The sequence below is a fragment of the Cygnus atratus genome, chromosome 4, assembly GCF_013377495.2.
Source record: "Cygnus atratus isolate AKBS03 ecotype Queensland, Australia chromosome 4, CAtr_DNAZoo_HiC_assembly, whole genome shotgun sequence".
NCBI lineage: Eukaryota > Metazoa > Chordata > Aves > Anseriformes > Anatidae > Cygnus > Cygnus atratus.
In genome coordinates, this window is record NC_066365.1 from 71,962,596 (window position 1) to 72,105,143 (window position 142,548).

Here is a 142,548-nt window from a genome sequence, read left to right on the forward strand (position 1 = left end):
GCCACCCAGCCCTCACCTCCTGCTCCTCAGACACTTTCCCAGGTAGTTTAGCTCCTGTTAGCTGCTGATCTCAAAAAGATATTTAGCAGAACATCTAGAAAAATACACTCCTACTCTGGATGAACTCTCATCTTGCTGCTGACAGAGATACTACAGATCTCTGATCTGAATCTGTATCTCTGCATTAGCACGTGTCCCTGCCTGTGTGCACAGATGTCCCTGCTGAGCAGACCATGCAGAAGGAAATCTGAGAAGAGCACGCATTTCTGTTTTTGTCTAGCTTCTATTTCTCCACAAAAAGATTGTTTTTCTATTGATTTGGAGAGAGGACCAAGTAGGAGACCAAAACCCCATCAGGACAGCTGGCTGCATGCTCTCCATTTAGATAGGTTCTTGGTGTGAGGTGGTAATAAGTGAAAAGTAAATCAGGCCTGTTGTGAAGATACAGGTAAGAAAAGTCATGTTTAACTCCTCAAATACAAAGAAAGTCTTCCCCGAATTGCCTAATGCTGGGCTGCATCCTGCCCATGGGTTTGCTGTGGCAAGGGCAGAGGTGCCCACCTGGTCCCCTGCAAGAGGATGCAGATGTACGACGCAAATGTACAATAACAAAAAGTTGTATTGTGCAAGTACAAAATGTGCAAAGTACAAAATCAGCCCAGCTTGGCTTGTCTTTAAGAAGGAATACTGCCCCTGTCTTGCACTGCCCAACTGGATAAAAGGCCTTGAGGGTGTAGAGAGACATGAACTCTGCACCCACCTTTGTAAACAGAAGAGGGCTATTACTTTCGGGTAATAATCTAATGTAAAAGATGTTTACAAGGAGAAGTGGGTTTGTGGTGGAAATAATACCTCTCTCAGCCCCAGGAAGGTGCCCCTCTTCACTCGCCAGACTCATGGGACTCCTTGGGCTCCTCTTGACCAGGACTGTGCGGCAGCCAAAAAGGCAAATTTCACAGGCCTAGAAAGAAACGAAGCAAGCAGCTTTGTAGCTAGGAAGCTAGGTGCCTAGGGAACTCAGTTATTAAATGGGGAAAGCCTTAGAGACTGGTATTTTAGTACTGGTGAATTTTCCAATAGATAATCACTGAATAAAACCCAGAAAGACTGCAAAAGTCTTGGAGCTGGACTCTCCTTCCTTCCAGAAGCTGCTCTGGTCACTACAGAGAAGTCTTTCCAAAGGTGCTGCACTGTGAGAACTGCTCCTGGAGCTGGGTGCCTTCTTTTTCAGTACTGAGAATTAGGCGTTTATGAGAATTTCAGCCCTTTCCCCCTGTGTTTGTAGCTGGTGGGAAGCTTACTGTTGAGTGCAGACAACGGGAGTTGAGTGCAGTGCAACCATAGACCCAACACAGACTCTAAATCATACAGGTTTTTACTCCAGACCTGTTCTCCCAAGGATGGGAGTAAAATTCATGGAAGAAAGCAGAGGAGGAAGAATATTGCTCCATTTATCATAGAAACTGTAGCTTTGGCTCTGTTATGGTGAAGCCTGATTTCCCCTGAAAGCAGTCTTTTGACTGAAAAATATAAGGTAGCCACCCTACTGTTATTAAATACGTGTGATTTTTTGGCACATACATAAATATATATTTATAAGTATATATATATCATATCTCAGTATACTCCTTCTCTGATATGTCTGTGATAGAAGCTCAAACACCAAAAGCATGTAAAATGGAAGAAAAATGTGTATTCTCTCATTGAGATGACCAAGGCGTTCAGCAGAATTAAAGGTTTCCAAACTCCATTAAGATCAGATTGCTGGAGCCAGGGCCAGCCATGAAAACAGAATAACTAAAAAGAAGGTAAGTTTATGTTTTAATATTCCAGATCAGGCAGTGGAAAGCAGGGAGACGGTGTGAAAGGAGGTCTTTTGGGATACTTTGGGCACAGCCTGACACAGAAGTCCACAGCAAATCATTTCTGGTCTTTGTTCATAAGTTATGAGAAAGTAATAGAGAAAGAAATTCAGGCTATGGTTTTTCATTCCCTTCCCCACTTGCTTTGCATTTGCTTCTGGAAAGGATGAGGTTTTGACAAGATGGATTTTTGTTCTGTTCCTAGAAAGCCATGAATTCCTGCTCATGGTAGTTCATCTCTGTGGATGAGATGCCTTGTCCTCCATTCAGCCTCTTCCAAGGAACAACCTACAAACCCAGGCTTTCCTCCCTCCTGCTCCTTCTGAGGCCCAGCAGCCATGACAATCTCTTCATCTCTTACCGTCCTTCACTGACTTCGCATTTATATGCCATCCCTTCTCTCACCACCCAGGTTTTATGACCTAGTAAGATTCACACATGGAACAATAAAAAAAAAAAAAAGTCCTTGGAGTATAACATCTAATTTCCAACACATGCTCCTTCCATCTCCCCAAGGCTTGCCTGCCTCTGGAGCAACATACCACGGCCAGAGTTTGATTTCCCATCAAAGTGAAGCAGCATGTTTCTCATTCTGCTAGTTTAAACACATCCCCGTTTCGACAAACGCTTTCATAGATATTCAGATCAGGTGTGTATTCTCAGCACAACGCTGGGCAATTATCCCACACTTTCCGGTGAAACAGCAATGCTGGGTCTGCTCTGCTCAGCCTTCCACCCATGGAGCTGCGAGGCGTGGTGTGGCATTAGTTAAGCTTAAGACAAGTGATGTTGGTTTTTGTATGTGAATACTCTACGGATTTAGCATCACAAAGTTACCAAAGTTAGTAATTTTTTTTTCCTATGTTGGCAAGGGAATTAAGTTATAAAGCTCTAAAATATTTTGTAACTGTGCTTGTGATTTTATGGAGAGGTACTGGGGAAAAAAAAATCATGTTCTTAATAAAATAAGGTTATTTGCTTCAAAGGAAGTGTGTGTAGATCAGGCTTTATGATTTGTAAATATTTTGAGATCCTCAGGTGAAAATACATATTCAGATGTGAAATATCAGCCTTGCCAGACAACTTTTTATTCTTCAGCTATGAATCACATCAGTAAACAAGTCCCTGGTCTCTCCCGGATTTGGGATGAAATGCCTTGGAAAAAAGAAATATCGATTTGCTGTTGCTGTGTTCTTCAGCATGATGTAGCCCGCTACGCTTGTATTTATGTCTAATTCGCTTGATCTGGGTGGGCAGTGATAAGATTTGAAGGGAGATATTCGATTAAAGCTAAAAATAAACCACATTTATATTTGCTGAATGACAAAAACGTAGTGCAGTTGTTTGCAGAGAAAAGCGTGATATATCAACGTAGCACAGGCAGCTCTGAGATTTTGTGGTCTAATGCCACAAAAGCCTACATCTTTTACCTCCCCCAATTTCCCTGTCCACCCGAGTACCTTTTCTTGATCAGTAATTTTCTACCGTGAGTCCTTACTGAAGATCAGGCACTACCGTCCTGACGTCACCAAGAGATAAAACCCTTGCTCCAGGCACATCGGAAGGAGCTGGCAGAGTGAAAAAGCACATTTCACAGCTCAGCAGCCAGTCTTGGCTCGAGCTGCACTGGAAATGCTGTGCATGTGAATGAGGCTGGGCTCCGCCGATGGGAAATTACACAGCAAGAGGGTGCATTGGCAAATAGGACTGTAAAATAGAAGTGGTGATGGTTATTCTTGGAGCAGACGGGTCCTGGCCCCAGAGTTGTCAGGAAATGTGTGCCATGTCGGTTTAGGAAAAGCATTTAGGAAAAATTGTGTTTCAGAAATACTCTGCCCACCCCACCCCACTCTGGAGACACTTCAAAGTCTTCCAGGTTTTCAGAGGTACCTTTGATTTTTTGGGGGTGAAGCTTGTCTGTAGGAAATTCATAGAATGATAGCATCATTCAGGTTGGAAAAGACCTCTACAATCATCTAGTCCAGCCTTTAACCTAGTACTGAAGTCCACCACTAAACCATGCTACTAAATTCTACATCTACCCATTTCTTGAAGACCTCCAGGGATGGAGACTCAACCACTTCCCTGGGCAGCCTATTTCAATGCCTCACAACCTCTTCAGTAAAGAAATTTCTCCTAATATCCAATTTATTGGATATTATATATTCATATTCGTTGGATCTGAGAATCTTTTGGCTCCATCTTCTGCTCAGCCCAATGTGCTTTGCTTTGGCACTGGGCTGCCCTGACATGTGTGGTCCCAGGACAGAGAAGAAGCTGTGCTGTGCTTCTTGCAAGACGCTGCTCTTACAGTGGGGGCTGTGAGGACTTAAAATTTGCCTTTGCTGCACCATCTGCAGCTGTGTGAGAAGCTGAGGCCTGGTGAGGACATCGGGGTCTTGCTCTAAGCACACTTGAAGCCCTCCTCCCCACCACTTGGTCCAGAGCAGGGCTTCCAGGCATCAGCCTCACTCCTGCACAGGAGGTGCCTGTGAAGATATAATCCAGAGACGGCTCCACTTTTTATTTGAAAGCAGGAGACCTAACGTATGGTTTCACTGTCCTTTATTTTGGCTGCAAAGGCAGGCGGCCAGAGGTATGGTTTGACCATCCTTTATTTTGGATGCAAAGCTAAATTTGACATCCTGTGTTAGAACTGCACAGCCTGGTTAAGGCAGGGCAGCCCCAGAGGAGTGCTCAGCTTGTATTTGTGATACAAATGGAGCTTGTGGTCCCATTCAACTTGCTTCCTGAGGTCCATCCAGGGCAAGAAGTTCAAATTATGATAGCAGAGGCTTGGCAGGAGCAGGCCTGGGGTTTGGTCTCGGCGGCTGCTGCAGCTATAGGATGTGCAATGGTATAGGAGAAGAAAACCATGCCCATGGAATAGTTGTGTTCAAGACATTGTTGTTCTTAGCTGTTGCCAATGTGGGCGTCTCCTCTTCCACTTGGACAATGCTTTGTTTCCTCATGTCTTCTGGGTTGCAGAAACCATAACACCCTGCTATGGGTGTTGCCATTGAATGCATTGGCCCGTCTTTTAGTGGCTTCTCTTCTGCAATGTTTATAGCACACAACAATCCCCGATGTCCAATGAAATCTTCCTCCCATCTCCTCTCAATTACTCAGCCTAATCCTTGTCAGCCTGTAATCAAGCCAAGCAGCCTTGTGAGACGCTAATGTGTTTCGTGGTTGTAGTTTGCTTGCCAGCACTGATGACATTTGGAAAGACAGTGGTGAGTCATCCGAGACAAATGGTTAGTGCCTTCTATTTTTTTATGTATGTATATAATTAGATTTTTCAGCACAAGAGAAAACAGCCCTTGTCCAGCTTGTCAGAAAAATAACAAAAACGGAAAAGAAAATCTTCTTTGGCAACTTATTTCAGCCCAAGAAGTGGTTTTCTTGATAAGTGTCTTTAGATGACTTTTTTCCCAAAGATTTATAAAATAATTTCACTGTTGTTGCTAGAAATGAATAATAGAGCCATGAAACAGAATTGTTGGAAGCAGGTAAACATCCTGCAGCTATTTAAATAGGTACTGCACGGGTCTAAGTTACACAGCTCTGCTGCAAACCCAGCCTAGGTATCCCAGTCCGGGTGCTTAGGATCAGAGGGCACTTTGGGGAACGTCGGTCTTACTCACTGGGTCCTGGTTTATTGCTCATTAATGTATGGGTAAAAACACCAAGCCTCCTTCTTGACAATGGGCTTTTGTTTCCAAAACATGGTGACCCGCAGGTGAAAGCGCAGTGGTGTAACCAAGGGAAAGGAGTGTGCCCACGTTGAAAAGCTGACCATCTGATAACTAGGACGTGCCCTTTTACAGGCAGAAACGTTTTGCTCAGAAGTACCATCAAATTTCTGGAGAAGTCTCCCGCATGAATACAAGGCAGCAGCTACACAGAGATAAACAAGCCACTTCAGAGATGTGAGTGAACAGTTTTGTGAGAGTACACGGCAGATGCACGCACGCTTCATTGCAGGCTAACCAAAGTTCCCGGAAAGCCTCCTGATAGGTAACAGCTGGTCCTACTGTACAAATCGCGATTGCTTTCATGTAAAATCAGGGATATTTTCCTACCAGCCTTAAATACCTCTACTTGAATCACAGGATATCTCAGGAATAACTATGTGCAAGGACAGTCAATGTGCAAGGACCATAATCTGACAGCATTAGATCTTTACAGGAAATTATTAGATCTCTACAGGATACAACATCCAGGGTTGCCTCAAGGTGTCAGAAGAAGACTCAGCTGGTGCTGCTCACTTCCATGCAGAGTGATGTGTGTGGCTGAGCTGAAATGAAGCTACAACAAACAACTCAAACACTAATAGAAGAGAGTTCAGGAACCGTCACTGTTACAAGTCACAGGCAGTGCTATGCCTTTTCTGTTTCCAAATAAGCTTCTGCAGCTTACAAGCTTCATAATCTTCCGTAGCTCAAGGGAGAATCCATAATAGAGCAGGATTTGGATATATAGCCCCATATATTAATTAATTTATACCTACAGCCCTGCAGTTGAGAGGTTGTGAGCAGAGGTGTGGGGAGAACAAGTACAGGTCCACCTGGAAAACACACTTTGCTTGTTCGTACCAATGAGAAACCCACAGGTAGAATACCAGAATAAGGATATTAAAACTCATTTTCATGAACAACAAGCTACCAAGGATATCCTGTCCTTTGAACATGAGTCATACAGACTGTACTTCAGGAGTTCCCCCACCAAATCACCCTCATCTTTGCAGCTGTCCACTCCTGCTCTTTGTCAAAGAGTAGTTTGCATCCCCAACACCACCAAAGACTGGGGTGGAACAGCACTTGGATGGGAGACACCTACTATATTTTCAAATTTGGGTTTGGATGTTTTGAAATGAAAAGTGGCCTTTCTCCTCTCCAAGTGGGGTTCACCCAATGACCCAAAATTGCCCTATAGGTGGAAAAATGTTGGGCACTTCCATAAAAATATCCTGATGCTTATAAACGCTTGCTGTTATTATTTTTTTTCTGTCTATAATTCCTTAACTATATTTTCTTCTTCCTGACTTGAAATAATGGGTGCTGAGATAATAAATGTAATTTGTCCTAGGTTCCAGTAATTCCCATGGATTTCACTGGGAATGTTTAGGGAATTTCCAATTTCCTCGAAAACCAGGAGGATCTTGATTTTTCAGTAGAACCACATGGGCTACATGCCATTCCACACTATTTACTTCAAGAATATAAATTAGATACAACTGAGACTGCAAAAATTAGGAGTGTGTATCCCCTACACAGCCTTTGGAGAAGAGTGGGTCGACTTCTGGGAGCAGAGAAGCAGAACAGAGCAGCTGAGCTGAACGCCTGCAGCGTGGATGAATGGCAACAGGAGTCGTCCTTCGGTGTCAGAGAGAATTCTTCGAGAGCAAGAAATGTCTCAGCCACAACAACACATAAGATCTTAAAAAGCACAGCCAGGGAGCACAGCAGGCATCGTGCGCCAAAGGAACTCGTGCTGGAGCCGATGGGTAGCACCACTTCCACAGAAATCAAGCCCAGCACACCAATGCGAGCTGACAGAGAGCACACCCCAGAGGCAGCTGCCTCTGGCCTGGAGCACTGGTAGGAAAACAGTGCTTAGCAAGAGTCTTCGGTGGCTTCTGCTCAGAAGCGCTGTCAATCAGCCAAGTTATTAAAGAGTTAGTCTGTAATGGAGATGACTGTTTGCACAGCTTCACACCTGGCTATATCGAGATAGACAGGAAAGCAAATGCTCATTTCTTCCTTCTGTAGCTGCCCCAAGAACGATGCTGATCAAGGGGCTGCACCATCATGCCAGGCTCGCCCTAAAAAGACAAAGGAAGAGAAAACACAAAAAAAATCTGACATTCCTCCGGGCCTATTTATCTAGTCTGATGTGATTTAGCTTTTTTTTTTTTAATATTATTATTTGTTACTTTCTATACTTTTGGCAGATCTCCTTGTGTGATAGGCTTATCATATGCCATAGCAATATCCTCACCACCAAAACCTTGATGTCTAAAACCCACCCAGGAAAGCATTTCCTTGCATCCCGCTGCTTGGCAACTTAACATATTCATCAGAGATCCTTCTTCAGAACAGCTTGCATTTTGCAGGGACTCCACTTTCCAGGTTGGTATTAAGGGCAAATAAAGCCTCAAATTATTCCTGTGTCTTCCACACCCTGTACCTCTTATTCGGCAATTTAAGGAGATTTGTTGCGTTCTACCTTTAGCTGTACCTTGGTGTCTGTATGAACACAGCTCTACCACTGTTAAGATTTTCTGAGGTCAGGCTGCTTTTGATATGCAAAAGACTGTGGGGTGTACGCTTCCTATTTCTCTTCTTGTTGCCAAGATGAGAAAGTCAATTAAATTCTATTTTTCCTGACTCCTCCCTTTCCAGATAGCTTGGCATATAAAGTAAAAACAAAACCCCAACAACCCGTATGAGCATTTTCCTGCTTTACAATATTCTAGAAATTACAATACATGCTAAATTGTGCCGTGTTTTTTGATGGCTTGTGACATGCCAGCAGGTGGTATCGATCACAAATGACATTACTCCAAGTTGTTGACACAGTATCTGCAGCACGTTGTCCAAACCGCTTTCTTCACCTTCTCACCGTTATCTATCTTTTTTGTCAGTTTTTGGGATCAGTGCTATTATGCTTGAAGAACTGCAAGCCTTTATTACTACTCTCTACTCCTTCAAAACTCTATTATTCGAGTCTGACAGTCTTCCTAGATTACACGAAGATAAAGCCACTGTGAGAGGAAAATGATGATAGTTGGCTGAAGTGAGCCAGAACCCAGATGGGTTGCAGACCTCTGGGTACCGCAGACAGTAACAGGAGCTGCTGTGAGCCCAAGTCACAGGCATTTACTGCTCCCATCCAACCAAGTACACTTAAATATAACCCATGATAATGATCAATAAACTGTAATTTATTGACAGAGGCAGGTTCTTTCAGGTTTTTGGAACTGCTTTCGCACTATAAATTCAAGTGACATTGAGAAGAAGAAAAAGCATGCTTTAGGAAGAGGCTGTCAAAAAGATAAAGTAGCTGTTACTTTTAAAAACCAATTTTTTTCTTATTTATTTATTACATATACCCATGGCAGGAGGGTGGGAATTAGATGATCCTTAAGGTCCCTTCCAACCCAAACTATTCTATGATGTTATGATACATATAATATCATTCTATGTGTTGATGTTTGGTTGTCAGCACCAGCTAAATAACAGAGTTTGGTATATGCTTTTTTAAATAAAACCCTCAATCCTTAAATTATTTTTATTACAACTCCTTCCCCTTTGCCTGTCTTCCCCAGCTTGGCTCAGTGGCACTGATGGCAGGAGGCAGGAAGACAGAATGTAGCTTCAAAAGCTTGCTGGCAAACCGTACCCTACAACTTTCCTCCAGGTTTGAAAATTGTTATATTGACCTGAAACAAAATATTTTGCTTGGATTTCAAGCTTTCTAAAAGCCATTTTTAAACAAAAGGAAAATTGATGGATAACTTTAAACACAATGGTATTATTTTCCATAGATGTCAAAACAGATTCATTTTTTAGAAATTCACATAAATTTTTGTTGATTAAAGCAATGAAATTAATCCAGAAATCAATCATGAAATATTCTGATCCATGTATGTCTTATTTCCCCACTTTTATACAAAGTATTTTGTCCAATCTTATTACAGGAAAATACAGAGATTAGATGGGTTTTGGGTGTGATACAATTTGTTTTGCATTTCTTTCTTTTCCTGTTTTATTTCATTGCTGCACTGGAAAAGCATCATTTAAAGTAGACTTTATTACTTTTAAAGGGTAATCGCCTATTTCTGAAGGAATAAATACGATGGAAAATGTTCCAAACTTGCTCATCCATCCCAGTTTGATTACTAACGTCAAGCACAAGCTTGAAACGTGAAAGGTCAGTGTCCAGCCCAAGAGCTGAGCTATGCTAGGGAGAGGACAGTGCATCTGGGTTTCTTCAGTTTTCACCAACCCTGCTCAAGACGTTTCCTCTCTGGACTCTTTGAGAAAATTCTCCAAGGATGTTCTCTGTGATAGGTGAAGCCATGGTCTTAATAATTAAATTGGTGGGAGAGGTGAGTCAGCTTTTGGTGATGGTCAACAAGTGTGAAGGTGAGCTGGTCACCTGGCTGTGAGACTTGGGGCTTGGCTCAGGACAGGAGCCATGGATGAGGCGCACACACACCAGCCTTGTGTTCCTGACACCCAGGCTCTCCAAGAACCTCATTTTTTAACCTTTCCTTGCCAAGTTCGTTTTCTACCGGAGCATGGAGCTGAAATTGGGAACTGAGAGGTGCCAGCCACTGCTCCATGCCCAGACCTGAGCTGGGAGGAGGAGACCAGCCTGCAGAGGAGCACATTGAGGAGCATCTCACCCCAGGACATGGCACCTCCACAGGCTGCTGTCAGCTTCCAGGCACCTCACGTGAGGTGAGGGAAGCGAGTGGGCTCACCTCACAACACTCCCAATTCTCCCCCTAAAACCTGTTATTTTTACACAACGGTGACAAAAAAAAGACTCTACAGCACGGGGAAAACCCTACTATTTTTACATATAAGGGGCCCAAACCCACTTTTTTACACAGTAGGATGCAAAAAAAGACAAACCAACCAACCAACCAACCAAAAAACCAACCCAAAACCCTGCTGTTTTTCCAAAACAGGGGCCAAACCTGCTGTTTTATCACAGCTAGGGTCAAAACCCCCTCTTCTTTTTTACACAACAGGGGCCAAAACCCCGCTCTTTCCACGCAGCGCAGGCAAAAACCCGCTATTTTTACCCAATGCGGCCCCACAAAATACACTTTTTTTACACATCGAAAGCAAAAAAAAAAAAAAAACCCCAAACCCGCAGGATTTTCACACAGCAGGTGCCACAGCGAGGCGGTGCGGCCCTGCAGGCCGCGGGGCCCGGAGGGGGAGCCCCGGCCCCTGAGCCCGGCCCGCGGGGCGGCGGCTGAGGGAGGCGGGGAGAGGCGGGGCGGCTGCCCCGGCCCCGGGCTCCGGAGCCGGGCTGAGGCTCCAGCTGCTGCCGGTAAGAGCCGCCGACGGTCCCCCGGGCTGGGGCATGGGGATTTGACCACCCCTGGCACCGTCCATGGAGGGCTGGCCGTGCCCCGGGGCGCCGCCCGGAGCGCTCGGTGCTGGGGGCTTTTCATGGGGGTTGGGGTTTTGCACCTCGGGGGTTGGGGTTTTGCATCCCGGGGTTGGGGTTTTGCACCCCAGGGTTGGGGTTTTGCATCCCGGAATTGGGGTTTTGCATCCTGAGGGTTGGGGATTTGCACCCCAGGGGCTGGCGGTTTGCCCCCATGGCACGGGTTCGCACCCCAGGGCTTGGGGATTCACCCCCTGTTGCATGGGATTCGCAACAAGGGGGCTTGGGGTTTTACATCCCAGGGACTGGGGATTTGCATCCTGGGGCTTGGAGGTTTGCAGCCCCCCGGGTTGGGGTTTTGCACCCCCACGGGTTGTGGATTTGCATCCCCGGAGGCTGCTGCTTGCACCCCAGGGTTTGGGGTTTTGCACCCCGGCTCATCAGCTCCCTGCGTTCGCATCATGGGTTTAACTTTGCCTTGAGTTGTAGTGTACGATCGTGCTCCTGCCTGTGCCTGCTCCTCGGAGAAGTGCTACAGACTCGCTTTTACTGCAGAAAAAGTGCATGCTGCTTCTGTAGGGGAGACGTCGAATGGGAAAGGGCTGTGCTATTTAATGATGCAGGTTCGACGCGCGGCCGTGGAGCGGGGACGATGCTCGCACGCAGCCTGGCTGGGAGCGCCTGGTGGGAAGGGACCGGGGCATCCTGAAAGCTGCACCCTGCTGCTGCTCCGAGATGCTGCTGGGATGCTTCGAGCCAGCCGGCTGCCCGTAATGGCCAGGTTTGAAGGTAAGGATCACGCTTGCTTCTGGTGGGCTTCCAGGCGCAGGTCTGGTTAGGTGTTGCAGAGGTAGTTGGCGTTCCCCTGTGCTGATTTGGGGATGGAAATAAACCGTCTGTGCCTGAGAAATGCTGTTCTTCAGATGGAACAGGGAGAGAGAGAAGGAAAGTCAAGGCAGAGGCACATTTGCATGGCCTCTTCGAATGCATGTTTTACAGGTGGGAGCACCCACAGGGACTTTCCTCCTCCTTTATCGCCAGCCTTGCACAGTAACTTGCTGTTCAACACACTGCTGTCCTGCTGTGGTCTCAGCTCCCACAGAGGTCCTGGGGCAACTGCGTGTTGCCCTATGCTGACTCTTACTCAGTTTAGCAGAGGTGCAGAGTGGCAGCAAATGTATTTCCAGTTTTCACAATTCCTGTAAGATTTTGGAGTGCAGTCAGCTTTGAGATTGCAGGGTGTTTTTCCTCCCTTTCCATCAAAATATACATGTTAGTGATGAAATTAACCTTTTACCTGGGATTTGTTTGATGAATAAATGAGGTCAGACTTTCTGTATATTCAAGGAAAGCTGCTGAAATGATGGAGTTGCTTCTAGACTTCTCTCGGGCGGACTGAGAACAGAATCCATCCAATGAATTTTTGAAGGGAAGCATAACTGTTACATCCAAATAGGAGCAACACAAACCCCGAGGAACCTGAGGTCCCCATTCTGCCTGGGCTGATCTCATAGCATTGTGTGATGGGACATTTATCCCGCTGATTTCAGGGGGCTCCTTCCAGGAAAGCTTGAAAGAGCGATGTTAAAGACACTGTGCTAAGTCAGCAGCATAGCCACATGAGCTGCTGCAGCTCATACAAGAATTTAAGTACCTATTATTCCAATACTTACTTTGTGAAAGTACATCCCTTGGGAGGATGGCACATCCTGTTTTGTCCCAAAGATTTCCATAGAGGTTTTAAGATTGTATCATCCCCTGCTTTCCTGTATTAACAAGGCTCCTGATGGTTCAGGAGTAAGTAGCACTTCTTAGTAAGATAGAAATAAGTTGCTGGCTGCCCAGCCAGAGGCAAATCAAAAAACAAACAAACAAACAAATAAACAAAAGGATGCTTGGCTGTAACATAAAGAGCAGATGCGCTGTAGATGCACTTCCAGGAGCTTTATATGGGGATGCTTGAAATGGAGCCCTCAGCAGCAGGACCCTGTTGTCTGCACCTTGAATCCAAACCTGAAGTTTCAAGCATCCATCATCCCTTCTTTTTTTTTGCTGAATATTTGTTGTTGGAGAAGTGGCGTAGGTGGTCAAATAAGTGTGATTTCCAGCTGCTCGGTCTGTCCTTGCGTCACGACCGAAAATAATATGAGAGTGTTTCTTTGATGTTTTGTGAGCGTGGACACGTTTGTCACTTGTGAGCATCGTGTTGTGCTCCTAGATATATCCTGCATTAAGCAGCTCGCTGTTGGTTTCCCACTTGGAAAGACCTAACCTGGGCTATATTGATGGCCAAGGTGGTACTCGGGTATCACAGAGAGCTTGCAAAAATGAACTCTAAGAGCTGTGTTCCTCTTCTGCTTGAAGATTGAGAGCAGCGTGTGCTCGCAGATCAGTACCAGAGCAGCTGTGTGTAGGTGACGATCTGCTTTAATTGTTCGTAGGAACACTTGCACGTCCTGAACCATGAGCACAGCCCGCAGGAGAAGGAAGATGTAACTTCTAAGCTCTTTTGTTTCAGCGTTACATCTGAAAACCTCAGACAACAAACCCAGCATTCTCATCAAGAGTTATTCAAAGCCAGAGGAAAAAAAGGAGAACGTTCTGAAATGAAGTAAAGCTGATTTGTCCTCTTAATGTCTTAAGAGCCCATCTTAACGCTGCTTGCTCTGCTAGGAGAATGTAGGGCTGGCTATGGGGTGGCTGTGTGCTTAATCTGGTTAGGAACCAACTTCAGGTGGACGCCAGAGGACTGCTTCCAGACCCCCGGCATCCCTGGAGGTGTGGGGACACCAGCACCTCCCAGGAGGTGTGGGAGATGGTGGCAGCTGGAGGGCAGATGGTGACCCTGTAATGGACTTTGAGGCAGCAGGTTCCATAACCTGGCTGGCTGGGTGGCCGTGCCTCGTCACCAGGCTGCGGCTGGCCCTGTGGATTTGTCAGCCAGCCGTCACCGTGCTGGCTGCGTGGAGGTGTCAGGAGGAGAGCAGGCTGAACAGTTTTTCTGCCAAAAAATGGGGCTGCATCGAAATCAAACTGTTCTCAGCAGCCCATCCATTTGGATGACCTCCTCAAAGGGACTGTCAGGGTGAATGTCCTAGGCTCTGCTCTCCTGTTAATAATGGGAGAGCTGGAGGTAGGATTTTGTATTTTTTATTTGTATGTGATGCTATCAGGATGTGAAATGTTGCCCAAGGCGCATTTTCCTTGTGACTGCTTTACTTAAGACACCCTGCAGCCTTTTAGCAGCACCTGCCTGGGGCTCGATGCCCAGCAAAGCTGCTTGTTCTCAGCGCTGGTGGGGCAGGAGAGCTTCAGGTCCCGGGCAGTAAGTCCCAGCTCGGGAGAGTGGGAGCTTTCCTTCCCTTATGTGTGGCAGACAGATCAGCAATGCTCTTGACAAGGATGTGGAGTACAGTAAATCCCTAACAAACTGGATAAATTGCTGACTAGTGATGTGGTGATACTCGCAGGTGAAACCAAGTTTAATCAGGGTATGGAGGACAGGGCCTGACCTAAAGACCTGCAGAAAAGCTTTTATGAGGCTCAGTGACTGAGTGTTAAAATGGAAGAAGAAATTCAGCTGTGAAGTGACGGACTTCGAGGATGATGAAAAGGGGGGGAACCTAATTTCCTGATTTCATCCTACCTTTGTATCCGCAGCAGTGGGCTCTGAGCTGACCATTACCATTCAGGAAGGAGATCTTTGGATCGTGGAAAGGTCAGCTCGGTGCTAAGTGCCAATCAAAAGCAGCAAACAACATTAGGAATTGCAGTGAAAAGGAGTCAGGGACAAAACAGAGAACATCGTTACACCGTTACATAAATCCACGGAGCTTTTACTTCTTGGAAATTGTTTGCAGTTTAGGTCCCTCACAGACTTAGAAGAGCTGCAGAGGTGTCCAGGAGCCTCGAATTGCTTCCGTGTGAGCAAGTTGTTGAAGGCTCTTCATCCTGACTGAGAGATGACGAGGGTGCTGGGGAATGTGACAGACATTAAAGAGCCCATCAGAGGCACGCTGAACTCTGTGGACATTTGTCCTGACCCACGGAAGAGCGGGGAGCATCCTCTCCCACCGAGACCTGCTGTGGCCAGGCCGCTGAACTGTGGGTTATGACAGCAACCAGGCTGGGCAAGCAGTCTCACCTGGTCCGTGAACAGCAAAGATGTTAATGAGAATATATTTTGGGGGGATGGCATGCTGCTAAGCGGGATTTAGCAGTGCTGCTTTCAGTTTGGATTTCAATTCCTTGCTTGTCTTCTCTCCGCTCTCTGAGCTTTTCTTTGATTCTTTTCCCCTTGTATCTGCTTCCCCTGATAACACACTTGTCATCCACAGGGGAGCTTTTAGGTGCCGTGAAGAACTTCAGCCAGCGCCGCACGTTTATCCTGCCACGTATCAGACACTTCTGGACTGATAACCACGATGGCCTGATAACCACGGGGCAGTGATGGCACAGACGCAGCAGGGTGTGTGGAGTTTTCAACGGAGCATAAGTATGCTTTCTGTACTCCCTTTCATCGCGTGTTGAAGTTTTAATTTTTCCCTTTCTCTGTCATCCAGATTTTAACAGTGGGAGGATGCTGATGGACAAAAACGAGTCCTGGCTCTCTAATTTCTCCTCTGCTGCATCATCCCTTGTGAAAGGAGGTGGCAACCGGGTGGGGGTCGGCCTCCAGGAGGTGGTCATCGGGTTAATACTCACCCTCATCGACTTGGTCACGCTCCTGGGAAATACAGTAGTCTTTATCTGCCCGGTGGTGGAAAAGAGGCTGCGGACCGTCACCTACATGTTCATCATGTCCTTGGCCATGGCAGACTTCCTCGTAGCGTGCCTGGTCATGCCGTTCAGGTAAGAAGTGCTCCCCTGAGCTTTGAACTTGGGGTCAGTGATGACACAGGCTTTTGTGCCTCAGTTTCCCAACAGAAACCTGTTGGCGAGGTTCCCTTTGTAACAGGCTGCCGGCTTTCCAGATGGCTCCAGGACGACGGAGCTTGTCTTCGTCCAGCACATGCAAAGATGTTATTCTTCGTACACGTGGCGAAACACAGGATTGTGATTGTTCCTTCTGGCTCAGAAGGCGACACACCAGTGGAATTTGTGGGGAAGGCTGGCAGCCTCGCAAAATAAATCATTTGCCTGCATGAACAGAAACATTGCAGCCTGCAGTAGGGTATCAACGTGATTCACCGCATGTGGGGGAATTGTTTTGCCCCTATGACCATTGCAGGTTAGTTAGTGTCATGTTGGCATGGGGACGAAGGCCATCTCCCCTCTCCCTGCATAAAAGTAAGGATTTTAATTATATATTATTTTTATTTTAGGATTTTATTTCTAGGGTAGTTTACGTTCTCTCTGTATTTAAGTGCCTCTTCAGGCACTCAGAGGATGATTCTCCCTGCACGAGGTGTATATTATCAGGACCTTCACCACCTGGCTACAACTGTGGTCTAGATGATTCTATGGAAACAAATCCCCAGACGTGCTGGGTCTGTCTGTCTTGTGCTGCAAAGCGGCTGTAAGTTTGTGTAAGGTGGGTGGCTGAGCTGCGTTTAGTGCTCTTGGAGCACCACAAAGGAGCTGAAGGCTATTTTCCCATTTCGAGCCGTAGCTCTCATGGGGCTGCCTACGCTTTCGAGTTTGGCACTGAAAGGTATTTTCCCAAAACAAAATTACAAACTGAGTTAGTGGTTTCTACTGTCAGGTGGGAATAAAGCACTTAACGGTGCCCTGTAAACAGTACTACTGCCAGCTTCAATTCTGAACTGAGTAAATTTTAAAATTCCGTTTCCCGAGTCATCCATCTGTGCTCACCTGTCCTCCCCACTGCAAGTATCTGTGCCGGGGGCTTTTAGTGCAGCTTGGTTGGAACCTGCTCCTGCCCTAGAGAAGTCGGTGGGAATTAGGGTCTTCACGGGGAGGTTTGTACTGCTGGTGGTGGGGTTTCTCCTTGGGGTCAGAGGAAGCTGGGGCGGTGGAAGTGCCGCAAGAGGATGGTGGAGGAACGCGACTGCTGCTGGAGCAGGACAGCCAGCAGCTCTGCTTCTGGTCTGCGCCCCTCAAATGTTGCAGGTTTCCTGATGGAAGGTCTGGAAGGCTCTCAGGCAGGGCTGGTGGGTCACATCTTACCCAGCTTCTCAGCTTCGTGCCTGTGCTGCTCTTCTGAAGCACAGTTTGCTCCTCGGTGTGCGTGGTGGGTAGCACATGGCAAAGAGGAGGAAAAGAAATGACCCTAGGAGGCAGTTTGGCTCAGCAAAAAGAGGTTTTGTGATAGAAAGAAAGGAAAAATGTGGTTGCCATCTGATGCATTAACGTCGTAGGAGCAAGACTTCTGCTTTGTTCGTGGTTTGGCTCGCTGGAAGGAGCAGCTCAGCTGTGCTCAGCTCGTTGTCTGGATCCTCCAACCAGCCCATCTGTTTCCAGGCTGAGTGTTTCGAGCTTTACAAGCAAAAATGAAACACCGAGGTGACTTCATTTCTGCTCGTGGGGTGCGTTTCTTTGGGCTTTTATCAGTCCTTTCTAACCTGCTGCATTCCTGGGCCTTCAGAGGGAATGCACCAGAGAAAGTGGAGTGGGTGTCCCCTGCCTTGTGCTCCGAGAACATTGCTAGGTCAGGGGGGTCCCAGGAGAAGCGTGGTGGTGGCCGTTAGGTACGGGGTCTGTGTGCAGGGACGTTCATGACAGCAATGCATGGTCAGCCTCGGGACGGCCAAGGTGCTCACACCCCAGGCTTCGCTGCATCTCTGGGGGTAAGGAGGACTTCCGAGGAATGCCACCAAGCCACCCGAGACCTGTAGTTTGCTTCTGTCTTCTCATTTCTCCATCTAGAAAAGAGCCACAAAACCTTTCCATGCTGTACAATGGGACCCTCCACTCCGCCCAAGCGGAGGCCACCGGGTCGTAGGGACAGATTCTGCAGGGGACTTTCGAGCAGCAGCCCACATCAAATGCTGCCCGCAGCTGAAGCCCTTCAACGACACTTCCAGCAATGCACTTACCCTGCTCGTTGTACTCTAAAACAACCTTTACAAGTGGTTTTAATGAATGGTTGCTAATTAAATGCAGAGCAGGTGTTGGCTTCTAGCTCCTGAGAGCAAGTTGGCTCTTTCTGCCCCTGCCAGACAGCCGAGCCCACCTAAGGGCCCCGCAGCAGCTCTGCTTTCCCCGTGCTCGGCCATAAAGCTGTGAAGCTACAGGATAATTAAAGCTTTGCAGCATTAGGTGGGTACTCAAGCCTTCCACACCAAATTCACACACAATGGCTGTTTCAGCAGCACCCCAGGAGTTACAGAAAGCTGGTAAAAGAAAGGGGAAGCAAATTGCAGCTGATGGAGTGCTGTAGGAACATGCATCAGCCTTCCTACAGCTGCCATATGTTCCTTCCTTCGCTGCTCACTTCTTACAGCCCCCCCAGACTTTGTTGGGAATAATTTTGACATAACGTCTGCTTTTTGCTGTTGTGCCTCCCTCGCTGAGGCATTTGTGAGCTATGTACAAGCTACTCAGGCTTCCTCCGAAAAAAAAAATATATATATATATATATATTTTTTTTTTTCCTTTTTTTTAACCAAAGAGTTGAAATCCTTCAGCTTTGAAGCATGAGACCAGATGAAAAGTGAGCTTCTTGGCAGAGGCAGCATCTTCCACACCTTACAAACTGGGGAGGATTCATAAAACATTGTGCTTCATATGGCATGGGAAAAAGCTGGGATAAACAAGGCTGCACAGATGTGTATTTTGGGAGCTTTTGGAGCAAAGCACCTCGATCAAGGCACCTGCAGGCAAGAAGCTTGGGTTTGGTCTTCTTCAGCCATGCCCCACCTGTGGGTTAATGCCTTGGATTGCACGTTGAGGGTGAATCTCTGGTGTCCAAGCTTCATTATGCTGCATGCTCATCTCCATGTTAAAATACGATGTTTCTTCAGTGGAATCTTGAAATACATTAAAATCAGCCTCTGTAGCTTTGGTCTCTACCCGTTTTCTCTCACAGCATCATTTACGAGGTGACGGGGATGTGGTTGTTCGGGAAACTGTTCTGCAAAGTCTGGATCTCCTTCGACGTCATGTTCTGCACCGCGTCCATCGTCACTCTGTGCTTTATCAGCCTGGACAGATACTGCTCCGTGGTGACCCCCTACCACTACTCAAGAAGGATGTCCCGTGGCAGGTGAGTGTAGCTGCTTCTCATTCCGGGTCCCTCCAAATTTTCACTTGGCCGTGGCCTATAATGAAAAGGGACCAAAGGAGCCATTGGCTTTTTCTGCCCCAAATCAGAACAGAAGGAACTTTGCTCCTGCCAAGGCTTCATGTGAAACATTGAAATGAGGACTGCAGGGTGCGGAAGGTTGTCTGAGGGTGGGCAGAGAGGACGCTGCAGGCAGGATCCTCGGCAGGTAAAAAAAAAAATGTTTGGATATTAACGCTGAAACCATTTGGAAAAATCTACCTGCTGTTGTTTTAAATATTAACAAAAATCCTCTATAAAACCTTTCTTCCTGTGTTTTTTTTTTTTTTTCTTTTTTCTGCCAGCTCTGAGCATCCCTCATGCCGACCCCAACTCTGTAAGCCACGGATCCAAGCACCCTGTCATTAGAGTTGTTGATGTATGGACGTGTTGTACCCCAGTTTTTTCCCAGCTCAGCGCCTTCTCAAAGCCCTTTGGGAATACCGAGCGGTGATATCCCACACGGGTTACCATGGGGATTGGGTTGTACTGGATGTTCTCAACTCAAAATAACTCAGACCCTCTCTCCCCTCCCCATCTCTCTCCTTCGGCAGATGCATTGTGATGACCTGCGCGGTCTGGGTGTACTCCTCCCTCATCTCCTTCCTTCCTGTCATGCAAGGCTGGAACGAGATCCCCGGGGTGGATTTTGATGCAGGCACAGAGTGCATCTTCGTCACCAACTGGATTTTCGCCATTGTGGCTTCCGCTCTTGCGTTTTTCGTCCCCTTCATGGTCATGTGCAGCATGTACTTCTTCATCTACCGCGCGTCACGGCTCAAGGCCACCCGTATCATGTCTCAGACCCTGGAGCTCCACTACCACCCCAACAGCAAGCGGCAGAACCACCTGCAGCTGGAGAACAAGGCCACGCGGACCATTAGCATCATCATTTCTGTCTTCGTGCTCTGCTGGCTGCCGTACTTTGTCCTGAACGTCTGGCTGGCTGCCCGGGGCACCCACTCCGCTAGCACTGTCCTGGTGGACACCTTCAAGGTCATCACTTGGTTAGGGTACTGCAACTCCACCATCAACCCGATGCTCTACGCCTTCCTCAACAGGGACTTCCAGCGGGCCCTGAAGAAGCTGCTCATTTGCAGGCCCAGGTCTCAGGTGGACATTGGGGAGGACATGGTTTCCATAGCCACCTTTTCCAGGACTGCTCCCGACCTGGAATATAGCATCACCGTGCCGGTGCCCAATGGGGTCCTGAAGGGCAAGCCCAAGCAGTAGGGGCTCAGAGTTGGTTGCTAAAGGTGGTGGTGTAGAAAGTGCAAGAGCACGTCCTCGTGGAAAAGTGCATGGCTGGAAAATGGGGGATGGAGGGGCTGAAATATTACAGCTGGGGGCATATGACAACGATGCATTTCTTTCTTTTCCACCGTTTTATGAACAAAGAGGAATTTGTTATAGCTAACAGAGCTCATTCTTTCCTGGGTAATTATTTTTTTAATGAGTATTTCCTAATACGAATCCAATCGTCATGCTGGGGAAAAGAAATCAGTAGAATAATGTGACTTTGTCTTACTGTATGCACATCCTGGTGATCTACAGCTCAAGTTGTGACGGTATTTCTTCCTGATCGAGCCCCTGTAGCTCTCATCTTGCAGTTTACCTTATAAACGTGACCAGGTGTACTAAGTACACTGTTGTTCTGTGAACGGGAGGTGGCAGGAAGGATCTGGTCAAGCTGCTCACTCTCCGCAGCCAGGGCTGTCTGCACAGGTTTCAGCTTGTTCACTCACTTCTGAAATACAGGTTTAGGGCTTTCCCATTTTGGCCTTGGTGATCGACAGGCTGGGATTGGTTCAGCAGCAGGCAGAAAGAAATACTCGCTGTGCATCGCCTCTGTGACTACTGTTTGTAAGATCTGAGACCAGTGCTTCAGGGGCTTTACTGTGAATTAGCTGCAAGTCTCCTTATTAATTCTGGAAGGGAACATCCCTCGTGTCAGATGCCAGGAGGTGAGCGAGGAGACTTGCTGAAACATTTCTCTGTGACAGCTAGAGCACCCAATGGCCCCGGAGCTCAGTGGCAGTTACAGGTGACCGACACAAGGCGCGCAGCAGAGGACTTGTTACTCGCCTGTGTGCTTTGTGCAGCGATGCCAGGAGGGGAGCTGTACGGTATTGCTGCACCAAACACCCATAAAAATGATGATAAACAGCCTTTACCACCAAAATTCAACCCACTCTGTATGGACTTTGAGCAGAGGGTATAGAACAGCGGGGTGCAAATCTTGGTCGAGCCTGTTCCAAACTTATACAGGGCATGATGAGAGTGGGGGATGAGAAGCTCGATGTGAGCTGGCAATGGGCACTTGCAGCTGAGAAAGCCAACCGTGTCCTGGGTGCACCAAAAGCAGCGTGGCAGCAGGGTGAGAGAGGGGATTGTCCCCCTCTGCTCTGATCTCATGAGACCTCACCTGGAGCCTGCGTTCAGCTCTGGGGGCCCAGCACAAGAAGAATATGGATCTAGAACAAGTCCAGCGAAGGCCAAGAAGATGATCAGCGGGCTGGAGCACCTCTCCTATGGAGCCAGGCTGGGGGAGGTGGGGTTGTTCAGCCTGGAGAAGAGAAGGCCCCAGGGAGACCTCACAGCGGCCTTCCAGGACCTAAAGGGGGCTGCAGGAAAGCTGGGGAGGGACTCTTTGTCAGGGGTGTGGTGATAGGACAAGGGGGAATGGCTTTCAACTGAAAGAGGGGAGATGTAGGTTAGATATAAGGAAGAAATTCTTTACCATGAGGGTGGTGGGGCACTGAACAGGCTACCCCGAGGAGCTATGGATAATACCCCATCCCTTGAGGTGCTCAAGGCCAGGCTGGATGGGGCTCTGGGGAACCTGGGCTGCTGGGAGGTGTCCCTGCCCATGGCAGGGGGGCTGGAATTAGATTATCTTTAAGGTCCCTTCCAACCCAAACCATTCTGTGATTCTACAGCTGTTCTTACTGCTCTGAGTGCTTATCTGGCCTTCAGACAACACTGGCTCCCTGCAGAAGGGCCACAGAGAACCTCATTGAAGGAGGACCCTGGAAAGGCAGACCTGCACCTGAGTGTCACTGTAGGATCATAAATAACATTGGGTAAAATAGGCGCCAACCCTCCCACGAACAGAGATACAGTGAAGTCCCGAGCACTAGTGACTGCTCAGATAACAGCCATTTCTCTCCCCACCCTGTTTCTGGTGTGGTCTTACACTGGTTTATGTGAGAGTCACTGCACTGCAAGCCTGCTCTTGGACCCCTCTCTTCTGTGGGCATGAAACTCTGCAGGGATGGTTTCCAAAAAGTTTTCAAAAAGGCTTTTTCTGAGCACTGGTACAGGTGAGGCTTCTGCATCTTGGGAAGCTGTGCACACAGCAGAGAGACACAGGCTGGTACAAGGCCTGCCACCAGGACTGCAGCTTGACCAGTGCAGCCTGGGATCTCAGGAAGGGTTGGTAAGCTGCTGCTATTGTCTGTAGGTAGCTGAGAAGAAGCCTGCCTTCACTGCTTTCCGTTCCCTTTCCGTTCCAGTACGCAAGCACACAGGGATACGCACATTAGACCCCAGGCCTTTGTTCTTTCAGTCACTGCTGACCCTTTGGTCTGAAGAAGAGCATCCTGCAGGACAGGGAAGGAACAGAGAAGCACAGCATAGTTAGAGGTCTGACAAAGATAGAAAACAGCACTGGAAGTTGGAACAGCATTGGAAGTCTGCGTAGCCTGGTTCTGAAGAGCTGGTGAAATAGTCCCAGTGCTTATGGGAGTTCTGCAGCCCAGGTAGGCATTGTATAGCACAGGTATAAAGGTGTCCTTTTACCCCACACTGGTGGGGCTCAGCAAGCAGAGCTGCCAGAGGCAGGGGAACGAGGGCTCGCTTCAATACCCAAGTTCTGAAACACTTTGGTCACGGAAAAGATTTTTTTGGTCAAAGCATTGAGGGACCCTGGAACAAGCAACTACTTAAATCCAGCAGAGGTACACCAAGTAAGAAGATAGCTCATTCCTTACCTTCTGCTCCCCATTGGTATTCACTGACCTGGTGGAGAAAAGGTACAGAAGCACCCAGAGCTTCACCCAGTTAAATGTGGACACTTAACTGTGCATCTATAACTGACATTAAAAACTTGGAAATACAAGGGAAGATGACAGTTTTCTGTTTTGAAGCAGCTAAACTTGATAAAATCCTAGTTTTGACCAAATATTCACTACAGCATTCTGGCTTCAGCTGGACAAGCCAGCATCCAGGACAGAGGCATCAGAGAGCACAGTGGAGAAAATCTTTGCAAGCCACTCTTGGCTTACTCCAAGTGTCATCTGGCTTAATTCTAGTCGCAGTATCATACCACAGTACAGTGATCCCCAGAAGGAGCTGAAGTAGCTGAAGTCAAATTTAAGAAACTGATTTCAAGAACTACAACTTCAAAACTAAACCTGAAAACTACTGTAGAACCAGAAAAATGCATTTAGGCAAAAATCGTTCTAATAGCATAAGAGTTATCCCACTGTTAACACTTGAGAGATTACCTCCAGGACTCCATAATCCACACATCTCCGTTTAGGACAACTCCGTTCCCTTCTCCAGCCAGCATCTCACTTCCAAGCACCATATACATCTTTATACATCATCACATGCACTGTGGCAAGTACAGGACTGGAGAGCAAAGCCAGTTACAGAAACCAACAGCCTGTCCCTGTTCCAACTGCACGAGGCTGCCACCTGCAGCAGGCACAATGCAGGTTTTCAACAGAAGCAACTACTGTTTTTTTTTTTAAATAAAAAGTTTATTAAATCATTTAGACTTGAAAGAAGTCACAATAATTAATGCACTCAACAATTATAGCAAGTGCATTCTGTACACCACCAACCCAAATGGATTGATTCTGTATTTTATAAATAAAATTTAACATATTTACAATGAAAAATAAAAGCATGGCATTAGGCAGTTAAATTAGCAGATTACACAAATGCCTACCAGTTGATTTTTTTAAAAAGTACAAATCTACAAGATTACATACGACACGTATGACTTCATTAGGTTTAAATTGTCAGAATCACAACATTTTCGTACATAATTTTCACTATGGCTCTTCCAACCATTGCCTATGAGCCCTCTTTTAATGGCTAAAAGCTCCTTTTCCTTCCCTACGGTTTTATCTGTATAAAATGCATTCCCTAAGACCTACTATAGTGCAGAAACATGAGAAAAGTTTCCTCTAATGACTGGCTATGGAAAGTGACAGTATGTACAGCTGTGGTCATTTTTTTTTTGCTTTAAAAATAGTGCAGATTCCTAGTTTACCCACCAGGGACAAAAATGGAGTCATTTTTTTCCTCCAAAATCATCTTCATTTCACTGAAGAGCAAGTGATTCGGATATACACTCACTAGGCTTAGAGACTGTAATTTGCTATATAAAAATACAGTATTTTAATTCTATTTACATGTTACAGATCTCTCACTTACCCAGCAAGCTGACATTTACAAGCTTCAAAAAAACAAAATACACGAAAACCCCCAAAAAACCCAACAACCCCCCAAAAAAGATAATGGAGTACAACATTGGTAAGCGCAGTAGCTGGACCCATCCACCTAGGAGAGTTAAGGTAAGAAAAATGGAATGTGAGAAGTGTGGTTACTGGCTTTTGTTGGCTGTCAAAGTAAACAAAAAATCTGTCCAACATGTCTTGAACATTAATCATGGCAAAAAAAGTTAAGTAAACGTTTCCAAGATAGACATTCTGCATCATAGGATCCTTTTGCTGAACAATCCCTTTAAAACCTGCTGAGTGGAAGAAGTGATCCTGAGGATAATTATTTGCTTGGTTGTCTTGAGTGCTTATTTCCTGATAAACTCATTGTCCGTGACCTCTGCCTAAGCACTGGTTTTGCTGGGAGTTCCAAGTCTTCAAATACAGGATTCTCTATGATTGCTGCAGCCTCTGGTCTTTCAGTGGGACTTGGAGAGAGCATGTCCTTCACCATGGTGTACTGAAAGAAAACATGAGATGTGTGTGTTTCAATTCATAAATTCACCCTTAATGTTCTGACTTCAGCTGTCTGTATGAACAACTAGAAAGTGTTCCCAGTTGCTTTCTTAGTAATTTGGGTATTAGTATCTTGGCACAGTAATCAGAAACACTTTAGATGTTTGAAAACGTATCACTGTGCATTCCTTGAATTGCCTTCACTATCAACGACTACAATCTATTTGTCAAATCAAATCTGACCCAAGATTCGATAGTTATAAAGCCTTTACATTATTTGGAATCATAAGGATTTTAAAACAAATGAAATGTAATTCATGAGTAGTTTTCAGCTTCATGCTTAAGCCTGTCGTGATTAAAGCCACGCAAGTAATTTTTCATGATGAGTTAGAAGTTTTCCTTTAAATATACAGGTAGTTTGAAAATCTGTCTTTAAGTCAGAATTACTTAACAAAGCATCTTTCAGAGTAGAAAACAAAAATGTCCTGTTCCAGCTGAGCACAGCAGCTTGAATTCCTCCAGACAGCCTGCAGCTGTAAAGCAAAAAAGGCTCGTCTCATTTAGCTAGTGGTGTGAAGCTACCGAGAAAACCCCAAACCACTTCAGCTTTCTACTGGGGAGGTTTTGTACATCACCTCCTCTTTTTATCTGAAACCGTATCGTTTCAAGGATTTGACTGATTTGGTTTCCTACTCGAGGATCCAGTTCCTGGAGCTAAATCCCATACAGCCATGATACAACTGTGATATCTCCACTTTCCGTCTAGAACTCTGCACCTTCTCTTTGTGAATATGGATTTGTTGCAAGAACTCGCAGCAAGATGTATGCAACACCAGTAACATCAAGCAACAAGAGAAAACAAGTGATATTGTATATTACTGGAGATAAACTTTGTGACAGAAGCATCAGCATCCACACTACTATAATGTTCTGTAATGTTAGAATTTTGGAAGACAGTAAAGTTCACAGGCAGAGAAATGTGTCTTAAACAAAAGCTGGTGTTTTGGGTGTTTTTTCCCTTCTATTTTTACTTGCAAAACAGTTGGAAAGCAAAGAAAAAAGCTACGATTACCAGCATGAGACGTACTTACTTCTTGTGCATATTTCTGAGTGAACAGTGGTGGAAAGTTCAAGTTTCTAACATCACTCAGGGTCTGCAAAAATGGTAAGAAAAACATGTTAATTTTCCAAAATATCATTCTTCAACATAGTTATTATTTTTGAAAAATATGCCACTTCTGCAAACAAATCAGCCTGATGGAGAAAAACTTTGTTTACGGGTCTCGCTTTAGTGGTTAAAATCACAACACGCTTAACCAGGAAGTTGCTGCTTCCCCAGGCATACAGCCTGAACCCAAAATCACGTTACAAGAACTGTGATCTCTGCAGCTTTAAATCATCCAAGCACATACATTTGTACTTTCTGTTCTTGCTCAATAAAGTACTCTGCAGCATCTGTAACCCCAAGGATCACCTACACCAGTATTTCACCTACACCAGTATTAAGACACGAAATGACTGGTTCTGTCTTAATAACGTAAGCACAGTCTTTGCTTAATGTTTACAGACTGACAGATTTATCAGCAATTTTGAAAGAAGTTGCATATTAATGTGTCCTTGCAACGCAGCTATCCCCACCGTTCAGTCTTTCTTGCATAGGCAGCACGTTGGCTCCATCTAGTGACAGGATTTTTCCCACATTCAGCCAAAGTTACTTGCAGCTGGCTGTCTCATGAGTTGAAATTGTGATTTCCAGAAACCCACGACCTACTTTAGCATCTTGTCAGTGCAGAAGGGCAGCATTTAGCACTTATTTTAATGAAGATTTGCACAATTTCAAGCACTTATTTTAATGAAGATCTCCTTTTGCACAATTTTGAGCACAAAATATGTGAACTCTGAAGTTAAATTAAATCCACTATTACTCACTTAAAGTACAAACTGATCAGTTAGTAGTGATGGGCAACAGTCAATCTCCTGTTCAAGTGAACTGAGTTTTATGACAAACTATTTCAAAACACTTCTTTCCTTTACCAAGTCACTCTGCATTTAGCGATCTGTTCTCAACATCGGATCTGGAAATAAACTGCACTGCCAGAGACTTAACTGCTGACAGTCTGCGACAGAGGCAGGTCTCACATTCCTCCTCTGAGGGTTTTTCAGCTCTTTATCCCAGACTGCTAGGATTTGCCGGGCTCCCTGGGCAGGCAGAGCATTCTTCGCTTCAGCTAACAGTGGTAAAACTTGGCTGATGTCAAGGAAAACTTCAGTGTAACAACTTGGAAGCAACTATTAAAGAAGCTAATCTCCAGGACTATAGTCTCCAGGACTGACAAGAAACGTCTGGAGGTTCTTTTTTTTAATCAAAAAGTGAAAACCTAGGCAACTTAGGGCAATCTTCTTACTCTGTTAAGAAGCAAAACTCATGGGGTCTTGCATACAATTTAGAAATCATTCTGATTACTTGCTTTGCTTCTGTAGTCAGGACATAAACTGAAAGGGCAAAGCTTGTAGTCATTCCTGCAGGACATCTTAAGAATCCAGGATAGCTCCTTATTGGGCATTTGTCTCAGGAAAATTGATTTAGGGAAACTGAAATTGGTTTTAGCACAAGGGGTTCAAGTTAAGTGCTGTCATTCCTTCTCTAGACTTTGCTCCTCTGTATCAAAAAGCCAGAAAATTAAGGAAGAGAAAGCAACACCAGCATAGGTGAAGCATTTGGTCAGGCTGCATTCACAGTGTGCTTCTCAGATCTCTGCTAAAACCAGTCCATCTTCACATAAGTATTTAAAAACCAAACGCATTAACAATGAATACAAATTATAACGATTCCTTCTTTCCTGCAGAGGTCATTGGTCACCACGTACAAGAGGAAAAACCTTTCTGGCTGTAGCTTTCTTCTCTATGAAGTTGTTCCTCTGAAAGATTGATCTCACATGCATCTTAGCAGCAAGGAAGTCAAACCTCCCAAATTCACATTTGATCCAATAAAAGTCACCTATTACTGGGAAGACTGCTTTAAGCTGAGCAATGAGATAAACTTACCGCTAAGACTTTATCAGAAAAGGAATAATTTTTCAATGTTTTGGGTAAAAAAACCTCTGGAGATGCAAAAAGAAGTGGTAGAAACACACAGCATGACTCCAATTCTTGAACAAAAAATGAACTGGTAGGCTTGAAGTTGCAACCTTTACCATTTGAGATCTTGGATATCCTAGTTCAATGGTTTCTCTTACTTGAGATAACAGAGGAGCTTTGTAAAAAAGTTACAGCCTCAATCTGACTGCTCAAATTAGGAAAACTGCAATTCGCTTCCAGTGATTCAGGGGGTATGTACAAGGCTGATAAAGATACCGTGTTCCTAGTTCCAACACTGTTTCAAAGCTGTGAGGAACAGCTTGCAAGTGTTTCACAGAGCAAACACCTCTTAAAGAAATGATCAAACTGAAGATAATCCTTGGTGCTGCACCATACGTACCTTGACTCTCTCCATCTGTGTGCTGAAAGGGTAAAGCAGCTCGAAGAGAATCAGTCCCAAAGAAAAGATATCCACCTTGTGCGAATAGGTGTTCCCACAGATCTGAGAATTCAGAATTAAGGTCAGGTCAGTCAATCTAGTCACTGCATGGAGTTACATACAACGTAATCAGCCCCCTTTCAACACAGGGAAGTGACTAACTGTGCAGAGCTGAAAACAGGACAGGTACTGTAACAGCCTCTGGGCACACGAAACTTTATCAAACGGGTATGACTGAGCAAGCTCCTGATCAGCAGACCCATCTGCAAGGCAAAATGTTTCAACTTAAACCTCATGTACAATACTGCATCCTTAATTAACTTAAGTATTACAGTTATCTTTTTAATATATTAAGAGCAACATAAATCAATCCATCAAGTAGAAATCATTAGCCACTTTTTTTACTATTATATATAAAAATTACATATATGTATGTCTTACTACATGTTTTTTTATATACGTGTATGTTAAAAGTACTAACTTTGACACAGACACAGACACAGATTTCTAGGTTGGAAGAGACCTCAAGATCATCGAGTCCAACCTCCGACCTAACACTAAGTACTCCACTAAACCATATCACTAAGCTCTACATCTAAACGTCTTTTAAAGACCTCCAGGGATGGCGACTCCACCACCTCCCTGGGCAGCCCGTTCCAATGCTTAATAACCCTTTCGGTAAAGAAGTTCTTCCTAACATCCAACCTAAAACTCCCCTGGCACAACTTGAGCCCATTCCCCCTCGTCCTGTCACCAGGCACGTGGGAGAACAGACCAACCCCCACCTCACTACAGCTTCCTTTAAGGTAACTGTAGAGAGCGATAAGGTCGCCCCTGAGCCCCCTCTTCTCCAGGCTGAACAAGCCCAGCTCCCTCAGCCGCTCCTCGTAAGACTTGTTCTCCAGACCCCTCACCAGCTTGGTCGCCCTTCTCTGGACTCGCTCAAGCACGTCCATGTCCTTCCTGTAGCGAGGGGCCCAAAACTGAACACAGTACTCGAGGTGCGGCCTCACCAGAGCCGAGTACAGGGGCACAATCACCTCCCTAGACCTGCTGGCCACACTGCTTCTTATACAGGCCAGGATGCTGTTGGCCTTCTTGGCCACCTGAGCACACTGCTGGCTCATATTCAGCCGACTATCAACCAATACTCCCAGGTCCTTCTCGGCCAGGCAGCTTTCCAACCACTCATCTCCCAGCCTGTAGCTCTGCTTGGGGTTGTTGCGCCCCAGGTGCAGGACCCGGCACTTGGCCTTGTTGAACTTCATACAGTTGACCTCAGCCCATCGCTCCAGCCTATCCAGATCCTCCTGCAGAGCCTTCCTGCCCTCGAGCAGATCGACACACGCACTTAGCTTGGTGTCATCTGCAAACTTACTGAGGGTGCACTGGACGCCCTCATCCAGGTCATCGATAAAGATATTAAAGAGGACCGGCCCCAGTACTGAGCCCTGGGGGACACCACTTGTGACCAGCCTCCAACCAGATTTGACTCCATTCACCACAACTCTCTGGGCCCGGCTATCCAGCCAGTTTCTAACCCAGCGAAGCGTACGCCAGTCCAAGCCCCGAGCAGCCAGTTTCTTGAGGAGAATGTTGTGGGGAACGGTGTCAAAAGCCTTACTGAGGTCAAGGTAAACCACATCCACAGCCCTTCCCTCATCCACCAAGCGCGTCACTTTGTCATAGAAGGAGATCAGGTTCGTCAAACAGGACCTGCCTTTCATAAACCCATGCTGACTGGGCCTGATCGCCTGCTCGCCCTGCAAGTGCCGTGTGATGACCCTCAAGATAATCTGCTCCATGAGCTTTCCTGGCACTGAGGTCAAACTGACAGGCCTATAGTTACCCGGGTCTGCCCTCCGGCCCTTCTTATAGATGGGCGTCACATTGGCTAGCCGCCAGTCAACTGGGACCTCCCCCGATAGCCAGGACTGCCGATAAATGATGGAAAGCGGCTCGGCCAGCTCCTCCGCCAGTTCTTTCAGTACCCTCGGGTGCATCCCATCCGGCCCCATCGACTTGCGCACATCCAAGCTCCTTAGCAGGTCGCCAACCATTTCCTCATGAATAGCAAAGGCCACATCCTGCTCCCCATCCCCTTCCGCCAGCTCAGGGCACTGGGTATCCAGAGAACAACCGGTATTGCCGCTAAAGACTGAGGCAAAGGCGGCATTAAGCACCTCAGCCTTTTCCTCATCCTTAGTAACTAGGTTTCCCCTCGCATCCAGTAAAGGATGGAGATTCTCCTTAGTCCTCCGTTTCGCATTGATATATTTGTAAAAGGATTTTTTGTTGTCTTTAACGGCAGTAGCCAGGTTGAGCTCCAGATGAGCTTTGGCCTTTCTAATTTTCTCCCTGCACAGCCTCGCTACATCCTTGTAGTCCTCCTCAGTGGCCCGCCCTTTTTTCCAAAGATTATAAACCCTCTTTTTTCTGCTAAGCACAAGCCGCAACTCTCTGTTCAGCCAGGCCGGTCTTCTTCCACGCCGGCTCGTCTTTGGGCACGTGGGGACGGACCGCTCCTGTGCCGTTAAGATTTCCTTCTTGAGGAGCGCCCAGCCTTCCTGGACTCCTCTGCCCTTCAGAACCGCCTCCCAAGGGACTCGGCCAACCAGCGTCCTGAGCAGCTCAAAGTCAGCCCTCCGGAAGTCCAATACAGCAGTTTTACTGGTCCCCTTCCTGGCCTCGCCAAGAATAGAGAACTCTACCATTTCGTGGTCACTCTGTCCAAGACAGTTTCCGACCACTACATCTCCCACCAGTCCTTCTCTGTTTGTGAAGAGAAGGTCTAGCGGGGCACCACCCCTGGTGGGTTCACTGACCAGCTGCGTCAGGAAGCTATCTCCCACGCTCTCCAGAAACCTCCTAGACTGCTTTCTCCGTGCCGTGTTGTGTTTCCAGGATATATCCGGGAAGTTGAAGTCCCCCACGAGGACAAGCGCCGACGATTTTGCAACTTCTGTCAGTTGCCTATAAAACTCCTCATCCGTCTCCTCATCCTGGTTCGGCGGTCTATAACAGACCCCGACCAGGACGCTAGCCTTGCCGGCCTTCCCGCGGATCCTAACCCACAGGGATTCAACCTTATCATTCCCAGCCTGGAGTTCCACAACATCAAAAGATTCTCTAATGTAGAGAGCCACGCCACCACCCCCTCTGTGCTGCCTGTCCCTCCTGAAGAGCCGATAGCCAGGCATTGCAGCACTCCAATCATGGGAGCGGTCCCACCACGTCTCCGTGATGGCAACCAAGTCATAGCCTTCCTGCTGGACGATGGCTTCCAGCTCCTCCTGTTTGTTACCCATGCTGCGTGCATTAGTGTAGATGCACTTCAGCTGGGCCATCGCCTTCTTCCCCAGCCTAGCCATTGTTTCCCCCGGCACGGCTCCAACAAGCCTTGTTTGAGCCCCGTCCCCCTTCTCGCCTAGTTTAAAGCTCTCTCTATGAGCCCCGCCAGCTCCTGGCCTAGGATCCGTTTTCCCCTTGGAGATAGGGACCCATCTGAGGCCATCAGGCCGGGTGCCGAGTAAAGCTCCCCATGGTGAAAAAACCCAAAATTTCTGTGCTGGCACCAGCCTCTGAGCCACCTATTAACCACGTGAGCTTTCCATGTCCTCTCCGTGCCTCTCCCTCCCCCCGTAGGGATAGACGAAAACACCACCTGCACTCCCGCTCCCTCCACCAATCGTCCCAGCCCCCTATAGTCCTGTTTGATAGCCTTGAGGCTTCTCTTTTCAAGATCATCACTGCCAGCCTGGACTATCAAAAGCGGGTAATAGTCAGAGGGGCGAACCAGGTTTGGAAGCTTCCTGGTAACGTCTCTGACCCTGGCCCCAGGGAGGCAGCAGACTTCCCTATGCGTGGGGTCAGGCCGACAAATAGGGCCCTCCGTTCCCCTGAGGAGGGAGTCGCCCACAACAATCACCCTTCTTTCTTTCTTGGTGGAGGCAGTCCTGAGGCGTGGAGTCAACTTCCTCACCTCAGGCATCCTCCTGGGCAGGCTTCCTACATCGTCCTCACCCACTGGTCTCTCAAGCTCCAGGGCCTCAAACCTATTGTTCAAGGGCACCTGGGAAGGCAACGCCGGAAGGGGAGGGCATCTCCTGCGAGGTCGAGAGGGGACCCGTCTCCATTCCTCCTCAACTCGCAGGTCCCCTCCCTCTGCCCGATGGCAACAGGGCAGGGGGTCCACCCCCCTTTGGGGCGTCTCACCCCGGTCCCTCTCCCTCCGGTCCTGCAGGGAGTCACTCCACCAGTCTATCTCCCGCTCGCACTCCCTGATATCCCTCAACCTCTGCACCTCCTCCTTGAGTTCCGCCACCATGCGGACCAGGTCGTCCACCTGCTCGCACCTCACGCAAGCAGTCCCTCTGCCTCCCGCCGATGGCAGCAAGAGGCTCAGACACTCCCCGCACCCGGAGACCTGAACCGCCGCATGTTTGGACGGGCAGTCGGTCTGGGTGTGTACTGACTTCCTAGAGAAAGCACCGTGCCTGGTGGAGACCATTGCAGCCCAGCTGACGGGAGAGTGCCGTTAGAGGAGGTGTCCCTATGAGCGGGTGTGAGCGCTCCGCCCTTCCTGCCCGCCCTGCCCGCGCTAACTGCCACGTCACTCCCTGTTTGCCGGCCCTGTTAGCCGCGCTCCTGGTCGCTCGCGCTCCCTAAGGGCTGCCTTTGAACGGCTGGGGGGAGGAGCTGTCGCTGACGCTGCTGGCTCCGCCTACGCCTCGTCAGCCTCCCTCACGAGGGCTGCCGGTGCCTGGCGGCTCCCTCACGTAGGCTCGATGCCCGAAAAATAGCCCTGCCTGTCCCGATCCCGCGCTCCGCTGCAGCACGCGTCTGCCCCGGAGCCGGTCGCCTCGGCAAGTGGAAATTCAATTTGAAATTCAGTTTAGCTCAAAGCTCTATTTCGATAAGAAATGATTTAAGTATCTCAATTGCAACAACTTTCTAGAAGGAGTGCCTGATCTTTGAACACCCAGGAACTCCGGTGTCTCCCAGGTGGTGCTGGAAATAGCTTCAGAGTAGAGAGCACAAACCTGTTCTGGGCTCATGTAGAGTTTGGTGCCTACTTGTCCTGTGTGCCTGGCATAAGCTGGCATAGGGGTGAGTACCGACTCCTCCTCCTCATCTTGATCCATTGCAGTTACCAGTCCAAAATCCCCAACCTTTACTACGTCATCCATTGTGAAAAATATATTGGAAGGCTGAGAAAACAAATGGGAGAAAAGAAAATAAGTTATAAACAAGAACGTGTTTTGCCAGGTACAACACTTGGTAGATATTCATATAATTCATGCTGTCAGGGCTAAAAATGCCCCTAAACATCACATGAGCAGAACTAGCTAAGAATCTCAGCTATGCAGGAAAAGAGAATTACCCCTGCATTAACCAGGCTCCCTTCTTGAAACCCAGGCTGCTCATTTCTTGTCTTCCAGTAGAGGTCCACTAACACTACAGAGATCTAATGAGTAACATGCAGAAAAGTCAACAGCCGTGGGGAACAGCACAGATAAGTTATCCCAACTTTCCAAACACATGGCAATTTCACATCATGTGCTACAGTTCTGACTTAGGTTTTTTATTCCAATCTCCAAGTGCTGAACTCATTTGCAATATTAAGACGATGTGCTGCGTGCTGGTTATCATCTTACAGATAGACTGGAAGTCCGGGAACAAGGTGTGCTTTTCAGCTGGTACTGCTTAGTTTAACTGTGGGAGTAACCATTTGTGTAACAGAATTAATTTATTATTTGAGGCTTAAGTACTTCACAATAGCAACAACAGCAACGATTTGCCTTGTCTTGCTTTTAACCCCCTGATAAAGGAAATGAGAACTGAAAAAACCCCAGGGGTGCCCCACTTGCTAATGGTACCCATCTCAGATCATTTCTTCCAGAGCTTTGCATTCTGGCTGATCATAGGATCACTGAATGGGTTGGGTTGGAAGGGACCTTAAAGATCGCCCAGTTCTAGCCCCCTGCCATGGGCAGGGACACCTCCCAGCAGCCCAGGCTACCCAAAGCCCCATCCAGCCCGGCCTTGGGCACCTCCAGGGATGGGGCAGCCACAGCTTCTCTGGGCAGCCTGCTCAGTGCCTCACCACCCTCACAGTAAGATGATGACACAACACATGCCAAAATGAGTGATTACTTCTTTGAAAGCTGACTGCTCCACCTGGCTCACAGACAGAGACAGACACGATTCTGGAGAAAGAACAGACTGCTTCTGCCAAGGGAAGCAGCAGCACTTCAGGGTTACGGACAGGGAAAGCTACGTGTGGAAAAAGCAGCAGGTGGTGCTGGGCACGCTCCTCTTATCGCTCCTGGACCTTCAAGGCTGGGAGAGCCTGGTCCAAGCTTTGCTGACATAAACCCTGGAACAGGAGAAGGCAGGCAGACACAGGGCAATATTTTTCTGCCCGACTAAAGGACTACAAAGCTGACCTGTTTCAAAGTCCATCCGACTTCCTCAGTTAAAAACAAACCCGCTCGATGCAAGGAAGAAGACAGAAGAAAAGGCTTCTTGTTTTTCTAAGCAAGTAAAACACCCGGGCAGCTTGGTGATAAGCAAGTAGTTATATCTAACTTATTTCCACAGCACCCACATCCTGCCTCTAGAACTGCCATCTGAGCCAGGTCTTATCTCTCGCTGCCTTTTCCAGTGATGAATGTCCTGCCCTTTGGAGTCCCAGCTCCTTTAGTGCACAAAAGCAGCCGCCCTGTAAACCCAGAGCATCTTTAGGCTCTCTGAAGCACTGTGGGTCCCTTCCAACTCAGGATATTCTATGGTTTACACAATACCCACCCTCAGACTGGGTACACACGTTATCAAAAATCTTTTTTAGAATCTTAATGCTCAAGGCACAAACTTCCCATTGGGGTTTGAGTCCCATTGCCTGGATCTCCATTCTCCTCCAACAAACAGACAAGAAGTCAACAAGATCTGTCTTGCTCCACAGAGAAGAACCTTTCTTAACAAAGAGCTTTATTTATTACGCTTCTCTGGCTGAAAACAGATCATCTCTGAATGGCCAGGCATATAGTTTCTACCAATTAAGGAGAATGGACTGTTATTTGAAACTGCCAGCAAAAGAAGAGCCATCAGGACCACATTCTGAAAGAGGACATTTAAGGGAAATACACACAATTTTGACTTCAACGAGAAGAATACAGCCACTCTCTAGTTTAGTTATCTTGCCGCCCCTCCAAAGAAATTTCTTTTCAGATTCTTCAGTCAGAACAAGAATTCCCATCCTTTCCACAAACATGAATAAGCTCCGTCTGGAGGACTACTGTTTCATTCAATTAATGCTGCAGAACATGTCTAAAACTATTTCATTTCTGTGATACCCTGTTTGACAGGACCCATTATTGCTTCTGAGCTGTCAAAGCATGGCCAAGAGCTTAATCTGGGAGTAGCAATAAACTCACTGGACAGACTTCTGTTCCTGTACTTTTTCTTCAAAAGAATTGGAATTGTGACCTGTTCACTTGCCTGCCTAAACTCTTACCATCTTCTCATGACGATCTCTCTCAGCAGTAGGAGCCTACATAATATGCTTCAATGTACACTGTTAGTATTTAAAATATTTTCCAGATCTCTGCTACATAGAGCTAACTATTAGCAGAAGCAAAACAGCTGTGCAGATGGTTCCCTTATTAGCGCTTACAAAGCTGGGCTTGCACGACCAATCTCCTGGACAAATTACAAGAACTGTTCCAAGAAGCTTCTGAGAACTTCGGAGTGATAAATGTGGCTGTTGTTTTGACCAACTGAACAACTAACACCTAACTGGACTTCCAGGATGCAAGCATAACGTTAGACACGCAGGGCAGGTTTTCTGAAGCACCGAAGTTGTTTGTTCAAGGAGTCTTTTCAAGTTTTTTTATGCCAAGTAAACACAATACAATCTCTTGTTCAAGCAGCTGCCAACATTGAACTTTTCAGATGTCCCAACAGAACTCTACACAGCAATAAAGAGTGAAACAGCTTTACGAAGATCTACTTAAGTTTTACTGAACAGCGATCTCAGCGAAGAGTCTGCGGAGAATTCCAACTGCAAGTATTGTTAAGAAATGTTACTGATTAACATGTCTAGCACCACATTAATACAGGGATTAAATTACTCCTTTGGTCACTTTCTCCAGCACTAAAGGTTTTTCAGATAATTGGCTTAAGGTAACTGCTTAATGCCGATGGGGAAAGAAAATACTCGAATAGGTTCGTGAGTTTTACGAGTTTTTCTAACTTTGACTTGCTTTTGTGTTACTTAATTTGAATCCCCTGTTACAACCTTGTCTGAGATGGTATCTTCTCCTTTGTTTCTAGTGATCTCAGATGATTACCATCTGAGGGGCTACAAGAATGGTTGTAATCATTTCAGAACATACTCCACTGTATCAATGCCTCCTCAAACAAGCGCAGGGGAACAGGAGCTGCCTCTCCACCATTCGGCAAAAGCCAAGGACTCCATTTCTTGCAGCTTACAGGGATAAGACTAACTTCATCCAGGCTCTTTAACCAAGTTCTGGCACCTGGTAACAAACGCTGACACCTCCAGTGCTAAAAGCTCCAGCAAGATTAGGCACAAACTAACGCAGGATCAGAAACAAAATGAGAGAGGCACAAAAAGTTACTCCTGACTTCAGTCACCTGCAGGATCAGGGGTAAAATCCACCACTGCCTTCCAGTCTTACCAGGCTGGGTGTTATCAGACATTAAAAGGTTATGAATCCTTCAGAAGGCTGCTGTAACACAGCCAGCACTGACTCAGAATTTGACTCCAGAACAGTCTGCATTTCAATCCTAGAGCAGCAATATTTAACTTTTATTGTCCCTAACCAGGAGTAACACTGCTGCTGTTCAGAAAGAATAATAGCAGAATTGTTTCATTTCAAAAAAGCAGAAAAAAATTCAATAGCTTTTTCTATTTTGTTTGAGCCACACCACTCAGCAATGAGTGAACCTGCATAAAGTTCCTGACCTAAAAATGCCATAAAACCAATGCCACCGACCTGTGCCAGGTACAAGAAGTCTTGCTGTAAGGCAGACTGACTGTAGTAACGAACGATCAGTTTACTTCCTGGAGCACTACACCTCCAAATTATTACACAGACATTAACTCAGCTTTTGTAACACCGATTCTGAGGTCACTGATAAGTAGTCAGCTATCTTAGCAGGATTCTCCTGTGAGGAGGCTGGGAGAGCTGGGGATGCTCAGCCTGGGGAAGGGGAGGCTCAGGGGGCGCCCTCCATGTCCATAAGCACCCGAGGGGAGGCTGCAGAGAGCAGGGGCCAGGCCCTCCTCACGGCACCCGGGGCCCAGGAGCTCCCTGTGAGCACCAGGCAGCCCTGCTGGGCTGGGCGGGGATGGAGCCTGGCACAGGCTGCCCAGAGCCTGGGGGGCTCCTCCTGGGGGGCTCCTCCTGGGGGGCTCCAGGAGCCGCCTGGACGTGGGGCTGGGCCCCCAGCTCGGGCTGACCCTGCTGGGGCAGGGGTGGGACCAGATGGCCCCTAGGGGTCCCTTCCCACCTCATCCTTTGTGTGGCTTGTTTTCCAATGCCGTACTACTCCACACACACACAAAAGTTACCTGTAACCACACGCTCCTGATCTGTCACTTTACAGCAGAACTTGACACAGCTAACAGTGGATTGAGTCAGTCCACGTGTTTCAGGAATTTTATAATACTAGAGACTTTTGTATGGCAGTTTGGGCACAGACAATTCAAGTTACGATAACTCCAAAGACAATCTCACAGTGGTGAACTAGGAAATATCTGTATACAGACACAGCCATTGAGACAACTAGTTAAAAGCAGAATTTGGAAAGTTCATTCAGTGATGGCCACGCCAATAAACATTTCCTATAGTGCCTCATTTCCCATAGTGCCCTATGAATACAAACCTTGAGATCCCTGTGCATTAATCCTTTACTATGCAGGAAGTCAACTGCTTCAGCTATCTGCAGAAATATCTGCAGACACTCTGTCCTCTCCCTCTCCTCTATCATACATCTTCTGCTCATCCAGTCTTTAAGGTTCTCTTTCCTGCAGAGCTGCATTTGGATGTAAAGATACACCTTTGGAGAGGTGGGCTTGACTTTTTCCACAGTATTTTTAGAAAGGTCCAGGCTTAAGCTTGTTGGCCTTGGTGGAGAAACAGAGAGGGGACTTCCTGAAGCAGATTTCTTGTTACCAGGTTCCTTTGTACTTGTTGGCTTATCCTCAGAAAGATTTCCATCTTGTGAAATGTCAATTTTATCTTCCTTACTAGAAGCATTTCCACAACCAGAATCTTCAAACACAATGGACGAGGAGGTCCCTTCTCTCAGGTTTACAACAGGGATAGGCAGAGGACAGATTTCCAAGGAGTGATCCAACTTGCAGTGACCCATCTCACTACTGTTGATAGTGCTGTCTTCTACATCGCAGCCTGTAAGGACGCTGTCCTGAAGGTTTAACAGTGGATCTTCTGACTGCTGCAAGTCCCTGTTGTCTGTAGCATAAAATTCCAGAGGAGAAAACTCACTTTCAGATGAATCAGACTGACCACAAGGTATTCCCATGGAGAAAGACTGTCCCCTCTCTGATGAAGTGGCAATAACTTCAATGTGGTCCTTTGTAGAAAACGCCTCTGTTCTGATCTTAAACGATGGGACGTCCATTGGACTGGGAGAACTGAGAGGCCAATCAGTGCTAGAAAAAAAATAATCAAGAGATCAGAACTATAGAGCTTCATCCCACTAGAAATGTATTTTCAGAAGACCAAGTTTAAACAAATACTTCCTCTGAAATAAAAAGCATTGCACAGTAACAGTAAATAACTACCCATGTATGGGAATCACTAATAACCAGGATATGACACCCATTTTTCTTAGTGGGCACAACATCTCCTCATTGTGGTGGTTTTACTCAGCTGGGCAGCTAAGACCCACCACAACTGCTCTCCCGCTCCCCCTCCTCAAAGGGAAAGGAGGAGAAAATACAACAGAAAGGGCTCAAGTGTTGAGGTAAGGACAGGGAGATCACTCACCAACTACAGTCACAGGCAAAACAGACTCAAAAGAGGGAGATGAATATAACGTATTACCTATTATTAACAAGCTAGAGCTGTGAGAAACTAAAAGCTACCTAAAATCATCTTCCCCCTATCCACCCTCTTCTATGTCCTCCCCCTGAGCAGCGCAGGGGAACAGGGAATGGGGGCGGTGGTCAGAAATAAAAAAACATCAAACTCTACTGCCTACGTTTCTAGCATGCGATCAGGCTCATCTTTAGCTCAGGAAAACTCATCCCTTTAGAACATGCATTGCAATGACTATTTAAAGTCCTTTGGAAAAATTACAGCTGTGAAATGTTAATTTGGTGCCTGAAATATAAAAGTCGCTGTATTCTAAAAATTGTTAGGCATGTTAAAACGTTACTATGAGACTGCTAAATAGTGGGTCAGAGGAATATTAGGCCTCATTCTTCCCTTGCCACCTTTAAATGTTGCTAACGTACACCCACTTTTTCCTTACTCCTAACACCCTCTTTGTCCTTTACCTAATTTTTCATTTTTAGCCTATTTCTACAAAGCTTTATGAATCATTCTGATCATCCGTCACAAATTTATGCCAAAATGTATTAATTGAACTACTGAAGTACTGAATCAGAGATATGAAAAACCAAACCAAAGAGGAGGACAGCTGTGGAAAGGAACAGAGACGACAGAGATGCCCAACTTTAAAACCAAATTTCAGTAGCAAACAATGCCCCAACCTTCCTAAAACCCCTGATTACGGAAGTTAACTTAAGAATTACAAGATCTAAGCTGAAAGAAGGACCTTAACACAACAGAGGCCCCAAACATTGATAAATGCCATGCACAAATGTGATATTTGTACCTTGTTAAACTGAGAATTTGACAGACTAAGTTAATAATTTATTTCCTACATAGTCTCTGCATCTTCCTGGATCATCTACCAGTTCTCCTGTTCTGTTGGTATACAACCTCAAATTCAACTGAGTAAAAACACCCACGAGCTACCTTTCGTCTTTCAACCACTGTTCATCCATCTTTTCCTGCCATCTCTCAGGTGGAGCTTCCAGCCAGGCGTTGAAGTACCGAACAATACCTGGATGCTCGAGTTTAGCTAACGCCTTGACTTCCCGCATCACCTTTTCACGAGCCAACTCCCTAGGATTTGGGTGAGAAGAGAAACAGAGACACGGTCACATAAAGCAACAGCACAGCATAGACATTTCTGCAAAAGAAAATTTAACCAAAGTTAGCCCAGTATAAGCCAGGCTAGTAGAATTGCTCTTCACATGGAAAGCCCTATCTGTTTCAAATTCCCCAGAAGAACTCCTTCAGGTTAGGAGCACGGGGAGGCAGTATGTACTCATAATGGTTAAGCGTTTAGTCACCTCTTTTCAAGTAGTTACAGGCAGCAAAATTGAGAAGAAAAGGTTCATCTTGCTCTCAGCTATTTACAAGGGCAGAAAAGTCCACTAAACAGCTACATTCTACAGGGATGTAGAAGACACTGGCACAAAAGACAGACAGAAATAGCTTAGCGTTTCTTTTTTAATTGGCAAAACGTGAAGACCATCTCCATTCTACACATAGGAAAACAGGTAGCCTGCTATCTACTGCTATCTCTTCATAAGAGCGTAACTCCATCAAATGAATTCTGATGGTTTTATTTAATGGATTTAGATATGCTTGGAAAATAATTCAGGCTACCTTAAGTCTCCAACCAAAACCCTTAATCTTAAATAGTCACGCTTATTTAACACATTCGAAAATAAGTAATTCTAGATTTCATTGCTTTACCCCTCCCTCTACTGGCCTGCCTGTTGCTGTTCTAACTTGAGATTTCCAGAAGCAGTGTCTCCCATCTCCCACTAAAAGGAAGTGCTGCAAGTTCTGTGTAGGGTAATTCAGCAGCAAGGCTTGACCACCTATGACTGAAAGAAAAGGTAGGGGTTGTGGGACCAGAAAACGAAACAAATGGACAAATGGAGTCAAAAAGGCCGGAGGGGGAAAAAGAGAAAGGGTGGAATAGGAAAGGTAAGGAGAGGAAGGAGAAAAGCAAATTAACAGTGCTACAAATAACTAGTGCTGTTATCAAAGGCTCATTTCAACAAGGAAATCAAAGGAGTTCCCATATAGCTGCAGCACCCTTGCAAGGGCCCTGCTATGTTACTAGTTTAGCCAAGCAGGTCACCCTTCTGCTGTGAGTACATGTGCCAAATTCTTGACGCCAAAATTAAGTCAGCCCCCCATTAAAAAAAGTATGTCATTCATCCTGATGCAGTATCTGGGAAGTCAGTTCAGGAGCAGATGGTTCAGCACAGGATCCCACCATTCATGACTTTTTCCAGTATCTCATACTCATTCAGTACCTGTTAGGTAAACGGATCCTCTTGATAGCATAGTTGCAGTCATCCACTTTATTTCTGGCTTCAAAAACAACTCCAAAGCCTCCACGACCCAGACACTGAATTGGCTCAAAATCTGTCAGGTATCTGGGAGGAAAGGTGTGAGAAAGGCAGAGAAGAACGGATGGAGGATAAAGGAGAAAAATGCATTAGCACGGATAGTTAAAAAAAAAAACATTTGTGAAAGCGTTAGTAACTTTGGTGCAGGCAATACATGCTGAATGACTTCAAGCATTTCCCCCCTTTTTTCCCTCTGTTTACCCATCTGCTGAGGCAATCAGATGGTTACCTACTTAGGAAACAGACAGGTGCTATTATCCTTGGCAAGACCCCTTACACATGCACATGAAAAACTGAAGAAGTTTCAGAGTAGGAGGTTCGATGTATACTGGATCATGGATATTTAACTTAAGTTCCTATGCCCAAATTAGGCAGTGACAGCCAAGTATTTTCTATATCACGATTTGCCTTAACCCCAATTAAGTATTTCACGACTACTCCTTCCAAACATCTCTTCTGAAACACAGTTCTTAAATCTCACCTTTCTCATTCTTCCTCATCTTCCAGTTCCAGTTCCTATTTTCAGTGGGCTACATTCACATTTTTTTCCAGAATACCAGTGACATGCCCCTATACACCCTTCAGTTTTAACTAACTCCTTCATAATAACAAAGGTTTGTTCCAAATAAACTCCTATTCTGTAGAGTATATAAAACATGTTTCCATTCACAGTTCCCTTACTCTACTTTAAACCACAAGCACAGAATCAGAGGGAGTGAACACAGATTAAGAACCTTAAAAATCAATCCTCTATTTCATATATCCACAGTAAATAGATGACCAACATTCCCAAGCACGGGTACCACGTAGGCTCTCAGGGATTGCTTAGACTAATCATAAGAGCAGTCTACCATCATTAAAGGGATGACAGGATTCGTTCTGATTATCCCGAGTGGTCTGAGGATAGGTAAGAGCTAGTGAACACCAACTCTTTTCTCCACACAATATCAAATGTCATACTGATTAAAAACTCTGTACATGTTGCATTGAGCTGAGCTCACCTGGATACGTATCCAGAGCTCTTGACATCACTCCAGCTGGTGTCCTTAACATCTCCACAAGCGGGCTCGTACTTACTATCAGTCTGGCACTGCGTTTCAGATTCCTTCCGCAGCTAACATGGGTGACCAAAAGAAGAACGAACAACAACAAAAAAAACAGTTCAAGTCCTAGCACTTGAGACCAGTTTGTACCCTTAGCATTAAGTAATTCCAGTGTGAACATCTCTGAAGACATCAGATGTGGCTGAAGCAATTTAATTTGTTTGCTGAAGCAGTTAAGTAAATTGCACACTGCAGCTGACAGCCTTCACAGATAGATTAAGTAACAAATTTAGGCTACGTTATCTTGTAAGTTATTAACTTATTAACACTACTCACTGCAGACTCGAAACTAAAAGAAAAGGCTAGAATACTTTCTGTATTTAGGATTCAGCAAAAAAAATACTTACTCTGCTGTAAGGATGGGGATGGAAGAGTTTGCGTACAATGAAAGTTGTGGCCACAATGCAAAATATGATGGTGCCAACAATTTCTTTCCACCAGTGAAGTAGAAGGACAGGATCTTTTTTGCGAATGTTCTTGTAATTCATATCATCAAAAAATCTGACAGTGATCTGGGTGCTCCGTTTACTCCTCTCTCTTTTGTAGTAGGGTAAATAATAACCATTATCTGTGTATAAAAGACAAAGAGGGCACGCTTTGTAGTTGCTTACGAATAAATGTAACCGTCTTCTCATTAATAGGTTTGTTCAACAGACACCAGGTGGTTTCATTCACACACTTTGTTTTGAAACACTTCAAAACTTGAAACTCCACCTACCATATGGATACTGTAGAACCGAAAGTGCTCCATTACTGTATTCTTCATGAGAGTACTTGTCATTGCTCAGACACTTGTCAAATTCGTCAGACCCCACCAACACTGGAGTCCTGGATGGAGAATCTAAGCACAGAAGAGACAACTTTGAGCTGAACTATTATAAATCAGTCTACTCACAGATGACTTTCATGAGAACTCCAATTGTATTATCTTAGAAAATATCAGATTGTTGGACCAGACCGTAACAACCAAAACTAACACAAACATTCACAAGGTAATCGTTAAGAGGTAACCATTACTTAACACCATTCACCAGCCAAAATACTATTTTTGACAAGCCAGTTAACTCATTCGCGTCACTAAAATAACAAGCTTCCTCTTTTAGTAGAAAAGAATGGTTTAGAAGACCAACATTTCATCACTTAAAACGACCCAATAAGGTTCAAAAGTAAAAGTTAAAAAGTAAAAGTCAAAAAGTAAAAGTCATTTGCAATTTAAACATGTAATTAAAAAAATAAAGAACTAAGAGCACAAAGGTGTTTCCAGCTGTAAACTAGTTCAGGAGCTATTAGACTAGTTTGGTACATAATGTAAATCAGAAAGATGCTCTGTCTTTTCAGAGCTAAGACAATAAATGAAACTCTGGATTGTTACTTACGGATTAAAGGTTTCCATTTAATCTTGGGAAGGGGAATAATTGCATTATCATTCCTGGATCCCAAAGCCTTCGGGTTGGTTGGGAATTTTTCAGAAATTCTGACTGATGACTGAAGATACAGCTGACCTCTGTACATACCTGTGTAACAAATCAGAGAGCATATTAAACTTAGTTTTCTTCATCCCCAGCCTAAAATCATCCAGGTAAGATGTACGGCTGAAAATATTTTGGAAAATACTTTATATTCTGAGAATCTGAGATATTGACTCTGACTGAATTCAAGTAGTATATGCTCTTTTTTCCTCTGGAAAAGCAAGAGACTAGAACACCTGGGTAGCCGGGGCTTCATAAAAATACCACAAATTCTGAAGAGTTATAAAGCATCTTGGGCTTTGCATAAGTAAGGCTTCCTTCAAACGTCTTACAGCTGCATGCTGGTACACAGAACTCTTCAGCAGCTGTTAACAAGAAGGGTAGAAAAAAATCTGTGTAACCACTAACAGGAAAGGTGTGAAGACAGAGAAAAACGCTAAGGGCTTAGAAAAAAACAAAGCACATCTGCCTCCCTGAGACAGACAGCTGAGAGGAAGGACCTGGGGAGGCTATTTCTAGTTGTCAGAATTCACATCATATGAATACTGGCAGCTGGATGAGAACTCAGTCACAGAAAAACTTAACTGAAATTTCTTCATACTAAGTTACTGTAATCACTGCAGAGGAAGAAATGAATGTGACAAATTAGGGGGCTAGAGGGAGATATTTCTTACGGCTTTCTGAGCAACAAGGCTGCCTCGTTAACTAAGAGCTTATCTTTGAAAGTTTCAAGAACTGCAGTCATCCCCATAGTACTACACCTATAAAAGTAGCGAACATTTCAGAATCAAAATGGAAAAGATTTGATTTTAGAACTTTTTTCTTTTTCAAAACCAAAACATCATTTAGCTACCACTTTAGGCCAGAGAGTCATAGAAATGTATTCTACCAGAGCCAAAGCTATACCACACCTTCTGGTACACCTTACCTTCTACAGAAGGTAACGTATGCCTTCCGTAACTGACAGAATTTATAGGATGGGTACACAGAAATCTGACTTCAAATGACAACAGTAAAGGTGACCAGAGCAGGTTAGGAAGGGCTGAGAACAGAGATCTATTTTTTGAAGCTTTTTAAATCAAGAGAAGTTGTTTTTCTGGGATATATACATTAGTAAAACCTCTATTTTGGGGCTTTATAAACAGTACATTATATTAGACCATCAGACTGCACACGTTATAGCTCCTCTTGAGTGTACTCTACCAATATGGAAAGATCTGCTTTGCTAAAAGCAGGAAGAAAAGGATAATGTTTACAAGAGAGTCAGTGTCTCACCCAAATATACACTGGATTCTGTGGCCCCTCTTGCAGCTTCCACAAGGTCCTCTTCATCTTCTAGCACTTCATTGCTCGTGGTGTAACTTGTGTCATCAAACAGACTGATTGGAATTACCTTGCCATCTTTAACCAGCCACGCGGAAGCGATTGGAGTGCAAAACTGAAGAAGAGAGAGGTAACTGGAAAATTAATGTTATATTAACTAGGTGTTATTATAACGTGCTTAAATTCCTTGGTTTAGTTTTTGTAACAGATGTAACAGCTCAAAGACAGACCTTCACTTAAGTTACAAACAGATGTGTGCTTTTTTAAGACAACAGCACCTGGAACTCAAAACGAAGACATCATCTATGATGCCACAAAGCCTCTATGTTTCTAACATTTAATATTCCATCTTTTCCCCTACCTGGTATTCCCATTCCAGATGTCCTCCTCGTTTGTTAAAAGCCATAACCTTCCAGTCAGCTACTGAGACTTTTATCACTGTATCTTTCATCATAGCCTCCTGCTCATCCACGTCTGAAATTATTTTTGTTTCTTCTTTGTTCAGATGTAATTTAAAATTGCTCTCAATGTATCCTGCTCTGTTTTCCATATCTGGGACGTAGTGCAGCTCAAAGTGGCCAACACTGAAATTCCACCTAAAAGAAAGAAAAAACACTTTGTAGAAACTAGTTATATATTCCAAGTAAATCCCAAAGCCCTCCATCCAGAAGATTACGCTGAATTACCTAAATTTGGCCCATACTTTCATAGTAAACCCTCAGATTGCCAGACGAGCATAGGTTTACCAAGAGAGGAAGCACTAGACCTCTAACTATATCCAGAATACAAAGCAGAGAAATCTTGTTTTCCAACACGATGTCGAGTTGAGAAAACAGCTGGGGAAGTAGGGGCAATGGCATTAAAAGTTTAGCATATGGAGAGGGCCATTAAAAGTCATCAAGGAATACAGCTAGGTCTGTTTAGGTAGGAAAACATTACATAGCTGATGAAAGCAACAAGCATTTAGGAAGCAGCATTCTACATAAGACACACTTCATTAATAAAGCATATTTTGAGATTTATGGCTTTTGAGCTGGTGGAAGGATGATGATTTGTTGTTGTTGTTCTTTTCTTTTAATCCCCCACACAAGACTTAACAGAGGATTTCTTTGACAGGCACTTCAATGAAACCAGGATTCCTCATGTCCCAGGTTAACATACTCTCAAACAAGTATGACTGTATAAGGAACACAGTTGTCTTGCATAGCCAAAGGCTCTTTAACTTCTATAAACCAAAAAATCAGGGCAGAAACTGAATTATTTTCAAAAAGAAAAAGATGAATTCTTATTTCCACCATACAGCCCAATGCTGTAGAAAGATACAGAGGGGAAGCAACAGTAAATTTGTGTCTTGAACAGCAACAAGAGGGAATATACTTCTTAACAATATGCTTAGGTACCCAAAGTTTCCTAGGACCAACCAGGAGTCAAAATGTCTCCTTAAAAAATTACATCACTATGGTAAAAGTTGAGCATATTTTATATAATAAGTTGAACTTTGTTTATTAAAAGCTTCTCTTTCTTTGGATTAAAAATACAGAGCTATCCTGTGAACTCCACAGCAGAAATACTGTGTCACCAGGAAAGCATCTCTATTTCTGCCTATAAAGAAGAATTCAGGTACACAAAGTATCATGGTATGTTTTCAAAAGACTTGTAGGAAAGAAAAGCATGTTTTTGTGACATACCCCTTCCCATCAATATCAGTCCCCAAGAATCACAGAATCCAAGATCTTTTAACTCTTTTAAGACTTCTCACCTGCTAATCTATTTGAGTTCTAATTAGCTTATCTGAGACTACAGACACGTGTCAAATCCTGCTGCAAACAGAAGAGGGAGCAGGTGAACAGAGAATGACTAGTCTTCCTCTGAATAGCTGGGCAGTTATTTTACCTATGGATAGTATAACCAGCCTTTTAAACTTGTACTTAAGGAAGGTGGGTTTTTGTTCTTGGCTTTTGTTGCCTTTTTGTCCAATGCGTGTCTATTTTTATAGAAATACTAACGTATAAAAACTTGTGACAGCATTAGGGAAGCCAGAGACTGAACCACTTCTTACAGCTTGCAGAGATCAGAACACCTATGTTACGAAATTAAAGGAGACTTACGAATAAGGCTTTTAAAAATGTCTTTAGTCTTTTTTTAATCAACTTAAAAAGAAACCTAAATACATCAAATATAATAAAAAAAGCAAGAGTTACCATGAGTAGGTAAAGAACTGAAGTGAACCAGTAAGCCACAGAAGGCTTGTAAGCTGTCTCCTGCTGTACCAATCAACAAACACCTTGGAACAAACCTAAGTGACATTTGCCGTGCATAGTAGAGCAGTGAGACTCCTTTGAAGTACACAAGGACAATAAAAGTCACTTTCATTTGATTTAGGGGGAATAAGTATGTGCAACTATTTTTTCTAAGGATCCATAACACTGAAGTTGAATAGATTTTTCAAAAGAATTGAGGATTTCAAAAGAATTGAGGAGCAAAGGGGTTAGGTGCTAAGTAAGCCTGTTGCATTCTCTCGGTTAACAGTCCAAACTCCCTTACGCAATTCCTATTCCAATGAGAGTAAAACCAAGTTTTTAGTATGTAATGCTTTAAGGATTTGACCTTATCTCTGTCAGACTGTTTCTGAGCAATGATCACACTTACTTCTCATTGCCACTGCGCGGTCCAACAGCACGGACTGTTTTCTGGGTTCGGCGTAAGAGGAGTGTGTCTTCCTGGTCTGCTTCATCGTCATCCCACTGGCGACAGCCCATAGTTGAGCAGATGTACTTCACCTAAGGGACAAGGCAAGAGACTCACATGCTTGGAAATCTGTAGAACTTCAATAGAAAAGAAGTAATAAACAGGAATGTTCAAAGCTAACAATTCTTATGAAAAGCTTTCAGCTCACAGGGGATTTGGAGCTCCGGTTTTAGATGCTCAACCTGGTATGTCTGGTTTAACGTAAGTGCTTTTCAGAACTATAACCGTCAAAAAAAAATCTAGGAATTCTACAGTTTGGGCCATCTTTAGTCAGTCTGGGATAGCCTTGAAAAATATATATTTCATATCATAAATCATAATTACATATTTGACTATTCTTTGTATGTTCTTCTACTTGCAAGAAAAAATGTAGTTCCCTTTTCCCACTGTGTCTATGGACATAAATAATTTCTACAAGTAGGCTCCTGGCACAATTCTGCGTTCATGCCATATTTGCCTCAGCGTAACTCTATTATAAACTTCAAATTAAGTACTATTGATTTATATAAAATATAAACTTTATCTTCCAGTTAATAAAAGGGAATAAAGACCTTATTAACTCAGTCACCTTGCAATAGTCCCAGTCTCACAACAGAATTTGGATTATATTGGCATTTGTATATTGAAAAAAGTTGGACACACTTTCAGGAACTCTGAATTGACATATTGCCGAAGACAACACACCACCCAAACTCTCAATGAGGAAAAGTAAGGCACTACTTCCTGTATGCAGCACCTCTGCTACTGTAAGCATAAGCCTGGAATCAAAGCAAAAACCGAAATTTCCACTTCCTGAACAGTGGAGGGAAGAGCAGTCTGTTGGTACAGTGCCTTTGCTATCAGTGTGCAAATCAAAATGATTTCATAAACTCTTGCTTTGGATCTAGACTCTTTATCATTAGTGATCACTGTACACAACACAATAAAAGTCTTCTGCACGACAATATCTGATCAAAATGCACAAGCTGATTTTGTTTAAAGCAAGCGCTGGAAGTTTAAAATTTTAAAAACATCCTTTTTCTTTTTACCCATTTTAGAAGTGCACTTTTTCTGATTTAGCAAATATCTGTTCTTCACTACATAAAGTATCTACAAACGTTTTAATAATATTTGACATAAAAGGTGGAAGAGAAGAAAGTCAAAGTCCAGAACTCAAATGTAATAAACTCCTGTGCTTTTAGCTTTTTTTAAATATACAACCACTGGATTTCAGAAGAAAATACTTTCTGAACCAGTCAGATAGCAAGTAGTTTTCAAATTAAGTTTTAAACTCATATGCTGAATTTAAGGGGAACTTCTAAGAGGGAGCACACTTACTGGCAGCAACTACAAACCTCAAATGCTCATGTATGTTGAGTGTTTTCATGTTTTCAACCAGATACCCCGTTAGTTCTGAAAAGATTAAAATCTAGAAGTGTTAAAAAAACATGCATCATCTAAAGCTCTTTGATATTCACTAAGCTGAAATGCAAAGTCTACTTCAGGCAGAGCTAGCTATATACATATGATAAAGCTGAACTCTTCCATTGCAGCAGCAAAGGGTCATTTCTCTCTTTTTCCCCTCCTCACTCTCCTCCAGTCACAACCCCCCTGTTCCTTTGTGCTGGTTCTGGCACTCTCCCAACCCCTTGCTGAGCTGACTAGATTTGCTAACCTAACAGAAAAGCGTTCACTTTTTATCAGGTTAGTTTTGTGCTGGGTTAGCTGTTAGTTGGATCGGCCCAGCCAGGGGCAAGCGTTAAAACACAAGGGACAGAGCAGAAGCTCACAGACGAGGACACTGCAGTGATGCTCTCAGCCATATCACCACCACTCCAGCCTGCTGCGTCTGTTTCCCAAGAAATTCAGCTTCTACTTTTTTGTGCTGTGCAGTTGTACACTAGAACCATAGTGCAGTTTAAATCTTAAGGGCAGCCTTTGGCAACACAGCGCTAGAAACAACGACAAGGCAACTTTTCAGGCTCTTACCTTCCCTGTGTATGAGCTCAGCCCATAGCTTGTTAAAGACTTTCCCCCAACTAAGACAACATCCTCGCCCAGCTTGTACGAAGACTCAAGAAGAGATTCCACTGTGAAAGGAACTGCCTCCATGCTCTCACGATCCCGATCCCACTGGAAAAGGTCCCCATCCAAGGAAGGAATTATCATCTTATTCCCAAATACCTAAAAGAATTCAAGGGAACATTAGCTACTATCTAAACACATTTTTAGCAAAACATATACAGATGGCAAATACAAAATGAAGCATTGCATGAGCAAGTACGGTGCTTTATATTCCAACGTCTTACTTCACAGTTGTATATCCCTGTTCAAGGCCAGGCTGGATGGGGCTTTGGGCAGCCTGCACTAGTGGGAGGTGTCCCTGCCCACCATAGGGGGCTGGAATCGGATGGGCTTTAAGGTCCCTTCCAACCCAAACAGTTCTGTGACTCTGTGGTAATCCCAACTGCAGCAAATGTAAAGGGAGAAACATTCCTGAAGAGACTGAACGGTCACTAGTTGAGAAGCAGGCACTGCACGTCATTTGTGATGGTGGTAAGGTTAAAGACAGTGGCATTTTACGTGAAGTTCTACCTTTTTCCACCCCTCACCGCAGCTGATTTACTTCTAAACACACTACCAACCATTCTCTCCAAGTCAGAAGACTGAATTTTGTTGTAAAATAAAAGCTGAGGCTGTATGTGTACTCTGTTGCAGTTAATGGCTACACCAGAATATCCATCCTCCTTTAAAGTTGACAGAGCAATTATCACTGACATCAGAGTTCACATTTCATTTTTGCCTTTTCAGACAGTTCAATCAAGCTTCTCCCCAGATTTTTTTTTATTTTGTTTATATACAGTTCCTTTAATACCCTCTGGCTTTTCCTTAAAAGGCACAATAGGTCAAGATTTTTTCACCAGGATACAGTTTCATCCATTACACAGATTTTTCAAGGAGATCCTCGCTCGGAAGGATGAGTCATTGTCAATGAGTACTAAGGGACTTATTAAGGAACTCATTATCAGCATCATAGACCATAACTAATACCGTGGAGCCACGGTGGCTGTGTCCATCATGAACAGTGAGAAGCTATAATCCATATGATCTTGGTTTTTGAGGATATGGATTAACATGGAAGATGTTAATGCTTTTTCAGACCCTCTGTCCATTTGGGCAATACCTTACAACATAATTACATTAAATCCAGATCCCTTACACATTATAATTTGAAGTCTAGTTCTGGTAAATATGTATTAGTCACTTCAAAAAAAACATATTCCTGCCAGACTGCAAGGCACAGGTTTGTATTGCACAGCCATACAAAAGATCTTCTTGTTATGTGACGATCTGAAACCACATCTTCTGCATGACTAAAGTCTCTAGCATGAGACTTGTTATTTTCACTGGGTCACAGAAGAAAAAACAGGATTAGCAAAGTTGAGATTCACATAAAGAGGGAGAGAAAGTCAGGTCTTGTAAGTGTGTGCATGTCATGACTTATCTCTCTTAGAGACACTGTTTGGTACACCTGATTCAGAGAAACTTCAGGTGAATTACCTGATAATGCTGGTGACTGTATCTAGGGTCCCTAAAGGATCCAAAACCAATGCTTTCTGGTTTTGGAAAGCCTCAGGATGACTGACAGTAAACAATTATTCTCAGGATCACAACATGTAACTGAAGAGATAACAAAAGCAACCCCCTGAGTAGCCACAAAGTTCTTTACAAAGCTAAATGAAGTGTTCTTTCCTTCCCAGATATTTACCTTACAACAAAAGAGGCCAAAACATGTAGGAAAAGACATTGTAATGCAGCATTTCTTGTGCATCACAGCTCTCACAGCCTCCCACGTGGAGGTGGAGGGGTTATACACCTACATACACATGGCTCTATACACACACTTCCAGAAATAAAACAACAAAAGCAAACATTTGTGCACAGGGTCATTTGTAGAAATCACATGATTAGTGGAAAAATAAAGCAAACAAGGTTTATGTAAATGTTCACATTCAAGAGCAGCCTTGTGATCTTCAGAACAAAGACGTACAGATCATGGAAAATAGTTCAACAACAAAAGAAGTCGGCACCAAACTTGCAGCCTTAACCAAGTTGGAGTATTTTGTTAAAACATTCAACACAGAGCAATATGATAGTGGTTTTTTGTAATATATTCTTCCAGAAATGCATAATAGTTACAGTCAGAACTCAGAGCCTGTGCAGATTACTTTGCGTTAATAAATCCTCTGTAAGGCTTCTTCCTGCAGGTGGTTTGGCAAGGACCTGAGCCCGACCTCCAGCAGGATCCAGAAGAAATTCTGCCAGGCTACCAGCCGGCTGAATTCATACAGCATGGGCAAGCTACGTGGGTGCTGCTGGTAGCCAGACAGCTACTTGTGGGTTCTGGCTTTTAGATAACCTTTCTAGAAGCCACAACAGCAAGGGCTGAGCACGCTTTGAGCATCACACTCGTTGCCATGCATTTGAGCAGGCTCCTCGCTGCCCAGGCTGTGGTGCAGACCCAAGTAGTGGGTGCTGAGCAAGAGAGGCTCTCAGGTAGCACTGAGCTCTGGTCACAGCGAGACATGCCACCAGAGGTGCTTCCCTTGTCCCAGTCCCAAAGCTCTCTCTCCTAGGCCTGATGAGTAAATCTTTGGGAAAACTTAGAGAATATGGCAAAATGTTGGCCCTTTCTGGGAACACCACACCCAAACTCCCCCCACGGAAGTACGCTCCCAAAACGTGAGTCAAATAGGGTCACGCCTTGTACATCTTCAAGAATTTCCCAGGAGCGGGGCACTAACTGCTCATCTGATACAGCTTCCATCCCCATCAGCTGCAGACAGACGAGATGGCCCCGGTTAGCTCTGCTGATCACCTGTCCCTGCTCCCAGTCTTGGGAGCAGCACATCCTGCGTGACATTGGGAAGGCTGAGAAAAAACTGCTGTCGGTGAACACATCAGAAAAGCAAGTGCAGGCAGCACGAAGAGCTGTGGTGCTGAAGGACAATGCTGGAGGAGGAATGCATGGGGCTAAACTGAAAACAGATTAAGTGTAAGCTAGGCATTTCAGTTAATAACCACCACAGGTGGGGTATTTCACATCAACTGGAGGAACAGAGGCGAAACCAAATTCCCCTCCTAAGATGAACCTACCTGTAAATGGGATTACAGGACGTGGCTCTGGCAGGGGACTGTACCTAATTGCCACAAAGCTGCTCTCTAACTAAAATGGCTCTATTGTAGTTGAAGAAAGGGGCAGGTGTGCAGATGTGCTTACTTCAGGTGCACACAGGTAACAAAAAGGCATTTGTGGACACACGCCATTCATTGCCTTTTACAAGCGTGGTTTTTGGCACGGAGGCTTCAAAGCACAGCAACAACATCAATTCCTATCAGAGTTCGGCAGCTCCAGCACCTGAGAAGCAGCAAAGGGACTTTCCTTGAAAGTAGCAGCGAGCAGCATCGGCATGCAGCTCAGGTAGAGGAATGACATCACCCCGTATCTCTACAGCATTACCTCATCTGCTAATCCGAGGAGTGAGTCACCCAGGCAGTCAGCTGCAAATCTCTTGGCACAGAAAATGTAGGTTACCACGATGCACTTACACATTCCTCTGATCTGTCAATGTAAATAGCTATTTGTTCAGCTTCACCGGTCAGCAATATGGCACATAATTGTTAAGTGGCTTGTCTTTCAGAAGTAACACTTAAAAAAAAAAAAGCCCTACATTAACTAGCGAGCCCTAAATGAGACGCTGCTCTTTTTGCTCATTAAAGAGTTTGAAGCTGAAGTTCTCCATTGGCTCGGCGCAGGGTGCTGCAGGCCTATCAGCGGCGCTGGCTGCTCAATCTCCAGGCCGACGGGTGAGGTAATGCAGTTTCTAAAAAGCCTTGACAAAAAAGCAAGAAGGCGTAACGATCCGAAATGGCATACGCTACCAGGGAATTTGCTGTCTAGACTCTCTGCTGGAAAGGAGGGCACCGCACGAGAGGTTCCACGACAGGTTGCTTCGGTGCAGGAAGAAAGCTGCTGATTTGTTGTAGGTGGGGGGGAAAAAAGCATCGTGTGAACAGAGATCAAAGAGCTTCCCCGAGCTGTTTAACAGTAAGCCTAACATTCATTCCCCATACCTAACGATCCTTACCATACGAAATATCAAGCATGCTCACGTGCAGACAGCTGAAAAAAATGATGCCACAACAGTTAATAATGTTTTCAGCTGCGCTGGACTTTCCAGTAACTCCAAGAAAATAACTAAGCAGAGATAAACTACTTTCCTTAGAACAGGAAGCATTAGGTCTTTGTTTTTCTAACACCTCAGCTTGTGGTTTTCAAAACTTACTCTTATCATAAGATATCACTCCTGTAAAAGCTTTATTCCAGTTACTAATTAGCTAAGACTAACCTATATGATCTTATGTGATAAGGGTACCTTTTTTGTCTGTTACAGTAATCTTATTGTAGATGTAATCACAAACAAGATCAAAGCCCACATGGGGTATGCTCTTAAAGCTACTTCCCAGGGAGAATTGTCTCTAAGCCCCTTTAAAATTTGTCTAGGCAACATTAGGAGCCAATTATAGCAGCTTCACTATAAAGGGTGGAAACAAGAGTTTGCACAAACGAATCAGGGAAAGAGCACGTAATCACTTTGTTCCACATTAAAAAAAATCGCAGCAGTACAGAGATATCCCTACCATAAACTTTTAGAGGTTTTTCAGGTCACACACACGGCAAGGCTACTAGTTTAGGTGTCTGAACTGATTTACTGCCTGCCTTTTTTCAATATGTATGCAGGAAAGTATCTGCACAGCTGCACTGGTTTATGACTTTCTTCCATTGTAAGTGGCTATTTCTCTGCCTCAGTTTGGATTTCAGCATGGTTAATTCTCCTGTTTTCCCTTCAGGTACCTGCAGCAATTCTGAAGCATAGGGTACTACACTGCAGGGATGACACTGTAGTATTTACCAACAGGAAAATCTTATTCAAAAGAAAAATACACTAGTAAGAAGGGATCAGCTAGAGTATAAGGACATACTTCTCTGCAAACTTTTTGCAAGGTCCACACCACTGACACTTCCTTAAGAAGAAAACAAAGACCCTAGCACAATATTCTGGAAAACAAAAGCTGTCCAGTTAAATTATTCCACTGCCTAAAGCATTGGTAAAAGAGCAGAGAGTTCTCCAGAGCACACAGTGCTGTTTAACTAGCCAACGAAGAATAAAATTGACTGAAAGGGGAGCCCATGATTCACATCAGTCATATGTCAAGTGACCTTCTGAGAGGTACTCAAGGGCAATGAGGAAGCTGAAGCTGGAAATACCTACAGACAGGCTGTCGTCAGTGTCTTGTCTTGAAAAAACTTACTTTCTTGTAGATACCTCCACTTCTAATTCAGCATGACAATTGTTTATCAAGTACGTACCTGCTCCTACCTGCATCCTGTTTGTTAGCCAGTGTATGTGCTGAAAACATCTTCAAGATCAGGACTGTGAGAAAGGTTTTCTTGAACTTCTGGTGCACTGGTATTTGCTTCGCAGTTTATGGAGCCAGAAGGACACTGCCTGCCTTCTCTGAAGGGAAAGGACAGCCTGAGCCAGGCTGGCATGGCAGAGAAGCCAAGGCAATAGGTTTTTATCTCAGCCAGATTGTGATGAAGTGAAAAGGCATGCCAGCCTTCCAAGGAATAGTCACTGCATGAGATTCTAAAACACAGGATGACTTTTACCCAGAAACAGGAATTCACAGGATTTCAGAAGCATCCTAGCCTAGCCCCTGCTCCTGCCCATGCCAAGATCTGTACGAAAGAAGTTTCTCTCTTTGCTCTTCTTCCACCATCTTGCCATACTCCACTACCCGGTAGTTTCTACTTCATTTTTCATTGGCTAGAAAAGCTGGAAGAGACTGGGACAAGTCATGAGTTTAATTTCTGTAGCCCTGTTTATCATGAATGGTGAGTGCAAGGTACAGGCATGGAGCTGAAGCGATGTAATCCTGTGCCTGGGCAAGTACTAGAGAACCTGTTTGAAAACTCCTTTTTCCTGTTTCCTCAAAGCAACACCTGCAACACGCTTCCAACAACTTCACTGAATGACTGCAGTCGGCATCTCTGGCACAATTCTACACTGCAGACCTTAAAACCTGATCAAGCGTCAGGACCCTGGTTGCCTTTTACACTATGCACCACACCAGCTCGAGAATGAAAGTCCCCTTGCCAGCATCAGGGGCACGGTATCATGTTAGGCTCAAGTTTGCCATTAGAAGAATTAGCCCTACCCTGTCCTCTGCCCTCCCTTGAGCAGCCACGCAGCAAAACAGAGGAACTAGAGCAACCGCAGCGTGTTAACCAGCCTGCCCCAGCTTCAAAAGGGATCAGTTCCCCAACGCTGTTCGCTGTGCAATCAAAACAGCCCCTTCTGAAGAAGGCCAGCAAACTAAAATACCACTGTTACTTTAATCACAGTCAAACAAGACTTGGGATTTTGACTACAGAGATGCCAGCCTGCCTCGCTGCCATGGCAACAGACTTTTTAAAACTGTTCTCCTTAATAATCAAAAACGCACAGTGCTTTAGGAACGACTTTATTTTGACATTATTCCATCCCCCTCTTTCACGTAGCAAGTTTTGTTCAAAAGGAAAGACTTCAGTCTTCTGGAAGTTAAGAGCAGTCCTTTCCAAGGCATGCTGGAGCTGCTGCTACTGAGCCCAGCACTGAGGTCACTGAAACCAAGGGCGCATTTGGGAAAAGATCAGTAAGGAAAGTGAAAATTACCCCAAAGCTCACTCCTACGGAAACAGGCACTGTACAGAAGCTCATTAGCTACCATGTTTTAAGATGTTTTAACTCCCCCTCGGCCCAAATCTATCTTGCAGGACTACACAAGCTCCTACAGGACCACTAGGAAGAACCTAAGTGAGATGCTTCTCTTAAGAGATGGGGAAAATGGGCAAAAACACCAACCCACATCACTTCGGGGGTTTAGGATTTAAGTCTATCTTTGCCAGGCCCTGTGCATTTCTTCCCCAAACCTGCCTGCACAGGGTGGTTTTTTAGGTAAGGACACAAAGTCCCTGTGTCTTGAAAAATGGAGTCACAGAGCAAGTCCTACAAGAAAAGAGAGCCCGATACAGGAGGATAAGAGAAGATGGCAAATGCAGTGTCCTCGTTCAAGGATGTAGAGACCACGGAGAGGTTAGAGGACAGAAGGCACAAAACACGCAGTGACTCTGACAGAAAGATTAATAGGGTTACCTGTGGATAGAGGGTAAAGTCCAAATGAAAATTGGAAATGAGATGTCAGCGGCCGTGCTGCTAGAGGAATGATTTGCTAAACTGTCTAAAATGCTTAGTGCTTGAAACAAGCCCTTTCTTGTACAGGCAGAGATACAGGCTGCAAGCTCAAAACGGGTTTAGGGCAGAATAAATCGCTGTGTTGTATTTTGGGCAGTAAGCTCCACATATCTAAGTCATCCATTCTCTGTTCTGCAATGGGTATTTGTCTAGGCATTACTAGAGCCGATCCATTTCCAACTCTGTAAACACCAGAAGCATTTAACAGACAACACAAAACATGCAGCGTACCATGTGTAATTAAATTACCAGCTACCATCAAGACAACTAAACAACACGGACAGCAAGCTGATGATGAACGACGTTTCCAAGCTCTGCTCCAATGCATTTTGACCACGTCTGCCAGCGTGGCAGATGAAAGTCGGCCACAACCATTAGCCCAGAGTGCCTCTGTCAGAGAAAACTTTGCTGGCACTGTTCGAGGAAGAGCATCGCTGGTGATGCTCCGGGCTGAGCGCTCCGCTATCACACAAGCCACACACTTGTTATTCTAGCTCCCCACGTGCCCTGTAACGGAAGCTGTCCCCCCCAGACATCGTTACAGCATGAGTTAGAGGACACGTGTCAGCACTTTATCAGAGCTTCATCAGTGCTAACTGCATTAAGTGTCAGCAAGAAAGCCACCGAGCTGCAGTTATAGGAAGCTGTTTGGTTTTTTTTAATTGAACGAGTCATTAAACTCCGATGATTGTCTTTGAAAACGTGCATCTTGATAAATGCATACAGCCGCTTGTCTAAGCAGGGTGACAAATAGATCTGTTGCAAAAAACACGATGCTGCATCACACTAACCCCCCAACTCAGCTCAGGTATCCACCACCGAGTCCTCCTCCCCACAGACTTACCACTTCACATTAAAAAGTTCAGCTGGATTTTCTACAAAAGCACAACTTCAAGCTATCCAGACACTTAAAACCAATTACTCCCTTGCCATTGATATTCTGATCACTGCTTCTGGCCTTATTAAAGAGGTATTTTCAGGATAACTATAAATCATTTTTTTTAATCTCACCCAGAAAGCAGAGGTTTATACTCAGAAATGCACAGGTAGCCAAGTTCTCAAAGCATGGCCCCTCTTCATTGCCAAGCTCACCTCACACGTTTCCAGCAACAGAAAGAAAAAACTGTTTGAGTCATCAGTAATCATAATACATCTGTGTAGTTAAAGAGCAGCCGCATCTATTCTCTTCTTGTAAAACACAGGCTCCACTCCCCTTGATAGCCCTAATAAGCCTTCTCTGCCTCAATTGCAATTAGAATTTATCTTCCTTTGAAGTACAATTCTGGACACTCACTCCTTATTCATTATGAGCTTTTCCAGGACCATTTAAGACTCTTAATCTCTCTCTGCCCTCAGGCAGCGTGGGATCACATTTCCTTCCCCTGCAGAGAAATTGAGATGGCAGCTGATAACCTGTCACAGGATCTCTTAGCACACAGGATTCTCAGTTTTAAATTGATCACCTCTGACCTTCAACAAAACTGTTATCAGTCCCTGCATCTTGTATTTCATTTAGTACAGTTTAATTCCATTTCTATTACAGAGAACATCTATGATGGAGAACTGGCTTACGCCCCAGCCCTCCTTTAGAGGAACGATACCTCCAGCTCTCAGAGCATCTGGCGGTCCTACATCTGTCCCAGCAGTGCACAAAAGTAAAGATGAGCTACAGGACAAGGAACTCTACTAATAAACTCTTCCAAACTACTAAAATTATGTTGCTTCACCTGCATGGAAATAGGTTTTTGCCCAGTTAGTCATCTCGATACCAAGTCCATTGATTTAAATACTCTGCCTGCTTGACCTAAGTGAAGATTTGGGGATTTGCAACTGGTTGCAACACAGTAGGGATGGAAAATAATTTTGCAGCATCACTAGAAACTTAAAACATTTATATTCTTCGCTTTCTGGAGTAAAATTTTGCTGTAGTTTTACATACTAAGGCACAGAGAGCCAACTTCTTATTCCATGCTTACAGAAGTCTGACCCCACCACCCAGCATTTGCTCCTGCAAGCACTCTTCCAAGCGCTAAGCAGAACAGACTGCTTCTGCTGCTGCTGCGTCCCCATGCCAGCTGTTTTAAGATGCATAAATACATTTAAAGTTACGATTAACCCTAGTGAGAGAGGCAGACCCATTTGTTTGTAAGCAAAAAGCCAGTAAGTACAGAGAAAGGCATCTTCTCAGTGTGCATGTAGTCTGAGATGCACCTCCAGTTGTTTTCACCAGTGACTGCTGAGAGAGCCAGAACGGATTTGTACAGGTTTGCTAGAAATTCCGAATATTCAGCACCGTAGTCAAAAGCTGCTGTAATAACCCTTGAAGTGAATGCACTTGAACAAGTATGACTGACAGTCCTAAGTACTCCCCACCCATGCTGCAAGCAACCACATCTCAGCTTGTCATTGGATGGTATTTACAGGCAATGACTTAATTGAAAAAAATAACCAAAGTAGAAAACCACGGGCCAAACAAAAACCTCGTTTTTATTCAGGCTAAAATGCTGCCGCAGGGGTGCCTTAAGTGGTGGGTGTGATTTTCCTGAAGCTGATGTCACAAGATTTCTCTTTCAATGAGACAAATTATCCGCCCGCCCCTAACCTCTGGGAGGGCACATAAAAGAGAACCCAGAAATCCCAAGTCAACATCCCCAGAGGGCATGTTGACCTCCTGTCTTGCCCTGACCCACTGCAGTGTAGGTTTTGTTATTTCTTCTGCCCTGAAATGTAAGAGGCCAAAGGATGAGAGTTGCTGAATTCCTTCCTGTGTTCCCAAAGCAACCCAGGGCACCTTTTGACCCTTCTCTGGCCACAACTGGGTGCAGCAGTTGCTTTATCCAATGCACAAAGTCCAGGCATACAATGCCTTAAAGGGATTCCCAGATGTCTGGACGCTTCACTGCAGAAATTCCTGTTTCTTTTGGAGAATCAAAACATCGAAAAATTTAAAGTGCTTATGATGCAGATAGAGAAAAACAAAACATTTATATTGTGAACTAAAGCCTGTAACTAGTAGAGATTTGGAGACTTTGAAGTCTTCCCCAGTCATCTGCTCTAAGCATCACCCTGTCCTCTCCAAAGGACAAAAAAAAGGAACAAACGGCTTGAGATATCTATGGATTCTTTGCCTACAGTGCAATTAGTTTTCAGCTGACTTCAGTATAAAACTTCTCTGCATCTCCACATTTCTCTGGAAGAAAACAATAATCCTGGGCTATCCCACAAAGAACTGCCACTTAGGTCCAAAAACAGATCTCCCAGATCCCTAAGGCTGTAGAAAAGCTTATTTTGAGTTGCTACGCTAAGAGCTTTTAGAGCAATAAGGATGTTGATGAATTTTACAATTCATAACCAAAATTATTTCATTTTTCCAGTATACTGTGGCATGTTCACTATGACTCCTACAGATGTCAGGCTGGTAGACCTGACATCTCATTTTGTCCCATGATCCCAAACCTCTCAAATAAGGAAGTAAGGTTCTTACTCAGGGATTAGTCTGTAACAAGAGACTTACGAGCCAAGGCAGTTACTTTTACCCAGTACATATGATTTGAGCCACCCTGCCAGGCTGAACTCCCTGCAGCATCCCTGACAGTGCACAAAAAAGTGTCAGCCATGGATGTATTTTTAAGCTGTTACTCTCACATCATCACCATCAAGTATCCTACTTGTTTTTCTCCAGTCTCATCACACAGGAGAAAACAAGCTACCAGCCTTTTCACAGCAGTGTCTTTACAGATTATCCATCTTGCAGTAGGCTTTTTTCTGTCTACCATTTCTTCTCCAGCCTCCCACTGATCATGCACACCTCTTCTGGCCAGTGATTTCAATATAGGGGCAAGCTTACACCTAAACTTCTTTCATATGGTAGTATAGGGAAGAAAGAAGCCCGTTAAGCAATTTGGTATAAAGCTATGCAGGTAAAAGAACACATCACCCGTGTCAGGAAGTGACAGCAGTCTCGACGATGTGTATAAACCCTTTCTGCTGCTTGAGAGGCAGCCCTCTATTTTAACAGGCTGATTCTCCCAAAGGTATTCGCTTCTAAGTACAGACAGTATATTCAATACTAAGCTTAAATTTAAAGAGTAAACAAGTGTGTTTGCATTAAAAGTGCACTTTTGGAAAAGGTGCGAGTCAATGACTTTACCCTAAACTTCAGGGAGCAATCTTTATGTGCAAGTAGCAATAAATCTTGAAGTTACACAGGGAAATAGTTTTTAAATTTTACTGCACAAGACTGAAACGTGGCCTCATACATTTGCAGCATTGGCACCCTGACCATGGTTGTACACATTGGAGCTTAGAGCCAAGGAAAGAATTTTACTATTGCAGTTACCCAAACAATTAGTCGTTCAGCAGACTTCCCTTTCTAATTGATCTGTTCGCATAACAAATGATGAACATCTCTCTTGTCAGCATCTTAAGCAGCAGTTTCAAGATCTGAAGTGTTTGACAGAGCTGCTGGAACATTTGAAATTTTACTACCTCACTTTTCTAATTAACACATGAGCTTCAGACAGTCAAGCTGACATTTTACAGTTAAGCAGAGGAAGTAACTATAGCTCTATTAAACACTCAAGTTTGAATTCCCAATGCCTTTTCTTAAAAGGCATTCGGAAATTGATTTCATGCTTTTGCACCAAGACTCGGAATTAGAGTTCATTGCACTCACCCAAAATAGTTAAAATTTAAAAAAATCCAAAGGATTAAGACATAGCAGCAAACACTTCCCTCATTCTGAAGAAACACAACACGACTCCAAGTGTAATGCAGACGAAATTTCTCACCTGCCATTTCTTGCAAGATGTAGGTTAACAGCTTACATAATGATACTCTTTTATGCAGAATATAATATTGTGGTTGCAAGCGCAGAGAACTCTTCTACCTCAAAAATGTTGGAAGAGGAAGAAAAAGCCTCAATAGTTACTCTGAGAGAGTAAAATATACCACATGCCCAAATCAGAAAGGAAACACTGGAGACAGACTTTGAGACCTTAATGAATTTAATATATTGACCCAAAAGAGTAGTCCCAACAAATTTAATGAGGCCAACTGGTACCTCAAGAAGCCTCTAGATTCACTGCAGTATCTTTCAGGCGATGCTGACAGCAGATTAAACACTTATATTGAAATGTATTTGTGTAGAATAATTGGAGTATTCATTACTTACATTTTTCTAAGCTTTATTTCTTCACTTAAACGCTGTTTTTTACATGATGGTAAATCTAAAAGACCTATGTTCACAACTCTTAACAGCTTCTGAAAGGCCAGAATAGATTATTACTTGTAATTCACAAGTTCTCCCCTAACGTCTGCATCTTAACTGACAAAACCTTGAGCCTTTGGCCACAGTCATAGAAATACAGCAATTTGAAAGCCCATCTGAAAACATCTCATATGTTTAACAACACTCTTTAAAAGCGATGAGTCCTGTAGCCTACTAACTTGTAGCCACAGAAGGGAACTATATATTGCATGGACAAAGGACAATTTCTGCTGTTCCGGCATCAACCTTCAGTTTCTAAAGTCACATCACACTGCAAGAAGATCAAAACTCTGGCCAGATCGGTTCAGTCACAAAAATCTGGATTTGCAAGATGCAAGAACACTTCCGTAATAATAAATGCTTGAATTCTTGAAATCTTTGAATTTGAATCTGGGATCACATCTTCATTTTTAAGAAAGAATGAAGTTTGTATTTGCATAGATTTCTAGTGTTTGTTTTACACATGGCTGTTTTATTTTCACTGACCTCATCTCAAACTGTTCAGAGCAACAGGTAACAGACAAGTATTTCAAGTTACTGGTATTGAAAATATTTGGGAAGGACAGCAGTTCCAAGCAGACACTTTCCCCTTTACGGAGCTCTTTACAATTTTTATAGTCCTTTCAATTCTGCCCTAGAACATAGTTTTACTAAAATTCTTCATTTTTTTTTCTTTAACAAAGAAATTTAAACAAAAATATATCTGAACAAGTATCAAAAAGTTGCATCCATAAATAAAACTCTCTCTCAGAAACAAGGGAACAGAAGTCAACATTCACATCACTTTCGCAATCAGTCTCAGCAATGGTTATTAATAGTTCTCACCCTTTTGTTACCAAAGCAAACTAAATCTTTCATTAGACTGTTTCAGTGAAAAGAAGAGGTCACAAAAAGTAGACAGCACCACAGGCAAGATGCTCACGCAGTCTGAATGTCCCTTCAACTTCCATTCTCTGTTGGTCGTCATGTAGAAGCAGGATATAAGACTGGTTATCAAACCCAACCATCCTTGACGGTGAAGGACCACGCGCTCTGCCAACATCACAAACTACCTCAGAGTTGGTGTATTTATTCTTCCTAATTGTAGGAGTGAATGAGTCATGGATATCACTTCAAGGCAGGAAGTAAAAAAGAACAGAAAACCACCTTCCTTCTAATTTCTAGCTTATGTTTACTCAAGACTGGTGGAAATACAACCAGTGATGGCGGAAACGGCACCAAACAAGGAATTTTACCGTCTGAATTTCCTCGTTACAGCTCATCCACAAGAAATGATGCAACCTTTCCCCACTCCGTACTTCAGGGTGACCTTCAATGCTCTATTTCATTGCAAACATTTTATTTTATAGGCAGCCTGCTTATCTAGTATAAGAAATAATCTTTTGTTCGTCTGCTAAGTCACAAGGACTTTTGCTTTTGTTGAAGAGGAAAAAAAAGATATCAGCACTTGCCAAAACACACTAGTAATACAAAGCAGATGATCCTTCTGTTTGCTCCAATTTACAAGTAACTTGTTTCCAATCAGCAACTGCACACAGTTCCCAAACCTGGTTACATCATCTAGTTTGATGTTAGTTCATCTAGTTTTGTCACATATGTCAATGCCAGCACTACAATGCTGACCCACTCCAGTTTGAAATGGAAACTGGATGTAAGCACCCCAAAGAAAGTTTGGGAACAGTTGTCAAACTTTGTCCATTCTGAGTTTGCTGCAATTTCTAACATCTGTTAAACATGGGAGAAACAGCAGTCATTTTATTATAGAAAATACGTTGTTAAAAGATTTAGTTAGGAGAGAGATAAAGCCTTACCTCTGGTTTACTAAGACTGGATGACACCAGAGAACCCGATCCGACATCTAGATCCCACTGTTTCCTCCCGCTATTTTCTGGATCCAGCGCAGCAATCCGTCCATCCAAAGTGCTGATAATTACTAGAGATCTGCAAGGGGGAACATTCACAGTAAGAGCTCCAGCAATATATCATTTATCAGTTGGCTGTTTTCTGAAGTTGGAAACCCACTGCATTAATACAAAGTCAAGTCAACATATGCCACAAAACAGGATTTGATCGTTCCACCCTGACCAACAAGGGAAAATAGAAAAGTTGAAGCCTGGGGCTGGATACCAAACAAGTTCACGTGCTGCAAGACTCTTTCAGAGTTCAGTTCCAGAGGGAGAGAGCTGATTTCTTGCTCTCACATACACGTGTTGCCACTGCAACACTGGATGAGATCTTCCTCTTTTTAGGTATTTTAAGAACAGCACAGACCCTATTTATTCCACAGGGATCTTTAACACGCCCTTCCAAACAATCCAAACCTGAAACAATTAACCAAGCAAGTACATAAAGATTAAGTCACACCTAAGTAAGTTTTCATTGCTTCTGGATGAAACACTGATATCCTTGAAGGCATTTAACAGCATCTCATAACAAAACAAGTCTTACCCAAGAAACACTCAGGACACTACAAACAACATCCAGCCACTACGGACGGCAAAGCAAGCAAATTGCCTTATGCCACTTCTTTAAGGAGCCTGTGCAGGAACACACGGCAACAGCAAGCTAGCTCTTGGTTTCTGCAGAACCTGAAGCTTATCAATTTTCTGACACAGCAGTACAATCAGAACAAGCATTTCTGATCGGGCTAGAATTCAAGCATTATTTAAAAAAAAATCACTCCACACACAATGAATGACCAGTGAAAAAACACTGACAAGGCACTTTTGAAGGGCCTTTTCTCCCTTGAAAGTTGTTTCGCTCTGACCTGAAAAAGCAGGGGACGTGCAGGCAGCTGGGGCTTGCTGCAAGCTCACCAAGTTTCAGAGGCTGTAGGAGCAGAGCTCGATCGCTTTACAGACTGCTTGCACCGAGGGGGGCTGGATTTACTGACCCAGAAGGACTTTTTTTATAGACAGCGCTTTCAATGAGAATAAGGAGCTGTGCAAATAAGCCTGATGAGCAGATTGCAGGGGAGGAGGGGACTGTAGCGCTCATTCAGACAAGCAAAAGAATTTGGAAACAATAAGGGTCACCAAATTACTGTGCAGAACTCCAACCAGATATATTCACTTGTCCAAGGTTACCAGTGCAGTAAGCTGAAGTTTAGAGAGGAAATCACGGGGGCTATCATTTTTCTTTAAGGAAGAAAAGCTAAAATCATCATCTTAAAAACACGTTCAAGGGCAGCAACTTACATCACCTACAGGGGTCATCTAAAACATTGCGGTTTTACATGTAAAAGTAACCCACGCATTTTCAGAGAACCCTATACTGTACTATATGCATTGTATTATTAACAGTTAGAAAATTAAATGCATCTTCAACCTGTACCAACAACAGTGCTGCAGCCCTCCTTTCTGGAGGTAGCCAAGCATCGCGTTCCTCCAAGCTGCTTAGTTTAAGGAACTCTTCGAAGAGTGCCACTTGTGCAAACACTTGAACAGAACACGTGAGTTTTTATAAACCGAGTACACTTAATTATTCCACCCGTGCAGAACCCAAGACCGGGTTAATAACCAACCCGACTGCAGCAGACTCTGTTCCCAAGCACTGTCAACAAGGGCTCGCACACCAGCAGTCTTGGACACACATTTAACAGGGTCTGTTTGCGTTATGCTACAACGATTTATCCAAAGCCCTATGGCATTGCAGAAAAATATTATTCCAAGTGGATCTGCTTCAGTTTTATGTTGATCCAGCTGACAACTTGGTTATAAAAAAGGTAGAACCACAGCTAGAACGGAGGGAATCTTGGCAGCGACGCCGTAGAGAAGACAAACCCTAACGTCATGTGGTGAAATGTTTCCTACCTACCTTCTCCCATTGGTTTCCTTCTCGTTTTATCCCTCAAGTACGGAATATTTTATGCCCTTGTGCCTTACCTTTTTATATCAGCTTTCCTCACCAGATGCAAGCCGCAGCCTTCCCCGGGAGTTCTCATTACTGAAGCCCTGCCACCCAACAGGGCGGCTTCTGAATGACCTCGAGTCACTCAAATCACAGTGCAACTGCTCCTAATTTTTAAGTTTAGCTGCTTTAGAATGGTAAAACCACCAAACATGCCTTTGGAGGGAGCTTCTGTACCAGGAGCACACACTCCTGGTAAACTGGGTGACCAGCCCCTGCTGTGTACCTGAAAAATCCCCTGGGCACTTGGGGCAGCAGCACTGGGATGCTGGACTTCGTTTCACAACCTCCACCTACAGAGCAAACGCCTGGGTGAGACACAGGGCCAGGACCAAGCCAGCCAGACCCTCCCGGCTAAATCTTGCAACCTTTAGTCCTGCATCTAGGTGCAAGGAAAACGTGTTTCTGCCTTTTTTTTTTTTTTAAATGAGTAACTCATTTTAAACAAAATAGTCATGTTTCTGGTCCAATCTTGATCTTGCTCTTCAACAATATTCCTGCCTATCACAAAAAATGTGAAAGACTCCTTGTTCTTGTACGAAAATCCTTGGTTACTTACTCTGTTTCTTTGTAAGTTAAAATCTAAATAAGCTCTCCCCATCTCTGACCGACTTCAGCAGCTTAAAACCCTGTCACTTGACCTCTAATTGGTTTAATTTCTGTAATTTCTCTACCTGTGCCCTACTCAGACTGATGCTTGTGTTGTATTTTCTCACTAGCACATCTGCTAAGTTTCTCCCCTTTCTCTGTGCAATTCCACTGCTTGTTGCTTTGAGCACTGACAACAGGAAGCGATGACAGGAAAAAACGGTTTTCCCATCTTTTGGACATTCTGATCAATCACTAGATTACTAGATTCTGATAAACCCAATTTAGATGGCTTCAAGAAACTACTTCAGTTGAAAAAAGGGGGAAAGCCACTTGCTTTTTGTCACCCCATTGTGCTATCTTAGGGTAACTGTAACTTGTAACACCAAATTCTTACACACGCCAGCAGCATATGGCTGTGTGAAAAGTTACTCAAGAATAAAGACCCATCCTTTAGGAACTGTTACTGGTTCCAGACATTAGGACTGTAACTGCAATTATAGACATCAAAATCAAATAGTGATATTCTTGATGCATCTTCAGGACACATAATCATCGAACTGCAAGGAAAGGAATTTCCTCATCAGCCAAAACGGTTAAGCCTGATGAACTTGATTATTCTCTGCAAAACCATACCTTATCACCGGCAGTATCAGCACCACCTCCTGCCTGAGGCAGCACTTACAGGCTACAAGAAGCCTAACGCAGCAACGTTAAGAGTTTTCTGAGGTTTCCACCAAGGCAGACCTCAATTTTGCATACCGTCCCACACAAAACACCAACTGCCCGACCTGAGGTCAAAGGTAAAAAGGCCAAAACCCACAACCAGGATGTTTAGAAAGTGAGGGAGACAAACAACAATAAGATTGCAAGCATAGCAAGGTATTTGTTGAAAATCAGCCACGAACCACTAGTGAGTGAATCACATCCCATACCGCTAGGTAAGGGGATAAAAACACAAACACACACCAGCATCACAGTAGTCTCCACAAGCCTGGATGAGACAGAAAAAAACACAACGGAATCACTCCTAACTCCAAACCAGGCAATGAGCTGAACTTCAGGATGCATGGAGCAGGCACCTGGTAAGCAAACACCAGTAAATACACACACATCTTCACCTTGTCTCCAGCTGGTGCTCCAGAACACGTGAGGAACCCGTAACAGGGGGGCTGAAAATCCCTTTTGGGCTCTTACAGGTGGCCCCAGCAGCAGGATTAAAGCAAGGGAGCAGCACAGCACATACAAATAGCTGTAATCACAGCTGCTGACAGACTGTGCTAATGCTATACAGCCACATTTTATTTGTACTTTGTCAGTATGAAAAAGCATCTGGGTGTACTTTTTCTTTCCCCACACAGCATCTATAAATAGCCTCCACGGTTGAATGAAAGTCTGTTTTCTTACCATTTCCTAGCCTCTGTCACTCACAACAGGAGGTTGTTATGGAAGCACATTTATAAAGTTCCCTCTCAGAACTCAAAGAGCCTGCTACAAACTTCTACTTCCACTTACAAAAGGCCAGCCCCGGGACTTCAAATCATTGAGTACAACCCGTCACAAATACACCAGGTTTGGAGAACAGGTGCCCTGAACACAGCCCTGTTCTACTTTACAGCAGCTCAGCCCTCTTATTTACCTACAGACAGAGGAAAAGGGCCACACTAACACGGGAAGATGGAAACAGGACAGGAGGAACTCTTATCTGCCTTGTCCACACGTCTCATTGTACAGAAGATTTGCATCTATTCAAATGAGTTCTTTTGGTTAGAAAGAGAAAGAAGAACTTATCATCATTTAGGTACAATATGTACCACAGTTCTTGCTTCAGTTAGGAACAAACAACCCTAATATTGGCCTCAAAGTACACTTGGGGTATTACAAGTACAGCCACTTGTCAAATCTGAACTCTAAACAGCTATGCCAACTTCAAACCCTGAACGTTTGTAAGGGATAAGCATGGTAATTCACTAACCACCACACTTATTTTATTCTAGGGAAGAGAAATTCCTCAAAATGATGATCACATTTATTTGCCTACAGCAAAAACAGGTGGTGTATTTTTTTTCCAGATTGCACTGAACCCATTATACTACATGGATATTCTGTAGATGCAGAACAGTTGGCTGGGGTGGGTAAAGACCTCACAAATACTGATGGAAAGAAAATCCAGGCAGGCATGCAGGTAAATACTATGGAGCTGGTGATATTCTATTTTCATCTAATGACAGCAAATCTACCCCAAAGCACTGATCAATGGGAGAACAGCTACATTTAATCTCAGGCTTAAGTTATTTGACTGAACATCTTAAGTGTCCTCATTTAATTGTAGTCATAAAACAGAAAGGTTCAGGCTTCAGTTATTTGACTGAACACCTTTAGCGTCCTTATTTAACCCTAATCATAGGGCAGAAAATTAATTTTTTAAAGGATTTTCTGAGGCTAAATAAATTTAAAAATCGAAAACGGCACAGAACGAGCAGGGTTGAAAGGAACCTGTGGGGATGACCCAGTCCAACCCCCCTGTTGGGCGGGACCACCTAGGGCACGTCACACAGGATGACACCCAGGTGGGCTTGAATAACTGAAGAGAAGGAGCCAACACAACCTCTCTGAGCAACCTTTCCAGCACCCCGTCACCTCGCAGGACAAAAATTTCCCCTCACATTCGCCCAGAACTCCTCGTGCTCCACTCTGTGCCCGCTGCCTCTCGTCCTGTCACCGCAGAAACCCCTTACCCCCTTAACACCCCCTCAGCCGCCCCCCCACGTCCCCTCAGCCCCCCTTTCCCCGCCCCTCACCGCCCACCTGCCGCCGCTCCGGGCCTCTCCGCCGCTCCCCTCGGCCTCCTGCTCATCGTCCTCCACCGTCACCTCCCCGCCGGCCGCCGGCAGAGCGGCTCCGGCCGCCCCCAGCGACAGGAGGAGCAGGAGGAGCAGCGTGAGGGCTGCCAGGGCGCTGCGGGCCCGCGGGCCCCGCATGGAGGGGCCGCGCCTCGCCCAGCCGCACGCAGCCCCCCCGCCCCGGCCCGTCCCGCTCCCCACCGCCGCCGCCGCGAAATGGGCGCCCGCCGCTGGCCCGCCCGCCCCGCCACGTCCCGAGGCCCCGCCCCCCCAGGGAAGGAGGGTGGTGATTGGGCGGGAGGAGCGTCGCTCAGCGCGCCGCTCGGTTGTTATTGGTGGGGAGGGCGGAGGGGGAGGGAGGGAGGGGGGTGTTTGTCAACACGGCCGCAGGGCCAATCGGTGGCGCGGCGCGCTGGCCAATCAGGAGAGCATGATTCACCGAGCCGCTCGCTGATTGGCGGAGCCTCGTCGCCACGTGTGTTGCTGAGTGGAGGAGCCGGGCCGCGCGGCCCCGCCCCTTCCCGGCCGGGCTGGTGACGTGGCTGTTGCTGCCGTGGGCCGGCAGGGCGGGGCCAGCGGCGCGTACCAAGTGGCGAGCGGGACGGGGGGGAGCGGGACGGGGGGGGAGAGGCTGAAAGGGGGCTCCCCCCGGGCGGAGCGGAATGGGCGCGTCCGGCGGGAGGGCGGGGCTGGGCCCGGGGCGAGGGGGCACTGAGGGTGTCTGGGGGGGGGGCTGAGGGGAGTTTGGGGGGGGGGGTATTGGGGGCATCTGGGGAGAATTGGGGGGTCTGGGGAGCATTGGGGGGGTCTGGGGAGCACTGAGGGGGTCTAGGGGGTGCTGGGGGGGGGTCTGGGGGGTATTGGAGGAGTACTGGGGGGGTACTGAGGGGGGTCTGGGGGGATAATGAGGAGTACTGAGGGGGTCTGGGAGGTACTGAGGGGTAGTGAGGGGATCTGAGGGGTATTGGGGAGGAACTGAGGGGGTCTGGGGGCCTTGGGGAGGTACTGGGAAGGTCTGAGGGGAGTCTGGGGGCATAATGAGGAGTACTGAAGGGGTCTAGGGGGGTACTGAGGGGGTCTAGGGGAGTATTGGAGGAGTACTGGGGGTATTGAGGGTGTCTGGGGCGTACTGGGCGGTACTGAGAGGGTCTGGGGGGTACTGAGAGGGTCTAGGGGATATTAAAGGTGTACTGAGGGGGTCTAGGAGGGTACTGAGGGGGTCTAGGAGGGTACTGAAGGGGCCTAGGAGGGTACTGAGGGGGTCTGGGGGGTACTGAAGGGGCCTGGGACACCCCTGCTGTGAGGAGAGACTGGGAGAGCTGGGGCTACTCTGCCTGGAGAAGGGGAGGCCCGGGGGTCCCGTCCGTGTCCATAACCACCCGAGGGAAGGCTGCAGAGAGCACGGGGCCAGGCCAAGAGGCACTGGGCACAGCCTGGATCTGGCAGACCTTTATCATCTTTGTAATAAAAGAAGTTAGATACAAACCTCTTTGTTTCTCATTGTAAGGGCGTCTTGTCCAGCCCTTGAAAGACACTTTGTCACCCCTCACCTTTTCCATTTTTTCAAAGCGCAGCGTTTCAGAGCAGGGTGCCATGTTTCACCTGTATCCAGGGACAGAAAAGGCTCTAGTAAGTCCCAAGGTGTGCCTCCCCTTTGTGTAGAGGAAAAGGCTGAATGTAGGCTGTTTGTGATCATACAGCCGTGAGCTTTTCTTCCCGTAAGCCTGCGGTCCCAGCCAGCCACCATTGCCACAGCACGGTCCCCGTGGCTCTGTACAGGTACACACCTGAGATGCATGGCTTTGTGTTTGGCTGCCTTACCATAAAGTCACTTTATCTGGACCCAGCTTACCACATCGTGAAAGCGGCTCTCATCGTCCTGGTTGTACCGCCTGCCAATGTGGATGTCAACTGCAAATTGTATTAGGAGTGATTTTAAATTTACTTCCAAGTGACTAATGGAAATATTGACCATGTACCTGTGTAGGACTGATCTGGGAGGGACCCCATTAGAAGTAGCCTTACTCATTGTTTTATAACCAATTCTAAAAAAAAAATCCATGTGCCCCGTGTTTGATATATGCTTAACTGATGTTGTATTACACTGTTTTTTTCATTAACACATGGTGCAGTTCCAAGTAAAAATTATTTGAAAAGTTTATTACACCTCCCAGAAGAAATATTTTTTTTTTCTTTTTGCCTTCTTGAAGCATGAAATGAGATTTCTGTTAGGCCTCTGGCTGCTATTACTACTTCCTTAATAACTGAGTCGCATACCAATTTTTTTTGGTACTTAGCCAGGAAGTGTTCTTGCATCTACATTTACTACGTATCGTACAGCTGCCCTTTCTGAAGACACATACTATTCTGGCACTTTTTTAGCTTTCTAGAATTTCCCCAGGTACATCTAGGTTTACTGAAGAGGAACGTAACTGGCAAGGGATCTCCGCAACCAGCTGGTTTAGAGCTCCTCGGCCACAGTTACCACTAGAAGAGCTTTGTTGGTTACTAATGGACTGAAATTTATCACATCGCTGTTAAGTAATTCACCCACGGATCTTCCTGGTTCTTGACAAGCATAGATCATAAATGTTCAATGAACACTTCTGCATCATTATTGACATTTTAATCATGTCCATCTACTAATGGGCCTGTACCATTACTATAGTTTTTTGGGATTTTTGCTGTGCACAACCCTGCCAGCTATGGATTTCCTTTGATGTGCTTCACTTCCAATAACTACTCTGCTTCTCATAACTTCTCATTTATACCAACACTTTTTTGTTTCCTGTTTTCCCCATTTGGGCTATTTATTTTTTTGTTTTTCATCATTCTCTCTCTGGTCTGCTAGTAAGACAGGAACGGCCAAAGTATTTTCTTTCTTGATTTTGGAATCATTGCTCTTTGACTGTCATTCTTTTGACTCAGTGAACTCTTTCTGAAGAGCTTATAATTGTCATTTGTAAACTCCTACCTAAATTTTTCTTCCTGCGTGCGCTCTGATGAGCTGAAAAAATAGCTCTATTAAAGCACCAGATGTATGCAAAGTCAGGTCACGAACGTTCCTTTCCAGACAACCGCTGACTTGGAATCCAGAGAATTTTTTTTTTTGGCATCATTCATTACACTCTAGTCCAAAAGAGTTTACCTTGTGCCGCGTGCCAAGCAGCTCGTGTTAGAATATTGTCATTTTTAGTAACTCAAATGACACTTTATTATTACATCCATATGGTCTTTTGCTAATATTTTCTTTATTTAGATAACTCTTCTTTCTTGAGTGTCTACCCCTTCATATGTTTATAAAGAGTAATCAAATTCCTTCTGTTTTGCTAGGCAAACCAAGCCAAAGGCTTTTATTCTTCCCTTACACTTTTGGCTCTCTGTTCCCCCGTTCATCTCACTAGCCCTCCCCTGCACCTGTTCCCATTTAAATTAACATTTCTTGCATAGCAGTGCTTTCAACAGTCACGTTGAAGGGTAACTCTAATGTATTTGAATTTAAAACTCCATTGTATTTATAGATTGTGCCCAAAATCTTAGCATTGTGTTGCGCTTTTTGCAGGAAACTCTTTATTTTCCCACCAGTTATTCCAGTGGCTTAGAAACAAATACTCAATAACCACAGACACCAGCACATTTCAGGGGATTTGAATGCTTCCTTCACAACAAGACTTGCACTTCTACCTTTGTGCTGATTCACGAGGGCTTATTACACTTGAGGCAAAACAGTAACAGCTCTGTGCAAGTGTCCCTATCACACCCACGAGAATTAACTCATTTTCTCATGTAACTTTCCACCCCTGTCCCACCCAGATCAGAAGTCTGCCAGTTGCTGCTTTTTGTTTTAAGGGGTCCAACAGTTTTCAGGTGAGTCAATGTTTTCTTCTAGACACCTTACCACTGCAGCATAAGGAATAGTGATCATAATCCGTTCTCACTTTTCTGTTTTGGAAATTTATTTCTCTATTACATTGGCAATGCTATTCAGAAATCCTTAAGCCAAACATTGCAATACAACAGTATAATTTTCTCTCTGTATTAAATTCTTGTGCCAACAAAACCAAACTTCCTGCTTTTTGCAAAGCATGACTCACATACTCCATTCTGTTTTGACTGTGTGACATAAGAGATCTATTTCAATCATATGACAATAACTTAAGATCCAACCAGACATTTATCTGGAAATCAAACCCTGTACTTGCAGGACGGATGGATGTTAATAGGAACGGTGCTTTACATAACTCCACCTAAGAACTTGCCTGCTTTTCTTGAATAACTTGGTCGCAGAGCAGCCAGGCACAGCGGTGAAAACCCAGCATGCCACCTTGTGGCTGCCCTGTACCAAGGGCCATTAGTAGTCCCTTGCAAAATTATTTATTTATAGCCCACCATTTCCCGCAGGAAAACTCAGGCTCTCAAACTACTGCATATATTGGAATTAGTATACCAGCACCCTTGCTGATATCTTTTATAAGCAGAATAAAGTCAAGCACCAGATCAAACCAGAGACGGGAAGTGAAGGAGGTATTATCCAGGAGAAATGCCACCGAACTGGAGTTTGCAGGATAAAAAATAAGGTAGCAAGAATGTAATTGCTGGGATGTGGCTGGAAGAACAGGCTTGGACAGCCACTGCCAAACAGCAAAAGAGTTTGCCTGGAAAGATGAGTGCTTTAAAATGCTTCCACTTGCTGTCTCCTGTGTGTTGGTGAAGTTTTACCTTCATAGGTTTTATCTTCTTGGCTGTTTCACACCACTTAGGAAATGAATGAGACAGACAGTTGGATAAACACATCTGACACCCTGGGACTGCTGTGCCTTCGCTAGGATTTCATTCAGGTTAGCACACACTTCTGCAACAGGTTTAAGCTGGGCGGTCTTACAGCCTTCCCCCTGCCAACTGGTTGCTCTTGCTGCCTTCCTCATACAGGCACAAACAGGAAAACTGACTGATTTTGCCAGTTGTTTTGCCGGCAAAATCTGTAAAAATCTGAAAAGCTGAAAAATCAGCTCCTTGCCCACATATGGAAGTAGCAGGAAGAATTGGCAAATGGATGGTTCCCCACCATAGGGAGGGAAAGCTCCTTTTTGGGGACAGTGCTTAGACCAGAGCAGCTTAAATAAACTAGCTATACAATTCCCTTTCAGGGAGGTGTTACAGGCTAAGTTTGTCTGAGCCGGTTCAACCTCACACACCTGGCAGGAAACTGCTCTTTTTACCTGTGTGGCAATCGGTTCAGCACAGGGGCTGAGCAATGGCAGAGCCAGCATGATCTGTGTACCCAGGACCAGAATGGATGGTGGGTGATGAGAGTAAGGAGCACAATCTTCCCTTTTGTCAACAGCAAGCTGTTCTCTCTGCTACCCTGTGATTTCCTAACATGTAATTTCAGCCTCAGATGAAAAATCAGCACCCAGAATCACGCAGCCGCCCTCCCCAGCTCGACGGTCCACGCTTCCCTGCTCATCAGTGTGGCATTTTGCTAGGGTTAACATCTTGCAGTTGCCACCCTGTTCAACAAGGAAAACATCTATTCAAACAAAGCAGGTTCAAACGCCTCCCTCTGTACTGAAGCAGAGAGGATGAGTGTTGGCTCCCAGAGTGGCTTTGACAAGGGGCAAACACAGGCTTGTACAGAATGACTTTGAACCATTTGCAAATAGAGCTGGCTGTCACTGAAACTTAGGGAAAATGCATTACTAAAAGGTCCAGTGCCCTCTTTTTGTGCACAGGCAAGTCTCGGCACACCAGAAATTGAATATTCTGGGAAAGATCTTCCTGCATTCACTGGAACTGTACCTCACCGACTAATTCAGAGAAAACGCTAACAGAAAGCAGCATTATCTGTAAGTGGAAGTGTTTGCATTCCTCCAGGCACGTGCACTGCGGGATGCGTTTCAAGCCAAAGCCACCGGCAGTTGCTTTGAGGCTACAAACATGTTTATCACCTCGTCTTGAACCTCAGCACCAACACTCCTCACTCAGGCGGGATTTGAGAGACTCCCGCGTGTAAAAGTGGGTTTGCTGAATCAGTGTAAAAAAAAAAAACAGGACTGGTTTTTATTTCAAGCAGAAGTCAAACATTTAGGATGCTGAACGGAGTGACACCCAAACCCAGTCAGCTTCTCCTTCAAAATTAATGCATTGTGGCACTTAGGAGGGATTTCTTTCTGAAATCTAGATTCCATTAGCTGTGCGTTTTTGGACTTTAAAACGTGTATCTTGTGGAAAAACCATTGCCAGCAAACAAAACTCCAGGCTCCTCTGTATAGCAATCACATGCTCTTAATAGCAAGTCACCTGCTCTGTACAGAAAGGTAAGGCCTTAGCTCACTCTGATAAGCCTGGGTGATGATAATAGAGCCATTGTTCAAATAACGCCCCATTGTTCAAAGGCTGGCGTGCCTGCCCAGGGAAAACAAAAGGAAACGTTTCTAGCCTTAAAAAATCACAGCGAAATTGCAGAGGTTGGCAGCAGAACAAGTCAGTCATGTGCAGAACTAAAAAAAAAAAAAAAAAAAAGAGTCAACAGCAGCTTTTCTGTTGTGCAAATAAAAAAAGATTCTCCCCTCGTTGTGGTGTGACCTTGTACCTGCAAATCCCAGCTGCCTACGTGGGATGAAGCCCGGAGAGGGCTTTTTTTTTTTTGTACCAGTGCCTGGTCTCAGCTTGGCTGCCAGGTTTGGGCTTGATCCGTGTCCCCGGGATTGTCTCGGGGGACGGTGTCAGCAGGTGACAAGCCACGACAGAGAGGAAAAAATGTGGAAAAAGTAAAAAAAAGAAAAGGTTTTATGCGCTCCCTGATGGACAACCCCATTGGGCTTTATGCTGGGAGAAGCACCAGCGGGTGCCGGCCGCCCCAGGGGCCAGCACCTCCTGTCCCGTCCATGTCCCCTCTTGTCCCAGGGGTGACACTGCCTCTGTGGGGGCAGCTCCCCTGCTGCCAGGCGGGGAACAGGGGCTGTGAAGGGCTCCGGGCAGCACCAGGGGAGCAGCCCAGCTCTGCCCCGAGCTCACAGCACCGCGGAGCTCCCCCTCAGCACCACAGCCCGGCCGGGAGCCGCTCCCCCAAGGGGGCACTGTGGGAGCTGTAGTCCTCGGCTCGCCGCACTACAAGTCCCAGCCTCCCGCGGCAGCAGGAGGAGGAGGAGGAAGGGAGGAAGGAAGGAGGGAGGGAGGTGGGAGGGAGGCAGCCGGCTCGGCCCAGGCCCGCAGCCCGGCCGGGAGAGCCCCCCGGGGGCGGGCCGCGGCGGCATGCGGCTCCCCGGCAGGCTCGGCCCGCTCCGCAGCACCGCCCTGGCTGCCCGGCCGCCGGGGAGGGACAGGGGCAGGGGCAGGGGCAGTCACACGGACAGGGACAGGAGCAGGGACAGGGACAGGGACAGGGACGGGGACGCGGCCGGGGGCACGGCAGCCTTCTCCCGCGGGCGGCCGGGCGGCACCATGGCCGAGGAAGCCAAGCGGCTGGCAGCCTGCGCGGCGGTGGACAGGCACGTCCAGGTGAGGCGAGCGGGACCCCGGCTGCTTTCCCCGTCCCGTCCCGGTCCCCAGGCTCGTCCCCGAGCCCCCCCCCCCCCCGGTCGGACACCCTCAGTTTTTCCCCTCTCTCCCTCCCTGTGAGCTGGGCTCGCCCCCAGGCTCGTCGCCCCTCCACCCAGCGAGCCCTGGGGGGGACAGGGGTTGGCAGCCCCCTGCCAGGAGGGAGAGGGGGTGAAGGGTTTCGGTCACCCCCTCAAGGGTTAAATAGGACCAGAGGTGTCCCAGCTTTGGGACAGGCTGGTGGGGAATACTTGAAGGATCGGTGGTTGTCGTCGAGCAGTGGGTTATGGTCGAGCAGTGGGTTATTGCCGAGCAGTGGGTTATCTCACCATCTCTTCAACAGCACTGAAGAAGGGGTGTAGGGCTCCACGTCCATATTAGCACTCTTGGGGAGGAAAAAATCCCTTTTTCCACCCTGCTTGCCCCCAGGCCCGGCTGTCAGCGGGTTCCCCGGTGTCCCATAAGTGTTTTGCTTCTTTTGCAGCCGCTCTGTCCTCCCCCAGCTCACTGCAAAGCCGACAGTGGGGCAGGGGGAGCCCAATTCTCAGTGGCATCAGCTCCTTCCCTTGCCGAAAGCAAGCCCCGAGTTGCACGGTGTGTGGGTTTGTGAAGGGTTTGTGTCGCCAGGAGCAGGGCTGCTCAGTGCATGGCACTGCTGGGTGTCGTGCAGTGGGTGCACCTCAGCCTTTGGGGCAAAACGTGACTCGTGAGTCCTGACTTTTGCACTATTTTATGGTCAGGCAGACTTAACGGTGACGTCTGGCCCTGTCCCAACTGGTTGAAGTTCAGGGCCTGGCTAATAATGAAAGAGGCAGCGGTGGGGGTGATATTGCAATGTTTGCTCTGCAAGCTGGCTTGAAGCGATGGTGGCGAAGCAAGTCAGAGTCCCCCCAGAGTTGGATGGTCTCAGCTATTGCAGAAAACCCGTCACCCCTTCAGCTTGTATCGGGAGGGAGCAGCTGCTTTGCCTAACAGTTTTGCTTTTGGCCATTGCTGCTATCACTGCTAGCAGAGGGAGCAGTAGGATCCCCCCAAAATGCAGCTGCAGATCGCCTCCCGTGTGTGCCATGCACGTGTGGTAGGTGCTGCTGGGTTTGGGTTTGGGTTTGGGGCTGGGCTGTGCAGGACACAGCTCTCCTGCCTGACTCTGCTGCAGGCTCATGGCACTGGGGCTGTCCTCCGTAACATCAGCTCCTTGGGCAGCCTGTAGCAGCTGCATTAGGTGGAGATTAGCAGGGGATACCTTTTTTTTTTCTTTTTCCTCTTCTTTCTCATTTAATTAAAGCCAGGTCAGTGTTTTTACCCCCAGCGCTTGTCCCTGGGCAGCCGTAGGAGCAGAGCCCATGATACCGGAGCAGGAGTCCTTCAAGCAGACACCGGGATGGAGGAGCTCAAACAGGAGCAGCACAGGTAGCATGGACCCCTAAGCTGCCTGGGGACAGCTGGCTCTGCCTTTATACAGCTCCTTCAGCGCCGCTGTAGGCATGCCTGCCACAGAGGACTGAAGATGCCCATGAGGAAACTTCAGCCTTTGGGCTGTTTATCTCCAGCTCTTTGCTCATGTAAATCCGAATCTTGGAAACTTGTGTTGGACCGGCCATGCCTCTGTTGTGTTCCTCATGCACTCGCTGTGCCGTGCCCTGTCTGTAGCTTAGGGCAGGCTTGCTGTGCACCCGTGTTTAAAACTGGGGGATTTGCGTTGGTTTTGCTCCTGGTCTGGCTGAGGTTGGAGCTGAGAAGGGAGAGGTGGGAGCCATGGTAGGGCAGGGGTTGTGACAGCACCGGTTTGGAATGGCTTAAAGTGAATTTTGGGAAACCTGCTTAGCCCAAAGTCTTGCCACCTCCTACAGGGGGTTGCTTTGCCTCTTGTCACCGATAAACACCTTCAGGTTTATTGCTGTTGATGAGCCTGGTGAGCTCTTCCCACTTCATTACAATGGGGTGGCTGATGCTGAGGCTTTCACCATTGCTTCAGGGTTTCCAAAAAGTTGTCCCAGCTTGTAGAGATGAGGTCAAGGAGATGAAACTGCCCCTTGCATGGCCAAAACGAGCCTTGCTCGCCCCTTGCAGCTGCTCTGCTGGGCTCTGCCAGCCAGGCAGGTGAAACTGAGAAGCCCTGGTTGCTGCTGGGCTTCTCCCATGTCATAGCTCTGCTGGCAGTGTCGCAAGCACGCGGTGGTGATCTGTTGCTTTCCCCTTCTTTTGCAGAGTCACAGTGGTTAGGGAGAGCTGGAGCTGTTTGTGTGCTGGGTTTCAGAGAACTTTTTATTTTTTTTAAGCTTTTAAGCTGCAGAAGCAAGGGAAGTCATTAATCGTAGGGGAGTGTGACCTGCCTTGAGCTCTGCCTTTCCAGGCAGGCTCACATCCCAATAACGTTTCAGCTGGTTGAAATGCTGCAGATGTGGCTTTGTCCACATCTGCTGAGCTCCGACTTGTTGCTCACGGAGGAAGAGCTGCCTGACATCTGAGAAGTAACACCCAGCAGCTCTGTGCTTGCATCTCTGGCTGGCTGGAAGTCTTTAGCATCTGAAATCTCTGTAGTGATATCGTGCCCTCTTAAGTCAATTTAAGCTTTGGGTCCCGTCCAAACCAGGGGCAAGTACACTGAAAATTAGTGTGCGAGACGCCACAGGTAGTTCTTGGTGGGTGGGAGGCTGAGTTGATAATAAAACACAGGTTTACACGGCAGAGCATCCTCTGGGGCAGGCAACTCGACTGCGCTCAACCACCCTCAGCCTGCGGCGTGCTTTAGAAACGTGTCTGTGTTATGGGTGAGACCGCAGTGATCCTCGAGCTGGACCACGAGCAGAGAAAAGTCCAGGGCTGAGTTGTGTTTAAAACGTGATCCTCTTCAGCACACGCTGCCAGGCTCACTCATCCTTCAGGGGTGTCACTGGAGCCTCCTGCAGCCAGCTCCGTGCCCTGTTTAAGGGGACGGTGTTAGTATCTTCTAGGAACTGCTTTGCCTTGGCTTCTGGTGCATGCTCAGTATTTACTAACAACACCGTTGGCAGCAGCCCGCTGCTGTTACTGTGCGGCTTCTTTGGGAGATGTTATCTGGAGGCCGTTTCACCTTCTTCCTCTGGGGTGTTGGGGGAAGCTCCCAGCTTTCCGGCAGGAGAAGTGCTGCCGTTGCCTGCTGAGAGCTCACCTTCCCCTTCGCCTGCTCTCGGAAGGAAAAGACTCGTCCTGTGCCGGGGCTGGGGCTTGCAAACTGGGCTGCTTATTTTTGAGGAGACGTGCCGCTGGCTGGGAGTGCCAGGAGGCTGAGCTGTGAGGTCCTGTGCAAGTGTTTCTCAGGCTTCCTTCCTGCTCTGCACTGGGCTTTTGTGGGGGAGGACAAATCCTGTTGTTTTGGCTGTCCTCTTCACAGTCCCTCGAGGATTAGTTGGAATTCAAGCCCCTACCTGCTGCTGCTGAGGCTGCCTCCGGCGCTGCCAGCAACCAGCAGCGAGCGTGCATTGAGCACCCCGAGAGCCAGACACAGCGGTACTTAGCGAGCTCAGGTCCTGTAAGAAGTGGGTGAGTTGCTTCAAATCCCTCAGGCACCCTCACGGAGAGCAGACAGCGGTCCTGCCGTGCTGGAGCGAGCTCCTCTCCTTGTCTGAAGCACGCTGTCAGCGTGTCAGCGGGCGTCTCTGTGCACGGTTCCCCTTGCACGTGCCCAAAATACAGAGTCTGCTGGAAAAGCAGAGGCCTTGCACCGTGCCCCACTAACAGCTCTCCTGTCTCTCTTTGATTTGCAGAACAATCAAGTTCTTGGCATCGGAAGCGGTTCCACGATTGTCCACGCGGTGCATCGATTAGGTAGGGTGCTCCCCTTCACGTTGCTCCTGCTCCAGAAAGTCCTCTTGCCCAGCTGCCCCAACTAATCGATAACCAGGCGTACGTAGAGCTCGTGCTCATACATTGGGTGTATTCACCCGCTGCCGCGTCCTTCTCGAAGCCGGAGGTTGCAGCCGAGTCTTGTGCTCCAAACTTTTTGCACAGAGAGCCCCGAGGAGGGACTGATTCCCTCGGCTTTGCTCAGCAGGGCAGTGCTTTCCACCTGTTCTCCCCGGAGAGCCAGGCGATGCGCTTTACTGGCACCCGCCGCAAACTGGAGCTAAAAAACCTTCCAGCTCTGCCCAAACTGGAGCTAAAAACCTTCCAGCTCTGCCCGGTCCTGACTTGCTTTGTGGCTTCGGGCCATGCAGCTGCTCTGCTGCCATTAACCCGTTTGCATGCAGCTCACGCTGCTTGCTCGCACGCACGGCATTCACGCCGAGGGTCCTGCTGAGGTGTAAGCAGGGCAAGGAATGAAATCCTGCTGCGCCTTTTTTTTTATACCCTACAGCTAGGTCGATCTGCTTGCCTCGAGGTGCAAATTTGCTCAGGGTGTGATTCGGAAATTTTCAGCCTCTTTGCAAAATTCTCAAGTGAAGCAAACGCATTTTTGCGGAGTGAGTGTGAGGGTAATTGTCCTCGTGCTTCATTACGGTGGGCACCGAGGTTTAAAGTTCCCTTTCTGCCTTGGGACTCTGATTTGGAAGCAGAGCTCGGTGTGTCTCCGGCTGCTGTGGCTGCAAAGTCCCCTGGTGACTCCTAGCTCCTCGGGCAGGGGACAGCAGGGATCGTGGTGTGATCTGCCTGTCACACCCACGTCACCCCACACCATGTCTCCTGCACACGTTGGTCTGGGAGGTGGCTTGGGAGCTGCGATTCAGCTGCCCGGCTTTGCCTCAGTGTTACAACCACTTCCAAATTTAACACGGGATCGATCTCAAAAGAAATGTGAGATGTGAGTGGTAGCAGCACATGGCCCCGTGTATTTCACCCTCCACCCCTGCAGGGCTGCATTGCCTTGAAGCCTGTGGCCCACGTGCTTGTTCTGATGAGATGGCTGTTGCATTGTGTTTACTAAAATCACATTTTGTCCATAATGCTATCGTACTGATAGATTTTCGTAATTTGAAATTAACCTGAGGGAAGAAATCTTTCCTTCCGTTTAATGGAATACCGTGCTTCATTAATCCTTTCCCTGCCATATATTTAAATGTTTTATAAGAAATGGACGCGATGTCCCCAAGGCAACAAGCCAGAAAACCTCTCAGGCAGCTGCTGCGGCTCTGTTTACAAGGAGCACAGCAAAGCCTGTCTAATGGAGCGAGAGAGGGGAGCGGGGCCGATGTCCCAGGAGCTGCTGATGAGGCACAACCCTCGCTCCTCCGCTGCTGGAGACCCAAAGGTTAACGGCTCGTGGTGTCCGGGGTGTTCGAATGCTGCTGCAGAAACAGAGCCTGAGCCTCTGCAGGGTGGCTCCTGTTGGTGTTTTGAGCGTGACCGAGTTATTTGCAAGCCAAGCAAGTAATTGCGGTGATTCAGAGGGGCTTTTCTGAGCTGATTCCTTAAAGCGAGAGTTGGTGTGCTGTGTTCCCTTCTGCAACGAACAAACCAAGGCTTCTGCTTTCTTCCTGCAGCCGAGCGGGTTAAAGAAGAGAACCTGACAATTGTCTGCATCCCTACGTCCTTTCAGGTAAGCGCTTCCCTCCTTTGTTTTCTTCTCGTCCAGGCGCTCACAAACATCTTTCCTTTGGCTGTGGTGACGCAGGCTCATAATGCAAAACACGTTGGAGACACTGAGTCTCCTTCCCTGATTCTGTATCAGGCCCTGAAAGCTGTAAAAATCACGGCGCGAGCTCTTGTGTTTTCAGGAGGAGCTTGACAGCACGTATCAGCTGGGTTTTACAAGAGATTGCGGGAGAGAAATCAGCTTAGTTTCTCCTTTGCAGTGCAACTTTTGCAGGGATCAGCTCACACCAACCTAGCTGTCGAGAAGCTGACGGGGAGAGGGAGAATTGTGGCTCTGTGGTAAAACTCAGAGCTGCTCAGGAAGCTTTTGAGCTGCTTCTGTGCCTTCAGGCAAATGCCTTTGGTCTCTCTGCCTCTGTTCCCTGAGGTGGAAACTTGCTGCAGAGGAGCAGCTGTGCACCTTGTCCCCTTAGGGTGGGGAGAGGAGACGGTGCCAGCCTGTGGGACAGGGGCCACCCGCAGGGTTTTCAAGGCTGGGTGGCAACACTCCGGTCTGGGAATTGGATGTTTGTCCTTTCCCTGGTCCTGGTGTGGATTCCGGGATTGTACTTTTGTCACAACTTTGTCACCGTGAGGCCGATCCTGCGGTGAGGCAGGCTGCCCAGAGAGGCCGTGCGCAGTTTCAGAGGTTTGTGTAGCAAAGCCCTGAGCAGCCTGGTCGCTGGCCCTGCTGTGAGCTGGAGGTTGGATGGAGACCAACCTAAATCATCCTAAAACCTTATGAAAACTGAACACCCTTGTGCCCTGCAGATGTTCTTTCAACGTGAGGCTCTCTCCTCTCAGCGGTTGCAAACAACCAGTGGCAAACTGCTGCAAAAAGCAAAGAGTAAAAAAATAAATATATATTTTAACCTGTATCAGTACTTCTGTTTCATGCATACACTGTAGTGATGGCCTCTCTTTGATCTGTGTAAACTGATCCCCATCCTGAGATGCCACATGCTGTCAGAACGTAGAAAAACTCCTCTGAGTTACGTCGTTAGGTCTTAGAGGGAATGTTGATAGAAGTTTCATGGTGAGTGTGAGCTGGAGCCTGCCCTGCCTTGAAGTGCTGGGATCGTTCGTGTAACGTTACAGAGTTCCTTCCCAGTAAAACACCCAGGTTGCTGGTAAAGGGAGGAGATAGGTCACACACCTGCACGAGCCCAAATCCCCCAAACGTGGGGCTGCCTCGTATCTTGTGCAGTCTCTTAGACCTCAACCAATTCGCAGGGAAACGTTCCCAGGTCAGCAAAACAGCCTCTTATTTTCGCTACGTACAGGTGTAAATGGCTGCCTGAGGTCACTGGCAAGGAAGAATTGCTTTCAGTGGGCTTTTATTCTTCTCCCTTCCCTGTTGTAAGGTTGGGTTATTCCATCACCATCAGTAAAGCTAGTGCCGGGGTAAGTATCCGTCCCTTGGCTTTTGCATTGTCTCTTCTTTGCACCCGGACGCGTGCCGAGAGCACGGAGCCAGACCCTTGTTGGCAGCGACCCGTCACTCGTCTAATCCCCGAAGGACCCGTCCTCCAGCCAGCTAACGCAGTGCTCCGGACTGCATGTTGGATCCCCGGGGCTGGCCAAGGAAACGGGGTTAACCCGCTCATTTCGGGGCGTGCAAGCGCTGCGCAGGTCCTGCCACTTTGCCCCCCGTTGTGGGAGCTCTGCTGCTGATTTCTGCCGGCCTGCTCTCATCGCCTTGCAAGCAGAGGGCCCGAGGAGAGCCACCTCGTTTCCACGCCGCTCGCTCTGAGCCTGTCCAGGATCTGGCCTGCATGTGCAGCACAGTGTTTTCCAATGCTTTCAATTCCCAGATCCCTGAAATCTCTGTACACGAACACCACGAATGTACACCCACTGATGGGGGTCTTTTTGTACTTTGTGAGCCCTCGGGGCAATCCCAGTGCACAGTTTGATCGAGAGCCCGCAGCCCATGGGTGTTAAAACTGCATGCTGTAAAATGATAGAGAAATAGAAAAGATACAAGTTGTTTCTCATTGCCAGGACTATCTAATTCTTCTTAATGTTTCTGGAATGCCCCTACGTGTGACTGGTGCGCTTTGTAAGTGGGTAAAACTGCTGGGAATGAATTAATCCAGGCTGTGACGCGGGTTTCTTGGAATAGCCTCAGCACAATCAGAAGTTCAGACTCAGGCAGAATTCATGCAAGAAGGGACTCTCACTCAAACAGTGATTTGCAACAGAAAATTCAACCCATTTAAGGTTCTGTAAGTTTCGTCTTACATTTAAACAGGTGGACAAAGGGGAGAGTGGCTCCAGGTGCTCTGTGTCGTGTTGCCACTAGAGGGAAATGCACGGCTACTTCAGTAAAAGCCGGTCGGGGCCACCGAACTGCTGTTTCAGGAGGCTTCCCACACTTTTGCCATGAGTTGCGCGTTTCCTTTTTGCTTTTTCGATTGTTGTTTGTTCCTTTCCGATATGAATAACACTTTTATCGTTAGCCCCATGTCGCTACGGTGCAAATAATTCATTTTCCTGCTCCTGCTTTTCAGCCAAGGGAAATCCGAGGGGCTAGATGGGTGCGGGGGAATATAATGTCCAAGCTGAAATGGAAAATACAGGACTCAAAAATCCCATATGTGTCTTCGGTCTTAGACACAGGTGTCTCCCACCAAGCTGATGGGGCTTCCTGCTGTTTAGGATGGAGAGACCTGCACTCAGGCCATTCCCTTTGCACCATCTGAGCGTTTGAGTTCGAATCATCATTATTTGGATAAAAGAATCCGGTGCGGAAGCAGCGTTTTCTCCTTGCCATGCCTTTGTGCTGGCCACAGCCTCTCTGTGAGCTCAGGACAGAGTCCTGCAGGCCTCCCAGGGAGCCTCCATCCTTGCTGCGGCAGGGGGAATGACCCCACAAGGCTGTTTTCCTTCCCTGCCCCTGGTAAATGGTGTTCGCTGTGTTCTTGGTGCGCAGGCCCGGCAGCTGATCCTGCAGAACGGCTTAACGCTGAGTGACCTGGACCGACATCCAGAGGTAAGCGGGACTGAGACCTCACCTGCCCTGCCTTTAGCCTGGTCCTTCCTAAAGCACCAGGCTCGTCTGTCCTCCCTAGGGACAAAAGCTGCAGGACAGGAGAGAACCAGCTTAATTTATTTTTTCCCTGAGCTTTTTAGTTTGCTCAAAGCAGCGGTCTGGCTGAGAGTCTGGGTTTTAGGGTGACTCGGGCAGGGATTGCAGGGCCAGGAGGCTGTCTCTGCTGAACCGGGCTCCTCCACTGCACAAAACCCACAAATGCCCTAAAATCCCAACCGCCGACACCACGACGTGACCAAGAAGAGCAGGGCTTCTCTCCGGGTGGTCCCCTGAGATGGCAAGTTCACCTCCTGTCTTCACTGAGAGCAGCACCTTGAGGCCGTGTGGGTGAGGTTTCCACACCAAATTTCTTCTCTCCCTACAGCTTGACGTTGCCATCGATGGAGCGGATGAGGTGGACTCAAACCTCAACCTTATCAAAGGTGGCGGGTGAGCTTTGCTGTCTGTGCATCTGCGTGGGGTGCCGGCGGTGGGTGGCTTCGGGGCTCCGCCGAGGAGCAGTCCGATGTTTTCTGACGTTTTGTTTTGTTCCCTTGCAGTGGCTGCTTGACGCAGGAGAAGATAGTTGCAGGATATGCCAAATGCTTCATCGTTATTGCCGATTACAGGTAAATATTAAGATTTGTTATGCCTCTGTCTTGTGGGAGGATTTGGATGGTCCCGTGTTAGGCTATTACAGTTCTTCCATCGGGTCAGGGGAGCAGGGGTAAGTGGAGATGAGCCTGATTCCCAGTGCTTCACCAACTGAATCTGGCCTTTTTTCCTTAATTTTCAACTCAGCAGGGCTGCTTCCGAGTCAGCAGAGCTTGTGGGGAAACGGCTGCTCCATTCTTTCTGAGCTCAGTGATTGTCGGCACGGAATAAATTTCCCCTTCTGTGCATGCAGCCTCAAGGCTGTAGAGAAGCCAACCTCTGTCCTGTTTGTCCAAAGTGTGTAAAAATGGGGCTTATCAGCAGAGCTTTCCGCATTGAACTTGTTCTTCCTGCACACGTGCATGTGCAAACTGAGTGCTTTGCTCTCTAGAGCCTTACAGCTGAGGGATATGCAAGAGGGAACGCGATAAGTGTCTTATGTTAGTTAATTGTGGTAGCCATGTAATGTCTGACACTAATCCCGCCTCAAACGGTGTCCTCAGGAAAAAATCAGAGAGTCTCGGGGAGCAGTGGAAGAAGGGAATCCCCATTGAAGTCATCCCCATGGCTTACGTCCCTGTCACCAGAGCCCTGACCAAAAACTTTGGGGGTGCCGCAGAGCTGCGGATGGCTGTCAGCAAAGCGGTGAGTGGCCCTGATCGGCCCCGGGTGCCCAAAGGAGCCACCTGAACGTGACCAAACGGAGGACCTTTTGTCTGATTAAATCTGGCCCCTTGTGTAATTCCTCCCCAGTTATACTTCGGTTAATGAACTGCGTGTTTAGATGTCGGGGTTGCTCACGGAAGGCCTCTCTGGCCTCCCTCTCAGAGCAAGCAGCCCTGAACAAGAAGAGGGATTGCCAAGCCCACGTCTGAGGGCTGCTCTGGGTGTCTCTGTTCAGAGCCCGGGTCACTGTATTTGTGGGAACCCTCTCTGTCCTGCCGGGGCCTCCATCTCACCCACAAATACTTGACCTGCTGCTCCGCAGGGATGTTTGGGGTTGGAGGGCAGTCTGTGCCGCCAACGTGTCTTGAGTTGGGTGAGCAGCTCCTGGTGATCCCAGGCTCCTGTGTGCCACACTGAGCAAGAGCTGGACTAAATTAAAACCGAAGCTGCTTTGTCTCCACTGCCACTGTCCTGTCCTGGCCGGGGCAGTGGGACTTAGCCAGGGAAAAGGAGAGCTGTCTGCAGGAACAGCTTGAGCTAACGCCTGAAGGCTGAGTACTTGGTTTTGATGCATTTCAGCCCTTGGCCAGAGGTTGAGGGGCTGTGTTTAGGAGCCTGAGAAGAGCAAACCAGTTGTTCTTCATATATTGAGACCAGCCTTTCTCGGGGAACGCACATTGGTGCTGCTCCAGCACGAGCCATGACCTTGGAGGATGCTTTTTTCCTGCCGTGGTCCTTGCTGGAGTGTGTGGTCACAAATCCTGCTCCTAGCTGCTGAGACACCTTGTTCTCAGCCCCATTTTTTTTGGCTTTATTGAAAGGACCCAACTGTTGGGCTTGAGAGAGTGCAGAGCACATCTGGGACGCTGAAGGCCAGCAGTCCTTCAGCTCCAAAACCTCCCCATGGCATCCAGTAGTGTGTGGCACACCCTTGTCTTCGGGGTAGGGGGTCTTATTTTGGCTTCAGTTGTATATGGTAGCTTTTTTAGGACATTCATCGGGTTTTACTCTTGCGAAAAGGATCCTCTACCACAGTGATGAAATCGCATCATTATTTCCAGCTTCTGCGTTATTATCTGTGACCTGTATGCAGAAGAATGCAGGAGGCACAGTTGCCTTGGGTGATCGTTTTTCTTACAGGCTTATTGTTCTCGTGGAGCAGGGCACTGCCCTCCTTTACTTGAATGATGACTTTCTCTAAACTGTTGCAGCGGGGACAGCTCCCGGTGCGAGGCTGTGACAGTCCCTTGCTGTGCTTGCTAGGAAAAGAGCTCGCGGTGCTGACAGATGGGTTTGCTTCCCAGGGCCCCGTGGTGACGGACAACGGGAACTTCATCCTGGATTGGAAGTTTGACAAGGTTCATGAATGGAGCGAAGTGAACACTGCCATCAAAATGATACCAGGTAATGTTTGTAAATAAAAAACAAACATTGGCTAAGGCTTGAAAGCCCTGACCTTGGGATTGTGTGTGTGTGTGTACACCATTTTGCATTTTAGACACGCCAGTCTTATTCTCTTCCTTACTCTCCTTGTGTCCATTTAGCAAGGAGCTTTTAATGGAAACACTGGTGGACTCAGGAACGAGGGGTTTGCACTGGGCTATGTTATTTTCGTTTTTGCACTGGGCTGTGTTATCCAGAAACTGCTTACAGCTCCGTCTCAGTACTGTTGTGTAGTCCTGGGGGCTCACTTTGCTGTAAGGTTGCAGTATATCATACCTATTGTTTTAGCTATTTATGTGCAAAAGAGAAGCAGTGGCCAATGATACTGTGTGCAAATGGAACAGCTTCTCTGCAAGGACTCCTGAGCAGATGAAGCCTGGCTCAGCCTCGTCTGGCTATCTTGTCTGGAGGTCTTAGCAAAAGTCTGCTCTTGAATCTGGCCAGCTTTTGAATACATATTGGTGTATCTTTTATCTTTGAGTTCATCCCAGATAACTGCCTGCCCCTGCAGTGCACAGCAGGACTGCCTTTAGCTTCACTACTGCTTGCGTATTGCCAGAACGCATAGGAACAGGCTGGGATCCTGTTGCAAAGTGGCAAAATACTGTCCTGGCACCACGATTAAAGCGCACGACCAGCCGGAGGCCTTGAATTTAGGCTTGGTGAAGGGTTCCCAGTAACTTAAAGCTGCTTCTGTTTAGTGGCTTTGCTTCCCTCAATGCCTATTAGAAGGCTGACTTGCTGAAAACAAACCCATTTTCTTTTTCCCAACTCTCGGAGCAAGCTGCTAGGGTGTTACCTCTGCCCTGGCTTGTCCTGGTGTCTGTGGTCTGAATAATTACCTGGCACTTGCTTGCAGCCAACAGTAGATGGCGGGTTCAGACCTTTGGCAGGAGCAGATCTAAACAAACCAGTGGCTGATGTAAATGAACCAGTGAGTGCTGCTGGGCTGGGCTGTCCTCGTGCAGTGCTCCATATCCTATCCAGCTCACCCAGCAGTATCGCTGCTGGCTCTGAGTATTGGTGGCCTCTCTCTTTGGGTCTGTTATGGGACCAGGGTTTTGGCATGCTGAGTGCCACGTGCACCAGCAAGCTGCCGCCTTGGGGGCTGCTGTGCATCGCTACAAATTGCCAGCGTTAAAGTTGCTTGAGGTTTTCGTGTGCCTCAAAACAGAGCTAATGGTATCCCTGGGCTTTTCATTTGTCTGTATAAGGAAGGACCAATGGGATGAGCATCGCTCTGGTGCTATTTTTTTTTTCTTCCTCCTTGATCTTTGGCCTCAAATCCATTTTGCCCTTAATTCCCCTTAGACAGCGTGATTAACTTCTCATGGACTTTTCTGTGGCCGTAATCTCTGTGGTATCAAAGGTTTAAGCAATGTGAAAAGCTGGCTTTTCTCCCCTGTCCCGGAGGAAGTTTCGGTTTGATTCCTAGAGGAGTCTCTTGCTGGCTGGGAGAAAAGCCTTGAGGCTCTGTTTGAACCCGTGGCACTGGCTTGCATCCTCCACCTGCCTGGTTTAGAAACCACTAGCCTGGGTGTTTATGGGCTCTGGCTGCGGCTCAGTGACCACTGTGAAGTTAAGAGCACCCCATAATTACCTAATTAAATGCAACCAGAAGCACACCTGCTAATGGGCTACAAATTGCAGAGGCAGCAGCAGATTTGCTGTCTTAACATCTGCAAAAGCGTTATCCAGGTGTACTCTAGGAAGATAATTTTTCAGACATGTTTAAAAGCTAAAGTGGGTAAGTTTATGGCAGTGTGGCTTCCTCTGATTCCTGTGGGTCGTCAGACAGCTGAAAATGCAATGTTTGTGGTTGTATTAGTGTAAACGTGGTGGCTGGGGTGGTATGAACATCAGGGGGAGCTCTGGGAGCTGTTTCTTACTCTCTGTAGAGAATTTCCTCGGTCTGGCTGCGTGGTAAAGGCTTCTGGTGTGGCTGATGCAAGTCACCCAGGCTGGACACATTTCTGTAAACCTCTCTGGCATTAATGCTCTCGTTCCCAGGTGTGGTGGAGACGGGGCTGTTCATCAACATGGCAGAGGTGGTGTACTTCGGCATGGAGGACGGCTCGGTCAGCGTGCGGGAGAAGCAGCCCCGCTGACGCCGGCGTGCTGCCCGCTCTGCTTTGCCTTGGGCCACTTGGATTCAGCTGTCGTAACGGTGCCAGCCTGACGTTTTGCCTTAACGAGCAGTGGGTATCGCAGGAGGCGGACGGGGAGTTGACCAGAGTCCGCTGATGTGATACTGAATGTCTTTTTTTAAAAAAAAAAAAAAAAAAAAAAAAAAACACAAAAGAAATTATATTCTATTTCTAGATATATATATATTTTTACTTTATAGGAATGCTGTCTTTTTTTAAAGAATCATTTAAACAAATTGCTTTAACATTTTGATTTTCTAAGAAATATTTACCAAAAAGAATACTTCTTGTTTTGTGTTTTTTTGTTTTGTTTTGTTTTCCTTTCTTTTTTTTTTTTTTTGAACAGAACTTGAACCCTTCGGGCTGCTCTTAGCGCTCAACGATTGAGGTCAGAAATACAATCCTAATGCGTCATTCTTAGCCACCTTGGCTGGGAGGATGATGTGCATAACGGGAGCACACCCAGTTGGGACCTGCTGATGCCTTATTTGGAACCTTTTTGGTTCGGTATTTTATGCCTTTTATTTTTTCTACACCACTGTTTTTTAATAGTCGGGATGTCTAATTAATCCTCTGTGCATATGACAAATCTCTGAGCCTAGGGACACTGTGGTCTCTGCCTCCCTGTGTCTGGGATGTTAATAAGGGCCTTTTTTGGGCCTCTGTATGGAGGAGACATTCATCCTTTGAGCCAAAATCTGTTCTTGTACAACTGCATTAATGGAGTACTTCTGTTAAAGCCTGTTCCAGTAGCTGGAGATGTTCAGAACTTCATCCTTGTAAAAGGAGAGCAGAACCTGAGGGTCCTTGAGGATGTTTACGGAAGCATTTATGAGCAGCTTGGGGCAGTGCAGAATACTGTTCTGTGGCAAATTACTGGTTTGGAATGAAGGTTAATTACCACCTCTCGCAGCTGGTTGATTTGTGGAAGGATAGAGCAGAATGCGAAGGAAAACCGAGTCTTCCTGCCTAAATTTACCGTATGTAGCAGGAGGGAGACACTCATTTGATATATTGTTCTCTGTGTACAGGTGCTTTGCATGGTTCTGATGTCAAAATGCAAGCCCTCTTTTTGTGTTAGAGACACTGAAATAAAGAACTGTTATACCAGGTCTGGTGGTGATTTCATTCTTAAGGTAACTACTCCATGGACAGGTTGTTGTGAGACTGATTTATGCTCTAGTTCCTTTAAAAGTTTCTGTCTGCATTTTTCCCTTAAAACGGCACTTCACCCAAGCTAAATTCACCCTGTTGCATTTGATTTCTTTTTGCTCAAGGTAAATACACGACGTTATTTTCAATTAACCCTTCTCTAATCATCACGTGTTAGCTGCAGCACTTACCATGTGCCTGTCTTAAATCCACATGTCTGAAACTTGGGCATGGAAAACACAGCTCCTTTTTCACAAAGAGGAGCTATTTTTATGCCTTTAAATCTTCCTCTTTCTGCACATCTATTCTGTGAATTCTGAACCTCTTTGTACTGAGCACGCTGGCTGCCACCCAGTCACCAACTTGCTGGAAAGGCTGGAGCATCTCTTCTCGCAAATCTGATGCTGCAGAAGCCGTTCCCAAAATCATAGCTCTGTTTCGACTGCCACGGGCTGCTTTCAGATAGTCTCGGGCTCCTAATGCAATCCTAGATAAGCAGAGAGCAATCAAGCAAAGCTTTGTGAGGAAGCTGCTTCTCACACAGCACGCTTCTGAAAATGAGATTAGCGGGAGCCAACGTTGCTGTTGACTCTCTGAAGTCAAACAGCTCCTTCTGAAAAAGCCAATAAAACCATTACTGCACCATTACTTCCTGGCCCTGGACCAGACGTGATCTCATTCAGCTCTGTGCTTAGCAGGGGCTTGTTAAATCGGAGCCTGAATGTGGCAAGTCTAATTCTCCAGCTTCTCAGGGTGCTTGGGATGCTCGTGGCACAGCCTGGTGCTTTGGTGGCAGCTGTCCCTGCTGGGGGGACTTCGAGCAGGTCTTGGGCTATGGGCTATGAATGCAGACTTCGATGTACTGCAGGGATGGAATTAAAATCTGCAGGGATGGAGAAAAATTGGGGTCTGAACCAGGTCTGGAGGCTTTGTGCCAATTTTTATGCAGGTTTTGTGCAAAGTTCTCCAGCTCAGATTTTCAGTCAGTGGATGTGTTCTGGGTCTGGGCACCTTGACTCAAAATCCACCTAATGGAGAAGGGTCTGGTGCTGCCCTGCAGCTAGCGGGGAGGCTGTTGGGCTCCCTGACACGCTGTGACCATCCAGGGAGGGGGCTGTTCACCTGTGAGCACACCGGAGAGCTCCTGGGCCTGAGTTTGTGTTTGTTACATTTGATTTTAAGACCCTGGGCGGTTTGTACTGTGGCATTTGCTTTTTGACTTTTATTTTTTAAGGTGCTGTCTAAAATAGCCTTAAGAAGCCTTTAGTAGCAGGGCTGCCAACTCTATCCCACCCTGCTCAGGAAGAAGAGCAGGGATGCATTTTTAGAAGATGGCATTACAAAAAAAAATAAAAAATTTAAAAGCAGATGGAAGAAGTTGTCCTTTTAATGCCCAGGGCAGAGTAGCTGTGAGTATTTAGGGTGCGATATCACTGCAGTTCCTGTTACCCAAAGCCTACCATGGTGAGAGGGTGCGATCCATCCCCTGCATGCCAGCCCTGGCCTCGCTTTTAGCACTGAGCGCAGCAGGTAACGCGCAGCCGATTTACCATTAGCGCTGAATTATGGATTAACTTGGCCCTGGAGAAAACAAACATTTCAAGAAAGATTAACAGCAGCACTAAAATTAATGAGGATGAGAGGTAATAAAACACGAGGCTCGTTCCAAAAAGAAACCCCAACCGATATAAATATAATAATAGAGTGCTTCAGATCCAATCAAATTAACCTTCGGTTAGTAGGTTAAATAATTAAGCTGAATTAATTAAACTAAGGGGAAAGAAATTGAGTGTTCAGGTAAAGTGAACCACCTTGCTCCATGTTACAAACCAACTCTTTCTGTCAGGTTCCTGCTATTGCCACTGTAGGACTAGTTTTACGAGCTGACATAATTATTGCGCTGAGAAACTTGACAAAGAGATGGAAATAATTAAGCAGGCAGCACAGAGGCTGTTTGCTCTGTGTATTAAACCAAACCAAGTGATAAGGAGAAAAATATCACATAAGCAGTGAGAAAAACGAGCTGTAATGACTATTAGCAAGCTGTAATGGGTATTGATACCTTTTAAACATAGAGCCAGGTCCATCTTGCAACCCGGGAAAGCCTTCTCATTGCTTATCTGGATAAGTTAGTAAGTCTGGAGGAACATGTCAGTCGGGTGGCTTTAACCAGATACCTTCCGGTGGCTTCGGCTTTGGTCCAGCTGCTCCAAGAAGAAATGAGGAAGAAGTGACTTTTTTTTCCAAGGGACTTTTCAAATGTATCAAGCCTTGTGAATCCCCCCAAACCTCTTTGCAGTTCTATTTTACTCAATACAATAGCGAAAATGTTCTGTATCTCAGGTTAAAAAGAGGAAATTTAGAATGCCATTTATGCTTTTTTTTTTTTTAACCTCAAACTACTTTTAACCTACAAACTACCGCATTTCCCTTTCCAGTAACTTCAGTGGGTTTTGTATCACCCCCATATCTCTGTAACACACCAAGAGCAGACCTGTTGGAAAGCCCCAGTACAATTACAGCACTCCACATGTCAGCTTTAAATGTCCCGATCTCCTGACTGGGCACCATAAATTACCATCAAGATCCCTAATGTTTTAGTGTCGGAGAGTCCTTGTAAGGTCATCTCTGTAGGAAAACCGGTACCAAATGTTTATTATTTTCAGTTCAATAGACTTTCCTGTTTGCATTTTTACAGGCAGTCGCACACACATCTTCCAAATTCCCTTAATTACAATTACAGCCTTGTGAAGGTAACGTCAGATCATCACGGTAAATGTGGTGAGCTAAAGAGTGAAGGATCAGTGACTTAGCTTCTTCTAAGAAACTACATAAATATGAGAAACTACTTAAACTACTAAGGAAAAAAAGAAAAAGTTTGTACAAAAATTTCTTAGTGTAAGTTAGTTTTGTAACCAATAGTCATGGTTTCATACAGATCTCATGCTGGAAAATTATAAAGTGATGATGATGTATATTATTTATGGAAGTCAGTAGCAGAAATGAAACTCAGTGGAAGAAAAAGAGTGTCATTACTCAGCATTTAGCACCAAAAAGAAGCCAGTAGCACGGTGCTAACTTTAAACAATCATCTTAGGCCTGTAAACATCCCTGCATATTAATATCCAAGTTAACTTGGGAGGTTGAATTAGGGATATTCTTGGATCACTCTTAAATTCAAAGTTCGTCTAATGCTGTAATGTTAAAAGGATGATAGATAAATTTGATCATGCAAAAAAAAAAAAAAAATCACAGAAGGTGAAGTTCCTCCTAACTGGAACAGTCCTTTTTTTGTACACCAATCTCCTCGTTCCCTCGTGGTGCTGTTCCAGTGCAAGGTTGGTTATAAAACCAGTAATATCACATATCCTTTCTGCTTACAATGTCTGGCAGGTTTGTGTAATCTCTTAGTGAAGCTATTACTGGAAGGCCTTAAAAATCAAAATCATTAATTAAACATTAATTCCCTTAAAACGTTTTCAAAGCTGTAATTTCAGTAACTTGTGAGTTATTTGCCTGCTACAGTGCACTGGCTTCTGGTAATCAGGATTTAATAACCTGTACAGTTTAATCCCAATGTAATGTATTTGGCACTGTCAAATTAAATTGAAAAACCCCACTGTAAATCTAGACAGTATGACACTTGTCTTACTATCTTAATTCCTTGCTTAAAAAACGAATCTTGTCTTCCTCTTGTCCTTACACATGTATTGGTTTTCAAAGACGAGCTCACCATTCCCTTCTTTAGTTTTAAATATAGCTTAGTGAGGATGGGGCCAGGTCAGCGAGGAATCCAAATCCAACGGCTCATGACTAATATAGCAAAATCTTATGTAATTGAAGAATAAGCAGCTATTTAAATGCTTTTCTCCGCCGAGATGGTAGCAGGTACAAATTGCTTTTAGTTCAGACCCATATGAGAACAGGCAGCTATCATTAATGGAAATTATTTCATTTCCGCCTTTGTTGAGGTTGCTTGCAGAACCTCCCTGTTCTCCTCCAACAAACCTCTTGCTCCTGAATTTTCTCTTACATTTCAGGCTGTATGGCAGCACACAAGAAATGTAACAGCTATAGGGACAAAGCTCAGAATTTTTTAAACTATATTTTAATGCTAGCAGTGAAGAACATCTTTTCCATTCAACAATAAAAATAATGTCTGGTAAGACCTGGCTAAAATTGTTCACTGCTGACTTCATTTTTTGGGTTTCAACACATTTGGATATACTTTGGAAAAAAAAGGACATTAAAAACATTGTTGCTCAGACTTCCTGGCCTTAAGCACAAATCTACCAGGTCCAAATGCCCATATTATCACAAATATGAAGTCAGTCTCATTGGTGTCACTGAAAAGCAGCCAAAAAATTAAGATTGCTACTGGTTCCCTTTTAAACAGCTGTTTAGTAGAAGAAATTGTAAATCTGTCTGGTTTATCCTTACTAAATTATGAGTGGGCATTCATAGTTACCTTCAGTTTTATGTTCATATGAAGGCATCACAGTCATGAAATGAAACACGGAACCTCATTCTTGGCAGTTACTGATCTGTCTGGGATAACAGCGTCCTCAGCATGCCGTCACCATCCAGTGCACCCGATGTAAGCAGTGATAGTAATTTAGTCTTTTAAGTCAAGTATTCATTGCCTGTTTTATTAGGCCATAAACTACAGGGTATTTCTGGTGATAATGTTTTCTACCTCCAGTATGAAATGAAACTTTTTGATCTTCCAAGGTTTGGCAGGGATGCCTGGGCTGGAAGGATTCACCCTTGAACTGTACCCCCTCCTCTGCTCTCCTGCAATGACCTGGAGAAATGTCCACCAGAGGTAGCCACCAAGTGTCCACCAGGTGGCACGAGCTTCTCTAGGGCTTTTTTATATAGCCTACAGTTAAAAGTTTCTCCCTACATGGCTGTGAAGTCAAATTGGTATTGGCTTCCCCAAAAAGTACAAAGTCCCTGAGGATGGGGTATTTTTACTTGGGTTGGTCTTCTGTAACCAATGGATATTTGTCATCCATTTATTTATTTATGTATTTATTTAATAGCCTCTATTTCTTCCCAAAGTAACTTGATTTTGGCAGTGTTGCTTGTAGACATCTGGATATCACAACTATATCCATCTCCACGAGCTTTGTTCCTACCAGACTGCAACTGGTGGGTTAATGGAAGTGACCAGCATCCACAAACCCTTTAGAGGTATTAATATCGCATCAGCAGTGATCTTTTTTTCTGGGTTTTAAATAAAGATAATTTTATACTGCAAAATGAACCGGGGAAACAGAATTCTTCCTAACACTGGGACAGAAAATTAATACAATCGTAGAATGGTTTGGTTTGGAAGGGAACTTAAAGATCATCTAATTCCAGCCCTCCTGCCATGGGGTGTGTTGTCTCTCTTGATAATACACATATATATATAATATAAATATATAATATATTGTTTCTCTATATAATTGTCTCTGTAGCTATTACTTAACTGATTTGGAAGTACTTTTAATGGGGAAGGACAGCCAGATTGTGTTACAGTAACATCAGTGGGTATCTGCAGAGTCCTCTTCAGTTTTACTTTACTGCAATATTTGAAATTCGAGGCAACATTTGGGCATTTGTATTAGCTATTATTGTATATAACAGCTATTATTGTATTATTTGTATTAGGGAAGGCAATGCAGTATAGTCAGTGCAAGCAGTGCTCTGCAAATCATTTTGTTTTGAATATTGTGTAATAAAACTACTTAATCCCTTTTTAGTTTAGCCAGAACTCATGAATTAAAGCAAGTCAGTGTGAAACTTAGCAGCTGAAGCTGTAGCAGAAGAATCATTGTAAAAACCTCTGCTCTCAGGATTGTGCATCTGGAGGTGCCAGCAATGGTTTTCCACATTTCAATCAAAATCTTATCAAATGCTATTCACAGGTTTGGTATTTTTTTAGCTAGGTGTGTAATGCAGCTTCTTGTAGCTGCTTTGAGTCCTCCAGATTTGCAACGTTTTGGTTATAAAGGGGCTAACAAACCTTGTTTGGCTAATGGTTGCTTAGAAAACTTGCACATTTCTGGATTAAATAATACTCAAAGTTCCAAACTGAATATGCAGTAAATAAGAGGGGAAAAAGGTGCGATACCTTTCTAGCCTTCATTTGGCTAATGGAAGAGAAATAAATAAGATGGGAGAGAGTCTCCATTCGGTAGCTGCTCTGCAGTGGATGGCTGCCTCTCTCGAGCAAAATTCATCCTGTGGAGACATCCATGCCCCGAGGCCTGTACTTACTGCTTGAAGAATAAGTTAGGTATCTTAGGGATGTCATTATTTACAGGATCAATACTGCTACTTAGCCAGACAGCTGGCTAAGCGTGGACAAATCCTGTCTGCTGTAATACATTTCTCTGTCTATCGATCTATCTCTGCACCCATTTTGCCGATCAAACAGACAGAGATAGCAGGACCAGGAGCAACTTATTCCTACTTTTGCTGCATCAGTAATAGGATTTGTCTCACGTAACTTGCCACTCAGAGGCTACATGAGCAGTTGGCTTGAGCAATCATGGAGCCCTATGGAAAGAGCCAAGAGCATTCAGCTGATCTAATTTAGACAGGACCTGTCCCCTCCTGGCAGCACCTACCCAAGTCCCAGAGCCTGGTCCTTCTAACATTGCTTTTCAGGATGAAGGACACCTTTAAAGCTCCTGCTGCTGTTTGAATGGGTCAGTAGTGATGTTTTGGTTTCCTCCTGCGATGTTGATGTCCACTGAAAATCTGTTCAGCAGAAGTTTCTTGTGACGATTAGTCCTCAGCCTAAGCAGCTGGAGGCAGGGCACTGCTCATTTTGGAACTGGAGACTGTGCTGCAGCTGTTTCTTTTGGAAAGATGTAATTGGGATAAAGCAAGATGTAAAGAACAACCGACAAAACAAACAAACGAAAATTCACCTCAGCTTATCCTGTACCTATGGAGTTCTGAACATGTGAAAGGTCTCATTTAAAATATGTCTCATTTTTAAAGAAAAAAAATTGAATAGATTTTATTCAATTTCCAGAAAATATTTTGAAACAGTATTGACCTTTATTTTTTCCCTGATCCTATGAAGATCCAAGCGCATTGTTTGCCCTTTTTTATGGCATTGAGAGCTTATTCCTAACACTCCCATTGATTTTAGCTAAGTCCTTCAGAGCTCTCTCTCACAGCAGTGATGCTCCAAATCTATATTCAGGTTAAAATCCCAGTGCTGTTGCATTCAGCAGCAAAACTTCTAATAATCTTTTAGGGGATGATTTTCCCCCATCGTTTGCCCTATGCACAGCAGCATCCTTTCATAACAAGGATTGGCCTCCTGCATCTGCGAAGCCTCAACTGTGCCCATCTGCTCAGCAAAGTGTATAAGCACGAGCAGATCTCTTGGCCTCAGCTGTTTTTCACCTGCGTTTGAAGTCAGATGCACAGACGGACAAAATAAGCACTGCTTTATAGTGCAGGAGAGGAGTTTGACTAAAGGCTCTGTAAAAAATAACCTTGTGACAGGTGAGTTGGGGAATGTTGGCAAACAGGGTGGGAGCCATCTGGCCAAGCTTTGAGGTCAGGGAGTGAGCAGGAGGTGGCCTTGGGGAATCCAGAGACAAGGAGAACACAGGGGTATTGCTCCAGCCTATGGAGATCAAGGTGTTGAGCAGAAATCCAGTGCTGGGGTGTTTCAGTCCCTTGGTGGCTTCAGCTTCTGCAGCAGGTGCAGCACATGCAGTGAGCTGACTCCATCCCGTATCCTCACCCCGTGTCATCCAAAGGCTTTTGAGATTCGGTATATGACTAGCAATGATGCCTAGAAGAGCTGGGGAAAACAGCAAGTATCCAACACGACATGCATGAGGACTGCACAGCAATCTGCTTGCTGTACAATGGAAGACTTAACTTCCTCATAGCTCTCCTCTTGTAAGTACTTACTTATAATTGACTGGTCATCTTCGACTAATTAAGATTTATTAAGATGATGGCTCTCTGAGATGGGATTATATCCCTTGCTCTCCTTTATACAATGTTTCCTTAATTTGCTTGTTCCTCCCATTAAGATGATGCATAGGTCTGCACATCAGCTATTTATTTTAGCTCTTGTTTAGCTATGCATCAGATATTATTTTAATCAGGTATTTTAAAACAGAGTTAATGAATGTCCTATTTTTCTATCACCTAGCATTAAAAGCTAGATCCAAAAGACCATAAACTCAACTCAGTTACTCCATTCTAACCAAGCAGGAATAATAAGTAATATATAAAAGAATAAAAAGTGCAAACCGGGGCACTTCTACCCATTGCAGTTCCTATGGGTATGGTGGATGGTACGTGCTATGCACCTGCTGTTAAAAATGATGAGCAACTTTGTGCATATCCCTGCAGAAGGTGTGACTTTCCTACTGTTGCATGAACATATTAAACCAAAATCATATTTTATCGTTTGGAGACGTGATTGGGAACGTATGATGGGCAGTGTTTCACAGTGACCCTCCTCTGTACTTGGGCTTGTGAAGCTGTGAGTAATCCCATCGATTCTGAATTTAACTGCAGATATTGCCATGTGATGGTGAGTGGCTCTGGGTGTTTCAGTGGAGCAGCAGTCTGTGAGCAGAGTTAAGGGAAGGGAGGAAAGCTCATTTGCTCTCCAGCTTGATTACAAAAGTTCATCGTGATTCTAGCTCGCCCCATGTCTCTATGGTTGCTGCAGCTTGCACATCGCATGTGACGCAAGGTTTCCTCTGCTACCAATGATCCGAAGCTCATTCAGGTATAAAAGAACCATTTACTTCCGTGGGATGTTTCATCCTTTTCCTGTTAAATGCACTCAACCACTAGAAAAGGCCACTCAGGATGTAAATTAATTTATATGACGAATGCAAGTGGTGGGACACAAAGTTCCTGCGCTTTTTAGGGATGGAATTAAAATGGATTTTCCATTGGTTTAATTCCTGCCTTGAAGACAGAGAGAAGCAGCCTGATGAGCCTGCAAGACAGTCCTGCTGTGTGTGGAGGCTCGGTGCTGGCAGATGGCGTGTGAGAAGTGACGAGGACAGCTCAGAGCAGCCGGGGGGTGGTGTGGCGCTGTGCAGGTGTGAGCCATGCACATCTGGCTTGTGGGACATCATCACATGGCCTGGGAATGAAATGGCGGCACATTATTCCTGCGGGCAGGTGGGAGCTTCCCTGCCCTGTGCAGAAAGAGAATGAGAAATAGCACTAAAATGTTAAATGTCTAAAATGAAGACAATAAGAAGCAGCTGGCTGCTGTGAACGATATGTGCAGCGGCATGGGGAAGGGATGCGAGGCTCAGGTCGGAGTTTGGTGAGAAAGAAGACAGGATGCTGTGGAAATGATGGAAGTTTGAGGCCGTGAAAGGCTGGGGATGCAGTGAAAGATTATTTTGTTGGGCAGCGTTTGATCTTGCTCTGGGCTGAGCAGGTTGCGAGCTGCGTGGATTTAGCACATCAGTGCTCGTTGATATGAGCCGTTCCTTGTGTCTACCCACAAAACCTCACCTACGGCTCATGTTGGAAGGGCAGGCCCCAGAATCACAGAGCCCGGCCCAATGGCTGTGGCTGGCAGGGGCCTGTGGGGCCTTCTGCTCTGAGCCCTGCCCCAGCAGGGCCACCCCAAGCAGGGGGCCCAGCCCCACGTCCAGGCGGCTCCTGGAGATCCCCAAGGAGCCCCCACAACCTCTCTGGGCAACCTACAGTCCTGAGGCATCACCATTTAGGAGAGAACCCACACGTGAGCATGGCCACGGCAGCTTCCTCCTGGGCTGAATTCCCATTGCCATAAGAAGCCAGCACAAGGTCATCGGGGAAAATGAGTTTGTTTCTTTTTAGGGAAAATAAAAGATGGCTGAAATGAACCCCAAATTATCAAATCCTGTGGATGTTTTAGTGAAAAATTCTTGGCTTCTTGCAGCCACCTCTTTAAAGACTCCTTGTGCTGCGCTCTCGGATCTGGCACCTGGGGAGGGAGGCAGCCTTTCTGCTTTATCTGCACGCTCAGAGCTGGATTTACACTCACATTTAAATATGTGCTCTGTAGTCTGGTTTTAGACATTCCTTTGAATGGCATTTGAATGGAACTGGTACACCTGCTCTGCTGAAAGGTGCTCAGAGCTTTTCCCCAGCTCACCTTCCCACCACTGATTTCTCCCTCCTTCTTTTTTAAGCATCCCTCAGCGAAGAGGATCTGCTGAACAGAAGAGCGGCAGTGCAGCAGGAGGGGACTTTACATTGGCAGGAATGTTCTCCATCATCTTTATCTTGAACACTGCTGATTGTGAGCAAAATCCATGGCAGAGATCGCACTGCTTGTAGGATGGGGCTGGAGAGAAGGGATCATTGTTGATTCGGTGTTTTCTCTATCAGTTTTGCCATGGCCTTGCTTTCATGTGTAAATGGGGAACCTTACTGCAATCTTTTGTTGTAGGTTATGATGCCAGTCCTCTGGCTATGGATTTCCATGGGAAGACAGGAGCAGTTCCCATGAAGCCCACAAAGCCTGTGGCACCATGCCACGTCCTGAATCCAGAAAACTCATCTAACCTTTTGGGGCAAAAAGCAAGAAACTGAGGCTTCCTTGATACAGGTGTCAAAGGTTTGTACTGCATGGAAGTTAGGTGGTCCTGTGACTGCAGAAGAATTAAGGAATTGATATTTGTATTGCTGCAATTGTGTGGGAGCAAATGGGAAGCCTTCACCAAAAGCTGATGGAAATGTTATTTCTTAGCACCAAGGAGGGATGAACACTGACTTGAGTTTCAAAGCTCAAATTTAGAGGCTGCTTTTGTAGAAAATCATGTTCGGCCAGATGTTGCTCTGCTCCAGGAGTTGGGGACCCCATTTTCAGTGATGCCAGGTGAATTTTCCATGGGTGATGGGTCCTGCAATAGCGACAGCCTGGTACCAGCCTCCTGCAGTACAGGAGATTTGCACCCAAGATGTTTGGGGCAAGGTTAAAATAATAATACACAGCAACAGAAGGTAGGAAAATTGACTCCGTTTAGAGATTGTTTTTAGCTACTTCCTGATTTGCACTTGACTTCTCTTAAAATTTCTCATAAGAAGCGCATTAAGGGAATGTTTTAATAGCAATTTCACAGGAATTCAGTTCTGGTTTTGTTTGTAGCATAAGTGTTGTCATTGGAGTGAAAAAGAAATCCACAGCAGCAATTACCGGTCACGCCAGAATGAATAAATGAATTAATTATCTTCAGCTTTGTTATTACTTTCATGTGCATAATGATGACACAGGCTGCTGCACTAACTGCTGTGTCTTTAGAAAAGGAAGACAAATCCTCGGAAGGCTCGTGGGAGATAATTAGTTTGAACCTCCCTCCAGAAAAGGTGTATCCTTTCTGGTAACCTCAGAGCTAAATGAAGAGGTTCCTACGGGTGACACGAGAGGAGACAGAAATGAGACTGCCCTGAGAAGGGAGGAAGAATATTCTTCCCCTGACCTTCATGTGGCCCGAAGAAACAGCGCTCGCTCCTTCGCACTGCAATTATTTGCCTCTCTGCCACAAATAGAGTGGAGATGCAGCCAATCTCTGTAGCTGTTTGGCACTTAAATTAGCTCCCTTTGAGAGAAAATGCCCCGACTTTGACCTAATTACGTTTGGTTGATATTTTTGTTATGCCTTAACTATTTCAGCAGGAGGAAGCAGGCATTCCTGAGATCCATCCAGCAGGCATTGATAACCACAGCACCAGGGCAAATGCCATTTGTTAACTCTAGAGAAGGTGTAGGAAAGCTTCTTTCTTCCAACACTGAAATTACCAGCACAGAGGAGGAAGGCAGCCCCTTCTCCGCCCCGATATTCTGCTGCTGCTTCCAATGACCAGGGAGGTGCTGCAGCTCTGATGGTTTCCTTCAGCCCAGACAACCTGCAGGTTTCTTCTTCCTCCCCAGTCCAGCCAGAGGACTTCAGAAGGGCATGAAATATTTGCTAAAGAAAAATCATCCCTAAAGCATCTTTCAGCTGGAGCCTGAGGACAGAAGCATGGTTCAGCTCAGCGGCACAGTCCCCGCTTTTGCTCTTCAGCCTGTAGCAGCCCTTCTCCAGCGAAGGCTGCTCAGAGCAGCCCTGGGAGAAGGTCAAACAGCGAAGCAGCTGTGACATCTAGTGGTACTCGTGGCTATTTCAGCACAGACTAAAATGCTCACTGTAAATATGACCACATGTATATATGACCACCATTCCTTCATGACCAACCTGTAATTTTCCTCTGTGATGGAGCTACAGGAAAAATGAAAATAATTTTAGTGAAGCAGAGACTGCACTTTCCATGGAGGAGTAGGTCTCTTCAGCCATCCACTGCTTTTCGCTGCTGCAGCTGGTTTTAAAAGGTTTCCCAGAAGATGAAACTGGAAGAAACTGCTGTAAAGGAGAGATGCAAGTGTCATTCTGTGGGTTTTCACCACTCCGAGGCAACTTGAGGAATGTATACAAAAATATATATTAAACAATGTTAAGTATGGAAGAACAGACACATTTAATGAATGCTGGTTTTGAGTGTGTTTGGTGTAACAGGTAGAGACCTGACTGCAGCTTTTAAGGATATGGAGCCACAGGACTCTCAAGAGGCCACAAGGTCTGAAGTGCTGCCATGGGAGTAACTTCGCTACTGGTGCTCTGCATTCAACTGTAAGGATATGAAATGAAGATCAGACTCTGCATTTAGTTTACACACATTTCCTAGACATTCATTTTCAAGAACCGATTCTTAAGCAAAGAGTTTCAGTGGAACATTAACTTGGTCGTGCAGAACTCCGCACATTGCTGAGGTAGCAAGATCGGAGCGAAAGAAAAACCTCAGAGAAAAATCTTCACTTTACAAAGAAGCACTTTTAAAATTGTCAGTTTTGTTAGTTGTTTTTTGGAAGTAGAAAGATGACTTCAGCACAAAAACCCTCCAACTTGCACAAAATACTTTTTTATTTAGGTGAAAGACAAATTCTTCCATGGGATAAATCTTAATTTATATTTTATTCTGGGGTTGTTAAGCCTCCAGAAAATAAATAAAAAAAAAAAGTACAGAACTTCTACTCTCTATCAACCTTACAAAGCCTGACAAGAAAAGCAATTTTAGTGTGAAAAAGTTCAACAGATGCATTTATGACATTGCTCTAGCCAACACTGGGATTTCCAGACAGTGCAGGTGACTTGTCTCACTATTGCAAATGATCTGATCACATCCAGAAAAGGATAGTAAGAAGGTATAGTTTGGCAGCCCAGCACTTCTTAAGGCTTCAATGTATATTCAGAATAAAACAAGAGTTTCAGCTGAGCTTTGCTTTGTGCTTTCATGCTGAAAATGTGTCCCCTGGGAGGAAGGCGTAGCTCCTTGAAACTACAGGAATAGCCCAATAAGACTGCTTGAGGGAAAGGTTTATCAGCTGGGGCTGCTCAAGGCTCCCAGTTCCTGCCTGAGGACCCCACAGCCCAGCCAAAGTCATCCTCCAGAGGTTGTCCTAGCGATTTCCCCATGGATTTGTACAAATCAATGATTGTGTTAGTGTACGAGCATACCTGAGAGCTTGACCCATGGAGATTTCAAACTCTTAGAAGTCCTCAATTCTGCAGCCCATGTTATACTATTGCTGGTTGGGGACTGCCATGAAAAAGCCTGTGTGTAGATGGGAGCAAGTCAAAATAAATGCCAAACCATTCAAAATAAATCCCAAACCATCCAGTAGTACGGTTTTCCTACTTGCTGTGTTGCCATTTTGATCAAATCCAGAGCAAGTTCAAGGTGAGAAGGAGCAGAAAAAGTTTACTCCTTTTTATTGAAAGCAGAGGGGAAAGAGCTCTTCCTTTTTCTGGTTCAAGGGACCTGTGTCCAATTTGCTCCTTCTTCTTCCTGGATGGCAGAGGCTCCACATCCCGTATCCCACTCCAGCACCAGGAGAACTCCATGCAGGATCGTGGAGAACAGAATTTGCCCCAAAGTGCTGTTTTTCTTTTGTGAACCCATCCCATCTTTCAGATCTGCTCCATTCCATGACCAGGAGGTGTGGAAGAGCTGGCTCCCTGGGTGGTGCAAGTGGACATTTCCCAGCACTGTGGGGCAGCTCTGGGCTCAACACCTGTGATTTTAATAAACTGTTGTGCTTGGCTGGCCCATCTCTGGCAGGAGAAATGCAGAGGGATGCATATGGCTGCCCCGACTGCAGCCCAGTGAGCTGCCACAAAAGCCCATCAAATGTCAACGTTTTCCTAAGAGCTGGAGTTGCTGGAGCATCTCTGGTAAAATTTAGTGAATAAAATGAGTAAGCTCTGATAAGCCCCTGATACGGGACAGAGTAAGACTTACTTCAAATCAGAGAGCAAAGGGGAAAAAATGTTTAGAGGAAAAATAGCTGATGACCAAAGATCTTCAGCTGCATCTTCCTTCCTGAAGTGCAAACCTGAAATGGTCAGTCCGGGGCTGGCAGGCTGCGGGGACCGGTTGGGTGTCCTGTCCCTGGGGACTTCCCCCTTCTGATGTCGACGTTGTGATCCCAGTTGGTGCCAAGGTGAAATTTGAGCCCTGTTTGTGAAGCAGGACAGGAACACCAGGCTCTTCAGAAACACCAAGCTGTGGCACTGCTCAGGGAAGAAGGGGATAGTGCTGGTGTGCAGGTGAATTTTCATTTGGCACTACTAAAAAAAAAAAATCTTAAAATAATCATAACAGTAGCAACGCTACAGAAGTTTGGGTGATGTTTCAGGAGCAGAGAACTAAATATAAAATTTTCAAAGCAATATGTGAATTGCAGAGAAATTTAGTAAGTGAGACAACACCAGCAACACCTGCCTCTCACTCCTTGCCATAAACCCTCAATGGTTTTACCTCTGCTATCTGGAGTTATACCAGAAGTCCCAGTAAGTCCATTTCTACCTAATTCCTCTCAGCCATAGCTCTGTTACTGCAGCATTACAGGCTGCAGGGATAAAGATTCAGTGGCTTAAAGCACAAGCGTGGCTAATCCTTGCAGAGGAATCCTCACCTCTGATTTTCTCTGTGCTTTTCACAAATAGAGAAGGAGAGCAGTAGACCTGGTGACTCTCCCAGGGCAGAGATGTTGACTTTATTTTTTTTACTTGCAACCTGTAACTTATAGTAAAAAGAATCCACAGGTGAGCCTGTTTTAGGACAGCAACCCTAGTTGCTGGAGGCTGGGTACAGGCAAGGCCAGAGCTGGTCTTCATGCTTTGGTCCCTCAATCCAAGGAAGATGAGAGGAATGACCCATTTCTTTGCACATTCTTAACTTCCAGCGATAGGAGGTGATGCTGCTGCTAAATCTGACAAGGTGCATGAGGATTTCAAGCAGTGGGGCTATTTTGGAGAGTTAGGAATGAGAGCCAGTGACCAAACATCAGCTGGTGCAAGGTGTGTCAGTCTGGTGTCACCATCGATGTGAGTAAGGGTTAAACCAGATGCAGATTGCTAAACCAGCTTGTCCCTAGTTTAGCAATTCCCAAAATAAAGGCTCAAAGGGTGGCCTTCTTGTTAAACCTTTCCTGCTAGAACATGCTTTTGTCAAAGTGCTGATCACAGGGCTAATGGCAGGTCTGTGGCACAAGGAGCTGTGTGATGGGAAGAGCAGAGCGGAGGGGGAACCTTTTAGCCCTGACCAGCACTTGCAGACAAAGCTGATTCTGAGTAGGAAGCCAATGGCATATTTTATGCCATGAAATATTTGCCCATAAAGGCCATTTTCTGGCTCTACTGACTGTTTTGTTCGTATGGCTGCTAGGCTGTGTACAACTTTTTTGATATATCTGAGTTTAACATACAGATAGAGTGTGTGACCCCTGCCGTCATCCCAAAGGATTTGTGCCTGGGGTTAACGTCACCACAAAGCTTGTGGTGTAAGGGGCTGCAGTTGTAGAGCAGCTTGGAGGACAGTGATGGAGCAGGTTTCTTGCTGGCACCAAAACATTGGTGCAGCCTTGAACAGAGCCCCAAACAGACCTTTTATCTCAGAGGTAAGTGCTGGCAGTCCAGGCATTTATATCGCAGAAAGTTATGCTGTAGTGAATGTGGAAAATCTTGGGGTACGAGAAGCTTGTTCTGGTTTTGCGATTCTTTTCTGGGAAGTGGTGAGAGGTTGACAGTCTGAAATGCATCCACGCTAATCGCCGTTACAGGGAAAGATGGGAGGAGGAACTACTGGAGCAGTGCAAAGAAGGCCTGCTTGCTGGTCCCTGCCTCCCTGACTTAGCAGCATATTTTGCTGGGATCAAAATGCTTTGGGTGGGAGTCAGGTTCAGCTTCACACACCTCCAGCTGACCCATCCATCGCACGCTGCCTCCATGTGGGTGGGTTTCCGAGCTCTTGTCACAACCAGCAGAGACCTTCCAGCTCTGCAAGGGCACCAAGAGCGCAGTTCAGCCCTCTCCTTGAAGCAGATGCTTATAGGCATCTCATGAACTGCTGTCTCGCCTGTGCTGACGGCACCAACGAGGTCTTCTTTGGCACAACGAGACCTGGGACAGCACACACGTACTTACCTGCCACACAGGACCTGAATTTCCTCCTTAGCTGCATACTGTTCTGGCAGCAAAGGCTCACATTAGGTGCCTAAATATAGGTGTCTGGTGCCATATGGGATGCCCTAGGGTTGCTGTGACATCTGTAGAGGACTGGCTAATTGGATACAGGACTGAAAGGAAACCCAGGTGTTTCTGGAGAGGCAGGAAGAAGCTGGATGGGGTGCTGCAGGGCAGCTCAAGCTGCACTAGATGCCAGCCCACAAGCAGTTTAGACATCTCCTGAAACCCAGAAAAGGAGATACATAGATCCATGCATGGAAATGTGCATATGGGAAAGGGACTGCTTTGTGTATTAAGGGGTGAGTCACCTGTGGGGATGGAGAAGGCTAAGCCTGGCAGGCAGTTGCTGTATTCATCGAGGCTTCATGGAGAAAAGAGACACAGGGGTTTGGTGCAGGTGACTGTTAGATCTAGGTGCCAGAGCCTGGAGCACAGTCTGTGTTCATTGTGTGGAATAACATCATGTCTAGGGCCTGGGGTGTAAACAAGGCACCCTGAAAAAAAAACATATGTGTTTTTTGCTGCTCTTAGTGCTGGTAAATCCAGATATTTAAGGGGTTGGTGTTTTATTTGCATTGGACATTTTTAGCTGCTGATGCAAGCAAACAAAGCATTAACATTGTCTTTTCTTAAAGAGAAGAAATCAAGGCTGTGAGAGATTAAGTGATTGCTGTGATGGTTCCAAGGAAGGGTGCAGACCGCTAGCACCACAGCCAGGGCCCTCAACTGCCCAGCCACGATGTAAAGGAAGAAATGAAAACAATTTTAACAATAAGTTTTAAGGGAGCACCAAAAACAGTTGAATTTGTTCACGCAGTGAAACTCCTTTTCATCTAAAGATCTAGGAATGGGAAAAGGTTAGCAGACACTGTGTTTTTATCTTAGGCTACTACTGGAGCTCCCACGTGGGTAAACATTAACATGATCCTCCTTTTTTTTATTTTTATATATTTTTTTTTTTTGCGATCTGAAGGTCTGGTCCTCTGCAGATGGATATTAGGCAGAACACCCTGTGTTTAGTATCATGAAGAAGTGCTTTCAAACAAAGTCAACTCGCAACTCTGAGTAAGAGAGCAAGAAAAATGTTTTCTAGGATTCAGTCCCTAGGTGTGTGATTTTCATAAGGTTGAACTCCAAGTTCCGTGTTGCTTTTACAATGAAGTTTCTCACTTCAAAATGCATTAGGGAGACACCCCACCCCCTACCTGACATTTGATCTTTCTGCAATGCCTGAAAAGCATTGTTTGTAGATTAAGTCCCACAGTTGTTTTTAACCCTTTGGCTACCCCTCTGAGCTAAAACTCAGTCTGTCCTGAACTGTGTAAGGGAGCCCCAGTCATTGCCACCTGAGTGTTGCTAATTGCTGTATTGTTTCTCCCTGGGCTGAATGGTTTCTTTCTATGTAGTTGATTAAATTAGCTAAATTGATGTTAGTGGGACAGAGTGTGCTCTGACGGAACAAACCCACTTCCAAGAGCTTCTGGCCAATTCTATATTGTACAGCTGGATTCAGTACCCTGAAACTTTACTGTTAGAGTGGTAATGACTTTTTGATTATACATGAATATTAATATTCAAAAGATGCTACATGCATTCAGGTTTTGACTAAAGAGATGTTTATGCTACTCAGGTTTGGAAAACAAAACAAAACAAACCCACAATACCCTTCACCTTCTACAGTCCCACTAAAACTATGCAAAAGTTGCAGTGGCCACATTTTTGACTTCATGCCTGAGTTATTTTAAATTGGTATCCAACAGACAGACTTCTGATGCTACATAGCTCAGCATAAAAGAGAGAAAGAATAACCTGCTGTATAACATATTTGGGTTTAAAACTTCAGATCCCCCTTTTGACAGGCCAGGGACTCTCCTTTGACCCTTAGAACAGGCCTGTCTGTGACCTGCCTCAGCAAGCCCAGGGGGATGGCTTAGAAATAGTTTTTTTTCTTTTTCTTATTCTATTTGGTTGTCTGCTCTCCAGTCTCGCTCATTTTTGCTGTGTGTAATTCTAGATCAACTTCCTTCTCTCTCCTGAAGGTACAGTTTTTAGTGGGTGGGCACTGAGCAGGCTGCCCAGAGGAGCTGGGGATGCCCCATCCCTGGAGGTGCTCAAGGCCAGGCTGGATGGGGCTCTGGGGAACCTGGGCTGCTGGGAGGTGTCCCTGCCTATGGTGGGGGGTTGGACTGGCTGTGCTTTAGGGTTCCTTCCAAGCCAAATCCTTCTGTGATCGTATAATTTACTGAAAGTTTGCTTGGTGCAGTCGGGACGTGGGCTGTGCCGTATTCCTACACATGTTGCCCTGAAAATTAGTAACATATGAGGCCTGTTATGTAGAGAGGAGCATTTTATTAGATTTACCAATGAAGATGTATGTGTCTTATGTTGTTTACTGAAGCATTTCCCTGAAAATGTTACTTATTTTTGCACTCCTGGCTACAGCCAAGACAAACAACGAGTAACCCCCGTGTAGGCAGCATGCGTTTCACCCCCACTGCTGACCTAGCACTGTACCGGGACAGCTTCTAATGGCCACCTGCAGACACCCATCAGAACCCATTTTTGGGCTGAATTTATCACAAGTTAGGAGCTAAAAAGTAGCACAGAATCAAGGTCACAGCGCGGTTCTGCCCCAGGAGCCTGACAGACTACAACCCCCACAACCCCCCGCGCGCTGCCGGGGCGGGTAGTGCTGAGGCGGCGAGCGGGGCCTGCGGGCCGGGTGTCCTTGCGAGGGGACGATGGCTCACTGCCGCGCCGCCCGGCTCCTCGGCCGCTTCCTCCGCCGTGAGTAGCGCTCCCCCGGGACCCCCCAACCCTCTCCTCCGGCGCTCCGGGGCCCTCCCGGTTCCTGGCAACCGCTCTCGGCCGCCGCGGCCTGCTCCCCCCCCCCCCCCCCTCCCCCCGCCCCGGGCTAGGCCGCGGGGATGCGCTGAGGGGGGTAGGGGGCTCGTCGGGTGGGGATCCGGGGGGGCTGCCCCATGTTGGGGGGGCTGTGGGTACGGGTGGCTGCAAGGGAAAAGGGTTTGGGGGTGAGGGGGGTTGTTGGGGGGCCGTTGGGAGTGAGGGAGCGTCCTGGGGATGAAGGTTGTCCTGTTAGGGGGTGTCAGACGCTGGGTGGGAAGCCCAGCAGCTTTTTTTTTTCCTCTGTTCCATCCCTGGAAATGCACAGAGCTCCCCAAGGAAGGTGGTGGTGGGGTTGGGTCTGGTTGCTTTGAGTGGTTCTTCGGGCTAGAGGCCTCTTGAGGTCCCTAAATTGTCCTGAGACTAAAGCACGACCCTATGAAGTTGTCTGTGTTGTCAGGAGTAACAACGTTAGCCTTTAAGCACAGAGAACACAAGCAATGTGCAGCTAACGCTTCAGCTTGAAAGCTTTTAGAGGGGTTGTAGAGAAGATCACAATAAATTAAATAACGTGTTATTCTTTCTTTGTGCTTATTTTGTGCAGTCAATGCTGCATTCGCTACAGGAATTGGTATGGGTATGCCTAGGCACAAGAGGTTTTTCGTGGAATCTTAGCTGAGGAAGTGGTGTGTTAATCATGGATCTGACAGCTGACAGTGAGCGGGCAAAGTTAAACTTAATAGATTTCATTGGATCTCCGTGCAAGCAAAACGTTATGCTCTTGTGCTAACGTGCAGATCAGGGACTCATGACATGATCCTACGACGTTTTAAACTGGTCCAAATTGTTCCTGTGGTGCACCCACTGTCCCCCAGGCACCCCTTCCTACCTCCTGTCCCCCGTGAGCACAAGTAGGAGGCTGTATGAGCACGAGTACTCCTTCCTGGACCCTTTGCCATACCCCTTCCCATGGGGCTGACTCTGCCAGGCAGCTCTTTGAGCTGGCTCCCGTGAGTCTGATGCAGGTTGGTTCTGGTGGAGATGAGAATGAAGCACCTGCACCTTAAATTAATTTATGCCCCCAGCAAAGCTAATCTTGGGTGCAGTTTTATGTCTTCAAAAAACCACTTTCTTCCCTTTACGAGTAGCAGTAAGAAAGAGTGCTTAAGATGCTTTTTGGGGGTTAGGGGAAGGAAGTGGACTCAGTGATTCAGGAAGCTTTCTGCTTGCAACAGTTTATAGACTCTTTTAAGAAAGTCCTGTAAGAAGGAACACTTCTTCATTTGAAACAGTTTTTGGTTTGATACTCCTAAGGTTTGGGCAGTCTTTTAATTTATTAAGTTTGGACTTTGTTCATACAACAGTCTCAGTAACAAATAATTAACATCTCTTAGTGGCAATTTAAAATAGTGACTTTCTAGTGTTTTCTGTTGCAAAAGACTATCTGTTCTTGTTGGTACACTGCTGAAGCAAGCCTGCAGGGTGTGTATCACTAAGTTTCAGTTCAGGAATTTGTGAAAACAAGCCATGCAGTATGTTAATGAGTGGTGAGGGCTTGCTCAAAGGTCAGCTCAAAGCGCTGCTCGCTTATGGACCAAGACTTAAGCTTATCTTAATTATCACTGGAGAGTCAGGATTTTTGAACGTTCTGGGCGAGTTGGAAGGCTTTGGAGAGCTCTTAGATTAAATAATCAAAGTAAATTTTGTGAATAATCCTGGCAAAGAAGTGCTGCAGAAATAGCGACGCACGCTGAAGAATTTGTTTGTTGTTTTTGTGCAAGCTCGCTAGCTGCACGCTTTCTTAGTGCCGTGTACGCAGGAAAAAGTTTGTTGTCTTAGAAGAACTTGATCTGTGCGGAGCAGAGTGTGCCTGTTTCCTCGAGGGCTTGCAGTTTCAACTTCATAAGCTAGGGAGAAGAAAGCTTTTCTTTCAGATGCCATCGTGTTTCCTGTGACTGTATCCAGTGATGTTCGTGGCACTAAGCGGGGATTTTTGCTTAGGGAAGAGAGAGGTGTTGAAAGGACTAAAATTTTTCTAATTGTCACTTGTCCGTCAGCTTACTTTTGTGTAATGTGGTCATTGTAGCATAGTCATTGCATCTCTCCTTTATGGACTGGTTAATTTGCTTAATTCCTCAACTCCTATGCCATGCTTGTGGATTATTTTTTTTTCCCATAATTAACAGGAATTTGGCAAGGGAAGGGTGAGAGAAGAGAGGCTGGGTACCAATAGCTGGAAATCCTTCCCTGAGCTCATAATCCTCTTTAAGACCAGGAGTAAGATATTTTGGCAATCCCTCAACAGCATGAAAACTTCTTTGTCACTGAGGATCATCTTCTAGTAGTGCAGCCAATACCTTTCAGGATGAATTTAGACAGGTTTGGGAAAGGATTGTCCAGAATACAACCGCTTGTGTGAGTGTGCACGTACAGCCTGATCATGATCATCACAATTGAAGGAAGGACTGTGATGTGAACTGTGTCAAATCTTCTTGTAATATCAAACTTCGAGTCAGCGAACTCTAAAATTTGCAACGGTACTTTGGCCTTTGCTAAACTTCTTTATTTTTAATGTCTGTGCTGTAATGTAAGAAACTCTCCAGAGCTGTTGCTGCTCTGTGCTCTCCAGGCCAAGTGTTTGTAGGCAGAGGGAGGAGAAAGGAGATGGTCATAAAGAGGCAAATTAAACAGCGTGTGAAATATTGGAAGGATTTCTCAGAAACAAGCTGAAGGTTCAGAACTGATGGAAAGTAAAGTGTGTGTGTATTTTAAAAAAAAAAAAAAAAAGGGGGGGGGGGCAACGAACTTATATAGCATTTTGCCTTGCACTCTTTGTACTCGACTCCCTCCCTGACTTTCCCTGCACTGAAGTTCATTTTCCCTGTTTGTGTTGGAGCCCATGCATTTTCTAAGGCTTTCTTCTTCCCTTCCATAGGTAATAGGAAAAGGAACATCTTCCTTCGTCTCCAGGCCCTCGGGGTATTTCAGGGAGCAATAGAGGGACAATTTCATTTATTACCTGTCCGTCTTCTGGCAGTGGAGGTGTCTGCTCAGGGCCCTCCTTTACCTTGTTTTTATATTGTGCTCATTTTGTGAGCACCTTCAGGTGCTACCTCAGCTTCCAAACGTTTTTTCCTCCACGATAAACGTGGGCAAGAAGGAAGCGCTTTGACTTGGATTCCTGCCTGTAGCTCTAGGGAGTCTTGTGGGAGGTCCTGAAAATAACAAATCTTCAACTCTGTAAAGTTGAGGAAGAGATTTAGTACCTGCCCTGTCAGCTGGCTCTCATCTGGGCGAAGGTGGCTTGGGTTGTGCCATTTGAAGTAAGGTCTGGACTTGGAGATACTGCTGCAAGAGGGCCTGAAATGCTGCGAAAAACGGTATTTACATTTGATGTGTAACTTAAAATATCTTGCAAATGGGTTAATTTTCCGTTAAGCATGTAAATTGATGTTTGCACTCAATGCTAAGTAGGAGCATCTTTTTCTAGAAAGGCCTTTTTAGTTGTTAAGACATGAATCGCTGCTGTGAGGTTTCTTTCAAGAAGTGAACGTAACCAGGTTGTCCGGCTACTTGAGCTGCAGTGAGTGCATTACAGGCCTTGGTTGAACACGGTTTTGTTAATGTTGGGCCTCTGATTTGACAAAATGCAGCGTTTCCACCGTGCTTTCGATAAGATCTGCAACTGTTAAGGCTTGTCCTTGTGCTTTATGGCTTCGCGTGGAGCCTGCACCTTTGTAACTTGGCCTGTAAGCGAGAGCTGTGCATTAAAATAGCATCCGCAAGGAGTTTGGCTTTTCCTGGCTCGTTGCTGAAGCTTTGTAAGCAGAAGAGCAAATCGTTTCTTGTCCTGCCTTCTTGAAGGCACATACATTTACACTCAGGCACCAAAGCAATTGCCTGCAGGAGTTGGGAGTCGCTCGTGAATGAAGGTCCTAGCTGGAAACTGAGACTTTGATTCTATTTCTGCCTTACCTGCTGTGAACTTAGGCGTGCCATTTCAATATTCCACCTGTTTCCTTCTCATCTTATATCTGTCTTAGCTATTTAAATTGCCATTAGCTGTTTAAATTGCCAGCTGTTTGCACTCAGGGCTTGCTGCTAGTGCCCCATATATATAGCCAAACCTTGTCTCCACCGATTTCTCTGCAGGTCCGACTGTGCTGGTAGCCAGGGCCAAACCTTTCTGCTTCAGATGAGGCCATGGAGAGAAATACAGAGCTGTATTGTGCCAGTTACAAAAATAAATAAAAACTCAACCAAAGCCAGCCCAGAAAGTGCAAGGTGATTTTTTAAAAATTTCTTCCAAAATATATTGCTCCCCAGACACGTGCCAGGCTAAGCTGCCTCTCTCTGGAGACAGCCAACTGCTCTGCCCTAGCCAGCTTCTTCTGAACCAGCTGTATTTTTTTTCTGAATGAAGGCTCTTCACTCATATACGAAGCACGTACAGTTTTTAAGAGTAAATCCAGAAAAAGCTTGGCATTTAAGCTGTTTTTCAGTTACCAGCGCATGGGAATAAATATCTTTTTTTTTTGGGTACTTGATAGCTTATAAAAGGCACTAAAGATTCTTATCCCTGAAACATATGTCTGTATAGTCTTCTGAAAACTGAGAATCGACAAACCTAAGCTTTTGAAAACATTTTTGTGAAAGGTTAGAAATAGCTGAAAATAGGTACGGAATGAGCAGCTGAGCTGGGGCTGTAGAATTGCTTTCATGGTATGGAGAAGGAAATGACTGTTGGCTTTTTTTTTTTAATACTAAAATCACTGAGTGTGGCCTGCTAACAGTCATCTCAAATTCTGTGCATCAACAGTTTATATTGAAGAATACTTTTTTTATTTTTTTTTATTTTCCATCTTAGTAGTTTTTGCTTCCTTTGTAAGAAACGAACACTAAAATAAAAACAACTCAACTCCCTCAGGATCAGGCGTGCCTGAGCAGGTATGTGGAACAATCCAGGGAGCCCGATTCAAAACCGCTGTGTTTTTATTTCGACTTCAGTTTTTATTTCTGCAAATCCAAAGTGGAAGAGTTTTAAATTAGCTCATGATGTGTATGGTACTATACTAGTGTCAGCGTTTGTGTGAGGATTGCACTCTTCCACCCTCACTATAGGCACAAAATGCGGTCTTTATCGAAAATGCTTGCAGGAAGTTCTGATCCCCTCAAAACCCTGGCCTTTGTGAAAGCTCGTGGTAGTGAGTGCATCCTTTTTGTGCCACAAGACCTCTTTTTCCTCCTTACCAGCTGTCTCAGGCTTTCTTGCATTGGGCCCTTCTACGCTTTTCTTTTTTAATCATTTGATAATGCCCCATTTTTCCCTCCAGCAGAGCGGCAGTCATTCTCCTTTTCTTCTTGAAACCAGCATTCACTGTGCTGTTTTTCTACAGTTGTGTTACTTTTGTGTGCGAGCGGTGTTTACAAGACCAGAGTTGTGAGAACTAAGTTGAAAACTGTTCCAGTGGAGTATCCAGAGAGCCGTATTTCTTCAAGAGCCCAAGTGCATTGAAAGCTGCGATGTACAAGCTCCCGTGGCTCAGCATCTGCTGGGGATAGGCCTGGGGGTCCTGTGGCTGTGTCGATATCTCTCGGTGTCTGCAGGGGCTGTGCTATGTTTGCACAAGGTGTAGAGCCTCTGGGATATCGGGATCTTAGTTCTGCTTTGCCTCTTTGTAGAAGTTGTTAGGAGACAGAGACATGTTCGTTCACAAATGAAAGCAGTGGTTAAGATGTTTGTGATGTGTCTTGTGTGGAGCTCTGATGTTCAGTACCCAACGTCTGATTCCTGGCAAACTGAGCAGCCACAATGAGAGAGTGAACTACAGCTGTTTCCTATCTTAGAATAAAAGTTCAGAAGTGCTTGCGACTTTCAGGGCTACTTTTAAAAACAGGAGCTACAGGATCAACTCATCTTTTCTTGTAAGCATAAATATACATGCACTGACTTGATAGGACATCTTTTAACTTAGAGCATAACGAGGCAGTTGATTAATGGTTTGCTCTCTCCTTGCTTTCTTCCTCTAGTGCACCAGAATGGAGTACGACACTGCTCCTACTCGGCATCGAGGAAAAATCTGTATATTAACAAAAATACAAAGGTTATCTGTCAGGGTTTTACAGGCAAACAGGTATGTATATGAACTGTTTCTTCTGTCACCCTTTCAGTGCAGAAAGTTAATTGGCCGTAAAACATAGTAATATATAAAAGAGATGATGTGCTGGCCTTGTCTGTGTTGTTAGGAAACAGGACTTTGTGATCAAGAAGATCCTTTCAGCTCTGTGGTTTCCCATTCTTCTGTCCAAATACCCTTTTTCTGAAATTCGATAAACTAGATTTTTTTTCCCACTACTGTACAAGCTTAAAACTTTTTTTTTTTGTCATCTCCATGATGACTTGATCTTTGTGGTTGGCTTTGGTCTTAAGCCTTAAGCTGTACATAACTGAAAGGGTTCCTTTGTAAAGGGAGACTTGCAAAAAACTACAAAAACCTTACAGTTTTCAAAGTGTCTCTTTCACAAAAGCCTTTGAATATCAATGGCTATGAAAAAAAAAGTTTTAATTTCAGGATATTTAATTTTTTTTCACATTGACTCTTAGACATTTGCAAGGGAAGAAGACTGCCTTTGCTAAATCTGTCAGCTAGTCATGGACGAGAATGCTAATTTCTTCTGTTTGATTATTGTATTTGTCATCTGCCATAATTGATGTGGAAGATAAAATGGGGTTGCTATGTCTGCTGGTGTATTAGCAACACAGAACAAACCATTCTTGAGTGTGAAACCACAGTGCTCCAATTTAAAAGCAAAAAGCATGGCATATTTTGAATCCTTATAAAACATGTTGATATGTTCTTCAAAATGGCTGGCTGTATCTCCTCCTGTGAAATCTCCTCTTCTCATTGTAAATTTAAGTGCAATGAATTGCTTTCAGAATTACAAATGTCATCAAAACTTTTTTTTGCTACGTTTAATTTGTTATCGTATGCATTTTAACTTTACTCATTCTCTCTCTCTCCTAGGGCACCTTTCACAGCCAGCAGGCATTGGACTACGGCACCAATCTAGTGGGAGGAGTTTCTCCAGGGAAAGGTGGAAAAACTCATCTGGGTCTGCCTGTGTTTAATTCTGTGAAGGAGGTAATTTGCAGCAATGACTGGAGGACCAGGTGGCTTAATACAAGAGCTAATGCTGCTGAAGGCCTCCTTATTGCATTCTTCATACTGAAGAGACAAAATATTTGAACCGTGGATGTCACTGTGGAAGCAATGAAACAGATGCCTTCTAAAAGGGGCTTTCACTGTGGTCAAGCATGAGTTTGCCTTCCATTGGGAAGTTCAGAGTCCAGATGCTCAGTAACGCAAATGACATTTTAACTTTCTTCATAATATGTTTGTTTTATGTCCATAACTAGTTTCTGATTGATTCTGGTGCATATGATGAAATTGTAGCAACTATTATCAACGGGTTTTTGTGGCGATGTTTGTCGGGGAGATCCTTTTCAGCCAGTACTTAGGTCTCAGGTTACACTCTGTGTGTCTGTCTTCAGTGAATTTAACACTTGCGTTGATTATAGTAAATCAGTATATATCTATTTACTTGATTTATGTTTGGAGTGGACATATTTTAAATGGCTAGTTGTCAGAAGTTCTCTTTGGGCCCACTAAATGCTTGATACCTTTTTTTTTTTTATCCTTCTTGTAGGCCAAAGAACAAACTGGTGCTTCTGCCACTGTTATATATGTACCTCCTCCATTTGCTGCTGCTGCGATCAATGAAGCAATCGATGCAGAAATGCCCTTAGTTGTTTGCATTACTGAAGGTATTCCCCAGCAGGACATGGTTCGGGTTAAACACAGACTGGTTCGGCAGGGTAAGACTCGACTCGTGGGCCCGAATTGTCCTGGTGTCATCAATGTAAGTGAATTCTGGATTTGATTTGCTCCAAAGCTGGACCGTTCTTAGTGATGGTTTAAATGTTCCATCTCACTTCTCCCACTCTTTCTTTAGCCTGGAGAATGTAAAATTGGTATCATGCCTGGTCACATTCACAAGAAGGGAAGAATTGGTGAGTTTTTGAATATCTATGCATTATCTAAAAGTAAAGTTTGGTACACTACTATTCTTAATTTGAGTGTACCTCCGTTTACCTTGGGGTTTGAGTGGGCTCCCAAATACTAATCCCTCCAACAGCTTGGCTTCTGAGGACTTCTTTTCCAACCTTAATGCTTCTGTGACTGGGATCCTACACCTAGCATGAGCTCAGTATCACCACAAAATGAAGAGATTACCAAGAAGTTCATAACATGACAAGTTAGGCAATTATACCATGGTGAGTGGAATTGGCGAACACAGCCACTTCTCAGACAGGGAAGTTGAGGTGAGAGGGGCGGTGACTTGTTCATAATCATATGGTAGTTGCACACCCTGTTGCATGCAAGTGTCATGTCCTGATTTCTGGTGGTTCCTTGTCCTAAACTATAGAAATAACAACTGGATTATAGCTCCTGCATTACATTATTTGAAAAATCAAGAAAATTGTTCCAAAACATGCATTGGTATTTTAATAAATAGAGCTTCAGAAAGGTTGTAAACAGCATACGCTGCCATTATCTGTCAACGGGGTAGTGAGGTTAACTTGAACACAGAATCATAACATCACAGAATAGGTTGGGTTGGAAGGGACCTTAAAGATCGCCCAGTTCCAGCCCCCTGCCATGGGCAGGGACACCTCCCAGCAGCCCAGGCTGCCCAAAGCCCCATCCAGCCCGGCCTTGGGCACCTCCAGGGATGGGGCAGCCACAGCTTCTCTGGGCAACCTGTGCCAGTGCCTCACCACTCTCAGAGTAAAGAATTTCTTCCTTACATCTAATCTAAACCCACCCTCTTTTAGTTTAAAACCATTCCCCCGTGTCCTATCACCACACCCCTGACACAGAGTCCCTTCCCAGCTTTCCTGCAGCCCCCTTTAGGCACTGGCAGGCTGCTGTGAGGTCTCCCTGGGGCCTTCTCTTTTCCAGGCTGAACAACCCCAACTCCCTCAGCCTGGTTCCCATAGGAGAGGCGCTCCAGCCCTCTGATCATTGTTGTGGCCCTCCTCTGGAGGAGGAGGTACCCTTCACAGCATTATCATTTTTTTTTCTTGTGAAAAAGTGTTTGCTGTGGGAAAAGCTGTTCAGTGCTCTTAAGCTAAGTGTACTCAGGACAGTTTTTCTAACATGAGGAACTCTTTAGAATTAACAGTACCTAATGTTTGCTGGAGGAAGCATTAACGCTCATGTCAAACCTGAAATTGAAAAATCAGACTACTGCGGGTATCCCCTTTGTAGATTACGTCAAGCCATTGCTCTATGACTGTAAAAGATAGCTGACGTTACCTCGATCTTCATTCTGAATCAAAGTTCTGTTAAGATTTTCTGTGTCTGCTTGAGATATCTTACAGTGACAAGACAGGAGAATCTGAATGCAAGGCACCACAAGTGCAAAAGAATATTTTAAATCCAGTTGCCCTAATAGAAACATTTTCAATGGTGATCCAAGAATCAGGGAGTAAAGATGTGAACTTTGCCATCCTTCCAGCTTCATTTAACACTATGACCTTTAGTGATATGCTCCCCAGCTTTCTCTTACTGTGAGGCATCCAAGAACCATTTGATAATCTTGGGATGCAAGCTATAAAAATAGCCACAGTCTTAGGACCTCTGTCTGTAGCTTCTTTCATGAAATCTGAAACATAGTAAACAGGAAGCCTTTTGCAAATATAGTGAGAAAAAAACTTCTTTGCTAGTAGACGTCTGTACTGTGCAACAATATAAACTGTAGATAAAACTAAGCTTGTTAGTCTAATGGTGCATTTTGTCCTCTGTTCGTGCAATACACTAATTACATTGCTTGTTAAATGGCTTGAAATAGATGGAAGACAATGTTTTTCCTGGAAAACTTCCCTCTTGGAGTGTTAACAAAAATCTTGACTTTGAAAAACGAACAAAAACACGCAAGGATTTTGCTCCTGATCTAGGATTCAGCACATAACCTTTGCTGTAGAAAATCTGGTTAGGCCTGGCTAGGTTGTGGTCTCGTGTAATAGTGGAATGTAAATGTTAAATGTGTATCGCAGAGCAGTTAAGTTGCAGCAATGACTACCTTAATAGTGGTAACTTGAATTATGCAGTGTGTTTCCATTCTCGAGGATCTCTTGTGCCTAGCAATACTGGAGATACAATTAATACTGAATTATTTTGTTAACTGTTCAGCTGCAACCCTGTTTTAAGTTCAGTGCGTAAGCTACTTGTATACAGGACAAGAAATTCTGTTTTGTTTTCAGTTTTCTCTCCTGGTAAAGCTGTAGCGTGAGGAGTGCTATCTTACCCAATATAACTGGCTTGCTGGGCAAGCCTGTTAGTCTGTTTACAATTAAGTATTAAAAGTGCTAACCAAGAAATTGTACAGATATAATTTTACATAGAGTTTTCATCTTTTGGCAAGGATAGCTGGAAAACTTGACATCTCACATTCAGTTTATTAAGGTGATTTTCATGAATGCAAGAACAGCTACCTCTAGTCATGCACTTAGCTACATTAGTGTTAAGTTTCTCTCCGTTTCTTCCCTAAAGGTATTGTGTCAAGATCTGGAACCCTGACCTATGAAGCTGTTCATCAGACGACGCAAGTTGGATTGGGGCAGTCTTTCTGTGTTGGTAGGTTTCCTCAGAAGCAGCTTGCTGTACCTAGACTAATCTGCTGCTTCTTCACAGGAACAATTCCAAATTAATTTATTTTTTTGCAAGCATAGAAATAGCTGAATCATTTGTCGTTATACCGAGAAATTAGATCCCTAGCTGCTGTGAAGAATATCCCCCTTCTCTGATATCATTTCCTTGTCAGATTAATAACAGCCTAAGAAACAGTTTTGAGCAGAGAACTGCCAACACACAGAAAATCACAGAATGGTTTGGTTTGGAAGGGACCCTTATAAATCATCTGGTTCCAACCCCCTTGCCATGGTCAGGGACACCTCCCACTAGGACATGTTCTAAAATGTTTAGTATTAAAAAGGGATAGGGCTTTCTTAGGCATTTGCTTGGGTATGTTAAGCAAGTTGGCTAACTCATGTTTTCTTACAGCAAATTTATAGAGCTGGAGTCTTGCCCCTGTTGTATATTGTATAGGGTCTCTGTATAAGGTGTGCTGTTTTGCTTATGGTTTGAAAGGTCATAGATGTTAACTTAGGATATCAGGCTTTCTGTACGATAGCGGAGGAGACAGATTTGTAGCAGGAACTTGGCACTCTGAGAGCTGTCCCTCTTTTGAGCCTTTGGGAACTGCTCTTCGTGCTGAAATTTACTTTGAAACCATTAATGTAAATGTAATATTATCTTGAGTTACCTTTCTGTGGTTTCACGTTTTTTTTTTCAGGGATTGGAGGTGATCCCTTCAATGGAACTAATTTTATTGACTGCCTTGATGTCTTCCTGAAGGATCCTCATACTGAGGGGATCATACTGATTGGGGAGATTGGAGGAAATGCTGAAGAAGATGCAGCAGCATTTTTGAAAGAAAATAATTCTGTAAGTCTTAAAGAATTTGCTTCCAGATGCCTTGGTGGTTAACCATCTTCTGTCGTGTCAAGAAAGCTTGGTACAGTTTCTACCCTGCACTGACAAAAGAACAAAAAAGAAACGGCGCTTATACTCATATTAAAGAGAATGATTTATCATGATTGAAGCTTCTAATTTCAATTCTAACAGCAGAGCAGTGTCAGCTTCAGATTTTTAGTCCTGTAATGATATTTGTAGGGAACATTTTTTTGGTAATATACATGGTTCTGTAAAGAGCTGTCTTAAAGTTCATGATCGCTTCTGGTTGACACAGTTAATCAGGAGGAGTTATCTTCAGACTAGTGGTTCCATGTTGTCTGAGGTTTCTAGCTCTTTGATATCTTTGCCTGCCTAGTTGATGCTTTTTTTTTTTTTTGTTAACCTGCCATCTAGAATTGCTTTTCATCTCGCTCTCCCCCATGTAACTCCGTATATTTTCTTTATTCACAGGGTCCAAATGCCAAGCCAGTAGTATCATTCATTGCTGGTCTGACTGCTCCTCCAGGCAGGCGGATGGGTCATGCTGGAGCAATCATTGCTGGTGGAAAGGGTGGAGCTAAAGAGAAGATAGCAGCTCTTCAGAGTGCTGGTGTCGTGGTCAGCATGTCCCCTGCTCAGCTAGGTAGCACCATCTACAAGGTTCGTTACCTGGAAACTGGTATATGCACTCATCCAGAGCAGGAGTCTACTTTCGAGGGAATGGTAGTACATCTCTCACCCAAATATTCTGTTGCTCTAAGCTTGGTTAAACATACAAAGTCTAGTGACTGAACAAACTGCAGTTATTACTTAGATGATCTGCACAAGTAGTGCGTATAATACAACTTTATAGGAAAATAAACAGGAAAATATAGAAATGATTACGCTTAGCTGCTTTTGCAACAACTTGTTGAATTGTGTTTTCTGGATGCTATCTGAGGAAGCAAAGAACCCAAGTTAATTTAAAATAATAAAACACTCTTTGAAAGTACATAATTTGAAGGAGGAAAGCCCTAGCATATAGGCATGTCTCTTTTAAGTACTAATTCAGAATTATGGCTGAATGCATACAGCTGAGAAACTTCTGTATGAAATAGGATTATTGCCATTTTTCTTAACTCATCTCCAAAAAAAGGCACTGTTTCATAGCTAGAGGAAATGCGTAATTCAGCTGTGCTAGTTTTTTTTTTTTCCAGTGATGACTGCATAATAGCAGCATCACAGGCTGCTGTGAGAGTCTTCCCTTTTTTTTCCACCCCCCCCCCCCGTACTAAACCAAAAATCTTTATTTCTTTCCTGGCTTGAATTCTTTACTGTAAGGATCCTGGTGCAGTTTTTATACAGAATTAGTGTTTTTCAGGCCTGTTTTCCTATGCCTTGACAGCATTGCAGTCTGAGTGTGGTGCACTGACCGCAATTTAGAGCTACTGGTTTTTCATAGCCAGTGAGTTAATGTGAGGTGGGAGAGCACTTGCACACATTACACGCTTTTTAATTTACTTTCTAATTCCAGCTTTTTAATTCCTAAAATTCAATTTGGTACAGTAAATAGAAAGTAATTTAAATTATAATATTAGTAAAAACCTTTTTTTTTTCCCCACCTGTAATGTCTGTGTGCTGTTTGCAGGAGTTTGAGAAAAGGAAATTGCTGTAAGAGAAGACACTTCGGAACACCGTCTCTGAACCATCAGTGCAGCACCTGGCCTCTGCTTATCTTTTGTCTGCTAATCCTCAGTTGCCCAAATGACTGGCACTGGTTGTGGAATTTGACTTTGAAGCCATAAACCTCTTGGCTAAACCTGTTTTGATGTCTCCTTGGTTCAGACGCAATCACCTTATTGTAAATCACAGCAAACTAATAAATCTACTACTAAACCTGATACATCTTTTGAATTCCTGAAGCAGAACTGTTTCTTCAATCATCATAAAGAAACCAATCAGCCTTGAAGGGTTGAATCTTTTGTAACTTAAGCACTGCCCATTTTAAGGTAAAGTTGCTTATAGAGATGCTTTTAAGGATCAAGGCGCTGACTTTAAGCACATTGCTCATATCATGTATCACACTTTATTTTTAAAATTCTTACTTGTTCATTCCTGGCAAGTACGTTTGAACAATAGGCCAAAGTTTCCGTCCATGAAACCAAAGCTGCTGGATCTGAAGGGGTTGCTTGTTGATCCACGTAGCTGGATATGCCTGAAGTCCAGACTTTCTTTTCAAGGCTGACCCGTGCACAGTGTAGCCCTCTACTGACGAGGAATTCTTTTTGTTTTACAGAGGTGGAATTTTCGTTCACAAAAGTGAGTCTAATTTCCAATGCAAATGTATACATTCAAAAGTGTAACTATGAAAATGATTTGCCCTTTGTCTTAAACTACTTTACTTTCCTCTTTAACCTGAACTAGGGTTGCATTGTTTGTGTGTTCTGTAATCCCAATAACACTGGGAGATAATGGATGAGAATTATTATTTTCTGGAAAAGAATGTAATAAGTTATCTTACCTGTTAACCACTCCCAGCACTGTAATGGAAAGCCCATTTTACTTTGGAAATAGCCTGTTGTGGTTTAGCCCGGCTGGCAGCCAAACACCACACAGCCGTTCGCTCACCCTCCCCCCTCCCTCTCCGGGATGGGGGAGAGAAACGGGAAAGTGAAGCCTGTGAGTTGAGATAAGGACAGTTTATTAAGACAGGGAAAATAATAACAATAACAATAATAATAATAATAATAATAATAGTAATAATGTGTACAAAGTGATGCACAATGCAATTGCTCACCACCCGTTGACCGATGCCCAGCCTATCCCCGAGCAGCCGGCCCCCCCCACCCCGGCTAGCCACCCCTATATATTGTTCAGCATGACGTCAGATGGTATGGAATACCCCTTTGGCCAGTTTGGGTCAGCTGTCCTGGGTCTGTCCCCTCCCAGTTCCTGCTGCACCCCCAGCCTGCTCGCTAGCAGGACAGAGCGAGAAGCTGAAAAGTCCTTGGCTTGGTGTAAGCATTGCTCTACAACAATTAAAACATCGGCATGTTATCAGCGCTCTTCTCATCCTAATCCAAAACATAGCACCCTGCCAGCTACTAGGAGGAAAATTAACTCTGTCCTACCTGAAACCAGGACAGATATCCACCCCTTATTCCATACCATTTATGTCATGCTCAGGTTACACTCTTTCCAATACCTTCTAATTAGTCACCATTTTCATCTATGATATATAGCAACCATGGTAGTGATGACATACAGTGTTATATGATAATTAACATACTACAATTCAACTCATGGGCTATTCTCACCCAGTATTAGGTCCCCTTGAGGTACACACCGAACCTCCCCATTCTTTTGCATTACCCACCAAGTGCATCCAGGTCCCTGGGCAAAAGCAATCCCACGAATGGGCTTGCCTTTTCCTGAGGCAGGAGTAGCCCAGACTGTCTTACCCAGCATGTTTCTTACGTGCACTACAGGAACTTTATCCCCTTCTACAGTGCGTAACAGGTTTGATTGGGCAGGTCCAGCTCGGTTGGCAGATCCTCTAGTATTGACTAACCAGGTGGCCTTTGCCAAATGTGTTTCCCAATTTTTGAATGTCCCAGCACCCATCGCTTTCAGTGTAGTCTTTAACAGTCCATTGTATCGTTCAACTTTCCCGGAGGCTGGTGCATGATAAGGGATGTGATACACCCACTCAATACCATGTTCTTTGGCCCAAGTGTCTATAAGGTTGTTTCGGAAATGAGTCCCATTGTCTGACTCAATTCTTTCTGGGGTGCCATGTCGCCATAGGACTTGCTTTTCAAGGCCCAGGATAGTGTTCCGGGCGGTGGCATGGGGCACAGGATATGTTTCCAGCCATCCGGTGGTTGCTTCCACCATTGTAAGTACGTGGCGCTTGCCGTTGCGGGTTTGGGGGAGTGTGATGTAATCAATCTGCCAGGCCTCTCCATATTTGTATTTCAGCCATCGTCCTCCATACCAGAGAGGCTTTGACCGTTTGGCTTGTTTAATTGCAGCACATGTTTCACAATCATGAATAACCTGTGCTATAGTGTCCATGGTCAGGTCCACCCCTCGGTCACGAGCCCATCTGTATGTTGCATCTCTACCTTGATGGCCTGAGGTGTCATGGGCCCATCGGGCTATAAATAATTCACCTTTATGTTGCCAGTCCAGGTCCACCTGAGCCACTTCAATCTTAGCAGCCTGATCCACCTGCTGGTTGTTTTGATGTTCTTCAGTAGCCCGATTCTTGGGCACATGAGCATCTACATGGCGTACCTTTACAACCAGGTTCTCTACCCGGGCAGCAATATCTTGCCACAATGCAGCAGCCCAGATGGGTTTGCCCCGGCGTTCCCAGTTGTTCTGCTTCCATTGCTGTAGCCACCCCCACAGGGCATTTGCTACCATCCATGAATCAGTGTAGAGATAGAGAACTGGCCACTTTTCTCGTTCAGCAATATCTAAGGCCAGCTGAACGGCTTTCACTTCTGCAAACTGACTCGATTCACCTTCTCCCTCAGCAGCTTCTGCAACTCGTCGTGTAGGACTCCATACAGCAGCTTTCCATCTCCGATGCTTTCCCACCATACGACAGGACCCATCAGTGAACAGGGCGTATTTCTTCTCATTTTCTGGTAGCTTGTTGTACAGTGGGGCTTCTTCAGCACGGACCACCTCCTCCTCTGCTGATATCCCAAAGTACTTGCCTTCTGGCCAGTCCATAATCACTTCCAGGATTCCTGGGCGACTGGGGTTTCCTATTCGAGCCCGCTGAGTAATCAGTGCAACCCACTTGCTCCATGTAGCATCTGTTGCATGATGTGTAGAGGGGACCCTTCCTTTGAACATCCAACCCAGTACCGGCAGTCGGGGTGCCAGGAGGAGCTGCGCTTCAGTACCGATCACTTCCGAAGCAGATCGAACTCCCTCATATGCTGCCAATATCTCCTTTTCGGTTGGAGTATAGCGGGCCTCAGATCCTCTGTATCCCCGACTCCAAAACCCCAGGGGTCGACCTCGAGTTTCCCCAGGTTCTTTCTGCCAGAGGCTCCAGGTGGGACCATTCTCCCCGGCTGCGGTGTAGAGCACATTCTTTACGTCTGGTCCTGTTCGGACTGGCCCAAGGGCTACTGCATGAACTATTTCCTGCTTAATTTGTTCAAAGGCTTGTCGTTGCTCAGGGCCCCATTCAAAAGCATTCTTCTTACGAGTTACTTGGTAGAGCGGGTTTACAATCAGACTGTAATTTGGAATATGCATTCTCCAAAACCCCACGACACCTAGGAAAGTTTGTGTTTCCTTTTTGCTAGTTGGTGGAGACATAGCTGTTATTTTGTTGATCACATCCATTGGGATTTGACGACGTCCATCTTGCCATTTTATTCCTAAAAACTGGATCTCTCGTGCAGGTCCTTTGACTTTATTTTGTTTTATGGCAAAACCGGCCTTCAGAAGGATTTGGACTATTTTCTTCCCTTTCTCGAAAACTTCCTCTGCCGTGTCACCCCACACAATGATGTCATCGATGTACTGCAGGTGTTCAGGAGCCTCCCCCTGCTCCAGCGCAGACTGGATCAGTCCATGGCAAATGGTAGGGCTATGTTTCCACCCCTGGGGCAGCCGATTCCACGTATATTGGACTCCCCTCCAAGTGAAAGCAAACTGTGGCCTGCACTCTGCTGCTAGAGGGATGGAGAAAAATGCATTAGCAATATCAATTGTGGCATACCACTTGGCTGCCTTTGATTCCAGTTCGTACTGGAGTTCTAGCATGTCCGGCACTGCAGCACTCAGTGGTGGCGTGACTTCGTTCAGGCCACGATAGTCCACTGTTAGTCTCCACTCACCATTAGACTTTCGCACTGGCCATATGGGACTATTAAAAGGTGAATGGGTCTTGCTGATCACTCCTTGGCTCTCCAGTTGACGAATTAGCTCGTGGATGGGAATCAGGGAGTCTCGGTTGGTGCGATATTGCCGCCGGTGCACAGTTGTGGTAGCGATTGGCACTTGCTGTTCTTCAACCCTCAGCAGCCCCACAACAGAAGGGTCCTCTGAGAGACCGGGCAAGGTAGACAACTGTTTAATGTCCTCTGTCTCTAAGGCAGCTATGCCAAAAGCCCAGCGGAACCCTTTTGGGTCCTTGAAATATCCTCTTCTAAGATAGTCTATGCCAAGGATGCACGGAGCATCCGGGCCAGTCACAATACGGTGCTTTTGCCACTCATTTCCAGTTAGACTCACTTCAGCTTCCAATACAGTTAACTGCTGGGATCCCCCTGTCACGCCATAAATACAGATGGGCTCTAGCCCTTTACAGCTTGATGGCATTAGAGTACATTGTGCACCGGTGTCTACTAAAGCCTTATACTTCTGTGCGTCAGACGTGCCAGGCCATCGAATCCACACAGTCCAATAAACTCGGTTGTCCCTTTCCTCCCCCTGGCTGGAGGCAGGGCCCCTCTAGTCCTGGTCAGAATCTTCGTTTCTGTGTTTAAAAGACTGCCTGCTAGAAGTTGGAGCAGCAAACTTTTCAGAGAAACCCTTTCTCCCGATTGTTTTCTTTTGTAACTCACGTACCCGTGCCTCTAGGGTCTCAGTAGATTTTCCATCCCATTTTCTCATGTCCTCTCCATGGTCACGTAGGTAGAACCACAGGGTGGCGCGGGGTGTGTACCCACCATATTGTCTTCTTTGCACGGATGCGCGTTTACCCCTAATAGCCGAGACGCTGGTTCGTACAGGGGGGGAAGAAAATACACTCTCTTTAAGTTGGTGGACCTCTTCAAAAAGTTTCTCCAAAGTATTCTCTTTTAGTTGGTGGCCACTGGTTCGTTCAGGTCGGGGGGAATATAAATTCTCTTTAAGTTGGTGGACCTCTTCAAAAAGTTTCTCCAAAGTATTCTCTTTTAGTTGGTGGCCACTGGTTTGTTCAGGTGGGGGGGAAGATAAATTCTCTTTAAGTTGGTGGAACTCTTCAGAGAGTTTCTCCACAGCCGAGACGCAGGCCTGTAGGGAAGAGGAGAGATTTCCTTCGTACTGCCGGAGTTGTTTAGCCATGTCACCCACTGTGGGATCTTCACCGTCTTTCCAGGATATTATTGCCAATGTGCTGGCCCATGTTGATGGTGCATTATGTACAAACTTCCGCCATATGGGTCGAGTACACTGGACGTCATCTGGATCTGTGGATGTTTGTGCGTCGTCTAGGTCCTTATAAATTACTTCCCGTACGGCTAATTCCCTCAGGTACTGGATTCCCTTCTCCATGGTGGTCCACTTGACTGGTAGACATACAAGTTCTTCCTTGTAGGGATACCTTCCCTTCACAGCTAACAGGAGACGCCTCCAGAGGCTGTGAGATCGTGCTCCATCTCCAATTGCTTTGTCAATGCTTGCATCTCTAGCAAGGGATCCCAACCGCTTGGCTTCCCTGCCCTCTAATTCCACACCATTGGCTCCAGTGTCCCAGCACCGGAGCAGCCAGGTGACAAGCTGTTCACCTATACAGCGACCAAAATCTTTTCGCACATCTCGTAGCTCACGCTGGTATAGGGTTCGGGTAGTTACTGTTGATTTGTCAACATCCTCATCCTCATCGTCATCCTCCTGCACACTTGATGGCCCAGCCTCGTCTTCTCCACGCCCAGACTTAGCAGAAGACTTTCTGCGTTCTAAACGACCTGAGTCTCTATACCATTTTTTCACCTTTTCTACAGGGGCAACTTGCACTGCTACAGCTCGCCTCTCCGACCCAGCCACAGGGTCTGCCACAGGGGTTGGAATACCCTCTGCAGGGGCAACTTGCACTGCTACAGTTCGTTTCTCCGACCCAGCCACAGGGTCTGCCACAGGGGTTGGAGTACCCTCTGCAGGGGCAACTTGCACTGCTACAGTTCGTTTCTCTGACCCAGCCACAGGAGTGGGAACGGCTGCGGGAGCTGGAACGGCTGTGGGTGCCGGGACGGCTGCGGGAGCTGGAGCTGGAACGGCTACGGGAGCTGGAACGGCTACAGGAGCTGGAACGGCTGCGGGAGCTGGAGCTGGAACGGCTGCGGGAGCTGGAACGGCTGTGGGAGCTGGAACCGGGACGGCTGCGGGAGCTGGAGCTGGAACGGCTGCGGGAGCTGGAGCTGGAACGGCTGCGGGAGCTGGAACGGCTGCGGGAGCTGGAACGGCTGCAGGAGCCGAAACCGGGACGGCTGCGGCTGCGGGAGCTGGAACGGCTGCGGGAGCTGGAACGGCTGCAGGAGCCGAAACCGGGACGGCTGCGGCTGCGGGAGCTGGAACGGCTGCGGGAGCTGGAACGGCTGCAGGAGCCGAAACCGGGACGGCTGCGGCTGCGGGAGCTGGAACGGCTGCGGGAGCTGGAACGGCTGCAGGAGCCGAAACCGGGACGGCTGCGGCTGCGGGAGCTGGAACGGCTGCGGGAGCTGGAGCTGGAACGGCTGCGGGAGCTGTCACTAGGTTGATAGTAGCATCAATTGCAGCTCGATAGGCACAGGCCAGACCCCAGCACGCCACAGTGATTTGTGTCACTTCGGAACTGCCGGAGTCATGACACCTTTTTTTCAAGCATTCTACCAGTTTTTTAGGATTTTGCAGTTGTTCAGGGGTGAACGTCCAAAACACTGGAGGTGCCCACTGCCCTAGAAACCTGCCCATATCCTCCCACACTCCCTGCCACTCGCAAATATCCCGCCTCAAGACAGATCTCCGGATGAGATTCCTAAGTAGTTGTTTAACCTTAAACAAAACCTGAAGCGCATTCAGGAGACATAACAACAAGAACATGCTGGTCTGAGTATCCCAAGGATATTCAACATCTTGGAGAGCTACCGTAACTAGCTCGGGGGATAAGAGGGTGGTGAAGGAGGAAGGGAGAGTGAACAGGTAGGAGAAAATATCTTCCCCTGTCCCCTCCAGAGATTGACTCCCTGATGAAAAAAGGCAATAGGTGTAATTGCTAATAGTTTCTGAGATATGGTTTCCGAAGTATAGAGTCGACGACAGTGCTGAGTACAAATACCAGGTTAGAGTCATGACCAGATATCTCATCATTTCATAAGCCATCGTTACACCACACAGTACCATAACAATCTTGAACCAGGGCCCGGAAAGGATAAACAGCACGACAGGGAGCACATACAGAAAGTAACTTGCTATAAAACTCAATCTGGGAAACAGGTACAGCAGACTTGAGATGAAAGCAATCAACATTGTGACTAGCAACTATTAAGCAGGTCGAATACTTATACCAATTTTAGTTTAACACACTCGGGTCAAATCTGTCGATATCTCAACCCTTCGTGCCCCACGTTGGGCGCCAAATTGGCTGTTGTGGTTTAGCCCGGCTGGCAGCCAAACACCACACAGCCGTTCGCTCACCCTCCCCCCTCCCTCTCCGGGATGGGGGAGAGAAACGGGAAAGTGAAGCCTGTGAGTTGAGATAAGGACAGTTTATTAAGACAGGGAAAATAATAACAATAACAATAATAATAATAATAATAATAATAGTAATAATGTGTACAAAGTGATGCACAATGCAATTGCTCACCACCCGTTGACCGATGCCCAGCCTATCCCCGAGCAGCCGGCCCCCCCCACCCCGGCTAGCCACCCCTATATATTGTTCAGCATGACGTCAGATGGTATGGAATACCCCTTTGGCCAGTTTGGGTCAGCTGTCCTGGGTCTGTCCCCTCCCAGTTCCTGCTGCACCCCCAGCCTGCTCGCTAGCAGGACAGAGCGAGAAGCTGAAAAGTCCTTGGCTTGGTGTAAGCATTGCTCTACAACAATTAAAACATCGGCATGTTATCAGCGCTCTTCTCATCCTAATCCAAAACATAGCACCCTGCCAGCTACTAGGAGGAAAATTAACTCTGTCCTACCTGAAACCAGGACATAGCCCAAACACAGTGCCTACAAACGAGTGTTAGAAGTTTCATCAGGATGGAGTAAATCCAAGATTGCTTTCTTTATATAGAGGGCTGAAAATTCATGTAACCTGGCACTTGTCTAAAGCTAACCTTGTGTTCCATAAAGGTGCTGTTACCGAAACTCGTGTTGTTATTTGTCTAAAACTGTTCTTAGTTTTCTCACTTAAGCGCCTGGGCAATTTTGCTTCCTCATGCAAGCAGTGAGCATTTATCTTGCCGCTGACATTCACAGTTCCTAGAGATACGCCCTGAAGGAAGGAGTAAAAGGACAGGTCAAATGTCTGCTGCACCGAATGTGTATTAATGTGCTTCATATATGGTCAGGCACTGGTCAGATGGTACGGGACTTAGGACACAGAGACTAGATGCTGTATTATTCATGTTGGTGTGGTTTACTAAAATGAACCTGACATGTCACTGGACAGCTGAAGGCAGCGCTGAGTGGTAAATCATTTGGTAAAGTCTATGACAACAGGTAGGAATTTAACACTAGCTCAGTTATTGTGTAGTGCCTGATTTAATTTAAAGCAAAAAAAGATGAAACAGTGCTCTTTAACTCCAGAAATACAAGTGCTAAAACGTCTCAATCCATGTAAGAAGGCAGTTCTTCACCTGTGAATGTCGTGATACTGCAGCCTTTCCTCTTGGGAACCTGCTAATCAAGGTGGTTCATTGTAGTGGTGGGCTTCTCCACATCTTTTGGGATGGGTAATACTTCACCTACTGCCTGAATTTCATCAGTGCCACCAGTGTTATGGTAGATGACCTTCCAGGACAACTGAAGTGTAGGAAGTTTCCTGCCAGGGATTGCTCAATGAAAGCTACTTTAGAGGCACCAGCAATTTTAGAAGACAGCCATAAAGTCCAGTGACCGTTGTCCCCTGAGGAAGTGCTCCTCACGTGCTGAAATTTGAGGAAGCATTGAAAATGTGCCTCTTGTTCTAATGTTCACAGCAGGTGTCCAGTGCTGCTCCTTAGCAGCTGTCTGGTTCTGTGCAAGCCCGGGGAAGCAGTCTGTACCAGCCCGGAGAGGAAGATCACCTAAGGGTGGAGAAGAAATCTGACCATGTCCCGTAGAGAGGCTTAATTTTTGCAGATTTTTCTTGCTACCTAAAAACCCACACTTGACAAGATCTCATCAGCCTTTTACAGTGCTAATGACAGCGTCTCTGGAAAATAGGTTCATATCCGTTCACATCCAGGTGTGCTTGTGAATAAATAATTTCAAGTAATCTGATATGGAAAACTGAGAGTTTTTTTTTTCAAAGACAAAAGTTAAATTAGTCTTGAGCCTTAAACCTGTTGCTACCTTATCGCTTAATAAATACGTTTTATGTGCAAGAGAGACATTACTGATATTACCATTCAAATTCTCATTGTTCTATTAAATAGTCTTTTTTATCATTATTATTTTTTATACCTTGATCTGGATTTGGCAATGAAGCCAGCCTATAAATCACAGGCACTTCTTAGGAATAAATTCTAGATGCTCTTTTTGGTCAGAGGGATTCATTTTTGCTGCAATGATTTTGTTGAAAAAGAGAAGAGGATGCAGGTCTAGTTTTTTTTTTTCTTTTTTTTTTTTTTCTTACTGAGCAGTATTTGCCTCTGAATGGTACCTAATATCCTCACTTAGTAGGTTAGGTGCTCCTTGAGTTTGATGATGTCAGTGTTGATTCTTCGAGGTTAGAGGTCTGTCACACCTAATAAATCCTATGCCTTTTGTGTTTGTAGGATGTGTTGGTGACTTTTTTTTCCTGTGGTTATGCTATTTTCCAGAATTTTTTACGTCATATTTCTGTGGAAGACTAAGTTACTCTTTGTATCTCTGTAGTTAAAATGATGCTTGCTAGATTCTAGCAAAGGGATTTTTAATATTCACTTTATTGAAACTCATTTATGCCAATTCATGTGGTTAGATAAGGTTGTCTGTGTGTTGGAGGTGGAGAGGGAAGGAGAGGCTCCTGACAGAAGGTTACCCCGGTGTTGAGATGTATTTAAAACTGTATGGGATTCCTGAGAAAATGGTGGTGGTTTTTTCAACAGCTCTTGTGATAGTTTCTGAGATTTGCCACCGTTCTTCAAGCTACCCCATTTTTTGGATATGCTGCTTTTCATCCTTTTGGTTACCTGCTTCTTTTTGTGGTGGACTGAAACCCCACAGGGCCCTAGCAGATGTGTTAATCACAGTCAGGTGGCTGCTGTATTCAGATGGTCTGGGTGGTTTTAGTTGAACTGAAGATGCAACTTAATTCTTTGTGGATCAAATAGTAAATTTAAAGCTTTAAGGTGAGGAGAGGGGCGCTCACTAATGGGCCTCACCGGTGACAAGGGGGTTAGAGGTTGCACTCTGGCAGAAGACTGCTAATTAGCTGGCCTGAAAGTAGCTAAAAAAATGTCTTTTGTCCTAGGGCGGTGACTGACCTCTGCTCGTGGCCTGACACTGGGCCCTGCAGGCCTGGTGACTGGATCCCCTGCTGGCAGCCAGGTGAGGGGCATATCAAAATGGGCCAGAAATCGCCAGGATCTGAGCTCCGAGGCTCGTAATAGTGATCTCAAGAAGAACCTCAGGGGCTGGCTTTTGTCTGGATGTCTTCGAAGTGGTAGCTGACTTCTGATGCCCAAATCATAAGCTCTTAATTATGCTGAAACTGTGGAATTAAGTATTATCCACTAGCTCTCACTTGTCAGGATTAGCTTAAAGCTTTTCATAAGAAGGGCTCTCTGCATGTCTGATAATACAGGCGTGAGTCCGGTGTTTCTCCAGGAGGGGATGGGAAGACTTGGGCTGCTGTGGGCACCTGACAAGCACAAGATTTGGGGTGTTTTAGTCAGCAGGCAGCTCCTCCTGGGGCACGAGCAGAGGGCTGTGAGTGCTGAGCACCCTGGCCATGTGGTGATAGGAGGGGAGAGTTGAGGTTTGGCATTTTCTGCAGAAATTGTACCACCAAGACAAAAGTCTCTTGGACACAAACTTTCGGCACCCCACTAACAACTAGACAGGGTTATGCTACGCGTCTCTGGCCAAATTGTTAAATAATGGCTTCTTCTGAATTATTTAATGAGGCGTTAAACTTTCCCTGTGAGAATTATACCCTGGCACTAGCTGGTCTCTTGTCATTGAGGCACATCAGTTACTACAGGCAGCAGCACCTGTGGGAGCTGCTGCCATTGCCTCGCACCTACAGCCACTGCGCAGCCCAAAGGCCCATTCACAAGCGGAGTAGTGGGAAGTACATCAGGTAGTTCACAATTACAAGCAAGTAGCTGACTCTTCTGAATTTACAGCACTGCTTCACCTGCTTCTGCCCACCACTTTCTGCCTTTCTCCTCTAGTCTCTATAATGGAGCACAGGAGCCCTTGGACTGGATGCGTTATGGAAATAGCGCATTTGATAGGCACCATTTTTAGGGGGAGACTACTTCAATATATTCCCTTTCCTATTCTCTGTGAAAACGTGGTTTAGTGTTGAACTGACCTGGAATCAAAATGCACAATTTCAGAAATGTTTCTTGACTCAGAAATACTGAAAGACTTTCCATTTTCAGAAGGAAATTGGCAACTTCTTCCATTTGAAGTTGAGATGGAAACAGGATGTTTTCCTAGAAGTGGAAACTTGGAAGTTGTTTTGCTCCAGTTAAAAACTTCAGGAAACTTCCTCAGAAGTGCTCTGTGATTTTTTATTTATTTATTTATTTAAATTCCTTTTCAGGCTGAAAACCACAAGGAGAAGTTTGTCAGGCTGGCTGAGCTAACACAGCTCACTTGCAGACTCAGACCCAGCCTGTTTTCTGCCACTCAAAGCACCAAAACTTATGATTAAAAACTGCCTTGCTTTCTGCAATGGTTATGTGATCTCAAAAAAGGAAGGGGGGAGAAAAAAAAAAAAAAAAAGAGGGAGAAAGAGATCAGTCTCTGTTTACACAAAGTACAAATTTATAGAACTGGGAGAAAGAATGTTTTTCTGTCCTATAATCACTAAGCCACATGCAGCAGTGTTTGTGCTGGGAGCAGATGCAATACCCTGTAATGATGTCTGTGCTGTGCAGATACATAATCAAGGGTCTCTTAAAATCTGTTTTGTTGCCCTAAAAGACAGCACAGCGAATTTATAGTTTCTAGCACATCTGTAATGCTATGAGACAGTTGCTTTAAAAACAACAGCTCACAAACCTATTTCCATTCGTGGTTTTGATCTCTAGGTGGCAGGTTTTAACACTAAAACAGTTTTGGATTCCTGCTCTGAGCTCAGGAGCTGAAAATGTGCTGGAGAAATAGAAGATGAAAATAAGAACAACACTATTTTATTCTTTCTGGATGTTATATTGATTTATGATCATATCCTTTTATGCAAGTTGGAGAGAAGTGGTAAAGAAACCAGCTGGTTTTCTTCCCCATGCTTTCAGTATGCCAGCAACGTCGAATTTTCTTGTTGCTTTTCAAGCTGGTATGAGTAATGTTGTCTGAACTGTGGGGCTTTGGCAGTCAAATGGGACCTGCCTTAGAGAAATACCTATCTTCATTTTGATGTGGACAAGAAATGTCTTAGACTGTTTCTTCAAGAGCTTACCAATTCTTTTTTTTTTTCTTTTCTTTTTCTTTTTCCTTTTATTCTGTCGCTCAAGGCTGGAGGGCCAAAGAGGGGGGAGAGTGGGAAGGACAGTTAAGGAGAAGACAAATGAATTGTTGGGCCTGAAAGATTTTATTTTTATTTATTTACAACAACAAAAGAAACAGAAACCCAGTGCATAATGAAAAAAACTATGAAATAGTCACCCACTGCTAGAGAAGAGGAGAAGGAGATTAGACTCCTTGGAAAAGCATCTACCATGGTGTCACATACACCAGGCTGTATATGCTGGAAGTAGTCAGGGCAATGAGCAGTGCCCTTAAGGACTGGAGTAGTCCTGCTTCTCTGCGTGCGATATGTAGGAAGAGACTAATTTGGTGCTGGGTCTTCAGTATCAGCCCTTGTGTGGAGGAGGTCAACAGTGCAGGAAGGCTGCAAGGGGTCTTGTAGCCTAGGAGCTGTATTTGAAAATAGCTGCTGTGTACGTAGAGAGAGATGTGTGCATAAATCTATGTGTGGAAATGTCTCTGAAGGGTTCACAACCTGAAGGATAGCATCTTGCCCAAGGTCATCCTCTCCTTGCTCTGCATTCAGACTGCCAGTCTTGCTGTTAACTAGCTCTAACTGCAAGGAGGAGAAGCAATAAGTGGGAGAAGTTTCTCATCAGTCATTTAAATGGATACATCTTTCTGCAGGAAACAGGTTAGTTCAAGACACTGGATTTCTTTGTCTACCACAGTATGGATGAATTGGGAATAAATTGATCTGACGGTTCATGGATGACAACCTATACTTTGGTTCAGCCCCATCCTGAAACACAGGAGGCATTTGGATCAAGGAGGTCTTTTCCAACCTTCATGATTCTGTGGTTCTGTGATCCATATCCACCTCCCAAAGTCACCAGACACATGGCAGAGTTGGGTGCTTGGATAAAGCATATGAGAAACAAAGCAAGGACAGCAAAACCTCTGGAATGGTCAAGTAGACACATTTGGTCATTGATCTTCTCTGACTAGATCTCTAGCTAGCCAGACTCTCCTCTCAGGAACTTAGACACCCAAAGCATGCATGTTCACACCTACTTGGAGACAGCTGCCCTGGGAGGACAGTATCTGGAGCTCTTCTTCTCCCCTTGGCCAAGTGATTTCCCCAAAGTCATGCTGAAAGTTTCTGCCAGGCCAGAGACCAAGCCAGCTCTCCTAAAGCCTGGTCTCACATTTCAAAACTCACCTGTGTTTCCTTCCTTATTTTGTGTTTATACAGTCCACACTCTGTATGCACGGTTACTGTTATCCTCATTTCTGATGCACCGGAACACAGCAGCAAATCTGTATTTTTCAATTTGTCCTGTTTATGGTACAGCCCATTTCTGTTGCAAAAACATTGTTAGTTTATTTAATGTGTCTTTTATAAATCATTTGACAATGCCGGGATCTGATTCCTGTACAGGGAACAAATAATACAGCTTTAATCCATTCTTTCTTGCAATGATTGTAGCAGTGATAGGAAACAATATAATTAGAAGCCATTCTTTCAGCCTGGAAATTGTAATTGGATTGTGAATTTTATAGCAGCAGCTTTCAAAAAATAAACAAGAATTAGTCAACTAAAGAAAATATGCTCAGCTTGTTTCCAGCCAAATCTGCATTCTGTGGTTAACTTTAGTTCTTTTCCTTTGGTTGCTGTTGTTTGTTTAATTTTTGTTATCCTGGTAAATACGGCACCCTTAGAGGCTGCAGGGCTGCTGACACGGATTATTTCCTAGGGCAATCAGCTGCCTGAAGCAGGCGCCTGCAGTTGTGTCCTCTTTGCTTCTCACCTTGAAGTTTACTTGTAGCATCTCTGGATGTACTAGTGCTCCTGTGGATCCGATCTGCTTTGAGGTTTGGTGGAGAAGCCAGTGTACCCTAAACATAAGTGATATAGCAATGTGCAAAGAAACAACAACAACTAACAAACCCCCATAATTAACTCTCGTGTAATTGGGATGTTGGAGAGCCTCAGAGACAGAAGAGAGAAGGCAGCAGGTGGAGGGAAGGAGGCTTGTCGTATTTATTGCTCAACCATTTAATGCAGTCTTGGTAGAAGTGCAGAAAATAATGCTTGTAAAGGTTTTCGGTGTCCTACAAGGCTCTATACATGATAAACAGGTAGAAACCCTGTTGAAACGAGGGCTGGGTAGAAAACAGACTCCTCATCCAGCGGGATTTTCCTTATAACTGTGCCAACCCAAGAGCAGAGGGGGTGGCTGGGCCTGCAAAGCCCCGTAGATGCCTCAGGGCATCTCCTGGACAAATTTTTCTGTCACAGCAGCCCATGAACATGTGTGTTCATCCTAGTGAGGCGCTTGGATCATGCCTTTGCCTTAACCCGTAGCCTTTCTGTCCCGGTCCCCTGGCAAGACCCACTCCAGCAGGCCTTCCCAGTGGGCCGCCTTTGCAGATGCGGCCTTGTGAGGCACGGTGGCAGTGCGCCGTCTCTGCTGTCACTGTGCCAGCCACCTCCTGCCCAAATACGAGTCCTTCCCATTGGCGTACTTCTGCTTTTGGGTGACACAGAGCGGCAGTTGGATATGATGAAAGCACCGGTTCCTTTTCTGACAGTTTTTGGGGGGCTTTGCCCCCAAATCCTCTCCAAGCAAAAACGCTCAAAGAAGTTTGACTGGAAGCAGCATTTCAGGCTGGAAGAGGCTGTGTTTTCTCGGTGCTTTCAGTATTTGCTATTAAATTCTGCCCAGCTTTAGCTAAAACTTGAGTTTTTCATGTGAAAAAGCAAAGAAGTGTGGATGAACTTACCTTCTACCTTCCTCTGCCCTCCTTAGCCTTGGCCCCAGGGTTCCCAAAGGGAAAGCTGTTACCAGAGCTGTCAGGAAATAAAAACTCCAGACAACTAACTGCATCGTCAACTTACACAGCAAGGCCCATTTGAATTTTTGTCAGACAATAAGAAGTGAGGATTGGTAAACACTGCGTATTCCTATGGAGACCGTGCTACCTTTGGTTTATGGCTAAAATAAAACCAGTAACAACACAGTCTCATGAAAATCCTCATATCCATAAATTTGAGATCCCACCATTCTCCCCCCGGCCCATGAAGTTTTGAAATCCTCCTCACTACATCACTGTCCCGTAGCCAGCGCTGGAGACCCTCCCCTGACAGCTTTATGGCTGATGGCTGAAGAACGAACTGTTACTCCTTGCAAATTATTTTCTAGATTGCCACAAAAATATACATCATTGTGTCATGGAATGGCAACTATATTAAATCTGGTTAGATAGTTAGGGTGGGTTGCTGTCATAAATCAGCTTTGCCTGCCGTGTTGTGGTGGAAATGCAATCAATAGTTGTTGCAATGGTTTATACAGTTAAAAACATTTCCTTTTGCAAAACAAATTTTTAATACTTCTCCGATTCATTAACATCTTATCTATTCACTGCTTGGAAAAAATCAAACACATCATCCTCTTGGAAATCTGCACTTCCACTTCAATAATGCATCAGTATGAACATTTGGAAGTTGTTAAAAAGGGGAATTATTTCATCGCGATAAAAGAAGAAGAATGAGAACAGCTCAGCTGAAAAGATTGCAGTGTCAGTTCTGATTTAATGTGTGAATAATGCTAGCAGGGTGGGGAGAACACCTCCTCCTGGATAGATTGTTTTTATGTTATTAAAGTCTGTGTGCTGGGATTTACTGCTTGAAACATTTTTTTTTATTATTATTATTTTTTTTGGGGTGGATAGTAGTAATGAACTGCATTTTATTTCATTTCCCTTGTGCATGTGAGGATCACCTGAATGTCAGTCATGCAGGAGGAGCTTAGAGGTGGTTTGGATTAGAGAAAGTCAGCCCACACTTTAGACCAAGAGCAGGACTGCCATCTCTCCATGGCTATATCTTTATCAGGAGTGGCAGTTTGGTATTTCTTGCTCCAGGGCTGTAGAGAAAAGCTTGAAAACCTGACTGCCTGCAACCTAGGAGATCAGACGCTGAAATCAGGGGAACTATATCGTGTACTCTGGGCATGTGTGTCATCATACAGTCCTTTTGAACAGTTCCTTCTGGCAAAGGCATAAGCAAGGA

At 45.5% G+C, this 142,548-nt stretch overlaps 4 protein-coding genes across 4 annotated transcripts; 3 read left to right on the forward strand and 1 right to left on the reverse strand.

Annotated features, from left to right (window-relative positions):
* The first annotated feature begins 11,770 nt into the window (after window positions 1-11,770).
* Window positions 11,771-20,454, forward strand: LOC118248325 (octopamine receptor-like). The gene is made up of 4 exons (XM_050710592.1): window positions 11,771-11,786; window positions 15,560-15,848; window positions 18,988-19,164; window positions 19,776-20,454. The coding sequence occupies exons 1-4, from the start codon at window positions 11,771-11,773 to the stop codon at window positions 20,452-20,454; spliced, it is 1,161 nt and encodes a 386-aa protein (XP_050566549.1).
* A 3,521-nt stretch (window positions 20,455-23,975) lies between these two features.
* Window positions 23,976-71,008, reverse strand: EIF2AK3 (eukaryotic translation initiation factor 2 alpha kinase 3). Its single transcript, XM_035547446.2, has 17 exons — window positions 70,755-71,008; window positions 65,261-65,390; window positions 50,811-51,005; window positions 48,744-48,874; window positions 46,456-46,690; window positions 46,047-46,209; window positions 44,679-44,816; window positions 44,021-44,143; window positions 43,650-43,870; window positions 43,201-43,313; window positions 42,104-42,226; window positions 40,743-40,892; window positions 38,620-39,409; window positions 33,750-33,917; window positions 28,669-28,770; window positions 26,282-26,344; window positions 23,976-25,194 (listed from the first exon to the last, which is right to left on the reverse strand). Exons 1-17 carry the CDS (start codon window positions 70,925-70,927, stop codon window positions 25,018-25,020), a joined length of 3,195 nt encoding a protein of 1,064 aa, XP_035403339.1. The 5' UTR covers window positions 70,928-71,008; the 3' UTR covers window positions 23,976-25,017.
* A 6,956-nt stretch (window positions 71,009-77,964) lies between these two features.
* Window positions 77,965-92,934, forward strand: RPIA (ribose 5-phosphate isomerase A). Its single transcript, XM_035547461.2, has 9 exons — window positions 77,965-78,289; window positions 82,075-82,135; window positions 83,788-83,843; window positions 86,814-86,873; window positions 87,298-87,362; window positions 87,473-87,541; window positions 88,070-88,211; window positions 89,537-89,636; window positions 91,686-92,934. Exons 1-9 carry the CDS (start codon window positions 78,044-78,046, stop codon window positions 91,781-91,783), a joined length of 897 nt encoding a protein of 298 aa, XP_035403354.1. The 5' UTR covers window positions 77,965-78,043; the 3' UTR covers window positions 91,784-92,934.
* Window positions 92,935-112,164: 19,230 nt separating this feature from the next.
* On the forward strand, window positions 112,165-125,833 carry SUCLG1 (succinate-CoA ligase GDP/ADP-forming subunit alpha). Its single transcript, XM_035547409.2, has 9 exons — window positions 112,165-112,317; window positions 118,405-118,508; window positions 119,400-119,516; window positions 120,082-120,294; window positions 120,388-120,445; window positions 122,991-123,074; window positions 123,793-123,944; window positions 124,425-124,613; window positions 125,581-125,833. Exons 1-9 carry the CDS (start codon window positions 112,272-112,274, stop codon window positions 125,605-125,607), a joined length of 990 nt encoding a protein of 329 aa, XP_035403302.1. The 5' UTR covers window positions 112,165-112,271; the 3' UTR covers window positions 125,608-125,833.
* The last annotated feature ends 16,715 nt before the right edge of the window (window positions 125,834-142,548 follow it).

Bases quoted from the DNA above. Each gene is read 5' to 3' on its own strand.
- LOC118248325 (XM_050710592.1), top strand. The intron at 15,849-18,987 runs GTAAGAAGTGCT...TTTCTCTCACAG, and splicing joins TGCCTGGTCATGCCGTTCAG to CATCATTTACGAGGTGACGG. The intron at 19,165-19,775 runs GTGAGTGTAGCT...CTCCTTCGGCAG, and splicing joins AGAAGGATGTCCCGTGGCAG to ATGCATTGTGATGACCTGCG.
- EIF2AK3 (XM_035547446.2), bottom strand. From the start codon at position 70,927: ATGCGGGGCCCGCGGGCCCGCAGCGCCCTGGCAGCCCTCACGCTGCTC. The intron at 51,006-65,260 runs GTAAGGCTTTAT...GAATTCTTTTAG, and splicing joins CCAGTCTTAGTAAACCAGAG to GTATTTGGGAATAAGATGAT. The intron at 40,893-42,103 runs GTACTGAATGAG...CCCAAATCCTAG, and splicing joins AGGATCCGTTTACCTAACAG to GGAGTTGGCTCGTGAAAAGG.
- RPIA (XM_035547461.2), top strand. From the start codon at position 78,044: ATGCGGCTCCCCGGCAGGCTCGGCCCGCTCCGCAGCACCGCCCTGGCT. The intron at 86,874-87,297 runs GTAAGCGGGACT...CTCTCCCTACAG, and splicing joins ACCTGGACCGACATCCAGAG to CTTGACGTTGCCATCGATGG. The intron at 88,212-89,536 runs GTGAGTGGCCCT...TTTGCTTCCCAG, and splicing joins GGATGGCTGTCAGCAAAGCG to GGCCCCGTGGTGACGGACAA.
- SUCLG1 (XM_035547409.2), top strand. From the start codon at position 112,272: ATGGCTCACTGCCGCGCCGCCCGGCTCCTCGGCCGCTTCCTCCGCC. The intron at 120,295-120,387 runs GTAAGTGAATTC...CTCTTTCTTTAG, and splicing joins ATTGTCCTGGTGTCATCAAT to CCTGGAGAATGTAAAATTGG. The intron at 124,614-125,580 runs GTTCGTTACCTG...TGCTGTTTGCAG, and splicing joins TAGGTAGCACCATCTACAAG to GAGTTTGAGAAAAGGAAATT.